This window comes from Hemiscyllium ocellatum, chromosome 23 (genome assembly GCF_020745735.1).
Source record: "Hemiscyllium ocellatum isolate sHemOce1 chromosome 23, sHemOce1.pat.X.cur, whole genome shotgun sequence".
Taxonomy (NCBI): Eukaryota; Metazoa; Chordata; class Chondrichthyes; order Orectolobiformes; family Hemiscylliidae; genus Hemiscyllium; species Hemiscyllium ocellatum.
Genome location: NC_083423.1, coordinates 28,444,146 through 28,588,324, shown reverse-complemented (window position 1 = coordinate 28,588,324; position 144,179 = coordinate 28,444,146). Strand labels below are relative to the sequence as shown.

General features: G+C 39.6%; 1 protein-coding gene and 1 long non-coding RNA gene across 2 annotated transcripts; both read right to left on the bottom strand.

Moving 5' to 3' along the window:
- Nucleotides 1-50,495: 50,495 nt before the first annotated feature.
- LOC132826722 (guanine nucleotide-binding protein G(i) subunit alpha-1) lies at nt 50,496-97,193 on the bottom strand. The gene is made up of 9 exons (XM_060842838.1): nt 96,790-97,193; nt 70,338-70,380; nt 70,087-70,228; nt 60,441-60,598; nt 59,078-59,206; nt 57,803-57,932; nt 54,771-54,924; nt 53,323-53,530; nt 50,496-52,508 (listed from the first exon to the last, which is right to left on the bottom strand). The coding sequence occupies exons 1-8, from the start codon at nt 96,905-96,907 to the stop codon at nt 53,340-53,342; spliced, it is 1,065 nt and encodes a 354-aa protein (XP_060698821.1). The 5' UTR covers nt 96,908-97,193; the 3' UTR covers nt 50,496-52,508; nt 53,323-53,339.
- An 11,092-nt stretch (nt 97,194-108,285) lies between these two features.
- LOC132826819 (uncharacterized) lies at nt 108,286-118,746 on the bottom strand. The gene is made up of 3 exons (XR_009645918.1): nt 118,696-118,746; nt 112,343-112,471; nt 108,286-108,344 (listed from the first exon to the last, which is right to left on the bottom strand). It is a non-coding gene; the product is annotated as an uncharacterized LOC132826819 (long non-coding RNA).
- Nucleotides 118,747-144,179: the final 25,433 nt, after the last annotated feature.

Sequence of the window (144,179 nt, the reverse complement as noted above, 5' to 3'; positions counted from 1 at the left end):
CAATCCACCCTCCCACACTCTCGTTCTCAAACCCAGGCCTCTTGCATTCTTCTGTTACTGTGTTCTATTGCTGGCTTCCAAAGCTCTGGCTGCCTTTGTTGCAGATGTCAAATTCTCTCCCTCAATCGTTCTGTCTCTCCATCTCCCTTTCTATCTTCAAGTTCCTTCTTTAAAGTCCACCAACCAAATCAAGCTTATCATTATCAATTCTACAGCTCATCTTTGGCTCAGCATCAATTTCTTTCCTTAATCTTTAGTGAAGTCGTACAAGAGTTTTTTTTAATACTAAGTATGCCATAGGAATACAAGTTACTGATGTTAATGGTGTTACTGTACAGTGGGACTCTCATATAGAGGCTGCCATAACTTCTTAGAATTGTTAGTTTAAAGGACAATTCATAAAATAGGGTAAAAGCCAGAAAGGTTCAGGCCACCCTGCAGCATGAAGGACATGTTAAATCCTTTCTAAACAATCTGCTCAGTGATGTTATTAAATACATCTGAAGCAGGTGGGACTTGAATCTGGCCCTCCTGGCGCAGAGTAGGGACACTACCATTATGTCTCAAGAACTCTCTGGATCCATGTGAACGTTTGCAATTTTGATTAAGTCAACAGCTTCTTTCTAACAAGGCTTTGGTCCAAATTATTTTTATGTCACAGCTAGTGTTCAATGCAGTTTGGCTCTCTCCAACAGTTTTGATCATAACAAGGGCTTGTTTGAAGGAAATCAATGAAACTGTCGCCAAGTTGAAATACAGTTCAGTGGTAATTGGCAAAGCTGACAATTACAAGACTTGTAACAAGGTATAAACTGAAAACAGAAATGATTGTATAATTTCATTCACAGTTGCCATGATATAACTGTAGGAGGAAGTGGGCCAGATCTTCTGATCCATAGTGATGCTACACACATCACTTCTGACAGCAGAGACCATTGTGGCCCAATGTTTATTTGCATTTGGGACTTTGGATTTTGACTGGAATAATGAAGTCTTGGTGCAGCCATCCAGGGAAAATACTGGCAAAGTGAAGCAGCAGAGAAGTTATACCCCACCAAACACCTCCCCTTTTACAGCATCAACTGCCTTATTCAGATAAGATTTCAAAGATCCCATGCTTTCCACTCAGTTAGTTAACTGGTACCACATCCACCATCTTCAACATTCATTCCTTTCATCACTGACCCACAGTTGCAGCAGTGTGTACCAACTATAAGAAGTAATATGGTAATTCATCTGACAGCATCTTCCGAAGCTGTGACCTTCACCATGCAGAAGGACAAGAGCGACAGCATCTGCAAGTTCCCCTCCAAGCCACACACCATCCTGACTTGGAACTTTTATTTTTATTTATTCATGGGCTGTGGACTTTGCTGGCTGGGCCAGTGCTTACTGCCCATCCCTAGTTGCCCTTGTGGATGTGGTCATGAGCTGCATTCTGGACCTATTGCAATCTATTTGGTGTAGGTGTACATACAGTGCTGTTAGGGAGGGAGTTCCAGCATCTTGACACCAAACAGTGGTTATACTTCCATGTCAGGATGGTGATTGGCTTGTAAGGTAACTTGCAGGTGATGGTGTTTCCATGATAACTTGTAGCATTCAGAATAATAGAGAATCCTTACCATAACATAGACGTGAGAAGGGAATAGTTCTTTGACCATGCTTTTCACATATAAATGCTTGAGGGCTGATATGCAAAAAAAATTCAGTCTGTTCAGAAAATTGCCTGCTCAATCACAGCAGGCCACCCCTGCAAATTATGTTCCAAACTACAGACACATTTTGGGCATTTCCCTTTAAAGAATATACAAAGATAGGGGTTAAAATGCCAATTTCAATTAAACTGGAGTATGCTAGTGGGTCTATTCTCTGACAGACTGAATATTTTTGTGCACATTAGCCTTTAAGCATTTATATGTGTTATTAATTCTCCATGTGATTAGTGATGAATAACTTTTTTTTTAAGTCAAGAAAGCATGGTTAAATTGGCTCAGTTTTAAACATAAGTTAATTTGGGTCTGGGAGAAAGGTATTTACAGGGAAAGCATTTATTTTAATTTAACCTTGTTGCAGCCAGCTGGCAGAGTGGATGAATAAAAGGAAGGGAGCCAATTTATCCCTCTTTATCTAGGAGCATAAGAGTGCGGAGGTGTAATAAATTGGAGAAGCTTGTCTGGAATCTTGACAACATGTTAAAACTCCATTTTGTTTAGCCTCACTTCTATCACTGCAAGGGCATCACACCCTTTACTGTTAACTTGTGAAATAAATCACTGAAAAAGGTCAAATCAAAGTTGAGTTATGATGGTTTCAGTCACAGCTTCAAGTGCACTGTAATAACACAGCCAAGGACATCCAAATTAAGCTAAAACCTGTGCCTTTCCTAAGTATCCAACATTCTATATTTGCATCCTACTTTTACTTTCAAATATTTCTTATTTACATAACTTATTCAGCTGTGGAAATGGGAATGTTTTTCCTGTCCTACTTTATAAACAGGACTAACACAGTTGATGCTTTCAAATGGCATATTTAATAATTTGTCACAAGACTAATTTAAATTTCAATCGGCATTGAGAAATTGGAAGGACATAAATAAATATTTAAACTATGAAGTCAGGGATATTTTTGCATTCAATGCTAATCATGCTGTGGTATTTAAATAAATATTAGCTTCACAATTGTAATAGTGAGACTGATGCACTGTACATTGGAAACCACCGTATAGAGTCATAGAGTCACAGAGACATGCAGAATGGAAACAGATCCTTCGGCCTAACTCGTCAATGCCAACCAGATATCCTAGATTAATCTTGTCCTGTTTTCCAGTACTTAGCCCATATCCCTCTAAACACTTTCTATTCATAACCTCTCCAGATGCCTTTTAAATGTTGTAATTGTACTGGCCCCTACACTTCCTCTGGCAGCTCATTCCATACACTCACCACTGTTTGTGTGAACTTTAGAACCAGTCACAAGTTTAAGTCTCCTTTGCTTCATCTCAGATAATTTCAAATTTCAGGTGTAGGAGCTGCTGAGCAGTTACTCATGCAATTCATACCACCAGGATGCAAGAATGTGGGGGAGCACAGATGGTGATAATCGTGTCTTTCAGAGGTCTGACAATAGAGAATCCAATGACTCTGGTGTCTGCAGTACTTAATCTGCTGTCACAAAAATGAAACACAAAGAAAATAGTAGAATACAAATGCCACCAATCTCCTCCCCCTCACCACCCCCAACATTGGGGTAAATTGAAAGGTATGATTTTAAAATAAACTAATCTTTAAGTGTAATGTATGAGGTGGAACACTGGCATAAAGACCTGGAGCATCCCATGGGCTAAATGGATTTAACTTTCATGTATATTAAAGTAATCAATGGATATAAGGATAGAGTGGAAAAGTGGAGTTGAAATAAAAGATTAACCATGATTTTACTACATGACAGGCTTACTCGTTTCTTTTCTCACATGGTTGGATGTTAATCGCTACACTTGTAGAATCTGAACCCTATCTGTGTGTATGGACCTGAAATGGCTGTCTGTTCCCTTGACTACAGTGTCCCCTATCACAATCAATCACTTGGAACATGACATACCCCTCATTACAGTCTTGGTACCACAAACATGGCTGTCAGTGTATCATTCCCCTACATGTTCCAAAGTAACATATTTGTTTGAGATGGGATAGCAACAGGAGATTCCGGCACTACCTGCCTACTTCTCCTATCATCTCTAGAGTTGGCCTGTCTACCTGCCTGTATCTATGGTTTTTCTACCCTCCTAAAATTGCCATCTGTCATATCCCTTGGTTTCTGCAAATTCCTCATTGCCTCTAATTGCTGCTCCAACTGATCCATGTGATCCAATAAGATTCACAACCAAACACACTTCCTGTAATCATAATCAATAGGAATACTGAAATTCTCCCCAATTTTCCACATCTGGCAGAAAGAGCACATCAGAAAGAGCACATCTGGCAGCCTTAGAATTAGAGGGGGTAAATTCAGAACAGAAATGCGGAGACATTTCTTCAGCCAGAGAGTGGTGGGCCTATGGAATTCATTGCTGCAGAGTGCAGTGGAGGACAGAACACTAAATGTCTTCAAGGCAGAGATTGATAAATTCTTGATGTCACAAGGAATTAAGGGCTACGGGGAGAATGCGGGTAAGTGGAGTTGAAATGCCCATCAGCCATGATTGAATGGCAGAGTGGACTCGATGGGCCGAATGGCCTTACTTCCACTCCTATGTCTTTTGGTCTTATGAGGGACTGTAATGATGACCACACAATCAGCCTCCACACCCTTGAATCAGGCAAAGATAGATCATTCACAGCTCTGGGTTTTGATGACTATCTGTTGATTCTGGCTGTCAACTGTGAGGGATCTGGTATAGACAGGATTCAGCTTTGCTAAAATGGTTTTCCCCCATACAGAATCCCATTCCCAGAATCACTCACAAAGAATTATCAATTGGGGAGGTAGCACATGGGAACTGACACAGGTGCTACACTGGTGAAAGTTTTGAGCAAAGGAGAAGACAAATTGGAGGAAACAAACACAGTAAATGAAGTTGTAATGATCTATAATTTCATAGAATAGAATACAGTTGTTGATCTACCTCGTTGCAATGCTTCACTTCACTGCTAATAAGCTCCCCGTTGGAGTGGAGCTAACCTACAGAGCAAGCCGAAGTTATTCAACCTCCGCTGCCTACAAGCCAAAACCAAAGTCATCCCAACCAGTGTTATCGAGCCACAGTACACAGATGATGCTTGGGTGTGTACAATTTCAGAGGATGTTTCAGACCATCATCACCACCATTATAAAGGCATATGAGTGCACGGGTCTCACCCAGAACCTCCCCAAGACGAAGATCCTCCACCAATCTGATCCGGCATTGTGGAGCAAATCCCTGATCATCAAGGTTCACAGGGAGGCCTGAGAGAATGTTAGCCACCTCCAATACCTTAGAGTCTTCTGTTAACAACAGCAGTTATTGGTGAAGAGATCCAGCAGCGTTTCCATTGAGTAAGTGCAGCTTTACCTGAGGAAAAGGGTCTTTATTGACAACAACATCAGATCCCACACCCAAGCTCATGGTTTACAGAGCTGTGCTGGTTCCCACCCTCCAAATAGATGTGGACTGTCTACAGCAGACACCTCAAGGCACTGGAGCAGTACCACCAATGCTGCTTGCACAAGATCCTGGGAATCCGCTGAGAAGACAGACGCACGAACACCAGTGTCCTCAACTAGGCCAACATTCCCAGCATCAAAGCATTGACCCCTCTTGATTGCCTGCGATGGACTGGGCATGTCATCTGCATGGCTGACCTGAGACTTCCCGAGGTGGTGCTCTACTCACAGCTTTGAAATGGCAGGCATGCCCCACCTGGAAAGAGGAAATGTTTCAGTGATACCCTCAAGCTCTCAGTCGCAAAGTACAGGCATTCTCATAGACACTTGGGAATCACTGGGCCAAGACCATCCAAAGTGAAGGAGGAGCTTCAAGAAGGGTGTTGAGTACCTTGAGACTTGCCGACAGGAAAAAACAGAAACCAGGAAAAAGCAGGAGTGCGCTGCGGCACCAATGCCCCAACCACTTCTTCCCATAACCACCTTCTGCTCCAAGTGTGGCAGAGCCTGTGGAAGCTGCGTCGGTTTGTGTAGCCTCCTACAGCCTTGCCCTGAGAGTAGAAGAGTCATCCTCATTTGCAAGGGATCGCCAATGATGATGAGAATAGAATAAAGCAGAATAGTAATTTATTATCACTCGTATCTATTACAAAAACAATGTGAAAAGTGCTTAAGCTGCCATTCTCCAGCACTATTTTAATGACCAATTATATACATTAACAAATGGAAAAAGAAATTAAGACAAAATCCATCTTAGTTAAATTTAGAGTGGAGCATAAAATTCTTTGAGGGTTAAACACACTAAATAAAAAAAAAGAAACATAATAAATTAATATGTACACTAATAGCCCTCCTGAAATAAAACTACAACTAAATCAAATTGTGCCCAAGCAACATGTCCTTATCACTTGTGATAACAACACAGGAATTTGTTATTCAGGTGCATTTTGGGCTAAATTTGTTCTAAGTACCTTGTTACTAAATTTGTATAGTATATTTATAATTTGAGGAGAACAAGAACATAATCTAAATGGACCCAGCAGCATTTCAGGACCTAATTATGATAAGGTATTTTGATGCTTAGAGGATACATGGTGGCTAGCAGTGCCAAGGACCTGGGTTAAATTCCAACCTTGGGTGATTATCTGTGTGGAGTTTGCATGTTCTCCCTATGTCCATGTGGGTTTCTGTTCACATGCCAAACATGTGCAAGTTAGATGGATTGGCCATGCTGGAAAACATATGTCCCATAGTGTCTTGCAATGTGTGGATTAGCCATAGTAAAAAACCCCTTGTGGGATGTTCTTTGGAGGGTCATTGCAGATTTGATGGTCCAAATGGCCTCTTTCTGCACTGTAGGGGTCCTAATATTGGTAAGGGCACCATAGATAACTCCCCTGGTCAACTTTAAAATGGTTCTGTGGAATCTTTTTTCATGCATTTAATGAGAAGATGAGGCCTTGGTTTAACATTTCATCCAAAACCCAGCACCTTCTGCACTTGATTTGACTATCAGCTTTTATGTTGTGCTCAGGTTTGTAGAGTGATACTTGATCCCACAACCTTCTGACTCAACTAAGGATACTACCATCTGACACCATAAAGAAATAGGCAACTAGACAGAATGATTCCCCAAAGTACTGGAATTATTTCAGGAAGACCTAAATGGATTACAAAGGACCTGATTAATCTTCCACTTATAAATAAATAACAATCAACAAATTAATAATATAATATGATTCTTCAATGGCATTACCACATTTGATGTTAAACTTAGGTTATAATACCCTCATTCACAGCACTCTTCTGTAGTTCTCTGCATCTACCTGTTTTATTTGGATATGCTTTGGGGAAAGGGAAACCAAAGGGATCCACTTCTAGTAAAACTCTCAAAATTATTAGGTTAAGAATTCTTGGGCTGATCAGGAACTGTTAAAAAAATTGGCTATATTGTTATACAGAATCCTATCGATATTACAGATAAGCAAAACAGTGGGGTTTCTACATCGGCAGCTTACCATTGGCAGGACCAATACCGATCCAAACTAGAGACCAGACAGACACCCGACGACTATGGCAAGGATTGAATGACATCACAGGTTCTAAAAAGAGACAGTGCAAGAGAGCAGACGATGACACATCCCTCCCAGATCATCTCAACACCTTCTATGCTTGCTTTGAGCAGAATTTCGGCAGACAGGTAATACCTATTCCGACAAGTCCTGGCAAACCTATCCCAACAGTCACTCTATCAGAGGTCAGATCAGTTTTTCTTCTTGTGAATCCAAGGAAAGCAATGGGACTGGATGGAGTACCAGGCTGTGCACTCAGAGCATGGCAGAGGTCTTCTCAGACATCTTCAAACTCTCCCTGCAGCAGGTCACTGTCCCTTCCTATTTCAAGAGGCCAACATCATCCCTGTGCCTAAGAAGGCTCGTGCAGCATGTCTCAATGACTACCACCCTGTGGCCCTAACTTCCATGGTCATGAAGTGATTTGAAAGGCTGGTCATGGCATTAATCAACTCCAGCCTCCTCACTACACTTGAACCACTCCAATTTGCCTATCGGACCAACAGATCCACATCAGATGCCATATCAATTGCCCTTCACTCCTCCCAAGAACATCTTGACACCATGAACAGCTATATGAGAATCCTATTCATTGACTACAGTTCAGCCTTCAACACTATTATCTCCTCCAGACTGATTACTAAACTTAATGATCCCAGACTAAGCCCCACTCTCTGCAACTGGATTCTCAGTTTCCTGACCCACAGGCCACAATCAGTGAAGACTGGGGACAATATTTCATCCTCACTATTACTCAACACTGGAGCCTCCAGGGATGTGTACTCAGCCCCCTACTGTACTCACTCTATACCCATGACTGTGTTGCCAAATACCAGACTAATGCCACCACCATTGTCGGCCGAATCTCAGATGGCGACGAAACAGACTACAGACAGGAGGTGAAAGACTATGAAAATGGTGCACTGAGAACAACCTAGCTCTTAATGCCAGCAAAACCATGGAACTCATTATTGACTTCCAGTGGGGTGATATCATGCCCCCCTACAATTAACAGCACAGTTGTGGAATGAGTGGAGAGTGACAAGCTCCTTGGAGTGGTCATCCACAACAAGCTTTCTTGGGCATAATGGTTACAAAGGCCCAACAAAGTCTTTTCTTCCTCAGGTAGCTGAGGAAATTTGGCATGACAGCAAATAACCTTCCCAATTTTTATAAGTGCGCCATCGAGAGCATTTTGTCCAGATGTATTACTACCTGCTATGGCAATTGTACCATTCAAGATCAGATATGGTTACAGAGAGTGGTGAACTCAGCCCGAACAATCACAAAGGCCAACCTCCCATCTTTAGAATCTATCTACCAGGCCCGCTGTCTAGGAAATGCTGCCAGCATTCTCAATGATCCATCCCACCCTGGCAATGTTTTTCTATAACCTCTACCATCGGGGAGAAGGTACAGAAGCCTCCACACACGCATCAACTGGTTTCGTAACAGTTTCTACACTACTGTTGTTAGAATGCTGAATGGACTCACAAACTCTTAACATTCACCTGTACCCGTGTTTTTGTTTTTGCCGCTGTTTACCTATTATTTACTATCTATGCTATTAAACTATGTGATCTGCCTGTAATGCTTGCAAGACAAAGCTCTTCACTGTGCCTCGGTACACAAGACAATAAATTCAATTCAATACTAAGTATAGCCTTCAACTATTCTGAACATAAATCTAGAGGCACATTGGCTGATGTGGTATGCAGGCTTTTCCAAATAGCTGTGGTAAGATCTGCTAAATGGTTCCACCCCAACAAGCTGCTTGGTGGTGATTTTGTCACTGTTCAATACCCAGCTTCTTAGAAAAATGCTCTCTTTCATTTGCTGCTGTCAGGCATCACCCTAGGTTTTATTTAGATCTCAGCAAACGCATGAGAACATGCAGCAGTTAATCATCAAGTTCATTAATGTTTTACTCATTCATGTTCAATTCCAGTTTTATCATAAAGATCCTAGGGTTTTTGTGAGCAATGAAATAATTTAATACCCCAATTGCCCTGCAATATAAATCTGCAAAGTGGAAAAGTAACAGAATGTTCCATTGCTATTTAAATGAAAGTACCATTCTGTAAAGAAATGCAAATGTAAAATTATCAGCCATAGTCCATAAATGACCATAAATATCTCTCTCCAACTGATTAAATAGCTTAAGGGTTCCGATGCACATCAAATGTAAATCAAAACAGATCCTTAAACTTGCTACAGTTAAATCTATTCTAAAATGAAACTTGTTTTAAATCAAATGTACTCAGCATTAACAAGGTAAGTTATTTCTTGTCCAAAATTTATCATCCCAATTTTAAATCAAGAAAGGAAAAACAACTTTAAGCTCTGAGATATTATTATTCAGATGCTTAATGCCTCCAATGTTCTGATTCATTATTTTGCACAGCTATGGATCAGAGTTCAGACTGGAAACTACAGTCATCTACCATGATTGAGTCACAAGTGAACTAAATTACTATTATTGTACGCTGTCCCTAACCTGAGGGGCCCTGTTTGCCACAATTATATTAGTTCCAACCAAGTTAGCACTCAAAAAATTAGGAATAGCAGAAAACAATGTAAATTAACTACAGAATACACAATTGGCACTACAGCCAACTATAAAGTTATGAAAGTCAAGCTCACACAACACATTCTGTTAAAATAATTGCTGACTCCTTATTAAAAGAGCATAATGAATACTCTTCCAAATAAGCAAAATTAGAAAGTCAGTCCTTAAAATTTCAGTCCTTTTTACAGGGTTAACTTTGGTAAATTAATTACATACATCGAATTTATAACATAAAAACTAGCCTTTTGGCTGAAATGGTTGTTTACCAGCTAATGAATGCAGTTAAAGTATTAACGTTTTGCCTCCTGTAATTTCCACAAATGCATGGTCAGATGGAGAATCCATTTATTCAACCAAAAAACAGTCTCTTGGGCCAGAGAATTAGCTTTTGCCAACATTATGTCTAATAGAGAACAACATTTACTTCTGCTGTTCACATCAATTGTAGCTTACTTCTCTCTCTCTTTTGTGCAATATCCAAGTGACACACTATTAAACAAAGCTATCAAGATGGCAGCAGGTGAGTGACAAGTGTTTGGACTCCTGCCCTAGCCTCTGCTTCTATCACCAGGCTTGCAGTATCCTTTTTTTATCATGTTGGTTCCAACATCAAGTTTACCTTACGTTCTTTTGTGGCTTCAGGTAAGGACAGAGGCTCTGAGAAGCTGCCCCAGTGGAGAATGCGGTTTGAATCTGGCCATTCCTAACAGTTGGGTCCTTTGGTGGGTCATTTGACTGGGCTGCTTTGGCAACAGCTTTGAAGCCAAAGTGGTTTGGACTGGGGATTCCAATGACTGGCCTGGGACTCCTTTTCAGCGGCTTGAGAGATAGTTTTCGTCAGTGTCAACCTGGGTCTCCTTGGGGCAGTCACAGTGTCATTCTGTAATTCCATGCAACTTTTCTTCAGCATCGTCCAGCCCAGGAATCCAACAGGGAGAGTCGGGTTGGGTCAAAGCCCAGAGCATTGAAAGTGACTAATTTAACTTATTTTTAAAATGTCTTTTTAATTATACTATTGCAGAAACTGTTATTCTAAATATTTCATTTCTGTATTTTTCAAAATTATTTCTGTGATTTTGGACTTTTGAAGGTCTGTAATGCAGGACTTTTCTTTATCTTTCTAGTTTTTTTCCAAAGAATTTGTACTCAAGAATCTATACCTAGGTACCTTTATACCTAAGATGGTGCTGTAAATGGTAACGGTATGATGATGGCTCCTGGATTTGACTATTTCATGATGGCTCCTGGATTTGACTATGAGTACATGTGGCAATAAACTAAGTAAATTCAATTCAATGATTAAATATGGTAATTAAGTAAGCTTGTAGTGCCTTTGTTTCCATGTCTAAATGTGTACTTCTCTTTGTAAAGGACAATGAAGATTGAGGATAATTTTGAAAGTTTCTACATATTATCAGAAGATTACTTAAAGGGGGACCCATGTGAAGCAGTAGTAGTGTCCCTATCTTTGAGCCAGGAGGCCTGAGTTCATCTTACAACTGTTCCAGAGATGTGTAATAACATTGTTGAGCAGGTTAATTAGAAAATAGTTTTCGAAGAGTTCGTTAATAAAATCTTCAATGCCCTTCTTCAAAATGTCATACCTAGAGCTAAACTATTATATATATATTTCTGATCTTTTTCTATCTATCAAAATCTTGAATTGTGTAGAATACAAATAATTTATGTTGGTTTCATACTGCATTTAACTTAGATTATGATGTGAAAGTGGGAATCTCCATAGTTCCGGAGGACCCTCGCAGCGAGACGATTGGTACTGAATTAAATCTAAGGTTCACTATGTCTTAGGCAAGGTCACAAAGGCGGGACCTTCATGTTGACCTCTCAGCCAGTTGGAGAATTGAACCTGTGTTGTTGATGTCATGCCAGATTGCAAATATAGAATAGTCAAATCCAGGAGCCATCTGGAAACTAATTTGCTTTCTTACCTATGGTCTGTGGATTATTTTCTAAAGGATTGAAGCACTCTATCTCTTTCCAAAATCCTTTCTAAAATTGTAAACACCACGAAGCATAATTAGTAGATTGTCAATAATTCTAATATTAATCAAACATCTTCTTGTATATGATGGTCTTATAAGCCAGGTAATAGACTCCCCAAAAATTTCACATTTGAGATACTAATGAGAAGTTAAATAACATCATCAAATAAATGTTGAATGAACTCATATCAAATACCTTTTTATATTATTTTAACAGAGTAACACCTCTAACAACATCATCAAACAAGTTTAGTTCTCTAGTGCCATTAACATTGTAAGATGCTTGACAGAAGCATTATGACATTATAGCAATAAAAAATATGGCCTGTTACATTTTTGAATACCATCACATGATTTTTATACCTGAAATGTTTGTTGAATTAAATGGCTTTTAAAAAGACAAACATTGACTGAAACAGCCACAGCATTCATCTGACCACTGATTGGCCAAGCCATGAAACAAGCTTGAGATAAGGAAAGACAGCTGAACAAAAATTAACATTTTATAAAAGGCTCTGAAACCAATCCAGCCAGTCAGGCATGAAGAAACCCTATTTTGATTTACACCTTTATGCAAATTTTCACATCTTGGAGGTGGCAACTCACCCACAGTTAGCAAACCTAAAGAAACAATTTCTGCTGACATAATACACAAAGCAGGCTTGTAATCCAGGCAAGTGCTTTGGGCAGAGCAGGGGAATTGAACTTGTGTGACTGCAGAACTAGAGAAAGCTCTCTCTCTTTCAGCCCCTCAAGGTGGAAATGTGCCTGGTCACAGAACTGATTAAAATTAAATATCAGAACATACAACAATTCAATTGAAATATTTGCTGCTCCTGAGGATAGAAAGCAACAATTATGTCACCAACCTTACATCTCCGAAGGACATCCTCAAGATGTTAAATTCTGTATTTCTTTCATTTTCCTTTTGAACTACTCACAATCCCTTTTCAATTTAAACCTATACCCATATGCTTGACATGGCTCTTTTATCATTTCGAGTCATAGAGTCATTGAGAGTAAAATGTGTAAACCAAAAAGAACAAAGGTAGTAACCCACTTAAAATAGCCCAGTTAGTACTTTTTTTGAAAGGAATAGAGTACCAAACAAAACATCATTCTGCTAATATTGCCAATAGTTTCTTGTCGCAAAAAAATGATACAGGTGTAACATAGTATTCATCACTGATGCTACACAATGTATATAGATATGGTACCTTGGTAACAACACAGCTGGAAGATTTAATAAAAGAGCTTCTCTGAGAATATTTCAAAATTCCAATTTATATCTGTTGAGCCAAAACATTGTTGCAAGCCAGTTGAAAAGGATGTGAGAGCAATTGGTCAGACGCACCATACTTCAACGAAAATATGTAAAATAGAGTCATACAGTCATAGAGATGTACAGCACGGAAACAGACCCTTCGGTCCAATCCATCCATGCCAACCAGATATTCCAACCCAATCTAGTCCCACCTGCCATATCACTCCAAACTCTTCCTATTCACATATCCACGCAGAGGGTGGTACGTGTATGGAATGAGCTGCCAGAGGATGTGGTGGAGCTGGTACAATTGCAACATTTAAGAGGCATTTGGATGGGCATATGAATAGGAAGGGTTTGGAGGGATATGGGCCAGGTGCTGGCAAATGGGACTAGACTGGGTTGGGATATCTGGTCGGCATGGACGGGTTGGACCGAAGGGTCTGTTTCCATGCTGTACATTTCTATGACTCTATGACTATAAAGTTGCAATTGTACCAGCCTCCACCACTTCCTCTGCAGCTCATTCCATACATGTACCATCCTCTGTGTGAAAAAGTTGCCCCTTAGGTCTCTTTTATATCTTTCTCCTCTCACCCTAAACCTATGCCCTCTAGTTCTGAACTCTCCAACCCCAGGGAAAAGACTTTGTCTATTTACCCTATCCATGCCCCTCATAATTTTGTAAACCGCTTTAAGGTCACCCCTCAGCCTCCAATGCTCCAGGGAAAACAGCCCCAGCATGTTCAGCTTCTCCCTATAGCTCAAATCCTCCAACCCTGCCAACATCCTTGTAATTCTTTTCTGAACCCTTTCAAATTTCACAACATCTTTGCAATAGGAAGGAGACCAGAATTGCACACAATATTCCAACAGTGGTTACTTTGGTTGGCAGATCATAAATTTGTTCTTTCACTTAATAAAACTTTGTGATTAACTCTTATTGATGCAATATACATCTAGTAACTGCATTTTAGTATATTATAGCCTCATTCTGAAAGTAACTTGAATCTTTGTTGTGGCCAATGGAAGAGGGTGGGAAGAGGGAAACACATTCATCATTCCTTGTTTGACTGAACAATTATCAAAAGAAAACACTAAGCTATATAAGGAGAAGTGTGGATAGGTGACAAAAATCATGGTCCAAGAGGCAGGAGGTGAGGAATAGAGTAAGATGTAAATACAGAGATTGATCAAGATAGGGATAGATGGGAGGAGATTTATATGAATGTGTAATCCTTTGTATTCTGACACCATTCATTACAGCACCAACTATATCCTATATATTATTTTATTTACCACCGATGCTGATAATTTGCTCAGTTGCTACCTTCATTACACTAAGCCAGAATTTATTGCCTACTCCTAAATGCCCTTAAAAAGGAGCTGGTGAGCTGCCTTCTGGAATTGTTGGGGTCTTTGGGATGTAAGGTGGCAAATAGTGCTGTTATCATGATGGTTTCAGGACTTTGACCCAACAGCAGTGAAGGAAATCAAGACAGTGAGTAGCTTGGGAACGAACTTGCAGGTAGTAGTGCTACCTTGCTTTTGTCCTTCTAGGTGGTAGCGGTCATGGGTTTTCAAGATACACACTGTTGAACTGCATCAGGTGATGGAAGTGAGTGTGGAAAGTGATTGATAGGGTGTCAGTCAAGCTAGCTGCTTTGTCCTGGATGGTATCAGATTTACTGAGTGTTGTGAAATCTGTACCCTCTAGTTAAACAGAGAGTGTTCTGTCATGCACCTGATCTGTGTTTCATAGCTAATGAACAGGCATTGTGGAAACAGGAGATGAATTAGGATTGCTAGCCCCTGACCTTCTTTTGTAGCCATTGTGTTTATATGGTTGTTTCAGTTCAGATTCTGATCCATAGTAACACCCAGGAAGTTCATTTTGTGGAACTGTGATTCTTCTGTCACGTGAGCTGCCTCTGGAGTGTAAAGCTAATGCTAATATTTATCTCACAGTATACTGAGGAGGCCTATGAATAACTGAACTGGTCAAGTTCAATTTCTGGTCAACTGGAATGTTGATAATGGGGGAATATAGTGATGAAAATGCAATTGAAAATCAAACGATGATGGTTAGATTCACTCTTGCTGGAGAAAGCCATTGCCAACTTGTAAGGTATGAATGTTACCTGTTATCAACCCAAGCCAGGATGTTGTTCAGGTTTTGTTGCAGATGAATTTCACCTACTTTAGTAAGTGAGGAGTCACAAGCAGTAATGAATGCCAGCAAACATCTGGACTGTTGACTATATGATGAGGGGAAGGTAAAGCAGCTGATGATTGGAAACATTCAGCACCATATGCAGCACCTCAGATACTGAAGAAGTTCATGTGGCCCAAGGGGACTTGGAAGTCCTAATTCATGATTCTCTGAAGCTTAACGTGCAGGTTTAGTTGGCAGTTAGGAAGACAAATGCAATTAATTTCAAGAGGCCTCAAATACAAAAGGAGAAATGTACAGAAATGTCAGACTGCATTTGGAATATTGTGAGCAGTTTTGCACCCCATTTCTTAGGAATAATATGCTGGCATTGAAGGGGGTCTAGAGAAAATTTACAAGAATGATTTCCGGGAATGAGTCTTCTCATATGAGGAGCAGTTGACAAATCTTGGTCTGTACTTGATGGAGTTTGAAAGGATGAGGTGGATCTGATTGGAATTCACGTAATACTCAGAGGCCTGAATAGAGTGGAAGTGGAGAATATATTCCCATTACGAGAGACTAGGTCCTGAGGACACAGCTTCAGAATAAAGGAACAACCTTTTAGAATGAGATGAGGAGGAATCTATTCAGCTATTAAAGTGGTTAAACTATAGAACTCATTGCAGCAGAAGGTTGTGGAGTCATTGAGTACTTACAACAGAGACAGATGGATTCTTGGTTGGTAAGGGAATCAAGAGTTACAGGGAAAAGGCAGGAGAAGGGGGTTGATTGAAAGACAGAGCAGACTTGATGGGTCAAGTGGCCTAATTTTACTCCTGTCTCTCTGGGCTTATGGTCCTGCAGTCCCAATGCAGCAAGATCTGGAAAATATATAACTTTGGGCTGACAAGTGGCAAGTCATATCTGTGCCACACAAGTGCCAGGCAATCTCCAGAAAAAAAAGAATCTAATCATTGCTCTTGACATTCAATGTCATAACCCTCATAGAATTCCCCCACTAAGGATATCCTCGAGAATACAATTGATCAAAACTGAAACTAACCATATAAATACAGTAGCTGCAAGAGCAGGTCAGAGATTGGGAGTCCTGCAATGAGGAAATCATCTCCATCTCCTCAAAGCCTTCCAATATCTACAAGGCACATACCAGGCGTGTAATGGATGACACCCCACTTGCCTGGCTTAGTGCAACTCCAAAAACCACTCAAGAAGCTTGACATCATTAAGGACAAGATGGCCTGCTTGATTGACATCACATCCACAAGCATCCATTCCCTCCACTACTGACACATAGTAGCAGCAATGTGTAACTTCTTCACGATGCAAAGCTGAAATTCATCAGGGCTCCTTAGACAGCACTTTTCAAACCCACAATTACTTCCACCTAAAAGGACAAGGCAACAAAAACATGGAAACACCACCAGCTGCAAGTGTCCCCTCCAAGATGCTCACCATAAATATATTACATTCCTACAATGTCATCTGATAAAAATCTTAGAATTCCTTCCTTACTGGATTTATAGGTTGACCTAGATCAAATGGATTGCAGCAATTTAAAAGGTAACTTGTTAACAACCTCTCAAGGATAACTAAGGATGGAAATAAAAGCTGGACCAGCAATGATGCCCACATACCCCCAACCCGGTTAAAAAAAAATACATGGATGTCAGACACTACCCTGAAGAATTCCTGCAGCAATGTCCTGGAAATGAGACAATTGGCCTCTGACTAACATGATCATTTTCCTTTGTAGTAGGTGTGACTCCAAACAATGGAGAGGTTTTGCTCAATTTCTGATGTTTCCATTTTTTAAAAAATCACTCACAGGATGTGGGTGCCTCTGACTAAGCCAGCATTTATTGCCCGTCCCTAATTGGCCAGAGAGCAGTTAAGAGTCAACCACATTACTGTCGGTCTGGAGTCACATGGAGGCCAGACCAGAAAAGGATAGCACATTTTCTTCCCGAAAGGACATTCATGAACCAAATGGGATTTTCTGAAATGTTAACAATAATTTCATGGTCACCATTAGACCTTAATTCCAGATTCTTTATTGAATTCAAATTCTACCATCTGCTATGGCAGGATTTGAACCAACATCCCCAAAACATTCACTGTGTTTGTAGATTAATAGTCTAGCAATAATACCACTAGGCTATTGCCTCCCCTATATGCTAGCTACTTGGGCTCCTTGATGCCATACTTGGTGAAATGCTGCCCTCATGTCAAGTGTAGTCACTCTTCCCTCACTGCTGGAATTCAGCTCTGTTGTCCATGTTCGGACCAAGATTGTTATGAGGTGAAGGAGCTGAGTGGCCCAGGTAAAATCCAAACCATGTGTTAGTGAGCAGGTAATTGCTAAGTAAGTGCTGTTTGATTGCACTATTGGTGAAATGACTTCCATCATTTTGCTAATGATCAACAGTAGACTGATGGGTGCTAATTGGGTTGGATTTGTTTTAATGTTTGTGAACACAGAGTGATATAGTCATAGAGATGTACAGCATGGAAACAGACCCTTCGGTCCAACCCGTCCATGCCGACCTGATATCCCAACCTAATCTAGTCCCGCCTGCCAGCACCCGGCATAAGCAATTTTCCACATTGTCAAGTCAATCTCAGTGTTGTAATTTTATTGGAACAGCTTGGCTTGGGCATGGCTAGTTCTGGAACATGAGTTCTTCAGTACTGTTGCCAAACTATTGAGCATAACCCTTTCAGTATCTAGTAACTCCAGCTATTTCTTGATAGCACATTAACTCATTGAAGACTGGCAACTGTCATTATGGGATCCCAAGTGGAGGCCAAGATGGATCATCCACTCAGCACTTCTGTATGAAGATTGCTGCAAATGGATTAGTATTGATTTTTGTACTAATGTCCTGGGCTCCCCCATCATTGAGAAAGGGAATGTTTCTGGAGCATCCTCCTCCTCTTAGTTATTTACTTGCCCGGCACTGTTCACAACTGGATATGAAATAACTACTGAGCTTACATCTGATCCATTAGTTGCAGGAATGTTTAGGCCTGTATATTGCATTTTGCTTCCACTGTTTGGAATTCAAATAGTTCAACTGTGTAGCTTCACCTGGTTGACATTTTACTTTCCACTCTATTTTTGGTGTTCATCCAGATGGTTTCCCCAAAGTGAACGGAAAATACAGAGGCTGCTTCCTGAACATTGCTGGGAACCGAGGGGTTCTTGTACTTCTTGCACTGGCGCTGACATTTCATACCTAATACTGCAGCTCTAGCTAATACTAACTAATTTCAAGTATGACTTTTGATGTTTGTGTTATTTTAGCTATGAGGGGACTTTTGGTTCAGTGATAGCATCATATGTGCCTGATCTAGAAATGTTCCTTGTCATCCACCATATCTATTTACTTGCATGGGAACACCCTCTGAACACTTTGTTTTTATGAAGCTCTGTGTGTTCACGCTTTCTGTGCTTTTATTATAATATTAATATTATAATTAAATATTATAATTGAGCACAATGTATTTGGAAACCAGTGTCTGCACCACCTTCTAGCTATAGGTAATTGACAGTAAACGGTGGCTTTGAAAATAACACTTCAAAAAAGCAAATACCAAAGACCCCTGCTATCAATGCAAGTCAGTCAAGCCCAGTCATAGTTAGTAATACTGAACAGATTAATAAAATCAGTTCATTTTTAGTATGTCTTGTCATTTGCTCGTGATACATAAGATGAACTGCGAAAGATTTTCACTGCTCTAAGGACAGAAAAAAAGCTTGAAATATTTCCAAGGATTACAAAGTAAACAACTCCTTGATTTGGCATGGAGAACTATTTAAGTAGATTACTGAGGACTTTGTTGCTGACAAACATTAATTACATTAATCCAAGGTTTAACTTTAATAAGGAATGTTCCCCCCATGGAGATCTGTTTGCTCTACTGAAGTGCAAATGAACAATCTGTTCGTTCCTTTACTTCCAGTGAAACTTCACTGCTTTTAGTCACTATAGAATAGAAAATTTACTGTAATGTCTGGCAGGTATGTAAATACCTTGATAGACTGCAGATCCCAGTTACATAATCGTATGCATGTAAACCAGTGGAGGTCAGAGTGGCCCGCTTGAATTAACATTTCCAAGCAGTATGCCTCAGTCGTCTATATATACTAACATTAAAGTAGAAGAAATCGGCTGATGCTGTACAGGCATAATGCAAAAACCCAGGTAATGCTCTGGGGATGCAAGTTTGAATCACACCACAGCAGATGGTGATATTTAAAATTTAAAAAAGCTGGAATTAGAAGTCTAATGATGACTATGAAGCCATAGCCGATTGTAAAAAAAATCTGGTTCACTATTCTCCTTTAGGGATGGAAGTCTGCCATCCTTACCTAATCTGACCTACACATGGCTCCAAACGCATGGCAATGTGGTAGATTGGAAATAGATGGAGAGTATGAAGAACACCAATGCTTCACCGGAGGCTCACTGAAGATATTACCTAGCATGGTGACAACATTTCTGAGAACAAGCCTACCAGCTCAGTGAGCAAACTTACAACCTGAATGTGCTGGACTCTTAAATGGCCTCTGAGATGGACAAGCAAGCCACTCAGTTGCATCTAACCCTTAAAATGGCTCAACAAAGGAATGAAATCAGACAAACCACCTGGCAACACTACTCAATACTTTATCCACTGGAAATAACAATGGCAACCTCAGCCCTGAAAGTTCCTCCTTACTAACATCAGGGGGCTGATGAGAAAATTAGGAGCATTCTTTCACAGACTAATCAAACATCAGACTTCGTAGATGGAGCCATGTAGTGCAAGGGTGCCAATGACTGTTGCTGGGCTCCATTCGGCCTGTCCTGGTCATCTAGCCCACCCTAAGGATCTACCCGAGGGCCTCAGCTTAAGACACTATGGTTGAACTTCAAATACAATATAACTCAACATTGAACTGCCCAGGGATGCTTTGGAAGAGTCTAGAGCTAATTATTTTCATGTAAATGAAGCCCAGGTGAACCTTGGGCATATCTTCTTCCATATCATTGTGTTGTGCATGCGTACATGGATACAATAATAGACACTATATCATGGAAAACTACATCTCGGTTTTGCAATAGCATATAAGTGGACTACTTCCTGATTTAGGTTCGTGCCAAGCATTTTTAACAAAAATCCATTAGCAAAATGGAAGAGGGAAGAGAGATTGAGATTTCAAGGTTTTTTTTAATAGAAGCCATTTCGTGGAAGCAGGCCATTTAGCTCATCAAGTATACACCGTCCCTCTGAAGAGCATCCCTTCCCACCCTGAAAGCCACCCCCATACTTACCATGGCTAATTCTCCTAGCCTGCAAATCCTTGCATTATATGGGCAATTTAGCTAGGCCAAACCACCTAACCTGCACAACCTTATGACAGTGGGAGGAAACCAGCGCAAACACATGGACACAAGAGGAAAATGTGCAAACTCCATACAGATAGTTGTCTGAGGATAGAATCAAACCCAGGTCCCTAGCATTGAGGCAGCAGTGCTAACCACTGTGCCACCCACAAGTAGGAAAAGGCAATAAGAAAGGAAAAAGGACTTCCAATTACATTGCACCATTCAGTGAATGTGGTGAGAGTTAGGTGAGGTGACAGGAGGGTAGAGTGGTAGTCAGGTGGTCAGAACTAGACATGATTAGTTGGGGGTTGATGTGGTCAGCAGGATAGCTGGATGGTCAATGGGAGTGATTGTGGTCAGTTCTGTACATATCCAGAAGTTAGTCTGTACTCTGTCTGAAGTTTCTGACTCTAGGTCAGAGTCAGAGATCTTTGTGGAGGTTCTCAGAGAATTGTTCTTCAGAAGTTAAAACTTATCAAGAAATTCCCACAGAGGTTAGCCTGTTGGGACTTAAGTAGGGTTCCAGTCTATGTCAATCCAGGCATTCATAGATCAGGGTCTAATATAATGCTATAAACAGTACTAAAAACAAATGTCATACTTTGACATTCTATGAAATGAATTCAGTGAATATATTCTGCAAAATCTGTATAATCTAACCATCAAAATACTTCATTGGAAGACAGAAGTAGTAATAAGTCTTATTGCTGTGTAATCTACATATACAGAGTACGGGTCTTCTGTTTCTCTGCTAGATAAAAAAACCCATCAAAATGAAAGGAAGAAATATTTGACCCGAATCAGAACACAGTGGTATCACCCTCCAAGCTGTTCCACTGATGATTTGTTTCAATCTGACATTTGGCTTTGCTGTGATCTCAAGGTTGTTGGTTGAATTAAAATATTTCATTTGTTAGTCAAGGTCACCCGACCAACAGCAATGTCTGAGACAAAATGTAAACGTTTCTGCCTCATTTTTATACAAGCTGTTTCCGTCATGTTTTGCTTCTTTTCTTCCTGTTTATCTCTTTTCTTTTACATATTCACTTATACTTGAATGGTATATATTTGTATTATGTTCCTTGGTAAGTGTAAACACAAAAAGCTCACATTAACATTTTTCAAAAAGCTTTGCCGTGTGTTAATTTCCTTCTGAACTGTAACCTTTCAAAATTACTCCACATTATGTGGCACAGGAAAATAATTATTGGAAGTATGCTTGGAGTCTTATATTGGTTTAAAATATAATTTTGAACGTATGCATTTTGAACAAGATGACAGCACAGTAGCAAGGCTCTTTGACCAAGCAAGGAACAGCAATATATTTCCAAGTCAGGATGTCAAGTGGCTTGGAGGGAAACTTGTATGTGGTAGTGTTCCCATGTATCTGCTGCCCTTGTCCTTCTAGATGGAAGTGATCATGGGTTTAGAAGGTGCTGTCTAAGGATCGTTGGTGAATTTCTGCAGTGCAGCTTGTGTATAGTACACACCGCTGCTACTGAACGTTGGTGGTCGAGGGAGTGGATATTTATGGATGCGGTGCCAACCAGGCTGGCTGATTTGTCCTGGATGGTATCAAGCTTCTTGAGTGTTGTTGGAGCTTCATTCAGCCAAGCAACAGAGGAGTATTCCATCACACTCCTGGTTTATGCCTTGTAGATAGTGGGCAGGCTCTGAGGAGTCAGGAGGTGAGTTACTTGTTGCAATTTTCCTAGCCTCTGATCTGCTCTTGTAGGCACTGCATTTATGTGGTGAGTCCAGTTGTGTTTCTGGTCAATGGTTACGGGGAAAAAGTGTGGACTGCAGATGCTGGAGATCAGAGTCAAAAAGTGTGGTGCTGGAAAGCTGGTCAATGTTTACCGCCAGCATGATGATAGTGAGGTTTCAATAATGGTAACACCATTGAAAGTCAGGGGCAGTGTTTAGATTGTTTTTTACTGGAGATCGTCATTGCCTGGCATTTGTAACCTGCCAGTTGTCAGCCCAAGGGTGGATATTGTCCACATCTTGTCGCATTTGAAGTTGGACTGCTTCAGTATCTGAGGAGTCATGAATGGTGATGAACATTGTGCAAACATTAGCGAACATCCCTATTTCTGACCTAGTGATGGTGGGATGGTCATTAATAAAGTAGCTGAAGGTTGTTGGCCTTAGGATACTACCCTGAGGGACTCCTTCCGAGAAGTCTGGAGCTGAGATGTCTCTCCTCCTACAACTATGATTATCTTCCTATTTGCTAGGTATGACTTCAACCAGCAGAGATTTTGCCCCCTGATATCCAGTGATTCCAGTTTTGCTCAATCTCCTTGATTCCACCACTCGGTTGAATGCAGCCTTGATGTCAAGGGCTGTCACTCTCACCTCACCGCCGGAAGTCAGCTCTTTTATCCAGGTTTGAACCTAGGCTGCAATGAGGTTAAGAGCTCAGTGGCCTTGGTGGAACACAACTTGACGTCACTGAGCAGGCTATTTCTGAGAAGATGCTGTTTGATAGAATTGTTGATGACACTTGCCATCACTTTACTAGTGATCGAAAGAAACGGATGGGTCAGTAATTGGCTGGGTTGGATTTGTTCTGCTTTTTGTATGTGGAGCATTCCTGGGCAATTTTCCATCTTGTTGGATAGATGGCAGTTTTGTAACTGTATTGGAACAGCTTGGCTAGCGGAGCAGCAAATTCTGGAGTACAAGTCGTGAATCCTATAGGTCAAATGTTATCAGGGACCATTGCCTTTGCAGTATCTAGTGCCTCCAAACATTTCTTGATATCACATGGAGTGAATCAAATTGGTACACTGGTATCTGCGATGCTGGGGACCAGTGGGGAAGGTCAAGATTGAGCATCCAATCGATATTTCTGGCTTACAATTGCTATGAATACTTAAGCATTATCTTTTGCACTGTTGTGTTAGGCTCCTCCATCATTGAGGATGGAGATATTTGCGACACCTCCTTTTCCAGTGAGTTGGTTAATCACCATAAACAGGACTGTTTCAGGACTACAAAGCTTAGATTTGACCCATTAGGTGTGGGATTGCTTAGCTCTATCTATCACTTGCTGCTTATGTTTGGTACACAAGTAGTCCTATGTGGTAGCTTCACCAGGTTGACCCCTCATTTTTAGGTATGTCTGGTACTACTCCTGGTATGTCTCCATTGAACCAGGATTGATCCCTGGTTTGATGGTAATGATTGAGTCGGGGATATACTGTGCCATGGAGTTGCAGTTGTGCTGGAGTATAACTCTACTGCTATTGATGGCACAGCATCTTATGGATGCCCAGTGGTGAGTTACAGATCTGTTCGAGATCTGTCCCATTTAGCACCATGATTGTGTCACACAACAAGGTGGACGGTATTCTCAATGTGAAGGTGAGATTTTGTCTTCACAAGGACTGTGTGGTAGTCACCCTTACCTGGCATGGATCGATGCATCTGCAGGCAGCAGATTGGTGAAGATGAAGTCAAGTATGTTTTTCCTTCACTGGTTCTCTAACCACCTGCCACAATCAAATCGCAGACACATACAAAGAGATACACAAAAGGCAAAACAAGATATAAATAGTTTGGGTGGGGAAGGAACAAATAATAGTCAGTGAAGCACAGTTCTGGTACCAGTCTGGATTACGGGCATTGATGAGGTGTTTACCTTCAGTTCCCTTTGACTCTTTATGAAGTCAGGCTTTTTAAACTGTAAACATTTTCCACTGTCCCTTGGTTTAAAGCAATTTCCTTTCCCATTTTTTTATGTCCACAGTCCAAACAAAAAACATGATTTTCAAAAAGTAAGTAAGTTTATCAGATTTTGCATCCTTGCCATGATGCATGAACTTAAACTTTCAAGAATTGAATGACTTCTATGTGTCTGGAACTCCTTGGATATGCCAGAATGATAAGCATTCTATATGTTATTACTTCAAAGACAGAAATATCTCAATATCTGCAAAAGACAGCAAACTGAGAGCAAACAGAACATCTGAGACCAAGTTCTTTCTCTCCATGAGCAACAACTAAATGTGGCCAGGGAGTAGTTTCTCTTGCCTTGTGAAATCTTAATGTTAACGTGTGTTCAGTCTTAATAAAATTAAAGGTCCCATTATAAAACCTGATCGCCATATCGCTATTGTTATGTAGGTTGTCTTTGAGGAGGTTCAGTGCTTTAATTTATCAGAGAAGTGGTTGGAGTCTAAGATATTTTCAAAATAAGTGCTTAATAACCGTTTACCAACTAAATACTCTTACAACAATGTCTAGACTACTGTTTCTCTCTTTAAAACTGTGCATTATCAAGTAATCTATTACAACACTACTGGTATGTAGCTTCCTTCTTATGTGGTCAAGTATGAACCATTTACTGTACACCTCCCCCAAGCCATCATCTTGCACAGTGTTACATTCTTCTATATCACCCCAAGTCTACATTTCAGAGGGATAAGCAGTGTGGCAAATCCCCATTATCCAGCCAATGTTTCCTTGGAGATTGTTAAGGATCTGTGTTCCTCAAGTTTGCATTTTCAGTCACAGTCATTGCTTACATAATCAAAGAATATAAACTGTTTGCTCTTGTGTTCTTCCTAAATGTTTGATAGTTAGCCCAACTTACTAAATATTTTCTTCTTATTGAGACCAATGCACTCCTGTTTCAGCAAACAGTGCTGTTATCAGTTTCAAAGAGCTAAGTAAGACCTTGGATGTTGCATCTATAACTGCATCTTCCCGATGCCATTTCACATCCACATTGTTTCTCCAGCTTCCAGCTGGAGAAGGTGATGGGGCCTAAGTTGTGATTAAATTTGTGGGTTTAGCCTATCCAATGCTTTTCCTCCTATTCCCTTCCTCACTTGGCATTAGGCTATGCAAGAGAAAAGGGAGTTAGATTTTTAACCTTCACTTATCAGGAAGCCACACAGGACTAGACCATTTTGTAATGGTGTGTCAAGTAGTAAGGGTTGGTTGAACTTTTTGAGAGGAGTTTTACAGGCTTAGAATGACATGGGTTGCATTGAGATGAGCAGAAGATTCAGATAAGTTGATCATCTTGACATCAAGATCATCTCATTGCAACTCCCCCTTCCATTCGCATCACCCTTGCTCAAGCAGTGTGGCAAGATTCTCACCAGTGAGGAACAGGTTCCCAATTGACACACTTTACTGTCTGTGAAATGGTTTATTCACAGACCAACTCACTACAGGTTGTGAACTTACCAAGCTCATCATGCAAACTTGTCATCAGGAAAACTCAACATGGAAACAATGCAGGTCCTTGCTGGATAAAACTCACCACCTGCTCCAAAGGACCTCCATGTTAGACACTAATCACCAACATGTTGGGCATGCTCCATGGACATGAGCCACATGTAACCTATGTTCATGGACACTGGCTTAAGAATACCCTCTTTGCAAAGTGCAGCTCATTGAGCTAACAATCTCTGTAATGATGTGTGTGAAGAAAATATCTTTAGGGGAAGGTGATGATGGCTTTTAAAGTAAGCCCATGTACCTGTTTTATTTCAAGAATTTAGCAAGAATAGTAATCTATGCTAATGAGGTAAACTTTTGCTCAAAATTCAAACAAATCAATGCCAAGGTGTTCCTATGGCCTAGAAAGAAACAAAGAAGTGTTTTCTCCTGTTTTTGGCAGTACAGTACAAGTGAGACAATTGGAAACTATATTCTCCAAGATCTTGAAATTCCTAGCTACCATACCAAGCCCAACTTGGATCTTTTAAAGGATATCAATGTAAGTGGCTCTGGAAATTATTTAAAACTTATTGCAAACTAACAGGACATCAATGGTGCCTGCATTGCTCAAACCACTGCTTTTGGAGGGGCTTGCTTGGGATATATAGAAGCTATCCTCCAAGGCTATATTCCTATATCTTCATACATCCTTTATCATTTTACTGTATTTGTCTACATTTCTGTATCTTTCTTGCAGTTATATGATGTGTATGATAGTCAAGGATGTGAAAGGTATTACTTCTACAAGGAAGTTCCTATCTCCCTACTGTGGTTGATTCATTGGGATATTTGACAATATTACTGCTGTGGTTTTCTACCTTTCCTATTTTTGCATCATATTTCATTAACCTTAACTTGAACCTTTTTATCCTTGGTGGCATTTTCTGCAAATTCTTTGGTTCAGCAATGTTATTAATGGCTTATGGGCTGTTTCTATTTTAAATTGCAATCCCAGGACATAATCAGATTTTTTTTGCATCTCCAAGTAGCTTCTTTCTTGATAACACATGTGTCTGTATAATAAGCTAGTTTTCTTAACCCATTGTTTGGATTGAAATAACTCTCCTGACTTGTCTAGTTAGTGGTGTATCAGATGCTCATTATCAGGATCATAATGAGCCTAAATTTTGACAAAATCAGCATTTCTTTAATTTTTCAAATGACTACTGCTGATTTTCATTCCAGCACCACACTTGCCCTGTCACAATGATTCATTGATTTGCACAAAATACATTATCCCATTTGATTGACCAGTGCCATTAACTTCTGTAGTTTAACGACATTTTGGTTGATGGGTACTCTTTAATATGCCTTGTCGTCTATGGGACTGTTATTATGCCTATGCCTAAAGGATTTGGCTTAAAAACTTGATGTTAGACTTTGAGAAATCATACTTCATATATCCTGTTAGTTTCATTACTATAAAGATTTTGGTACTCCTGCCCATTCATCATACTCGGGTTTTTGCTGAACTATGAATTAGAACATTATTCATGTGACAAATAATCTTTTCTTTATTTATCATGTTTATCATTGTCCTCTGGAATATTTCAGGCATAGAAATCATGCTAAAAGTTAAACATTTAAAACAATACTGGCCAAATAATGTTGTGAATGCTATTAACAGGTTTGATTCTTCATCCATTAGTAACTGCTAGAATCCACAATTAGTATTGGGTTTGGTGACAATTGGGCTCTTTGCTAGCTTCACCAAATTTTCATCCATTGGTGCCACAGACTGGATTTCTCCCACTCACCTTCATCTAATTTCATACAGTCTGCACAAATTGTTAATGAGCCATTTGTGTTTGGAATTGATAATAGCCAAGAGCAGCAATTCATTATCTTGGCTATTGGTGAAAGGACACCTTGGTGAAGCATTGCCTCAATCTCATGTTTCAATTTTTTTGTACTGAATGTAGAATTTTTCTAGGTGTGAACGCAACATCAGCTTTCCATCTGCTGTCAAACTAATGCGACATGCTGTCTTAAGCTTCCCCAGATAACTGACCAAGTTTTGGAATTCTTTTGAATCCAGCTCTTTCTTCCTTTCTATGAAAATTGCCAACTTTGAAAATAAGTTTCAAATCCATGCATTGTTTTCCACTCAGTAAGGAACATTCTGTTTGATTTTGAATATTGTATAAAGCCTTGATGGTTGGATTAGTATTATACTTTAGTTTAGTGGTCAACTGCCTGTTTACTTTTAATTTGATACCTCCTGGTCCTGGAGTCAAATTGTGGATGGCTCGAATGTTTCATGATTCAGCCATCCTACTGTATCTGAGAGGAATGATACACCGTCTCTAGTGTCAAGTTTAAAATTAGTTTGGTCCTCATTTACTTCCACATTATTGCTCCAATACTACCTTTTGATTCTTTCATTTTCTCTCTGAATATGACTTTGCTAGTATCTGGTATTTAGGTATTTTGAATATGCTTTTTCTCATGAGTTTTTCCTTCTGTTTTGAAGTTGCTATTTTGCTGCTGTGACAAACTGTTTTAAAATATCCCACCAGGCCAATCTTTGTATCAGAATAGCTTCTTCTCACCACTGTGAGATACTGCACAATGGAATATGATGTCCTTTGCATGTAATCAACTCACATTCTAGCATAGTGGAATATGATCCAGGCACGGTGGCTCAATGGTTAGCACTGCTACCTCACGGTGTCAGGGACCTAGATTTGATTCCAGCCTTGGGTGACTGTCTGCTTGGAGTTTGCACATTTTCCCCATGCTTGTGCGGGTTTACTTCAGGTGCTGTGGATTCCTCCCACAGTCCAAAGATGTGCAGGTAAGGTGGATTTGCTATGCTTAATTGCCCATAGTGTCCAGGGATTTGTAGGCTAGGTAGGTTAGCCATGGAGAATGCAGGGGTTGGTGTTAGTGGGATGTTCTTCAAAGGCCGGTATGGACTTGCTGGGCTAAATAGCCTGCTTCCACTCAGTAGGGATTCTATGATTCTTCTCAGTTTTCTGACTCTAGCATTGGCACACTTTCACTTTTGTGCCTGACATATTGTACTGCCTCAAATGTTTTGTTCAAGATCTCCTTATAATCTCACTTCAGTTTCTCTAACTGCTCCAATTTTGTTAAAAGTAAATTCTACCTGCACTGTAAGAAATTTGATAGGGTTACCTCCAAAACTCCAATTGGCATCCAATCTCTAATCAGGCCATCTTCAGAGTTGTCTCTGAAATAATAGAGGTCATTGTTAAGCAAGTACATGCCTTGTACTGGCTTTTGCTTCTACTTGCTAAATTTTGCTCTCCTGATCTTCAAATCACTGAATAATGACACATCAATAGCTCTGACAGTCACCCACAAAGAGGTTGTCTCATTATAGTCCACTGTCTCATTAAAACTATGCTGTAAATTCCGTAGAGAAGGGTGTTGACCTGGTCCTTATTTGAGTTTACTGTAAAATCCAAGTGCTCTTGTATTAAGTGTATCATTTGCTTCATTTCTGTCATTTCTCAACAGTACTAGGGACCTTCCACCTGCTCACAAAAATTCTAATAGTGGTTTACCCATATTAGAGCTTGCTTCCTAAAATTGTTTTGTCATCAGTCATGGGGTTGCTGGTTGCTTCTCTATCCTGGACGGTTCATTTCAAGATATTCACATTGTTTGTACTTTTCTGCTGGGATTACCTTCAATCTTTTACTTACTGCTCTGTCACCATCTGTCATGTGTGTCTTGGAGAAGGTCAGGTGCCAGCACTTTACAAAAGTATGGTTGTTGGAGTTTAAGTTCTTTTCAAAGTAAATGTTTATTCATTTTCTCCGAACTATGTATACTTAGACATTACACGAAGTCTAGACTGCTGCTTCTCTCTCCAAAGTCTCTCCATCGTCATGTGGTCTATGACATTATGATTGATGGATTGCTATTTACATATTCAAGATTTAACCCTTTCCTTTACACCACCCAATTTTGGTTTGGAAGGAACAATTTGATTCGGCTGTGCTTTTTCCAAACTGTAATCATGTAAAAGTGCCTAGCAGAGTATCTGCTTTATTTCCCAGATCAGAGATTTTTTTCTGGGCACAGGGGCTTGTGAGGCTAGAAGCTCAACATTGTCAATTCTTGTGAGACATATTGGATAAACTGGGTGCTTGAAAAAAATCATTTTTTAATGATGTGTGTATTATTTGAAGTAAAAAAATCAAATACACTCTTTTTACGCTTGTTGTTAACTGTAACAAAACTGCCAAACAGGGGAAATCTTCCACTTATTGACTTTGAATTGTCTCTCCCTTTGTATACCACAACTTCTGCGAATCATTTTATTTAAGTGTACTAACCTCAGGCAGCAAAATAAATCTGTGAGAGCAAAAATAAGAGAGGCAAAAGTCTATTAAGTAAAATCAGATATAAAAACAAGAGTTTTCAAAAGAATTATCTCTCAGATGAAAGACATAAAAACGACTGGCGGTAGCTTTAGGTCTGAAAGCACACACAATATGGTATATTAATCTTGTTCCTTTAATATTGCATCCAAGTCATTCCTGCCTGAAAAATTACATCTCCCCAGCTTCCAAGTAAGCAATACTTTCTGGAAGGCAGAATGTTATTCTGAGTGTACAAAAACTGGATAATGTGATCACATTGCCCAAATCCTCTTATCCTGTTTGTTCTAATACACAGGATGGCAATCTTGAGCTATCTACTCACTGGCCCAGATTTTCCAGTGGCCAGACAGAGTAGATAGATGTTGACACATGACAACCTTCCAGAACCTCCCTCCAGGCGGACTCTGGAGAAATTGCTGGGGAAATTGAAAATTCTGTTGGATAAGTCCTCTGTCCCCTCTAAAACTCTTCATTTAAATCAAAACATTTTGAAGTTCCAATATGATTAAGTAAATAATTACTCAGGAAGTGTTAGAAAATTAAATGCATAGTCTCACTTTAGAGTAAATATTCAACTGAGCCTATACTTACGTCACATAGCACTGGTTATATGTCCTCAAGAACCTATTCTTGTACCTTTTTGTTTGCCTGGAACCTAATGCCCCCATACCTGAACCCCTATCCCACTCCAGAGCTGACAATCATCTTTCATTTGCTCCAGACCCAACCATCTGCTATATCCACTCTAGGTTTAAAATCCCCTTCTCTCCGCAAGAGCAAACCTTTTTCACCCAAACCACCCTCATGGCTCAAAACCCAACACCTGTTCCCCCAACTCTGAACACAAACCTCCTATGCCCATTCTGGACCCAACAATCCCTTCACCCACTCTAGATGGGAACTCCCACCTCACCAGATCCCAGGCATGCCTTCACCTGTCTCAGATTCTGGACATTTAAATTTCGGAATGCAGCAGCTGATTGCTGTGAAAAGGGGGCATGGTTTGCCTTCCCCCAATGATTCTGAACTACAAGGGGCAAGTCAGAATGCAAGTACTGTTCCATATTTCTGAAGGAGCCCTGCTCAGAATCTCCTCCCAGAAATATGGAGCTCTATTCTTTTGTAAAAACAAAGCAGAATAACAATCCTCATTGAGTTTTCAAATCATCAGAAAACCTTATCTATCATATCAATTTCTCTGTGCAGTCAGTACTGGATGCAAACATCAGCAGAGAGTCAAACCTCTAACTCGTTAACACTGTTGAAAGTCAGCCTGTGCTGCTTAAAGTCAACCTGGCAGTGTGTAAGTTAAGACTCTAAGGTTTAAAGCTAGCCTGCATTAATAACCTTTGCTGCTTAAAGTAGCTGTCTATGTTGCTTATGCCCTGCTTAAATTCAGCCTATACTGTCAGCTTGTACTGCTTAAAATCAGCAGTCATATTTAAAGACAGATTGTGCCTTAAAGACAGGAGGTGCATTGTAGTGGCACAGGTGCTTGGGGTTCATTCTGAATTGAATCTGACCTGGAAAAGAGGGAAAAATGGCTCAAAATGGGAGAAAGGTATCAAGGTTTTCTGCACTGTAGGATTTGGTAGAGAAGATATAAAGTCACAGATTTCTGTTGAACAAGACAGATGGCTTGAAATGTTTACCTTGGAAAGTTTGCAACTGTTTCATTCACTGATACAGAAGTGATTGTGTCTAGGAGGTGCTAGTCAGTCATGAATCAATTCTACAGTCTACAGGCATGTAGCATAGATCTAGTTGCTATATCTTAGAAGATAACACTGTCTCTTACCTTGTGTTAATATATTTAGCTAGCCTCAAACTAATGTAACATGTTATCTTACAATGAGATAAAAAATTACTTGTGATTCAAGTATGTGCTTCTTCTACAGAGGCTTATTAGCAAGTAAGCCTTCATTCTTTTATATAGAAAGCTCTGTAGACTGCAACTATATAAAGGGTTCTTGGCAGCACACCTACTCAAGATGATCCTAGCAGAATCAAGAGCTAGGTGTGGGCATCTCTTAAAACAATATCACACATCTGCAGGGAGTTAGGAGACTTGCTAAGGAGATGGAGAAAAGGCCAGGGGAGCAAATAGCCACAAGAGACAAATTTCAGGAATGCACCTTCAGAGACTTAGGTATAAATCTACCAGTTTAATAATCTCGGAGGTTGTCCAGTATAGTAAATGTGTCTTCAGATGACAAGTGCTACCTTTTGCACTGTTTGACCATCCATTGCTCAAATCAATACACTCTCATCACTCACATATCAGCAATCCCTAACAATCAGGATTCACATCTAGTACTCACATACTTAACCACATCCTCAAGCTCACATACCCAACATGATCACAAACTTCACACCAACAGCTTGTAGCATGCACACACTGGCAGTTATTCAACAATAGCAGCCTCATCACTCAAACATATTGTACATGTATATTTTTATTTTACTTTATTTTTGATTGTGTTCTGAACAAGAAAAAAGACTTTAAAAAAGGATTTTGGGAGGAATTGCTGCACTTTTAAAAACAATTTAATGAAAATCATTGCAGGTTATATTTACACAGTTGCTCTGTCAACCAATGGGAGAAATTGTTTGTAGACAGCCTGACTCAAGGCAGTGTATACAAAGTGAGATCCAGCCAGCAACAGGTTACTGATTGGAGCTCTATAAACCATTTTCTGCAGCAGGTAATAAAATGCCATCTGATGGAACAGGAGGGTTAGTGTCAGCTCGGAATAATATTTGGCTTCAAGACAGAAAAAAAGCAAATTGTAGTGAGTTGTTTTTAAGATAGAAGATTACAGAAAGTAAATGCCTCATTGATCAATGCAAGGGCCACTGCTCTGGTAAAAGTGCAGTGAGGATAGATTTAGATGAGATAGATAAAACTGTTGCCATGAGTTGATAACTATAAAGGACTAGGAGAGACAGTCTTAAGATTTTAGGCAAGAGATATGCGGGGACATGGGAAAGAACATTTTTATCCAATGAATAGCAATGAACTGGAACTCAGTGCTTATAAGAAAGGTAGAAACACAGGTGAAGAATTATTTCAAAAGGACATTGGTTACATATTTGAGGGAAACCTCAATTTGGAGCCATGGGATAGTACAGGAGAGTGGGATCAATTGGATTGCTCTACTGAGAGTTGCCATAGACCTACTAGGCCAAATGATCTTTCTCTATGCCACAGTGATTCAATGAATCTAAGTGTACATTAGTCCTTTCTGCAAGGTCACTAGTTTTATTTGGAGAAACTTTGTGTGATTATGCTATCAAAGAATGTTGAAATTTGCTTGCATTGACTCTGCTGCAAACTTCATGGCTGAAATTTCTGTCAAGCTATAGTATGTTGGCAAAAAGTCCAGAACGATAGAAAGGTTTGAGTGGAAATGCAAATTTATTTTCAGACAAAGTTTATAATCTGCAGGAAGATGAGATCTATACTAGGGTATGTGAAGATTAACAGGTTTTATTAAATGTGGTAATGTACAAGGCATAGTTAGATGCTTATTATTTCTGAAATCTGGCAGACTCAAGATCCAGTTCCACATGATCTAACATCTCTGTGTCATAGCTCCTTTTGCTTGCTCAGTAGCTATTCTTAGATTCAAGGTAGAATGAACAATTTAATTTAAAATAGCATGGAAAAAAAAAGGTGATAGTCACCTTCGCTGTAAGGCATGTTCTGCTTAAAAACTAGTACAGAAGCTGTACTGTCACTTTGATTCAGAGAACAACTATGTCGTGCAAAAATCATTTTTAAAAATTCTTCTGTTTAAGAATACCAAGTAAAACAATTTTAATCTTAGCATAAGAAAGTCTGGCCACTCAGACTTGTGATCATGAGAACAGAGATCTGCCCGTATCTACAACTTTGCAACATACTTTTATAAAAGATGTTTGAGAAAAGGTAAAGGACCAGAGTGCACGAATCAAAGGTAATTATTCATTAGCATAGAACAACAAAGCTGCACTCTTGAATTGGCACCTTACCAATAACCATTGTAAGTCTAAGTTTGCTACCTTTGATTTTGTGATGCACACCAATAACAAGTGAAGTCTGTGCTATGTGTAGCGGTTTAGAAAATCTAGCCAATTATTTCTTATTATAACCAATAATGTAATGGTATGTGATAAATAAAGCACTGCATGATCAGCCACTTTAGTTGTACCAATTTGAACAGATTGATGCTTAAATGAGTTAAAATGGATGTGTTTGTATTTCAATACCTTTCTTTTCAAAAGGTCACTAAACATATGACTTACCAACTTCTAAATTTAAGAGGTAGAACATCGACACTAGGGAATGAAACCAGACATTGCGCGTTCATTTCAAAACTTTCTCCCGCCCTTCAGTAGAAAGAAGATCATCACTGATGATTGATCATATTTGATTGATCTCCATAACAAAGCAGTTCATAATTTAACTGGAACTGGACCAATGTGTGCAGTGACTTTGATGTTAGAACCAATTGAAAAGGTTCCTAGTGTTGATATCAGTTTGAACGAGTAACATAAAACATTAGCAAGAAAAGGAACATTTAGATGAAAGGTACAATGGCTTTTAGACAGCAGTGACATAAAACAGAATGGATAATAGAGCACATACGTGAAGCTGATCACACAATTGTCCACCTTATCCTACCATCTCCACTGATGTCACCATGGTACCAATTACCAATAATTGAAAAAAGTGGAAAAAGGCTGAAAATACTAAATATTCTGTGTTGCCTTTTACTTTATAGGAGCACCAAATACAAGTAGGCTGCAATCTGGCTTTTGATCATGTCTTCTGTGTTCAATGTTATAAGTAACCAGATATTTGATCTGAACAACCTGCCTTGCTCTCATGAAGAAAGTGATCATCTGATCCTGGAGACTTGCCAGCCTTTAGGTCTAATAGTTTTGTCTACATTGTTCCCCTAGTGATGCTGATTGTTGAAAGCTCCACACTCCTGTTCATTTCTTGATTTTCAAGCACCTTTGGGAAGTTCTTTTCAATCTTGTAATGAAGACAGATACATAACATATTGTTCAACAGCTCCACCATTTCTTTGTTTTCTCTGAATTTAAAATGGAAAACAAAGTAAATTAAATAGTAAGTTACCTAGGTAAACTGTTGGTTCAATACAAGTTTCCTTATGGTGAACACGTTCAATGTTTAATAGTTTAAACGGTTTCTTTCTTGTGTTGTGTTGGCATTGCAGAATCAACTCCAATTAAGCTTACAGACTGCAGTTATTGAACTTAATGCTCAGTTGCACATAACAGGTCTTTCACACCCTCCAGACATCACAAAGCACTTGACAACTGATAAGAGTACTTTTGAAGCTCGTCAATGTAGAAAACCTGTCAGCCAACTTGTAGCCGGCAAGATCCCACAAATAACAGTGACAATAAAGAGATCATCTATTCTGTTGATGTTGATTGGGGGATAAAATTGGCCAAGGTCGGATATAACTTCCTTACTACTCTTCAAACTTGGGCCATAGGATCTTTCAGATCGGCCTGTGAGAGCAGATGGAGCCTTGGTTTATCACCTCATCTGAAAGACGGCACTACATAGGAGTGTCACCTCTGATATCACTACTCAAATCTCTGAAGTGAGTCAAAGCCATAATGTTTAACTTAAGGGAGTATCAGGTGCTCACAATTAGTGGTTTGGGAATGTGCGGCCGCTGCTATTGCAATAAAATTCGTACTACTGATATTCTTACTACTGATGGTTTAGTGAGAGTGGCAAAAACACCAAAATGATTTCATGCTGGTGGAGGTATCAATACCACCTTTTTGAATGACAGAATTACCACTTATGGTACCAGTGTCAAAGCTGTCAATGATCAGGAGCTAAACTATTCTGTTCATTCAGAGCAACACATGCTTTTCCAAAAACAAGTAGTAAAAATTAAATCCATTTCTAAGTTATTTCATGAAACATCTATCTTTTAATATAAATGCAGTTCCAGTCAAATGGTGCACGCTAGGACAAAGAAAAATATTTCATTCAAGCTGAAATGAATCAATCCCTCCGGCAATATTTAGAAGGAACCCTGTTGAATATATTCACTGGAAGCTATTCATTTTAATGTACCTGCTCTCTGAATCCCGATAAGGAGCGATATTTACTGCAGTTCCTGCTGAGTTATGACTGTATGCACCAAGCGCTCAAAAAGATAGATAAGGAGATGGGTAATGTACAAATTGCAGACTGCACGTATTCCTGCTGAATATCAACCTCACGTCAATTTTATGAAAATATTCTGGACTGGAGATAGGAACACTTCAAGCTAAGGATTTCAAGAAGAAAAACTAATCTCCTTAAAGGTCAGTCCGAGCGAAACAGCAACAGCCACAGAGCAAACCTGGGTGGACAGCAGTAGCAGCATAAATGCATAAGGACCAGGGCCTGGACTGAGGTCAGTCCAAGCGAGATAAAGTATTTACTTTTTGTATTATAGTCTGCTAAGAATAGAGAATGGTAGTGAGAGACCTGAAATTGGTGAGGACTGGGTAAGGTTGTGAAATCAGATTATTGTCCGTAGTTGATAACGTTCAGAATGGTCCTCCTGTAATACGTGGGAAATAAGGGATATTTTCAGTATTCACAGTGACCATGCAGTTCCTGGACCCATAGATAGACTCACTCTGGAGTATCCAGGAGTCTGAGAATGTCCGGGATAATACGTTTAGCTGATCACACCACCAGTCAGGGCTAAACAGTCATTTAGGCGACCACCAGGACGACGAGTATGCGTGGAAAGGCAGCAGTCCTCTGAGGCCATTCCTCTTTCAAACAGGTCTACTGTACTGTACTGTATTGGATAATGAGGAGGGATTGCCTCTCAGCAGGGTTGTTGTAGCAGGTGATTTTAACTTCCCATGTATTGACTGGGAGCCGCTTACTGCCAGGCTTGGATGTGGGGGAATTTATTAAGTGTGTCCAGGATTTGTTTTGAAGCAATATATAAATTGTCCAATTAGGGAAGGGGCCATACTAGACCTGGCACAGGGGAAGGAGCCCAGCCAGGTTATCAAAGGTTCAGTGGGGGAAGCATTTCAGGGACAGTAATTCGGTAAGTCTCAAGTTGTTTATGAATAAGGATTAGAGTAGACTGCAGATGAAAGTACTAAACTGGGGAAGGCTAACTACAACAATACTAGGCAGGAACTGGGGAATGAAGGTTAGGGGCAGCTGTTTGAGTGTAAATCCATATCTGGCAAGTGGGAATCTTTTAAGGCTAGATAATTAGAGTTCAGGACCAGCATCTTCATGTGAAAATGAAGGATAAAGATGGCAAGATTCAGGATCTTGGAGACAAGAGAAATTATGAGGTTAGTGAGAAAGAGAAAGGTTTGGAAACTGAAGACAGACAGAGCCCTCAAAGAATACATACGTAGCAAGAAAGAACTCAAACAAGGAGTTAGGAGGGTGAAAAGAGGTCTTTGGAAAACAGGATCACCTCAATGTGTTTTATACATATATCAGGGAGCAAGATGGGATGTCAACATATGAAAAAGAGATTAGAGCATTAAGATTGACAAGTCCCCAGGACCTGATGGGATCTACCCCATGGGAGACAAGTGAGGAAGTTGTTGGGTCCTTGTACAAAATCTTTAAATCCTTTATTTACTCATAGGAAGTTCCCAGAGGACTGGAGGATAGTTTATGTAATTCTTTTGTTTAAGAGGGATAATCCAGGAAATTACAAGTTGGTGAGGTAGCAAAATGATTGGAAAAGATTCTTAGTGATAGGATAGAACATAGAACATAGAAGGATACAGCGCAGTACAGGCCCTTCGGCCCTCGATGTTGCGCCGACCGAATCCTACCTAACCTATACTAGCCCAATAACTTCCAAATGCCTATCCAATGCCCGCTTAAATGACCATAAAGAAGGAGAGTTCACCACTGAGACGGGCAGGGCATTCCATGAACTCACAACCCGCTGTGTGAAGAATCTACCCCTAACATCTGTCCTATACCTACCACCCCTTAATTTAAAGCTATGTCCCCTAGTAACACCTGACTCCATTAGCGGTAAAAGGTTCTTAGTATCTACCCTATCTAAACCCCTAATCATCTTATACACTTCTATCAGATCTCCCCTAAACCTTCTCTTCTCCAATGAGAACAGCCCCAAGTGCCTCAGCCTTTCCTCATAAGATTTTCCTACCATTCCAGGCAACATCCTGGTAAACCTCCTCTGCACTCGTTCTAAAGCTTCCACATCCTTCCTATAGTATGGCGACCAAAACTGCACACAATACTCCAGATGAGGCCTCACCAGAGTCTTATACAACTGCAACATGACCTCAGGACTCCGGAACTCAATTCCTCTGCCAATAAAGCCCAGTACACCATATGCCTTCCTCACAGCACTATTTACCTGGGTGGCAACTTTCAGAGATCTGTGTACATGGACACCAAGATCCCTCTGCTCATCCACACTACCAAGTAGCCTACCATTAGCCCAGTAATCCATCATCTTGTTATTCCTACCAAAGTGAACGACTTCGCACTTAGCTACATTGAATTCCATTTGCCACATTTCCGCCCAGCTCTGCAACTTATCTATATCCCGCTGTAACCTACCACTTCCTTCCTCACTATCCACAACTCCACCGACTTTTGTGTCATCCGCAAACTTGCTTACCCAGCTTTCAAGTCCTTCCTCTAGATCATTTATAAAGATAACAAAAAGCAATGGTCCCAAAACAGATCCTTGTGGTACACCGCTAGTAACTGCGCTCCAAGATGAACATAATCCATCAACTACTACCCTCTGTCTCCTTCCAGCCAGCCAATTCCTAATCCAAACCTCTAATGTATCCTCAATGCCATACCACCGTAGTTTTAGCATTAGCCTACCATGGGGAACCTTATTGAACGCCTTACTAAAATCCATATACACAACATCTACTGCTTTACCCTTGTCCACTTCCTTAGTCACCTTCTCAAAGTACTGAGTAGATGAGTAGATGATCTCAAGGATCTACTCATATTTGGAAAAATATGGACTTCTTGGTGATAAAATGGCTTTGTATGGGAAAGGTTGTGTCTCACAAACTTGAATATACTTTTTGAGGAAGTGACAAAGATGATTGATGAGGGCAGGGCAGTAGATGTTGTCTGTATGGACTTTAGCAAGTCCTTTTACAAGGTATCGCATTGCAGGCTGATGCAAAAGGTCAAGTTAACTGGGATCCATGGAGAGCTGGTAAGATGGTTACAGGATTGGCTTAGTTATAAAAGACAGAGAAATTGGTGGAGGGTATTTTTGAGTGGAGATCTGTGACCAGCGGTGTTTGCAGGGATAAATGCTGGGACCCTGTTGGTTGTAAAATATATAAATGATTTGGAGGAGAATGGAGCTGGCCTGATTAGTAAGTTTGCAGGATAGTGAGGAGGATTGCCTGAGGATACTGCAGGATATAGACAAGCTGGAGACTTGGGAGGAGAAACAGCAGATGGAGTTTAATCTGGACAAATGCAAGACGATGCATTTTGGAAAACTGAATTCAGGAGGAATGTAAACAGTAAATGGCAGAACTCTGAGTAACATCAACATACGAAGGATGTGGCAAGAAGGATCACATTTCTCTGAAAGTGGCAAGTCAGGTGGATAAGATAGTCAAGATGGCATATGGCAAGCTTGCTTTCATGGATCTGGGCACAGAATATACAAATTGGCAAGTCATGTTGCAGCTTTACAGATCTTTAATTCAGCCACACTTGGAATATTGCGTACAGTTCTACCATACTATCAGAAGGATGTGGGGGCTTTGGAGAGGGTACAGAAAAGGTTTATCAAGATAATGCTTGGTTTGGAGGGTATTCGCTATGAGAAGAGATTGGACCAACTTGGTATGTTTTCCCTTGAACTCAAAGGCTGAGGGGTGACCTAATAGAAATTTACAAAATTATCAGAGGCATGGACAGTCAGAGTCTTTCTCTGGGATAAATATGGCAGTTATGACGAGGCAGAGGGTCAGGATAAAAGGGGGTAAATTTCAAGGAGAGGGAAATGTTTTTGTCCACAAATAGTAAAATGTGTATGGAAGATGCTGCCAGAGGAGATGGTGGAACGATTGTAAGAGCAACGTTTAAGAGACATTTATACAGACATATGAATCAACAAGAGAGGGACACAAACTGCATAGAGGCAAAGGGCTTTTGGTTTAGAAAGGTATTGTATGTTGGTGCATCCTTGGTGGACTGAAGGACCTGTTCCTGTGCTGTAAGGTTTTTTGTTCTTTAACAAAAAATAAGTTATTGACTGTAGCATTACAGAACTCCATTTAAAGCGGCTTACATCTTGCAACAACAATTTAATAATAAGCTGTTGGAAAATTAAGGTGGGAAGGTCATGTCCTTGATTTGGCGAAAGGGAAGTTACAATATAAAAATAACCCAAAAGGCTTTGTGCACAAAGAAACACGTCTCAAACAAAAGCATAAAATGCCAGAAACAAAATCTAAACCTACAAAATCTTTAGGGCACTATTGTTTTCCAACAAAATACACAACATGGATTGTTTGTATGTGAACTGAATGCAGATAAATTAAACATGGGTATAATCACTGTACAAACAGGGCTCTGAAATTTATTTTGCCAACCGTGAAAATTTACTAATTCTTTCACCCTAGAGTAAGTTAATGGGATATTTCCACATTGCTGCTTACAACTTCATAACTTTAATGACAAAATGTCATCGTGAATAGCATAAAATGAATTAATTCAGTAAGGCACAGTTGTCATAGTGATATATTGGTGTTGTACTGAATTTGCAGTACCAATTTGGTATGTTTCAATTTATATTTGAAACATAATTATACTAAAGTTGAATAAGGTCAGCTAATCCATTATTAATAATCCCCATTAATTCTTACAGAACCTCCAACAGTTTTGAGGCAAAATATAGTGTCAGAATTGGGTGACTATTATTTCTGTAGCTGCATTGTCCCCTGAGATACAAAAACATTCCTTAAAGAATTTGCTGCAAGTGTCAATTTAACATTAAAGGGAAGATCAACATCCAGCAACAATGAACACAATCATGGATTGTTTGTATGTGATGGGAAATCTATGCTTGAGGTACATGGATTATTGGGGGTGAGGTAGTTTGATTAGAATTCTAAATCTCTGGTCTGTACGGATACCCAGACAATCACACTGTTGACATTCAGCATATTGCGAAATTTCATCAGATATTAATATTGTGAAACTTTGGTTCTATAATGGACCATGTGTAGCATTACGTTTGGCTTGCACTTCTGTTTTGCATGTGTTAAGAAGGTGGTTAGACTCATTTTAGACTTGCACTTTGAATGATTCTGGTGTGTCTGAATTTTATTGATACATTCATTTTCATGAGGTTTTATGGACTTGAAATAGAGCTTGAGGTGAACAGTTCAGTGCACTGGGGGAAAGAATGGAATAGATAAAACTATTGTTGCTTAGCTACAGAAGTCCAGCGTCACAAAGATAGAAATATCCAAAAGGTCAGGCAGTTTGCACAGATTCAGTCAGGAAACAGTTGCTATTTGTTGTAGAGATGGGGAAAATATCCTGCGTATGTAAGTGAGAAAGCTGCAGAATATTAGTGAGTCAGTGCCTTTTTTTTTGCATTTTGCACAAAGTAGATTTTTATCTCAAAAGTTTATCCTCTGAGCTGAGTTATATGATGGTGCTGGCTTGAATATTAGATGCTCTACAGTATTTGGATGAGAAACTGAAAATAATATTGCACATTACATATGAAATCACATTAGCCCGAAGGTCCAAGGTCAGATCACACATAATAATCAATTTTGATTAAAGCTTAATTTAAATTTTTACTAGGGTTAAATGGGTGATTCCAAGTTTTGACCTTTCGATCTGAGATGTAATATTCCAAAATGATCACCAAGTGTGATATTTTTTGATTCTACTTGGACATCAAAATGCACCTCCACATTGTGTCGCAACTTGTTTGCTAAACAATCATTGGGTTCATGCCAGTTCAGTTCCATTCTGGCTGAAGTAACTTATTGAATTTCCTCCATCCAGTATGCTTCTCATTTGACATTTATTTGCATAAGTCCATTGAGAAGCACACCTATGAAAATACTGTTGGTACATTGTTTGTTATCACTGCTTCAGTAGCGCTTGCCCGGAGATTGACTTATGAAACCCAATGTGGGAAGGTGTGAGGTCATGCATTTTGGTAGGAAGAAGAGAGGCATGGCCTATTTTCTAAATAGGAAGAAAATGCAGGAATCTGAAGTGCAAAGGGACCTGGGAGTCCTAGTCCAGGTTTCTCTCAAGGTAAACTTGCAGGTTGAATCAGTAGTTAGGAAGGCAAATACAATGTTGTCATTTATCGCGAGAGGACTAGAATATAAAAGAAGGGATATGTTTCTGAGACTTTATAAAGGCCAAAAAATAGCCAAAACCCAGCGATAGAGCACCACTAATTCAAAGCAAGATAAAAGTCACAAATCATTTTGCAGCATCACCTGATACTGATGAAAGAGTTTTATTTTGACATCTGGAAGAATTTTTAAAAATGTTGGAATTGCGTATCAACTTGTAGAAGTGATTTTTTTTTAAGTGCTTTAATGGAGCAAATAAAAGAATACTGTAGAGGCTGGATAATATTGCTAAACTTGGTCAGATCACATTTAGAATATTGTGCCCAATTTTGGGTTCTATACATCAGGTGGTGTTGGCCCTGGAGTGAGTCCAGAGGCGGTTCACAAGAATGATCCCAGGAATGAAAGGCTTAGCATACAAGAAATATTTGAGGACTCTGGGACCATTCTCGATGGATTTTAGAAGGATGGGAGGGAAACCTGATTGAAACTTACAAAATATTGAATAGCCTGGACAGATGGATTTCGGGGAGATGTCCGCATTGACAGGAAAGACAAGGACCTGAGGGCACAGCTAAGAGTAAAGGGAAGATCCTTTAGAATGAAAATAAAGAGAAACTCCTTTAGCCAGAGAGTGGCGAATCTGTGGAATTCATTGCCACAGAAGGCTGTGGGCCAGGTCATTGAGTATATTTAAAACAGAGTTCTGATTGCCAAGGGGATCAAAGATTATGGGGAGAAACAGGAATATGGGGTCAAAAAACCTATCAGCCATGATTGAAAGGCCTAATTTCTGCTCCTATGTCTTGTGGTATTATGGACTTGGAGTAAGAAATGCTGAAATGGTGTAATTGTTCTTTGTAACCTCTTAAACAATTAATTTTATAACCCTGTAGTTTGTTATTAAATATACTTTTTTTTCCTTTAACGAAAAATTAATCCAGAGACTTCATTGACTAACTCATGCTCAACACCCACCAGTACATTTTGTACTTGGTCATCTTTTTTCTGGAGATTTTAATACAATCATCAAATTTAAATATTAGGAAAGGTATTGGCAAAATTGAGAGAAACGATGAACTATGGCAAATCAACACAAGAAACAAGAAATTAGGAGTTAACATGAAATTTAAAACAAGGGAAATTTTCCCTTTAATGCTAATGGGAGTTGTGGAGTAAGTTTTGTTTCTAGGGAGAGGTGAGGATACAGGTAAAACAAAGCTAACAAATCAAAAAATAACTTTGCTGTTTCCAAAGTCTAAGTTTTTCTTAGAAGCTGGTGATAAATGACATCTTTGGCCACAAGAGGCTCAAGTATTTTTTAAAAAATGTTACTAAGGTAGCTTGCAGCATAGGTAGAACAGGTCTTATTTAGTTTGTATTTTTCCCAAATATCTGTTGTCCTGCTGCCAGTTCCCCTAATCTCAACTTCTGTTGGAACTTTTTTCACAAATTTCTAGTAGAATGACTCTAGCCAGAATTACTAGTCTTCCCACATAATTCATCATTCCCATTGGTTTCCAGTAGGAGAAAATTCAGCACCATTGTAAAATCGTTGCCCTCCAAGCCTCCATAATCTGGGGCTTTAACATAATTCTGTGTTTATGGCAAAGCATCAGAGTTTAGCAATATTATTCAGCCTCTACAATACTATTTTATTTGCTCCATTAAAGCACTTAGCAAAAAAAAAATCACTTCCACAAGTTCACTTGCAATTCCAGCGTTTTAAAAGTCAAAATAAAACTCAACAGTGTCGGATGATGCTGCAAATGATCTGTGACTTTTACCTTGCTTTGAATTAGTGGTGCTCTATGCTTGGGATTTGGCCATTTCTGCACTGTTCCAGATTATCCTTTGTGTAATGATCTTGCAGCAGCATACGTACTGAGAGAAGGTCCATGCCAGAGACAAAATGGTATAGCATTGGGGACAGAGCCAGCCTGAATGCATTCCACCACAATATTCAGTCTCCGAATTATAGGGCAGAAACTTATGGTGGGCTGAGCGACGTGAGCTGTGGAAAGATGTGGTGGAGTCAGGCGAGAAGTTCAGCAAGGCCAATGTCAACATCAAGATCATCTCATCCCACTTTAAAAACAAAAATCTTTCCACAAGCAACATGTTGAAATTCTCAGTGTTCTGGGGAGTTCCCAATTGACAGTGAATAATGTGTATGGTCATTGGTGACAATCCAATTAATTTCATTAATATTCTGACTGTGGTCTTACTAAACTTGCCCAACAAACTAGTTGTTGGGAAAACCAAACATTGATAACCCAGCTGGATACAGTGCTGGAACCATATAGTGTTGGTACTGCGGCCTCCACTACTAGACCGGGGGCATGGGGAAGTCCTCTTGTGCACCATTCCATCCAGCAGGAGCTCAAAGGTCTTGTCACAAAGCAGGATGTCGATTTCTCTGTGCATGCCATGCCTGGGACAAATGTCAGCAATGTTGTTTTGTAGCTGTGGGTCTAGACTTAGTGTAATAGACAGTTGTGCACCCAGACAAGTAAAGATGATGCCTGCAACCTGCGGTGCTGGTCAACTTGAGGATTTCCAATGAATGGTGAGCTGTTTCAGGAACAGTACATGGTAAGATAACGTGGAAAGTTGGATGTACACCAGGTGAACTGCAACAGTTCAAGAAGGGGGCTCACGACCTTCTCAAGGACAGTTAAGGGACGGGCAACAAATGCTGGCTGTGTCACGATATGTGTTCCCCGAAAACGTTCTTAAAAAGAAATCGGTATTAAACTATTATTTTTGACCTCAAAAACACAAACATCTATTTCAAAGGGATATGGATAAGATACAAAAATCCACAATACAAATTGCTAAATTGCATTGATGGAAACAAACAAGATAAATTCTATTAATCACAGTTTAGTTCAGTGGTAGAATATATAATTTTGTAAGAACCTTATGAACGTTGAAAATCCTTATTCTATATTTAAGCCCATGTACTGGATTTACTCACATTAAGAACTTCTTTTATTTGGCATGTGTTGTTTGGTGAATGCGAAAAAAGATTAATTCTATTTGAACGCTATTGCCAGGTTTAAGTTATTCAGTAGCTTACGTGCTGACACTCCTCAATACTGAAACGATAAAGCTACTCGCAGCTGATTTATATAGTGCCAAACTAATCAGAAATAACACATTCTCAATATTTTGCATCGCTTAATCCCAATTAAAAATAAAAACAAATATCAGAGTAATTTTTGTACCTATTCAACTGATAACAGTGTATGAACTCTTCAACTGTATTGTGATGGAGCTCAACTGTAAAGTGAATCAAAAAATGTAAACAAAATACAATGAAGGGATATTATCATACCCTGTCCATGCCTAACTTGTTCCAGATTCATGATTCCTGATGAAGGGCTTTTGCCTGAAACGTGGATTTTCCTGCTCCTCAGATGCTGCCTGACCTGCTGTGCTTTTCCAGCACTACTTTGGAACTCTTGTTTCAGATTCAGCAATGCCTAAAATTTGAAATTCACTTTCCCCCCCCTATCTGCAGGTGCCTGGTGATATTTGGTCACATTACTAACAGATCTGCCATAACATAAATTCAGTGAGTCACTACATTTGTTTGGGTAATTAGCTGATAGGGCCAGGGTGCTGGCTTTGGTGAATAGTTTTGGAACAATTTGCCATAGATGTTTTTCTTCTAAAGAATTTTAAAACCTCAAATAAGTGGAATTTATCTTTGTGTATTAACTTCCCACTCTATGGTTTCTCCTTTTAAACAATTGTGATATGTAGTTCAACTAGTTGAGTCTCTACCAATTCTTAAAAGAAAGCAAACTATTCCAGCTGTACACAAATAAAATTAGGAGTCTTTTTTATCTTTTGTTTTGTTGTGCTGTTGTACTCCAAATAAACATTTGCTTTGGACCTTTAGGAGTCCATTTTACTGCGTCAGATTTTGTTGACTCCAAGCAACATTAAGGACAGAGTGATAATGGATTAAGAGGTTGGGTAGGAGAATACTACCAGAGATTAAAAATGCAAAATGTCAAGAAGAGGAATAGAAGGAAGCCAAGGGAAGGGAGTTGTCAATTTAAATACTGAAATGAGGCTGCAGGTCTTCATTTTCATTAGCACTTGATTTTTAACCATAGGTGTCTAGGTTTCAGAGAACTGAGGAAAGTCACCAGGAGAAGATGGTGAGAAATGTTGAATTCAAAGAGTTGGTTCTTCATAGGGTGGCGCCTGGACCACAGAAGTGCTTTCTCCAGGACCAATAGTCAACACAGTAAACCTTGCCAATAGGATCGGTTTACCCCACACCATTACTGAACCATCACTCTTGCTCACTATTGATCTTTTTCTTTCTCTTCACCAACTACTTTACCCACCTACTTTCACAGATTTCTCATATGAAAGGCCTCCAGCTTGTTTCAGAGGAGGATATCAAAAACTGAAATTTAAAAGGACGATAGATAAATTATTCAACATAGGCGTAAACATGTTTTTCCTAATCCCAGAATAGCTGACTCACCAACAGCAACACGTCATCTCCCATCCATTCCCCTAAATTCACTTTGCACAGAATAGTCTTCAAGCAGAGATGGAAGTACATATTTCAAAGACAAAAAGGAAGTGCTATCGAGAAAGTACCTAGGTGTCATGCCACTGCATCAGCTAAGACCAAGGTGCAAGGGTAGAAAGGAAGGTGAAGCTTGATAAATTCAAAATTCTTTTAGAAGGTGCCAGAAATGGTGGAAGGGGAATGGGCAGATGCTAAATTTATAGTGCCAAGTATTGTGGCAAATACCTTCATGATAGGAGGAAGTTAAGAATTATGAAATTAAGGATAGGTTGGAAATTGACTGAAAACAAGTTGGAAAAACAACAGGATAAGTCTTCAGTGGTCATGAACTGATAACAGAGGGTTTCTGAACCCTTCTAAGATAATTCAAAAACATAATGTGATACTGTAGTGTCAGCCCAAATCTACTGATCTGGTAGTCAAATTCCAATCAAAGGAAGTGTGATTTGATCTTTTGCATGGAAGAAGGTTGAAAAATGCAAAAAAGCAAAGGAATTGGGCAACATTTAAAAAAGAAACACGTCAAATAGATAAAATTTTCCGAGGAAATAAGGAAGTTGGTTTTGTGCCAGGAGTTTCAGAAGATAAAAGATGCAATGCTGAATCTGTGCAAGTATGAAATCCTACATGGAATCTTATGCTGTGCGCTACGAAAAGGAAGCGAGGAAATATAAAGATTGCAAAATAAACTGAAATCATTTTATTAGGAGTATGTTTATAAGATGATTTGTTATAAGTTTTCAGTACTTTCAATGGATCAGTTTCCAGTGTTGAGAAATCCAAAAGCAGCAAACAGAAGTTTGAACAATAAATGTAAGGATAGATTAGATTACTTACAGTGTGGAAACAGACCCTTCGGCCCAATAAGTCCACACCGACCCGCCAAAGCGCAACCCACCCATACCCCTACATTTACCCCTTACCTAACACTACGGGCAATTTAGCATGGCCAATTCACCTGACCCGCACATCTTTGGACTGTGGGAGGAAACCGGAGCACGCGGAGGAAACCCATGCAGACACGGGGAGAATGTGCAAACTCCACACAGTCAGTCACCTGAGTCAGGAATTGAACCCAGGTCTCAGGTGCTGTCAGACAGCAGTGCTAACCACTGGGCCACCGTGCCGCCCACTAATTAGATTGCAGAAGAAAGTTTTTCTTTTGGTGTGGAGTCTGTAAATGTACTGCATTAATTACAGAAATGGAGACCAGACCAATATTCAAAAAAATTTACCGAGGAAGTAGAGGAGAGGTGCAATGTATAAGAGGTGTGGGAAAATGATTGCCATACGTGGGTGTGGGTAAGATGTAGAGCATGTGGATGCATACGTGTGCTTGGGTGCAGATATGTTTGTGGCATGGGCAAGATGTGGCAGTGTGGAGATGGGCAGACAAAAACAAAAACAGCAGACAGAACTAGTACCTGATGATCTGCTTTCAAAAAAAAGAGTTCAATTAAGCAATTGACAATTTCAACTTAGAATCAAAGAGGTACAGCACGGAAGCAGATCCTTCAGTCCAATTCGTCCAAGCCGATTAGAGAGCCTAAACTAATGTAGTCCCATTTAGCCCATAACCCTCTAAATCTTTCCTACTCATATACCCATCCAGATGCCTTTTAAACATAATTGTACCAACCACCATCACTTCCTCTGGTAGCTTGTTCCATATACACAGCACCCTCTGCATGAAAATGTTGCCCCTTAGGTCCCTTTTAAATTTTTCCCCTCTCACCCTAAACCTATGCCCTCTAGTTCTGGACTCCCCTCACTGCAGGGAAGAGTCCATGCCCCTCATGATTTTATAAACCTCTAAAGTCACCCCTCAGCCTCCAACACTCCAGCTCCAGGGAAAAACAGCCCTAGCCTATTCAGCCTCTCCTTATAGCTCAAACCCTTCAACCCTGGCAACATCCTTGTAATTCTTTTCTGAACTCTTTCAAGTTTCACAGCACCCTTCTGATAGGACTGAGATCAGCATTGCACAATATTCCAAAAGTGGCCTAACCAATGTCCTGTACAGCCACAAAATGACCTCCCAAAGCTATAATACTCAATGCACTGACCAATAAAGGAAGGCATACCAAATGCCTTCTTCACTATCTGATCTACCTGCCTCTCTACTTTCAAGGAGCTATGAACCTGCACTCCGAGGTCTCTTTGTTCAGCAACACTCCCAGGACCTTACCATTAAGAGTACAAGTCCTACCCTGATTTGCCTTTCCCAAATGCAGCACCTCACATTTATTTAAATTAAACTCGATCTGCCACTCCTCGGACCATTGGCCCATCTGATCAAGAGGAGAAAGTGAGGACTGCAAATGCTGGAGATCAGAGCTGAAAATGTGTTGCTGGAAAAGCGCAGCAGGTCAGGTAGCATCCAAGGAACAGGAAATTCGACGTTTCGGGCATAAGCCCTTCATCAGGAATGAGCCCGCATTCCACCTGATCAAGATCCTGTTGTACTTTTGAGGTAACCCTCTTCACTGTCCACTACATCTCCAACTTTGGTGTCATCTGCAAACCTATGTTCACCCCCAAATCATTTAAATAAATGATGACAAACAGTGGATGCAGCAATTATCCTTGTGACACACCACTGACCAGGGTGGCATGGTGGCTCAGTGGTTAGCACTGCTGCCTCACAGGTTTGATTAGTCCAACCTCGGGTGACTGTCTGTGAGGAGTTTGCACATTCTTCCCGTGTCTGAGTTTCCTCTGGGTGCTCCGGTTCCCTCCCACAATCCAAAAATGTGCAGCTTAGGTGAATTAGCCATGCGAAATTGCCCATAGCATTCAGGGATGTGTAGGTTAAGTGCATTACTTGGGTAATTACAGGATAGGGGAATGGGTTGGGTGGGTTACTCTTCAGTGGGTCAGTGTGGACTTGTTGGGCCAAAGGGCCTGTTTCCACACTGCAGAGATTCTATAAAAAAGAAATCACAACCCACCAGTTTGAAAAGCAACCCTCCACCATGCTCGGTCTTCTATCTTTGAAGCAGTTTTGTAGACAAATGGCTAGTTCTCCCTGTATTCCATGTGATCTAACCTTGCTAATCAGTCTACCATGAGGAACTTTGTTGAACACCTTATTGAAGTCCATTTGGATCACGTCCACCACTCTGTCCTTGTTTGAAAATTGAAAATGTCAAGGTGCTCAGTAGAACTAGCTAAAAGGATTGAGATAACCTTTGTAATTAAAAAAAACAGTAGTTTCTTATACTAAGCATGTTTTATTCCCACGATGTAAACTCTTTCCACCATCTTATCCCATTCTCCCATCTAATATTCAATAACTCACCAGGAAGAATTGTTGCACAAATAAATTTAGACATATTAAAATTTAAGAATTCAGTTTTATTAAGCTCACTTACTGACATCCATAATGGTATAAACCAAATTCAAAAAGCAGTAGTGATGATCACCAATATTTGAGTCAGTAGTTTTTTTTTGACTTAAACTCCTTACATTTTCAGAAATAACAGGAGATGGTCTCACATTGAAAGTCCACCAATTATGTTTGTATGAAGTTTGATCATAGCTTGTGGATTAGCTACTTCTACCAGAAAATGTTTCATGAAATTAGACCTGGTTGACAAGAGTTGTTCACCAGCAAGGCACAAGTATTTGGACTAATTGTAGGTCATTCTTTATCAATTATTGGTCATCCAAGTCCCAATTACCCCTTTCAGGAAATGCAAAGAGGAAAATTTATTTGAGAAAATTAACTAGCATTATCTAAAAAGCAATATACATACGTTTGTTGGCCCAACATACAATTAAAATGTTTTGGTTGCTCTACAAATGCCTTTTTCATTACATTGTTAAATTTCAGTAAAGGTTGTAATAGTTTTTCATACTTCTATCTGTAGGTCAAATAACCAAAAATAAACTCTACATAAATTCATCTTTACAGTTAGTACACATAACCAATAATCTTGACTCATGTCACCCAAATGCCCAAAAACTAATTTGTTCTTTTGGTCCCTGTTCTTAGTCAGCAATATTCTTTAAGACCACCATAACAGTTTTAACAGTATAAAATCATGTTGATAGTGATTGTGGTCCTGTTTCACAGAATGCATGTATTTCTGGCCTACTTTCAATATCAGTTAACTGCCAAAGTTGATCAAATGCATGCACATGTACAATAAAACCATATTATATTGAAATATTTTCCAGAACTAGAGCCAAAAATGTAAAACAACTACAATTCACTGGATGCTACCTTCCATGGTTTTCATAGCTACACTTTGTACTACCACAATATGGGACTACCTAAACAGCAGGTTCAAACCAAAAACTTAACATTTCCAAGTTATTTGTAAAATGAGCAAAGAAAAAATAAAGATCTGAATTCTAATGCTACACCAAATCAAAACAAAGTTGTCAGAAATAGTTCATGAGGTGGTGTCCTGTACAGCAGAAAACATCTGAAACAGATGTCAATAAACTTGACCTAAACTGTATAGAGTCAGAACATAGCGTTAAAAAAACAAACCTTTTGTAGCAATGTATATTCAAAGTACCATAACTTCAGGTATTAACTACAAAAGCCCACTCTTCAAATATTACAGCAGAAAGGTTTTTCCTTCCCTTTATTAGATCGAGTAGACGTCTGTAGATGTACAAATACTCAGAAGATTTTCAACATGGCCTGAGCTACTATAGTTCTATTCAGTGATATGTCTAATCACACCGCTCTTCCCCCACTAAGTGCCCACGGATACTTTAAAGTATACATCTACAAATGTTAACTCCTATTTACAAACAAAAGCCTTTTTCATTTAAATTGAAATGTATAAAACTTTGACACTACCTTTCAGGCAATGCACAATGAAGATTGATCACATTCTTCCTGCTTTACCAAGCAGTGAGCTTCTTGATAAAATAAAATGCCCTTCCGAAATGGAGCAGTGTATAGCAGTGTGGTCCCATTCATTATAAGAGAACAAATGAGGTGATCCTGGTAAACTGCTAGCTTAAAAATTATTCATTCTACATTCTGCCAAGCAAAGTATCTTGTACAATTAGAAAGGCATGCAGAATTAACAAAGGCGGAAAAAAAAGTTATGTAATTAGCTATTCCTTGGGTAAGTTGGAAAGCCATCTTTCCTCTTCCGAAAGGAATAGCAAATGCTTTCAAAAAATTTCAACATGTTTTACAATAAACATAGCTACAGTTACAAGCATACAAATTAAACACAAATGTTCAATGTAGACTACCCTAATTACTTAAAAGATTTACAAGACAAACATAAATACAGCTGTTACAACTGGCAAATAATACAGTACTGGTCCATTCAGTATATCTTCCCTTATTTATCTCCAGAAGCAGAAAAATTCAAGTCTACTGAATAGATATCTTCATTCTGCAAAAAGAAAGACTTCATTTTAGATCCTGTATTCAGAACAATTCAAAATCCTGCAGGCCTCTCTATACCCAAGCCATAAATATTGCTACTGCTACATTATCCTAATATTACACACTTGGTCTTGACAAAAGTGTTTGAAGAGTAATCTCAGACTAGTTCTCATTTCCTAGATACAGTTTGGTTTGAGGACTTGAAAACTATGGAAGGCAAAATGTGTGGATACAAAAACGGAAATTAGGTGAACTAGCTAACCAACTGTTAAAAGATGGAATTACATTTGAACTTGAATTTGATAAATTTGAACTTCTCAGGCAATTACATGTAGTTGGTGCATTGAAAATTCTACATAATTCTGACATGCAACTTTTTTAAGTAGCGATCTCTTGAATTACTACTAAAGTGAATCTAGGTGAATCAGACACCATTTAAACCCTCCATTCTTGCATGAAGATTTTCCCTGGACGGCGGCAATAAATGCAAAAAAATGTTTACCATGCATGTACATTTTAAAAGGCTGAAATAGGACAACTGCAGCAAAACAGAAGGTGATGAAGTTGAGAATGAGTCAAGGATCCTTGAAATTCAAATGCAAGTATAGATGATTTGTTCAAAAGTATTAGAAAACCTTTTATTGAAAGATTTTCTTGCAAATAACAATCATTGCACAAAAAAAAATCTCTGCAGAATTATTTGACAAATGGAAAGATTTTTTAAACATAATGAATGTGATGAAAATTCAACCAGACCTTTTTTTAGTAAAATCAAAGCTGCTTGTTTTAGAAAATTTTGAGGAGAAACTAAAGCAACTTACCAATCCCTTCAATGCCTTTAAAAAAGACCACAGTCTTTCAAGTTATTCTTTATAATGACATCAGTGACTGCATCAAACACAAACTGCACATTTTTGGTGTCTGTGGCACATGTGAAATGAGTGTAGATTTCCTTAGTGTCTTTTCGTTTGTTTAGATCTTCAAACTGACATTGTATGTATGCTGCAGCTTCTTCATATGTATTTGATCCTGGTTGAAATAAAAACGCAAATTAAATACAAATTAAAGACATAATTCATTCTCAAACAGAACTTTCAATTTGTCTGTATCATCTTTTCTTTGAAATTGCAAGATAGTTCAGACAATATTACTTTATTTTTAAAATAAAGTTAGATCGTACAGCAATAGGAAGAGCCACAATGTAAGGATGCAACAGGTTGGATTACCAGCCTTTCATAAAAACCTATCCCTGTAATGCAATATACAGACTCAATTGAACAGATACCAGAATGGATCATTGAAGAGTTCTGCAGTTCAACATGCAGCATTCCCACACACTGATTGGGCCACGCTTCCAAAGAATGGTGCACACCCTGAGGGAACCATGAGGTAGGATAAAGCAGCTAGTCCTACAGCCACAATTCTCCACTATATTTGTTTCAAGGACGATATTAAAGATGTGGACGACTCCTTGTTAGATCAATATCTTGGAATAATGCTGCATCAGAAACCAAAACGGACTACATTAACCAGGAGATTTTAATTTCTGGAGTAAACAATACAAGTTGTCAAGATTCACAACAATTTGCAAAGACCTCCGTTTTTCAGTTGTGATCCTTAATTACCATGTTCCTTTGGCATTAAAAAACAGCTTACTATACAAATGACACAGAGTTGGAATTTTAGAATTTACTAGCTTCAACTGCAGATAAAAGACATTGTGGACATCTCCCCTACACTATGTTGCTGAAATTAGTGAACCATCAAGTCAAATCCCTCAACTCACGCCAGTTGCCTTGGTATTCAACTAAACCACCCAAATTTCTGATCAATTCAGTTCCATTATCATATCAACCAAAAGCTTGAGCAAAGTATGATAATTTTATATATCAACAGTTTATTCAATATGAAGCTGCTTTTTCATCCCATGGTTCATTCCCTACTTTGTCCTATTTTTAAAATTTTAATACTTTCTGACAACCTGTATAATCTTTCTTCACTGAAGGTTAAAAGCCTTAACATGACCACTTGCCACCATATATTCACTGAACCATGTTGTAAGCGGAGATCATTAAGCATTGAGGAAAGACTTGTCACCTAGGTAGCGAGCAAAGACTCATGCTTGCAATGACTGCTGCCAAGTTACCAAGCCAGCAGTTTCCATAAGTCATCAGTACAAAAAGGTAATTGAACTCATCCAAGATTTTGATATTAAAACTTACACTGTTGTCATGCAAAAATTAAAATATTACCAGTACAATATTTTTACCTGCATATTCAGGGTAGCAGATTGTAAGGGGGCTTCTTTTAATCTTTTCTTCAAAGAGATCCTTCTTATTCAAGAACAGAATGATAGATGTGTCTGTAAACCACTTGTTGTTACAGATGCTGTCAAACAGCTTCATGCTCTCATGCATTCTGTTCTGTTGAATTACACAATTATTCAATTAATTAAACTCAAACAGTCTATTCAACTGGATTTATGGAAATAATCTAAACTCACTTCACTACAACACTATATTTTCAGAGATGCTGTCTTCAGGATGAGATGTTCAACTTAGCTTCTACTGTACAGGTCTTGTACAGAATAAAGCAGCACATTTTGAACAGCACAGTTTTCCAAATGATCTCACCAACATTCCCTTCGTAACCATTAACTAGGTAAAATTAGGCTAACTCACCTCAACAGCTTTAATTGGATTTTGTCCAATTTCATGTTGCACTGATTCAACAACATGGACAACATTTGAAAAGGAAATTTTTAAAACTGATGCAATTTGTAAACTTTTACAAAAAGAAAACACCTCAGTGAATAAATTAGTTTGAATGAATAAGTAATTGAAAATTAACAGATATCTAGAAAATTGCCAATATTCTAAATCTGTAACAGTGGTCAATAAGATGGAGTCAGGTGGAATACTCCAACACTGTGTCCCCAAGTTTATCAGCAAATGAGAAGTGGATCATTTGAGTTTCCAATTTAACAAGGTTAAATATACATAGAAAAGGTTGGAAATAACCAGCAGGTCTGGAGAACAATAGAGAGCGAGAAAGCGCGAGAGAGAAGGTTCAGTTTTATAGTTAAGCCCCTTAAAGCAAGTTTTAATTTCTCAGACTTCTGGGTAAGTAGTCAGGTAAATATGAATTCTCTGCCTGCAACTTAACTCCAGATTTGTACATATTTTCAGAGGGTGCCAGAAACAAGGGTAATTGAAATTCAGTTTGCGCAATTTCTGGATAGTTCCTGTATCAAGACTTTTGAGTAATCTTGTAATTCATCTATTCGTGTGTTTTGCCAACTACCTTCCATTCAACAGAATGTAGTTGACTTTATTCCTAAATAAGAACCCTATGCTTAAAATATTTAAACTCTGGCACCCTCCATAGCAGAGTGAGTTAATGTTTCAGGCCTGAAAGTTCTAATAACAGGTCACAGGTCTGAAATGGAACTTGTCTCTCTCGCGCAAAACAAAGATAGTTATAACTTTTTCACAGGGATGATACAGAAAAGACGAGGACAGGCAAAGCACAATTAAAAAAATAAAATATATAAATCTTTCACATAACCATTTATATATCATCACATTAGGATATCCAAAATGCCAAAATAAAACAAAAGTACTCAGATGCTGGAAACATGAAAGAAAAACAAAAACAAAAACAAAAAAAGTGGAGAAATTCAGGAGGTCTGGCAACATCTATAGAGAGAAAAACTGAGTGAAGACTTAACAGACCTGCAACACTTTGTCAGAATATTAGTTCTGATTCTTCAGATACTGCCAGACCTGCTGAGTTCTCCAGCACTGTTTTTGTTATCCAAAAACACTGACTGCTTTTGAGGCTTATGTCCTGTGGCACCCTTTTATTCACTTGAGCATCCCATCAAAACAAATGGCACACAATAATGTACTGCCCTCCATGTGCAACATTGGATACCTTACAACATAATAAAACTAGAAAACTAAAACAAAACATTACTGCACCACAAGTTGATCTTACAACCTTCTAACTATGATAAAGTGCAGTACTATTGGAACCAACTGATAGTAGGAGTAAGGGAAGAAAGAAAATCAAGACGTAAAAACTCTTTGTAAAGCAACAAGGGAAAATTCTATAAAAGAAGTATCTTTGCCAATTTTGCAAATAAAAATAACTTTGTTAAAGCCAACTAGCTTTCTTTGTGAACATACCAAGGTAGTCATGCATGTCACACTGTCACAGTAAGTTTCATCATTGACATAGCCAAGTGAAACATTCATCCATGACACGAATGAATGTTTGTTCACAAAATATTACAACCCAACATGGCTGAATACAAAACCAGCTGCTAAATTTAAATGTCAATGCACATCTTTCGTTTTTCATAAATGTATTATGCACTCAAAATCATACAGATTTCAAAGTTTCTGTACAGTAATGCAATCACTGACAATGCTGTTGAGTTGAGAACTTTCTCTACAAAAAAAATTAGATCCTGAATGTTCCACTTCAAAAGGCTAACCATACTAAGATACAAAAGTTACAAATAAAAAATTAAAAAGTATTAATAGATGTCCAATTTCTCCCTAGTTATCTGGCTCTTACAAATCATGGAGTCATCTTGCTTTAGCCATCTTTTAATGCTGTTTTGAGCTGAATGCGAGAGGCGCATAGCAGCATCTAAGCTGGCCTATAATCTTTCCCCTACTCACCTTCTCCTGCTACTACAGTAGCTGAGAAGAACCCTCCATTATGGGGGTGGAGGAGTTATTGGAGGATATGAAATGCTAATGGTTTCTCCACCTTCAAGGAAAAATCAATCAGCTTCAACAATGAACAGTAGACAGATAGCCACTTGGGAATTAATAAATATTTGAGAAGTCATGGTAAGAAAAACACTTGGATGTATGCTACATCCTTTTCATAACTGTCTTAAATATTTATCTCTAGTGTTAGAAATGCAGTTCCTTTTAAGGGTAAGCTAGAACAACTTCAGAGTGTTAACTGAGTGCAGGTGATGCTTACTCAAGTTTGTACTCTTATGGTGCAGTGGCTCAGTCCCTATCTCTGAGCCGAGAGGCCTGGGTTCAATTCCCATCTATTCTTGACGTGTTAAAACATCACTGAGCAGATCGAATTGACAATAGGATTAAAAAGCTGTTTGCTTTCCCTCTGCAGTCAGGAAAATCAGGTTCTGGAAAAGGTAGAGAATCCAGAAGGAAAGGGTCAAAACTGATATTTGTGCTGAACAATCGTTTAGTAATAAAACAATACGCACATCCATCGGTTAACAATCCTGAAGAATATGATCAATCCACTTACCATTTCCTCATCCTCTGCAAGAACAAGGTCGTAATCACTAAGTGCGACACAAAATATAATGGCAGTTACTCCTTCAAAGCAATGGATCCATTTTTTGCGCTCAGATCTTTGACCACCTACATCAAACATTCTGAGAGAAAATAGTATTATTGAGTTTTTCCCATTTATAAGAACCTTATGCCACTTTTTCACAATTTTCTTGCAAAATACAGAAGTGGGTATATTTGTATAAACACAAGAGGGCTTTCCAAGTAAATTAAACACACTAGCAGTACTTCCATCTAACAAATTGAATTGCATCACTTAAAAGCAATACAAACAATCCCAATATCAACCCATGTTAAGAAGTGTTTAAGAGATTACTCAGGGAAGGTATTCTTCAAAGCTTTGAACATTTGTAGACTAAGTAGGTGCCAAGACTTAGGGTTATCAAAATAATATATAAACTGTAACCCAGAGACAGCTGATTAGCAGTACATCACAAGACAAATTAATCTAAACAGAATTAATTATATTTGTTTCAAGTGCAGTTTCACATTTTCTGCACTTTAAAAGTACTCTACTGCTTCAGGGAGAGTAAGACATTTTATTACTGCATTTCAAACCAATCAAAATGCAAGACTTGATAGAAAATGCAACATTTTAAATATCTTTCATGTCTTGCAGGGACTTGAACTTTAAAAACATCACCTTTCTAATCCCAGTATATAATTCACTATTCAAATCCCATTCCCAATCTCTCCTCCATACTTTTTTTTTACTGTACTACATTACTGCATTTTACAGAATCTTCATCCTATTGAAAGGACGTCCTCTATTGACAACTGTATTCCATAAGTTTAAAAAAAAATATATTTTCTACTGTATCTGTCATTATCAAACATTACCCTGAAAGTGTTGACCAAATTTTGACTAGTTTGTCTAACCACATAATTGGCTCTTGAAACATGGAATATTGCAAATAAAAAGCAGCAATTTCATAAAATATACTGTCCCTTGAACTAGAGCCGTACAAGACAACAAATTAAATACTTACACAAATTACTCTCAATTTGGCAATTTAAATTAATTGTCTTGTTAGTACATAAACACACTGAGCTTCCATGTGGTCAAATATTTATCATTCAATTTATTTTTTTTAAAATCAGTAATTTGAATTATTTATCGACTTTACTTTCTGCTTATTCAATTTAAAGTTTCAGAATATCACAATTCAACGGTGAGAGTAGGTAAATGAAAAAGAATTGAAACAATGTTAAGTATTTTTGTGCTTACTTAAAATGCAAATCCTTAAAAGTGAAGTGGGTCTCCACAATGCCCGTTGTTTTAACTCTTGTCCTTAGAACATCTTGTTGAGTTGGAATGTAACTGGCTTGTGCTACTCTGTCCAAGTCGTTCAAATAGCTGAACGAAAATGAGAAGTAAATGGCACATTGAATATCACAATGAGTTTGTTAAATCAATGGTTATCAATTCAAAGTTCCAACCCTTTGAAAGTGCTGTGCGTTTGATTGAAAAAGAAAATTCTTATGCTCCAAAATAGTCCCTCTGCTCACCTTCCAAAAGTCTGACTGTTTATGTGAGTGTTCTTCCAATTTACTTTCTGATATGTTGTGCTAGTATGCATGATTTATATGTCCACTTTGACAGTGAATGCTGTTGTACTATTAACCATGCAGCATTAGAGTTGAGCCTGATCAGGTCATCACACAGGAAGACTTTATAGTGGTTCTGAATGTCACTTCAGATTGAGAAAGCAGTCAAATCACAGATTACCAGGAGGCTTACAAATTAGATTAGATTACTTACAGAGTGGAAACAGGCCCTTTGGCCCAACAAGTCCACACCGACCCGCTGAAGAGCAACCCACCCAGACGGATTCCCCTACATTTACCCTTTCACCGATCACTACGGGCAATTTAACATGGCCAATTCACCTAACCTGCACATTTTTGGATCGTGAGAGGAAACCAATGCATACACAGGGAGAATGTGCAAACTCCATACAGACAGTTGCCCAAGGCGGAAATTGAACCCGGGTCTCTGGTGCTGTGAGGCAGCAGTGCCTCCAACAACTCCACCCACTTTTTAGATTTTTCAGTGACAACTCTCACATTTGTATTTTTATATTTAAATGTTTGGTTGGCAGCTCCCAAAGAAAATGCCATAGCAAATGAAAATTCAAATGTAAACCTGCTGGGTTTATGATAGATGCCTATTTTAAGCAAATGTGAGGCACTTGCATTGGGGTTACATAAGATAGAAAATAAATGTATTTCTAAAAGACAATATATCAGAGTCAAGAGTTCTGCAGTAAATATGGATATAAAGAAACAACCTGTATTTGTATTGTGTCATTAATGTAGTTAATGATTCTATTTCACAGAGGCACAAATGAGAATGGATGTCAAACCAAAAGGAGGAGCCACTAACGAGGAACGGCCAAAAAAGTTCAATCAAGGTTTCATGGAAAACTATGGCCAAATAACTACACTAAATGAAGCTGATGCAACAACAGACTACCTGCAAAAGGACAGAAAGCCTCTACAGCTTGTCATTAAAAAATGTTTTAGACGCCTTAGCAATATCCATTATTAAATTTTCCATAATGCTAAGAACTACAGCATACAATACTTACTATGCAGAAGAATCATTAAGTTGATACTCTCTGGACCGATTAAAACAGGCCTGAACGCCACTATCCTTCCACAGTCTCTTGATTACTCCAGCAAGCTCCACAGTCATAAATCCTTCTTCTGCTGCACCAGCCAATACAAACAACTGGCGAGCATCATCCTGAAGAAAATATTGGTATTACATGAATTAAGTAGGAATTGGAACTTTTGGCAAATAGAATAACAAGGATCCAAAGAGATTCCATAAATACATTAAGGGTAAAAGAGTAATTAGGGAGAGACAGTAGGGCCCCTAAAAATCAGCATGGATATCTGTATGTGGAACAATGGGATACAGGAGAAATACTAAACAAACATACTGTGGAGAAGGGCATGGAAGCTACGGACCTTAGGAAATAAATAGGGATGTCTTGAAAACAGTTCACATTACAGAACATGAGATACTGGAGATTTTAAAACACAAAGTTAGATAAATCATAACTTTGTGGGAAGCTAGGGAAAAGACTTCTGTGCCCTTCCTGAGATATCTGCATTATTTAGGCATGAGTAAGGTGCCAGAAGACTCGAGGTTGGCTAACGTGGATATCATTATTTAAGAAAGACTGTAGGAAAAAGCAAGGGAACTAGCGACTGGTGAACCTGACATCAGTGATGGTTAAGTTGTTGCAGGGGATTCTGAGGGACAGGATTTACATGCATTTGGAAAGGCAAGAACTGATTAAGGATAGTCAACATGGCTTTGTGTGTGTGAAATCCTGAGTTTTTTTTGAAGAAGTGATAAAGGTGATTGACGAAGGTACATGGTGTCTGTATCGGCTTCAGCAAAGCGTTCAACAAGATTCTGCATGGTAGACTAGTTAGTAAGGTTAGATCAAACAGGGTCTGGGGGAGTTAACCAACTGGATACAAAATTGGCTCAAAAGGTAGGAGACAGAGGATGCTGGTAGAGGGTTGTTTTTCAGACTGAAGGCCTGTGACCAGGAGTGTGTTGCAAGGATTGGTGCTGTGTCCACTGCTTTTTGTCATTTATGTGACTGATCTGCATAACAATACAGGAGGTATGGTTAAGTAGGTTTGCAGGTGACACCAAAATTGGAGTTAAAAATCACACAACACCAGGTTATAGTCCAACAGGTTTAATTGGAAGCACACTAACTTTTGGAGCGACACTCCATCAGGTGATTGTGGAGGGCTCGATCGTAACACAGAATTTATAGCAAAAATTTGCAGTGTGATGAGACTGAAATTATACATTGAAAAATTGATTGTCTGTTAAGCCTTTCATCTGTTAGAATACAGTGATAGTTTCACTTCTTTCATGTGTAAATCACAAAACCCTTCTTTTTAAAGTTGCATTCTCGGGTTAGCTGTTAACAATGGTGATAGCTATTCAATATGTTGAAGGTGTTAGCCCCCTTTGTTCTCTGTCTATGACCTGATGTTTAGATTGATTATAATCTAATAAGTGAGATAACAGTGTTTTACATAAATTCCTGCAGTTTTTGAGCTCAGAGTTCTACATGAATGTATGCAGTTGTTGAGCAACGTGCAATGTTAATGTGCAATACAAATTCACCACACAAAATATGTGCGTGCATGTGGGTCTTTGTCTGTGTGAGCCGGGGGTTGTGAGTGTGAGAAAGTGTGTGTGTGTAGTGGGTGCAGAGTGTCTTAAGTCTGTGAGGGGGTGCAAGTGGATGTGTGGGAGCATGTGTGTCTATAAGGGTGTGTGTGGGTGACTGTGTGCGCGTCTGTGTGTACCTGTGTCCGTGTGTATGTGAGAGTGTGCGCGTGTAGGAATGTGTGTGCGTGTGTGTGTGTGTGTAATCACCTGCAATGTGACATGAACCCAAGGTCCCGGTTGAGGCCCTCCCTATGGGTACCGAACTTAGCTATCAGCCTCTGCTCGGCCACTTTCCTCTGCTGCCTGTCCCGAAGTCCACCTTGGCGGATGGTCACCCGAAGGTCCGAGGATGAATGTCCTGGACCACTGAAGTGTTCCCCAACTGGGAGGGAACCCTCCTGTCTGTTGATTGTTGTGCGATTGGTGTTGCGTTGTGAGATTTTTTAACTTTGTACACCCCAGTCCAACACCAGCATCTCCAAATCACCAAAATTGGAGGTTTCATGAACAGTGAAGAAAATTATCTGGGTACAATGGCACCTTGATCAGATGGGCCAACGAGCTGGAGTTTAATTTAGATATGAGGTGCTGCATTTTGGCAAAGCAAACAAGGGCAGGATTTTGATGGTAGAACTCTGGGGGGCATGTGCTGAACAAACAGACCTAGAGGGTGCAGGTGCATAGTTCCTTGAGAGCGGAGTCACTGGTAGACAGGGTGATGAAGGCGGCTTGTTATGCTTGCTTTTACTGATCAGACGTTGTGTATGGGAATTGGGACATCATGATGCGACCGTACAGGACATGGTGAGAATACAGTGCATAATTCTCGTCTTCTTTCCATAGGAAGTATGTTGTTAATTTTTTTCTGCACCCTCTCAAGTTTACAAGGATGTTGCCAGGACAGGAGGGTTTGGGTGACAGACTGAATAAGCTGAGACTTTTCTCCCTGGAGTGTCGGAGGCTGAGGGGTGACCTCATAGGAGGATAATACAATCATGTGGGGCACGAATAGGATGAACAGGCATGGTCTTTTTCCTAGGGTGAGGAAGTCCAAAACTAGGTGGCATAGGTTTAAGGTGAGAAGGGAAAGATTTAATAAGGTCTTGAGGGCAACTTTTTCTTAGAGGGTGGTGCGTATATGGAATGAGCTGCTAGAGGAAGAGGTGGAGGTTGGTACAATTAGAACATTTAAAAGGGCATCTGGATGGGCATATGAATAAGAAGGGTTGAGCGGGATATAGGCCAAATACTGGCAGATGAGACTAGGTCAGATTAGGTTTGCTGGTCAGTGCAGACTAGTCGGACCAAAAATTCTGTTTCTATGCTATACTCTATGACTCTATTCCTTAATGAGTTAATCAGATCCTCTTTTCCAAAACTCCCACTTATTTACTTCTTTGTCTTCACTCATTCCTCAACCAGAATAGTACATAGAATAAACTACTTTTGCTGCCAGCCATTACTCTTTCAAAAAAAAGGAACATTTTCCACGTTTGCCATAATAAACCAAAATTAAACATCAAAAGGATTCTTTCAGAAGTGAGCCAACCTGACGTTGGGTGTCAAACAAACAATCTCATCTGGTAAACCAGAGGAAACTGTTCTAAATGCAATCTTCACAAGTTACTTATGTAAACATTCATGTATAAATCTAGAGAGCAATTATTGGATATTCTATCACCCAGGACATGTCAATATTGTTTGATAGACTAGGTCATGCTATGTATTGTAGAGTGAGAGTGTCAACAGTTGTGAACAGATGATGATAAAAGTAAAGCAATCTCTTTCTCAACATGTATTTAAATCTGGCTGTACCAAAAAGGCCTTAGCCATTAAGTAGCAGGCAAGTTTTAATAACTAATTGCATCCAAATTCTGACATTAATTTAATGATTCTTTTGTAACAATTTAAATTTAAAGATGATAGCAGGAAGAAAAATTAAGGATATGTAAATAGAACAATAATTATCTCTAGGAATTCAAAAGATCGGAGGAGAAGCTTAGTTACATTAAATAATGTGCTTATATATCACTACAGCTGGTGCCTCAAATTCTTTGTGCGGCCGATGTAAACACCAAATAAGCTTATTAAATTCATTAACGGCCTGTCTTTCAGTCGCCAACCTTAGAAGCAGGTATTCCTAGCTGCCTTCCCTAAAAAGAATGGCAATTTATTCAATGTCAGTATCTACTGCTCCAGACTAGATATTGGAAGATGGTGGCATTCTGACCGATGTATTGTCAATCCAACATAACAGAGTCACAAGAATAGTACATCATGTGAAATAACAAACTAATAAGCTCAAAGTTTGAAAGGGATGAAAGTTTTTAGACATGTATTCTGATGTAGAATCAGATAAGAGGAGTAAGTATCAGCAACAGGGATTTACAACAACAGGTAGCAATTGCATTAATTGGAAAACTTTCAGAGGAAAGACAGAACATGTAAAATTTATCGAAGGCAAAGTATAATATTGCATGTACTAATGTGTTAAATACAAGTAGTAATGTACAAAAACACTTCAACTTATTTCAGATCACTGGTGTACAGCAGGAGAGAGATTTTCCTCTCTCTCATCCTGTTGACCTAACCTTAGAAAATAGCCGTCCCCACAGAACAAGCTAAAATGGAACAAACAGATGCAACATAATCCAAAAAAGTCTGTTTGAAACCCCAGCTGCAGTTTTCATGCCATGTCACCTGCAGAGCTCAAGCCCTCCAGATATTTCTTCTTGCATTAATGTATACTGTGTTCTTTTACTCTGGTTTAGAGTTCAGTGTGACTAGAATGTGTTCTGACAACAGAAGTAGCCATTCCTGCACAAGGGGAGATCAAAAGTACTTGTTGATCAAGAATTATCCAGCTGTGGTCCTTTGGAAATGTTTTTGATCAAACCAAATATTTAGTTTACGAATAATTTTAATGACAGTACACTAACTAATAAATTGTTCAGCACAGAAGTGAACTTAAACCAAATTACTCAGAGATGATTGGATGTTTATTAAGAATGTTTATTTCTGGCAATAAACTCATTTCTAATTGTGCTAATAAAACAACTCATTATCACAATGTTTTAAACAGAAAGAAAAAAGTATTTTGCTGCCCAATTGTACAAGCCCATTTCACATGTGATTACGGTTTCCTCCCACAGTCCAAAGATGTGAATTGGCCACACTAAACTGCCCTTAGTGCAAGGTGCATTAGTCAGAGGGGAATTAGTCTGGGTGGGTTACTCTTCAGAAGGTTGGCATGGACTTGTTGGGCCAAAGGGCCTTTTTCCACACTGTAGGGAATATAATCTAATTGTCCAAATAAGTTTGAATTCGACTTGGACCATTACCTAACCAGTGCAATTTCAGGCAGTTTCCTACAGATTGCATCCAAAATTGGAAACATTACCCTTTTTACTATATTTGATCAAATTATCCGTTACAATTTATAAATTAATTACAACTAATGTAACTGTTCAACTCACGTCCAGGCTATTCTATACCAGTAATGCAATATGCCAACCTGCATTATGATTCGTGCAATCCCATTGTGCATCTAATTAAGATCCTATGTTTAGATATTGTCATAGCAATGAGAGGTATAAAATGTCTCTGCTTCCTCTGGAGGATCAAAGTGCTTAGCTAAGCAGGCACCTTTAGTAATGCAGCTAACTGTCCCAGTTAGGGGTGAGGAATAATCAGGTCGCAAAACAGGAAAAGGCAAAGCCCAACTGTCTTCAGCTGCTTCATCAATAACTGTCCCCCCCATCACAAGATCAGAAGTGGGATGTTTGCCAATGATTGCATAACATTTGCACCATTCATAACTCTTCAGATATTGCAGTTGTCCATGCTCAAATGCAACAAGATCTGAACAATATCCAGGCTTGGGCTGACAAGTGCCAAGTAACATTCACATCACACAAATGACAGGCATGAGCATTTCCAATCAGAGACAATCTAACCGCTGCCACTTAACATTCAATGTCATTACCATAACTGAATCCCCCACTATCAACATTCTGTCCCAAAATTCAACTGGATTTGCCACAAACAGAATGTCTCCAACAGCAGGATAGAGATTAGGAATACTGCAGCACATTGCTCACCTCCAGATTCCCTAAATGCTGTCCCTCATCTACAAGGCACAAGTCAAGACTGTGATGAATACTGCCCACTTGCCAGGATGTGTGAAGCTTCAACCACACAAAATGTTTGACATGATTCAGGTCAAAGCAGTTTGCTTCACGTAGAAAAACCAAAACTGTGTCCTAAGGACCCAGTGGAAATTTCCCTATGCAGAACAGAATTCCAACTTCTCCTTGCAAATTAAGGTGCTTACTTCTGGTAATAGACTATCAAACCTCTAACGGACTCGAGAGCCAGAGTCTTACAGCATGGAAACAGACTCACCAGCACAACTCATCCATGGCGACCACATTTCCTAAACTGAACTAGCCCTATTGGCCTGCATTTGGCCCAAATCCTTCTAAACTTTTCCTGTCCACAAACTTGCCCAAATGTCTCTTAAATGTTACAACTGTACTCACCTCTATCACTTCCTCTGGCAGCGTGTCCCATACAATCACCACTCTGTGTGGAAAAAGCTGCCTTTCAGGTCCCTTTTAAATCTTTCCCCTCTCCCTTTAAACCTACGTCCTCTAGTTTTGGATTCCCCCACCCTGGGGAAAAGTCCTTGCCTATTCACCATATCTATGTTCCCCATGATGTTTAAAGTTCCCTAAGGTCACCTTTCAGCCTCCTATGTTGCAGGGAAAAGAAGTCCCAGTCTATCTAGCCTTTCCTTATAACTCAAAAGGCATCAGATATCTAGATCTGTCTCAACATACCAGCCTTGCACAAACCAGATAAATTTATAAAATTCTAGTTCACTACAAAGGTCTGGTTTGTTGCACGTGCTAGTGAAGCAAGGAACAGGGAGAGAGTGCAGCTGAACATGCGGCTGCATGGATGTTGCAGGAGAGAGGGTTTTGGATTCTTGGATAATTGGGACTCTTTCTGGGGAAGTTGGGACCTCTACAAATACGATGGTCTTGTCCTGAACCAGAGGGGTACCAAGATCCTTTTTTTGGGGGGGGGGGGGGAGGCATTTGCTGATGCTCTTCGGGGGGAGGGGGGGGGGAACTAATGCAACGGGGGATGGGAATCAGAATTGTACTTTTACTGTAAAGGAGGTGGAGGGTAACGAGGTCAGGGATAGGTTTACAAAGTTGCAAGGGGGCACCGGCAATCAGGATGTTGGTTTGAAATGTTTGTACTTCAATGCCAGGAGCATCCAGAATAAGGTGAGTGAACTTGCAGCATGGGTTAGTACCTGGGATTTCAATGTTGCGGCCATTTCAGAGACACAGCTAGAGGAGGGACAGGAATGGTTGTTGCAGATTCTGGGATTTAGATGTTTCAGTAAGAACAGAGAAGATTGTAAAGTTGGGGTGGCATTGTTAATCAAAGGTAGGATTACAGCAGCTGAGAAAACCTTTGAGGACTCATTCACTGAGGTAGTTTGGGCTGAGGTTAGAAACAGGAAAGGTCACCCTGTTGGGAGTTTTCCACAGGCCTCTGAATTGTTCCAGGGATGTAGAGGAAAGGATAGCAAAGATGATTCTTGATAGGAGTGAGTATAACATGGTAGTTGTAATGAGAAACTTTAACTTCCCAATATTGACTGGGAATACTATAGTTCAAGTAGTTTAGATGGGTCAGTTTTCACATTGGAAAAGGGCAACGTTAGTGAGAATATGGAAATACAAGCTACTAGATTAGCTGAGATTACGGTTGACAAAGAGTAGGTTTTAGCAATTTAGGAAGATCTGATAATAGATAAGACCCCTGGGCCAGATGGGATTTATCCTTAGATTCTCTGGGAAGCCTGGGAGGAGATTGCAGATCTTTTTGTCAACAGAAGTAGTGCCAGAAGACTGAAGGAGGGCAAATGTTGTTCCCTTGTTTAAGGAGGGGATTCAGACCAACCCTCGAAATTATAGGCCAGTGAGCCTTACTTCGGTTGTGGGTAAGGTGTTGGAAAAGGTTATAACAGACAAGATTTATCATAATCTGGAAAGGAGTAATTTGATTAGGGATAGTCAATACGGTTTTGTAAAGGGTAGATCATGCCTCACAAACCTTATTGAGTTCTTCGAGAATGTGACCAAACAGAGGTTGGTAGAGTGGCTGATGTGGTGTATATGGCCTTCAATATGGCGTTTGATAAGGTTCCACATGGTAGGCTATTGCACAAAATATGGAGTTTCAGGATTGAAGGTGATTTAGTGGTTTGGATCAGAAATTAGCTAGCTGAAAGATGACAGATAGTGCTGGTTGATGGGAAATATTCATCTTGGGGCTCAGTTACCAGTGGTGTGCTGCAAGGATCTGTTTTGGTGCCACTGCTGTTTGTCATTTTTATAAATGATCTGGAGGTGGGCTTAGAAGGATAGGTTAGTAAATTTGCAGATGACACTAAGGTAGGCATGATTGTGGATAGTGCCGAAAGATGTGGGTTACAGAGGGACATAGATAAGATGCAGAACTGGGCTGAGAAGTGGCAAATGGAGTTTAATGCGGAAAAGTATGAGGTAGTTCACTTTGGAAGTAACAGGAATACAGAGTACTGGGCTAATGGTAAAATTCTTGGCAGTGTCGATGAACAGAAAGATCTCTGTGTCCAGGTGCATAATTCCCTCAAAGTTGCCAACCAGGTTGATAGGGGTGTTAGGAAGGCATATTAAGAAGCAACTTCAATGGGGGCATCTCGCTACAATATCAAAGAGACGTGGCACACCAGTGGAGAGTCAACAACACAACTTCAGATAGTGAAAATATGGCCAAATCATTTGTAATGTGTCTAATCTAGCACAAGATGCACAAGGGCCTGACAATTTGCAAATCATTAACAGAACTTCCCATTTGTTGCACTCTGAAGGTAACAGCTATGCACTAGTATGTACTGGACTGTTCAGGTTCACCAAATTCATTCCTGGCAATTGTGTGCCAACCTCTCCTACCTAATAGCAAGCTCCTGAAGGAACTTAATGGACCATCGATTAAAGGCAAGTTCATTGTTAGCTTCCTCCACCTCTGCCATCCCAACCTCACATTGAAAATTACCATGCATCCACATGTATCAAGATACAGATGTATGCTGCAGGAACCCAATTTTTAAATCTTAGCTACACACATTTCCAACCCCCTAGCAGCCTAAATATCCACCCATGGTTCAGGTAGAATAATTGCTCTGATCAGTGCAAATAGATGTAGAGGCGAGGGCTTAGTGGTATTATTACTGGACTATTGATCCAAATCCTGCCATGGCAGATGGTGGAATTTGAATTCAAATTAAAACAATAAAATCTGGAATGAAAAGTCTAATGATGGGTTTTCCTGTCGATTGTCAGGAAAAACCCATCTGGTTCACTTATGTCCTTTAGCAAAGGAATCTACCATCTGGCCTACAATGACTCCGGACAATTGGTTGGCTTTTAACTGCCCAATGGGCAACAAAAGCTGGCCTAGCCAGCAATGCCCTCATCCCATGAATAAAAACAAAACTTCATTAGTAACATGCAGTATTTCAGTTTCTCCAAAATAAAATGTTTCACAAAAATTGGTTTTATTTTGGGAAAAAAAAACAGCAAGCACAAATCAAACAGACTGTGCTGGAGAAATGCAGTTCTGAAGAACTTGTACTGGATTTGAAATGGCAACGTTATTTCTGTCTACCGGATCTGCTGAGTTTCTTCAGCATGGTGCTTGTTTCAGATTTCCAGCATCAAGAATATTTCGTCTTTAAACACCGAACAGTTTGAAAGCAAACTGAAATGATCAACGAATGCATTTTGTTTTCTTTTTGCTGTAACATTGGGTTAAATAAACTATTAAGTTTAAACACTTGGAAAGTTTGGACCAAGATTTACTTGCGCATTTCCTTTCTTCGTACCAAAAAGGAAGCATTATTCTATTTAAGATTAGTATTGAGATAGATATCACAAAGTCAATTGCTTTTTGCTACTTACTGCTCTTGCAGGATCACCAAAGTCTATCTTCAATCTTCCCATTGCTCGAATAATCGCAATAATAGACTGAATGGTGTTGCTGTAGACAACAGCTTTGTATTGCTTGCATTCTTCTTCTGAATAACCAGCTTCATGTATAATCCTATCGACAAAAACATAATGTAAAGTTTACAATGAGAAAAAGTCTCTGAACAGAAGGAAAACTGGACAACTTTTCACCAACTTGCCTAGCAGATAAACTGTATACTTACTTCATCTGTTTAACAATGGTACTTTTGCCAGACTCCCCTGCACCTACAAAAGATAGGAATACATGAAGTTAATATATAACTGAAGGTAATCAATTTGTTTCCTAACCCCAATGTTTGCACCACAAGTTTTGAATTGTAAGGATGTAAGTGAATAAACACCAGGCAAATTGTTCAAATCTTATATCATCACGGTAAATTTATAAGGAAACTCAGGTCTTTAGATGAATGAACAAGTATCAAATTAGGGAAAGATTAAAATTTAAAAAAGTACTCAGTGTAAAGTTTTACTGAGTACAATTTACGAAGATTTATATCAACGTCAAATAAAAAGCAAACAGTAAAGAGTCAGATTCCAAAAATATTTGTATGTTTATCCTATAATAAAACATTATTGCTGACACACTTTTATATAATTCAAATCGATTTTTTGCAGTTAGCACTATCACAAGTCAGGAGATTCGACATTCAAATTCTACTTTAAAACAGCTGAAAAGATGTTGCTGGAAAAGCGCAGCAGGTCAGGCAGCATCCAAGGAACAGGAAATTCGACGTTTCGGGCATAAGCCCATAAGCCCGAAACGTCGAATTTCCTGTTCCTTGGATGCTGCCTGACCTGCTGCGCTTTTCCAGCAACACATTTTCAGCTCTGATCTCCAGCATCTGCAGACCTCACTTTCTCCTCGCCAGTTAAAACAGTACAGCACAAAATCTTGAGTGACAGACAAGTACAATACTGAAAGACTGCTGCACTATCTTTAGCTGAGGTGTTCTTGAGAGTAGGGGGAAAGGGGTATAAAAGATCTAGTGGTACTACTTCCACTTAGAGGAACCTTGATTATCCGAACGAGATGGGCGGACACTATTTCGTTTGGATAATGGATTATTTGGTTAATTGATTCAATATGAGCCCCCCGCCCGCCTCCCCATATGCCCCCACCCTGCCTTCTCCCCACACCTGCTCAACACAGCCTCCTTCCTCGCCAACCCCTGTCTAACAAGGCCTCCCATCTGCCCCCACCACACCAGAAACTCTCCAGAGCAGCTGGACTGGAAAACCAACAACAAGAGTGCAACTGTTGCCACCGCTGCATTTTGGGGGGACGGGGGGGGGGAAATAAAAGTCTCCAAATAGCACATGCTATTTGACAGGTTCCACCTTTGCTCCTCTACAGGACAATGGTTTAGAGATTATCTGACATGCCTGTGTAGAAGTCCAGGGAAAGTGTGTGTGTGTGTGTGTGTGTGTGTGTGTGTGTGTGTGTGTGTGTGTGTGTGTGTGTGTGTGTGTGGGGGGGGGGGGGGGGGGGGGGGGGGGGGGGGGGGAGGGGAGAAAAACTCACCTTTGATGTCATGTTTCTAAATCGGGTCCTCGAGATCTCCTTCAGATAATTGATATTTAGATAATCGAGGTCCATCTGTAGTTCAGGGGAGCTTGGAGGTCTCCCTAGTCTTTTGGTCAATATATATCCCGCAACAACAATCACTTAAGATCAGGCGATATCCTCTGCTGTTTGTGGGGTTTGCTGAGCACTTAGTGGTTATTTCATGTATGATCATAATGACAACACTTTAAACCAGTTCTTAACTGGCTGTTAAGTATTTGAGATACTATAAAGGTCATAAAGACATCATATAACTGCAATACATTCAAAAGAAAGTGTCTCTTGAATTAGGGATAGGAGCAACCATGATCATTACGGATTAATTAAAGAACTCTGATACATTAAATCGCCTGACAGAAACAAAAGCAGGGACATTTGCAATAAGCACACAAAAATGTTCTCTACCATAGTTATGTTTCAATAAAGCAAAACTTAAAAATAATTAAAACCTGTGTACAATATCGTAATGTGAAATATTTTCAGCAACAGGGACACCAAGCCCACGAGGAAGCATTAAATGTAATGGCCCATAATTTGGATTGTCTCTGTAAAACTGAAAATTCAAATATTTACGATGCTGTATTTCAATCTTCTCTAACCCAGTTTAATAGAAACAATTAGAAGAAGAAGAAAAAAACTGAAGTAGTCCATGCCCAAATGTAGCAAGACTTGGACTGACAAATAACATGCGTATCACATAAGCGACAGGTAATGACAGTGACAATCTCCAGCAAGACAGAATATAACCATTGCTCATTGACATTCAGTGGCATCACCACTGAATTCACTACTATCAACATCATGAGGGTTACCATTGATCAGAAATTAAACTGGACTAGTCGTCGAAGTACTTTGGCTACAAGAGCAGGCCAAAGGCTAGGAATCTTGCAGTAGCAAACTCACTTCTTGTCTCTCCAAAACTTGTCCACTATACACAAGACACAAGTCTGGTGTGATGGAATACATTCCAGTTGCCTAGAAAAGTACAGGTCCAACAACACTTAAGAAACTTGGATACCATCCAACCTAAAACAGTCTGTTTGACTATTTGTGGATGTGGTGCCATTCAATACCTCCACCAACACCACTCAGTAGCATCTGTATACCATCTGAAAAAAAATTTACTACCAAACATTCACCATTCATTAGACATCACCTTCCAAACCCATGACCACTACCATCTAAAAGGGCAAGGGCAGCAAATTCATGGGAACTCCATCATTTGCAACACTCCCCTCCAAATCATACACCATCCAGACTGGTCATTCCTTCATTCAAAATCCTGAACTTCCTCTTTAGAGTGTACATATACCGATGGACTGCAGCAGTTCAAGGTGGCAACTTACCACCATCCTCTCAAGGGCAACTAGGGATGGACAATAAGTGCTGGCCCAGCCAACGATGCTCACATCCAGTGAAAAATAATGAACAAAAGGAGCAAAGACACAGCTCTTCTATCTGGGCAGTCACAAAAACAAGGACACAGAATTGCTTACTTTGTCAAACAATCAGCAATCTTCCCTTATTTCCATATCTTACATCCCACTGATCTAAAGAGTTGCTTATACATTCATCCCATAGCTGTACTATATAGTTAAGTCAGATTACAAAGAGTTTAAATTTATAAATAAACTTGAGATTGTTTTTGCTTAATTATCATGGAGATGAATGTCTTTGCTTCTCATTGCAAAGTCTATCTTGGTGTGATGCCACCAAACATATCAACCCCAACACTTTCAGCATTCCAAAAAAAAAGAGATTGCCTCTTCCAGGTCTTGGTGCAGCGTCCAAATCCTTTACCCTAGAGACTTCCACCCAAATACTTTAAAGTGTTACACCTGTCCTTTTACTTTCTCCAAGGCACAAACACTCCTTCCAGCTATGAACTTCAATTTGTTGTACTGTATTCACTTTTCACATTTCTCTACATTAAGACCAAACACTGTTTGGATGATCACACTGTAGAATACTTATGCAGAGTCCACAAGCATGATTCCAAGTTTCCAAGCTTCCAGAGGTCTGTCACTTTAATTCTCTAAGTTGCTCTCATGCTGAGATCTCAGTCCTTGGCCTCCTTTGCTGTTCTAGTGAAGCTCCACATAGCTTGAGGAACAAAACTTCATTGTTCAGTTGGACACTTTCCATCCTTCTGGATAGGAGTTCAATTTCAAACCCATTTTATTTCAGTTTTTGTTTTTATTTTCTTTCAGACAACAGCACATCTGCTCATCAGATCTTTTTGTTTCTTATCCTGCTGCATTATCATTCCCTTTGGCCCTGTAAGAAAAACGGTCATTCAATCTTTCCCATCTTGCACCCGATCAAACAGCTTCCATTATCATCACCCACCATCTCTTGCTACTTGTTCCCAGTTCGGATATAAAAAAAAATCCACTCAAAAAAAGAGTGTTAACTCTTTGTTGGACAGAACATACCCAAGGATGGTAATTATACTTCCAGAAAAACAAAACAAGACTGTTATTTTGACTAGCCAATGGGACAGGAACCTCATTTTGGTCCCAGATGTTAGTTAGGAGAACTTTGTACAATCAACAGTATAGGACTTGTCTTTGCAGTTCACAGTACCCAGATCAATGCTGGGTGGTGTGTCTGCTTCCAACTGAATTGAGTTGAATTGGCTGTTCATACATTGAGTGACATATTTGGAAGTTTCAGTGTGCATTTAAGGGTCAGCCATACTTTCATGCGTCTGGAGTCAAAATGCACAATAGATCAGACTAGGATGGCAGATGTCCCTCCCTACCTTTTTCCCTCATAACCCTTAATTCCCTTACTGATCAAGTATCTACCTCAGCAGGCTTAGAGAAGATTTGCAGCTCAGGTTAAGGTTCTGGATGCAGGTTTGCTCGCTGAGCTGGAAGGTTCATTTCCAGACGTTTCATCACCCTACTAGATAACATCTTCAGTGGGCCTCCGGGCAAAGTACTGCTGCTGATTCCTGCTTTCTATTTATATGTTTGGGTTTCTTTGGGTTGGCGATGTCATTTCCTGTTCTTTTCTTTAGGGGGTAGCAGACGGGGGTCTAACTCAATATGTTTGTTGATAGTATTCCAACTGGAATACTATCCAGAATCTACCTCAGCCTTAAATATTCATAAGGATTGTGCCCCACAGCTCTCTATGGCAACCCTCAAAAGAAATTCCTCCTCATCTCAGTCTTAAACTTGCTGTGTGAGTTGTTTTTCACATTTTAAATATATGCCATCCCATTCTTGATCTTTTACAAGCAGAAACAACTTCACCCTATCTACACAGTCCTGTCCACTCAATTTTGAAAATCTCAAATTAGGTTTGACTTAACGTCCTAGCCCTAGGGAGTCAAAAGATCAGTGACTGAAACTTTCAAATTCTGTACCTGGTCCAAGGCATGAAAAGGATGTTTAAGAAAAAACTAAATTAAAACAGTACATTTTCTCCTCGCAACTATACTACAGTTTTTTATACAAATAAGCCTTTTATATTAACATAAATATTGGTTATAATGGCAATCTAATAATTGAGCTGAGAACTTAACAACATTAGTTTTTTTCAAGCACATTTTGTTTTGGTTTAATTATTCTCTCCAAATTGTACCAAAACTGAAATGTAGGAAAGCAGAAATTCCCATGTCATAAAATTTTCTTTAAAATTGCAGTGTTTGGAAAGAAAATGAATATAACTGAATACCTTCTTCAAAATTCTTAAAACTCTAGAAGTATACCAGCCAATTCTAGAAGTATGTTCAAATAGTTTATCTTTAAGTAAAGTCAGACTTTAACATAAGAGAAAAGCTGGAGTATATAATTTGGGCAGATTACCATCCCAAGTACTGAGTGCTATCTCAACAACAATCACTTCTTGAAAACAAAAGTAGTATTCAATTGAAACAGCACTGGAATTAAAAAGTAAATTATTGGAGAATGGCATGGTCATCAGTACAGGTTGAAATGGCATGATGTCCGAGTGGAATTATTGATTTGGAGCCCTATCCATTCATTGATTCTCACAAATGAGCTTAATTTATGTTGTGCCCAAGGTAAACAAAAACCTAAAAGCATCTCAATGGGTGAAATGTTGAAAATCAGAAATAAAAAAAAAGCAAATGGTGGATGCACTAAATGCCATTAGAAGTATTTAAGGCAAAAGGACAGAACTGTATATTTGACTCTATAAATACAAATCAGACTTGGATAATCACAAAAAATGCAGCAAGCTCACATCAATGAGCAATAACACTGTGAAACGTACGCTCTATTCTAGAAAAGCATAAGATGTAGAAACTGAAGTAGGTCATTCTGTCTACCACATCTGCTCCATCAGTTAATGAGATCATGGCTGATCTGATAATCACCACCATTTTCCCTACTTTTCCTCATAACCCTAGATTCCCTTACTGATTAAAAATCTTTTTCAGCCTTGGATATATTTAAAAACAGCCCTACTGTTCCCTTGAATAAAGAATTCCACAGATTCACTACCCTTTGAGAAGAAATCCCTCCTCATCTGTCTTAAACCCCTTACACTGGAGTTATGCCCTCTCGTTTTACCCATCTCACAGCATATACTCCAGTAAATCCTCTAAAACCCTTACATGTTTCAATAAGATGCCATTCATTCTTCTAAATTCCAATGAAAATACATCAAGCTATTTCTACCTCTCCTCTTAAAAAAAAACTTCCCCCATACCTGGGAACAACCTTGTGAACCTTCCCTGGAACTCCTTTAATGCCAGTACAATTTTCCTTCAATAAAGGGACCAAATCTGCTCACAGTACTCTAGCTGTGATCTAATTAGTGCCTTCTATAGTTTTAGCAAGACTTTCCTATTTGTGCTCCATTCCTGTTGAAGTGAAGACAAACAAACAGTTTATTTACATTCTCTACTACTTGCAAAGCTTGAATGCTGGCATTTGCAATTCATGCACAAGGACCCTCAAAAGCTCTATGCTACAGCTTTCAGTAGTTTTCTCCATTTAATTTGGAAAGGATAATTTTTAGTTAAGTATACACTTGAAAAAAACTTCATTTCGGTGAGCAGATTTGAAATTGTACTTTATCAACATTTGAGTTTTATTTAACTATTAGGTGTAAAATTGTGATTTCGTTACAAATTTTTTAAACAATACTGAGCTCCTCCATTCTTCCTGCAAATGTGCATCATTCTTGATGAAGAACTTCTGCTCAAAACATCAAATCTCCTGCTCCTCAGATGCTGCCTGACCTGCTGTGCTTTTCCAGTACCACACTTTTGACTCTGATCTCCATTATCTGCAGTCCTCACTTTCTTAAAGTGCTGTGCATAACTTAATGATGTCTAACATCACATGCCATCTGCCAAGTTTTTGTCCACCCACCTAACTTGCCTATATCCTTCTGCAGATTCCTTCTGTCATCCTCACCACTTGTCCTTCCACTTAGTTGAATCATCTGCAAACTTGGTAATAGTATATTAATGCCCCTCAGCCAAGTCAGTCACATATATAGAAAACAAGTATGGCCCAAGCACTGATTCCTGTGGCACTCCAATTACAAGCTGCATCCTGAAAATGACCCTTTCATCCCAAATATCTTCTATTAGTTAGTTCTATATCCAGATGTGCTACTTCTAACACTACGGAATCTTATTAAATAGCCTGGTGTGCGATACCTTTTAGAAATCCAAACATATTACGTCTATCCAGCTGATTGCCACTTCAAGGAATTCTAATAACTTTCTCAGGCATATCTTGCCCTTCACGAAGTCAAGTTGACTTTATTATGCACTTCTAAATGCTACGCTATTACAACCTTTAGAATACATTCCAACAATTTCCCAATGGCAAATGTGAAGTTAGGGGACTTGTAGCTATTTGTATTTTTGTCTCCTTCCCTTTTTGACTATGGGCTTCACTTCAACAGTTTCCAAATCCTCCGAGACTTTTCCAGAATCTAAGGACTCTTAGAAGATTGACCACGAGTAACCCACTATTTTTTTAAGCCATTTCCAAGGATTCAACCCATCAGGTTCATTTCTTAACCTTCCTGAAAACTGACTACACTTCTCGGAATAGTAACCATCTTATTTGCATTTAACTTCTCATCTACATTATTCAGACAATTATCTTAATATCAATGATTTTAGAAGGCAGACTTCTGGTCGTGATAAATACACGTGATTTTAAAATGAAAAAACTGACCGAAGATTCCAAAACTGCAGGCTATAAATATAAAGCAACTGAGAGCTTATACTTAGGAAAACTCTCTTATTGTACAACCTAGCCAAGATAATGAAGGGAACTGAATAAACAATAAACTGAATGCCCAATCTAATCTTAGCCGTACACTTAAGCACTGGGTTTTAATAGGTTTCCATCCCAATGTTTGAATGGATTTGTCCAGAACACAGTAACAAAAGCACTAGGTAAGAACATTGCATATTAGTTCAATTGTGTCATATTTCTAGGGTGCTTCAACGTGACTTGTGGTGCATACCCAGCATCATCAATGATATCTGCACTGGCGCGGTCCAGTGAGGATTCATAGTAGCAAGGGCATTGGTGGAGGCAAGATAGCATAAAAGAGTGCCACACAATATGACAATTTTGTAACAAAATAGTGAATAAAAATCAGTCAAAATCAATAGATAAGCACTCTTCACTTTCCACAGCTTCACATTAAAAGGGATCAAGAAGGGGAAGAAAAAGCTCCTTTACTGGAGTTGCAAATCCAGGTGGCTAGCTTTCTCTTTGAACTCGTCAAAGGCTAAGAAAACATCAGCCAATAGGATATCATCAGAAATCAAGATTGTAACGAAATGAAGGTTCCATTCATCTTACTACAAAATTACCGTTTCATTCAGGTCTGGTGTTAAACTGGTGTCTTGCTACTCCATTATCTCATATTTAAACACGGAGTTCTAGAAAGTGCCACTTGTTCACAAACATAAACATAGGTCATCTTTCAAATAAATCTTACAATTTTGTCATTACAATAGTTAAATGAATATTGCATTATTTATTACATTTACATATGACTAAACTACAAAGTTTACTAAATTTTCAACATATAATTTGTAGTTGGCCATAGTTTAAACTAAGATCACTGCGCATCCACAATTGTCAAACTAGAACATGATATTTTGTTTCCAGACCTGAATTTTTAAAAATAGCATTTTCATTTAAGCACAAGGGGTTGCTCAAAATATCACGGACTTAGTGTAAATGTTTTGTAATAGTTGAATATATTATGCTATTTACACAATAAAGTTTTACAATAGCAAATTTTAAACCTTCAAATAATATTTGATAACTTAATACAATTATTGTTTTAGATTAGATTAGACTTACAGTGTGGAAACAGGCCCTTCGGCCCAACAAGTCCACACCGACCCGCCGAAGCGCAACCCACCCGTACCCCTACATTTACCCCTACCTAACACTACGGGCAATTTAGCATGGCCAATTCGCCTGACCCGCACATCTTTGGACTGTGGGAGGAAACCGGAGCACCCGGAGGAAACCCACGCAGACACGGGGAGAACGTGCAAACTCCACACAGTCAGTCAGTCGCCTGAGTCGGGAATTGAACCCGGGTCTCAGGCGCTGTGAGGCAGCAGTGCTAACCACTGTGCCACCGTGCCGCCCAACTTTCTAGAAGTCAGTGTTTAAATATGAGATAATGGAGTAGCAAGACACCAGTTTTATTTTGCAAATCATTAAAACATTTAAGCAAACACCCCACAAGAGATGAGAAATGTATAGCAACGTTAAAGTTGTTTACTGACAATATTTCATTAAAAATTTGTAACGAAATCACAATTTTACACCTAATAGTTAAATAAAACTCAAATGTTGATAAAGCACAATTTCAAATCTGCTCACCAAAATGAATTTTAATTCAAGTGTATACTTAACTAAAAATTATCCTTTCCAAATTAATTCAATGCATTTTCTTGATTTTCTCTAGATAGAACAAAGAGTTTGCCATGCCATCAACAAGCCATTACTGATGGAGTAATACTGAGAAAGTATCTGTGCTCTGGAAAGACTGACTCATTTACAACTATTCTTTTAAATTCTTTCACAGGAGAAGAGTGGCCTACTGTGCCCATTCCCTCAATCCCACATACCCACACGCCCCACCCGCAGCCTCTCCTGTTGAATTCCACTGCAATGGCACTTTTTTTCTGCAGGTGCACAGGGGCATTGTTTGTGATGCCATCAGAATTCTATATATAGAATTTGATATAGATAAGTTGCAGAGCTGGGCAGAAAGGTGGCAAACGGAGTTCAATGTAGCTAAGTGTGAAGTCATTCACTTTGGTAGGAGTAACAAGAAGATGGATTACTGGGCTAATGGTAGTCTACTTGGTAGTGTGGATGAGCAGAGGGATCTTGGTGTACATGTACACAGATCTCTGAAAGTTGCCATCCAGGTAAATAGTGCTGTGAAGAAGGCATATGGCGTACTGGGCTTTATTGGAAGAGAAATTGAGTTCTGGAGTCCTGAGGTCATGTTGCAGTTGTATAAGACTCTGGTGTGGCCTTACCTGGAGTATTGTGTGCAGTTTTGGTCGCCATACTATAGGAAGGATATGGAGGCACTGGAACGGGTGCAGAGGAGGTTTACCAGGATGTTGCCTGGCATGGTAGGAAGATCGTATGAGGAAAGGCCGACACACTTGGGGCTGTTCTCATTGGACAAAAGAAGGTTTAGGGGAGATTTGATAGAGGTGTACAAGATGATTAGGGGTTTAGATAGGGTTGACAGTGAGAACCTTTTTCAGCGTATGGAGTCAGCTGTTGCTAGGGGACACAGCTTTAAATTAAGGGGGGGGTTGGTATAGGACAGATGTTAGGGGTAGATTCTTTACTCAGCGGGTTGTGAGTTCATGGAATGCCCTGCCAGTAACAGTGGTGGACTCTCCCTCTTTATGGTCATTCAAGCGGGCATTGGATAAGCACATGGAGGTTATTGGGCTAGTGTAGGTTAGGTAGGCTTCGGTCGGCGCAACATCCGAGGGCCGAAGGGCCTGTACTGCGCTGTATTTTTCTATGTTTATATAATGTAGTTGTGTGCATGCGCAGTTACAAGCAATGGTGGGTGTCAGCAAACACTGCCATTTTAATGATACTGCATTCCTTGTGGTATTAGCTCATTTTCCACATGGAATGAATACAGTTATGTTTATACATCTTCAAATGTTTGTTCGTTTGTGCAGAACATTTTGAACCCACATCTTTTACAAATGCAGATTAAGAAAAAGATTGAGCTTAGCCAGTGAGTGAAAGCCATGGTGCTATCGATCATGAACCTCATCAACACCTTTGTCAAGATGCATGATATTAACAACATTTATGATACAACATTCTAAGTGTCTTCAGAAAGGATGAGAAAAAATTGGCAGAGAAAACAGCAATAAAAATGATAGTATTTTATGTCATAGAGTCAGAGTTGCACAGCACAGAAACAGACCCTTCAGTCCGACTCAATGCCAACCAGACATCCTAAATTAACCTGGTCTCATTTGCCAGCATTCGGGCCGTATCCTGTAAACCTTTCCATCCATGTGACTTGTAAATGTTGTAATTGTACCAGCCTCCACTACTCCGTCTGGCAGCTCATTCCCCATACGTGCACCACCTTCCACGTGAAAAAATTGCCTCTTCGGTTCTTTTTGTATCTTTCCCCGCACATATTAAAGCTATGCCCTCTGGTTTTAGACTCCACTATCTTGAGAAAAGATCTTGGCTATTCACCCTATCCACGTCCTCATGATTTTATAAACCTCTATAGTATCACTCCTCAGCCTCAGATGCTTCAGGGAAAATAGCGCTAGCCCATTCAGCCTCTCCCTAAAGCTCATACCCTCCAACCCTGACAATATCGTAGTCAATCTTTTCTGAAACCTTTCAAGTTTAACATCTTTCCTATAGCAGGGAGACCAAATGTGCACAAAGTATCCCAAAAGTAGCCTAACCGATGCCCTATACAACCATAACATGACATCCCAACTCTTAAACTCAATGTATTGTTCAATAAAGACATGTATATCAAATGCCTTTTTCATTATCCTGTCCACCTGCAACTCTACCTTCAAGGAGCTATGAACCTGGACCCCAATGTCTCTTTGTTTGGTAACACTCCCCAGGACCCTACCTTTAAGGGTATATGTCTGGCCCAGATTTGCCTTACCAAAACACATCACACTTATCTAAATTAAACTCCATCTACCATTTCTCAGCCCATTGGCCCATCTGATTAAAGGTCCTGTTGTATTCTTTCTTCACTATCCACTATACCACAAACTCACTAACATTTCTCGTATATTCACATCCAAAATCATTTATATAAATGACATCTGTCTAATATGTATATCTGACAACATATATTTAAATTTGTTTTCTGCTCATAATGTGGTCACCTCTACATTGGGGAGACAAAGCAGACTGGGTGACTGCCTTGCTGAACACCCACATATTGTCTGCAAAAAATGGCCCGAAGTTTCCAGTTGCCTGCCAGTTCAACAGACCTGTGTTCCTTGGCCAAGATTTAGAGATGCCGTTGTTGGACTGGGGTATACAAAGTTAAAAATCACAACATCAGGTGAGAGTCCAACAGGTTAATTGGAAGCACTAGCTTTCGGAGTGCCGCTTCTTCACCTGATGAATGTTCCAGCAGAGCTCAGTGCAAGCTGGAAGGACATTTCATTTTCCGCTTGAGAAGCCATCAGCCTTCAGGTCTCAGTAACAAGTTGAATAGTTTTAGGATCTGAGTACCTTCTTCTATGTCTCAAACCCAACCCTCATACACCAGGCCTTGTCATCACATGGGTTACTACCACAAACAACCCACCATTGTTAATAATGGTCCCTATTACTCATTCTCCCAAGCTGACCTTTGTCTGTCCACTGTTTTTCCCTCTTTTTCCAGCGATTTCTGCTGGAGTTTCAGATTTTTATACATTTCAGAAAACAGTACACAGCATTTGGTGACATAAGTCCACAAACAAGAATGCCCTTCCCTGCCAGCAAACAGAAAAAAAATGCTGTGTCAGGAAGGTAGTCAAAACTACAATACCAAGAAATCATTTTAAAAGAAGAATTATTAAAGTGAAAAATCTGCAATACACATAAATTTCATTTTGTATTTCAGACCAGAAATTACTTCTAGTTAATAGCCCACGGAATTAATGTAGCTTTCTACCAGTCGCTTAAAGACACAGTTGTGTGTGAATAGTTATTTATAGAATTCTACCAAATCTTATTTTGGTTCAAGTTAATTTTTACAAGAGCTTCAATTATCCTACATTAAATAAATAAATATCCACCTAGTGTCCTGTTCCTTAAATGAAACTTATCTGAATTGTTACCACTCTCATCTCTAAAGCAAACATTTTTCAACCACTATATCTTGCTGTACAAACTGAACATTAGCGCTTTTCTTAAAGCTTCAATTTAAGATAATTTGAGCATATCAAACAGAATGGGTGCACAAGCACAACTGTCTGAACAAGTGTTTCTGTCTGTTGATCATAGTTCTAAGGAAATAATTAACAATGGGATTAAAAAAGCTATTTTTCTTACACAACCAAGCACAAATTTACTTCAAGTCAATCTGCTGGAACAGTTGGCAGATATTAGCACAATTTCACTTTTCTGCAAGTGATCTGAAAAAAAAACAGAATCTACATACCTAGCTATTAGGCAAAGACATCACATTTAATATTACTCAGAAGATAAAATTTGAAAGATTGTGGAAAAAGCAATTTACTTTAAGTTTTGAAGATGCCTCAAGTGAGTTCTTCAAAAGACACTGAAAATTCATTGTGAACATTGGAGTTTTTTTAATGACTAGTAACAATGGATTACTTTGCTGTACACCATGCTGGGGCTGTTTAAGCGGTGACCAACTTGGGAGAGGTTCTTGTTTTACCTGATTCAGTTACATGTATGTCTGCTAAGAACCAAATGAGTTGAAGGACAGCTTGCTCTGAACAAACTGCTCAACTGAACTCTCCTAATCCAGAAACAAAAAAATTCTATTATTTCAGGGTGAAACCTATTGATTCTTTTGAAAAAGTAATTGAAAAGACATCAAGATTGTATTTCCAGAGCAAGCTATGACTTTTGGACTTCAGACACAACCATACATGTTTGGGAAAGGTCACATGACAGAATATCAGATTAACAGATTCTGGAAAATCCTAATCTTTATCATTTTGTTTTCAAAAAATAACCCAACGGCCAAAAGTGTTTTTTTGTTCAGAAAGCTCTTCGCTGCAGAGAAATTGTTTCTTTTTCTTTTGCTGCAAATTGCATATGTGCCTGCCTACGTATTTTGGGGATATTTATAGGAATAAAAATTTGTGCTTCTATATTACTGGCTGTCGATTTGAACCAGTTATTTCATCTTTATTCAGCAAGTTTTGTTTTGAGAAAGTGCATTTGAGAAATCTAGTTAGTGGGTCTTGTTGTTTAAACCCTGGTTCATCATGGCGACTGGGAAAAGTATTTTTGTAGTCTGAACTGTGAAATAATGGAATGTGAACAATGGTGCACTCCTCCAGCCTCAGTGTAACACACTGGAATACACACAATATAACAGCATATTACACTACCGTGCAAAGATCACATATTTAAACATTGATACAATCAAAGAGTTGATTTTAAACAAGAAAGTTTAATTTTCAGTGACCAACTTGAAAGTCCACCATGCAATTAAAATTTGAGGATTTTAACTGTAACAAAAAGTTAACAAGTTAATTAATACTCTAAATTACAGAAAAGATAAACTTTACAAATGTCTTAATGCGATCATTAACATGTAACTTTAGACTTTGGACTTCAAACTAGTGGCAAATGAGTGGGCCTTTTTTTGTGGAGGGGCTTATAAAGTAATTAGGTCAGTCTTCCAGAATCATGATTTAAAACCAGTATGTGTCAGAAAGCAGGTGACTGCAACGTCTCTTGAAATGTTAATGAAGTTTGTTTATACTGTTGGGCATTACAAGAAAAAAATACTTAAGGCATTAGTTGCAGCTGAATAATTTTTAAAATTATTTCAGAAACTTGATTTTAGTGAGCTTTGAGAAGATTTACAGTTCAGGTTTTGGATGTAGGTTTTCTCGACCGCATCGATCACTCCGAGAAAAGGAACAGGAAGTGACTTCACCATGGGAAGTGACATCACCAACCCAAAGAAAACCAAGCATATAAATAGAAAGCAGGAATTTTCAGTATTGCTTTGCCCGAGGCCCACTGAAGATGTTACCTCGTAGGGTAATGGTACATCTGGAAATGAACCTTCAATCTCAGCGAGGAGACCTACATCCAAACCTTGACTTTAGTTTGAAGTATACCTAAATGAAGTCAAAGTCACCTAGAAAAGACTGTTCTGAGCCAGTGTGGAATACATTACCTCAGTACAAAAGTTTAGCTTGTGGAACTTCAGGTTGGAAGCAATTGGTTAGAACTCTACAGATTATTAAAAGACTGAAAATCTAAGCTCGCAAGTATTCCACACAAAAGAGTTCTTGCCTCAAAAGGGCAGGAAGAGAGAAAAAGCAGTCAAATTTACAAACTGGAGAATAAAGGAAATTTTCTTTGGATTTTTATTAAAAGCGATAGTTTTCGGGAATAGATAGGACTTTGTTTTGCCATAAGTCTATTAAAAACTTTGTTAACTTTGTAAATTTTAACCACTGTGTAATAAACTGTTATTGTTAAAATCAAAATCTGCAACATGGCACATTTGCTTTCTCGTGACAGACCATCCCATCATATTTGCTGCTGTTTAATTTAATTTATAAAGCCAGATTTCATTCTGGGATCTTAAATTGTCCAGTAGTAACATTCACTAAAATACAAAAACATAATAATAAAAAATCAATACTCCAAAGGACTACAGTCTTTGTTGGAAGCACTCCAGTTATCCCCAGATTCCAAAAGGACTCTCACCTCCCAGTTTCACTAGGCATTAGGATTCAAAAATCCACTTCAAGAGAATTAACATTCAACAGAAAGACCCACTTTGGTGATTTCTTCCCCTAGGCCTTACTAGTCACATCTTGCAAAGCCTGTGGAACAACAGGAATATATAAACATGAGTAGGCCATTCAGCTCCTTGAGCCTATGCCACTATTCAATGAGATCATGGCTGACCTGTGGTCTAACTCCATATACTAGCCTTTGGCTCATGTTCCTTAATGCTTTGGCTTAAAAAAATTACCTGAAAATTTGAATCAACAGCTGATCCTACATCCACTGACATTTGTGGAAGTGATTCTAAACATCTGCTACCCTTTGCGTGTAGATGTGCTTAACTTCTCTCCTGAATGATCTGGTCCTAATTCTCAGACAATGCCAGAGTTCTGGAATCCCCAATCAATGGGAATAGTTTACTACCTACCTTGTTTCTTGAAGGCTTTGATCAGATGCTCTGTAACCTTCTAAATGCCAGAGGAAAAAAAAGGCTTAAATTTGTGTAAACTCTCATAACTTAATTTCTGAACCTTTCAGGAATCATTCTTGTAAATCCATGTGGTACTCTCTCCAAGGCCAATATATCCAAAGGAATGGTTCTCAGATCTGCTCGCTGTACTCCAAGTAGGGACTAACCAGGATTTTATATAACTGCAGCATTATTTCTGCTTCCTTGTACTCCAATCCTCCAGATACAAAAGATTGGCATTCCATTAGCATTCTTGATTATTTGCTGCAACTGTTTGTGACATTTTAAAGATCTATGCACCTGAACCCCTAAGTCTTTTTGGGAATCATTCCATCTGGAAAGTGCCCTCACCCATCCTTTCTCAGGCTAAAATGGTTAACCCACACTTGCTTACATCTGTCACAGTTTTGTCTATTCACTTAGTGTATCAATATCCCTTTCTAATTTTATGATGTTATCTACACTTTTACAATGCCGCCTAACTTTGACATTAGCAAATTTGGATTATCCCTACTTTCTGTCACCTGCCAGTCAACCAATTTTCCAGCCATGGCAGTAATTTGCCCTTAATTCCATGGGCTTCAACCTTGGTTAACAATCTCTTGTGGAATTTACCAATGCCTCCTGGAAATCCATATAAGTAACATCCATGAACATTGCTAAGTCCACTATCTTAGACACCATCTTCAAAAATTCAATGAGGTTTATCAGGTATGACTTGGCATGAATCCATGCTGGTTTTCCCACATTAACTGAGAATTTTCAAGATGTTCAATTTTCCCATTCTTGATTATACACTCCAACAACAGAGGTTAGGTTAATTAGCCTGTAATTCTTTGGGTTTTCCTCTTTCACCTATCTTAGAAAGTAGAGTGACACTTGCAACTTTCCAAAGTGGAGGATGATTCTTTTAGCTTGGGAATTCTGAAAGATTAGATAGTTCGGGTGTCGACAATGTGCTCCCCGACTTCCTTTAATACCCTAGATAGATCCCTGTCCCGTCTCAGGGATTTGTTACTCTTTAATTCCATTAATTTCCTCATTACCCATGCTTTACTTACATTAATTTTATTAAGTCTCTAAACCCAATCTATTATTCTAACCTCTAGACTTCAAGCTATCCTTCCTTTCTACTCTAAATGTTATAGCAAAGCAATTATTCAATATGTCTGCCATTTCCTCAGCCTTAGACTGAAAGTAGAGATATTGTCATTCAGTCATTGCTCTTGATTATCCACTTTCATTTTATGTAATTATAACATTTCTTCTTATTGATTTTGATGTCCTTTCAAGTTTCCTTTCATAATCCTGTTTAGTAGTTCTTATAAGCTGCTGGGTGGTCCTTTGTTGGTCTTTGTGTCTTTCCCATTCAGCAGGATTTGTGCTGCTTTTTTGAAATTGTGTAAACCTTTCTGCTGTCCATGGCTTTTTTCTGTGAAGTGGACTTCTCCCCTTTCAGGGGTATAAATAGCAAAGGCAATATAAAATGCAAAGGCTCAGCAACCTGTTTCCTTTTGCTCATAACAGTTATAACCAGTTGCTCTGTGAGATCTCTCTCACACCTCACACCCAAAATCTCAGACAGAAAATGTGTCCAGTCTGTCCTGCTGTTCTTGTCTTGGTTTTCAAAGGTGAACATTTTGTATCTTGCTCTTAATAACTCCAAATCTGGGTTCCTAACTGCCTTGGCAACCAAACCACACACCTGCTTGCTGTCAAACAGAATACATAGCAGACTAAATAACTCCTTTACTACCCCACTTAATTTGAGTTGAAGACAGTGGAAAACATGACTACCTTGTAAAAGGTCACATTGTTGGAATATTGTGTACCTAAAGAAAACTTCAAAAAGAACAGCCCAACTACTATCAGAATGGGCACCATGGTACTCAGCAGCATAGTATGCTAGTCTGACACATATGGTTGCAACAGCCCATTCCAGTTAAGCTATTTCCAGATATACAAAACAATAATATGCATTTACAACTTGAAAAGATCCAGCCAGTATTATATCAAGTTCGTGATCAATTAATTTTAGTTACAGAATGATAGCAATACTCCAGGACACTTTAAAGATTTGGAATAAAAATAAAATCTGAGTACAACTGGAATCTAAGCTTGATAATGAATACCGGTACTGATAAACGACATGGCAAAAATTGCAAGGAAACATAACCTTTGATTCTATACATCTGAAAAATACAGAAAGTGTTGCAAATATTGAAGACAGATTATTTGCCTATTCACTCAACAGAAGCAAATCTTTCACATATCTCTTCATTAGAGAGCAGTTTGAAGAATAGTCCATGCTCGTTGTTTACTCCACAAATACTGTCTGACCTCCAAATATTTCAGCATCTACAGTTTAGGAACTCCATGACATCAGCATTAGACACTGCAAGGCATACTGGTGATACTGTGGCACCGTGTTGATTTAGTTAAATCAATCTATATCAAAAAATGTCTTTCAATTAGACCAGTAGCATTGCTTTGGAGGAATAATACACTAAATTTTGAAAGTGTGCACCCTTCCAACACAAAGTAAAGTAACTGTTTTTTAAAAAAATTCACAAAGCAATATTTAAATATCACCGAACTACAGTTTCAAACAAAGTTCTTATATCAGACATTGCTCTCTTCCAATTCTAATTCTTGACATCGGACTGAAGTTACAAAATTTTGTGATGGTGACTGGCCTTCAAGCAATGGATGATAGACGAAATATGTCTTATCTAAGCTTTGTGGGAACTCACTATGCCAGTTTACAATAACCAGTTTACTTGCCGAAATGTACAATACAATTGCACTTCTAACATCTGAAGATGTTAGAACATCTGAATAATTCATATTTAGAAAAGATTCGTACAACTCAGTAGTAATTTTCCAATTTTAAATAAATAAATCCTGCAATCCCAGCAATATCCTGGAGAAATGTTCAAGATAACTATTTTTCATTTATTATGTATTCAGTATTCATGGCCAGCAATAAAGTTGATCAAATGGCACAGGAGATTCAATGGACCAGCCTACTCTTGATGCTGTTTCTTAAAAGCTCATTAGGTATATTGAAACGCAATGAAACTTTGTTTACAGCTATGTGGAGACCAAAAGATGCTAGGCTTATTCTGAAAGTTTGGGAAATTACTGTAATCATAATTATGAAAGGTTTTCATGGTTTCCACTGGGGAGAGGTGGTTGGTAACCAGAAACAGACAGCTTGAAGATGGTTGAAAAATGAATCAAAAAGAGAATTATTTAGTTTTTAAGAGAGCGAGCTATAATACTGGAACATACTGACTAAAAATATGATGGGTAACTTTCAGAATAACATAGGACTCGGGAGAATCAACTAGATACTTGAAAAGGGAAATACTTATGGAAGAGGAGATGTGACTAATTGGATAATACTTGCAAAACTCCAGCACAGTAACCAATGAGTAAAGCAACCTCCACCAAAGGAAAGATTTTGTTATTCACTATAGTTAACTCAGCCTACAATATTATTTTTGACTGTGGATATTAGATAAATATTAAGTGTCTCCCAGTATGATGATTAGTGATGCAATTGATCTTGGTTATATAGTTCAAATGAATATAAAAGTATAAATTAAATTCCCACTTAACCAATGGAATTTCAAAGATCAATGCATTAAACAGAGTGATTCCACATTTTAATCAGACAGTTTCATTCATGGAGTCATAGAGACGTAAAGCACCGAAACAGATCCTTTGGTCCAACTCGTCCATGCCGACCGGATATCCCAAGCCGATCTAGTTCCACCTGCCTGCACCCAGCCCATATCCCTCCAAACCCTTCCTTTTCATATACCCATCCAGATGCCCTTTAAATTAGATTAGATTTCCTACAATATCGAAACAGGCCCTTTGGCCCAACAAGTCCACACTGACCCATCGAAGAGTAACCCACCCGCATCCATTCCCCTACCCTATATTTACCCCTGACTAATGTACCTAAGATTATGGGCAATTTATCGTGGCCAATTCACCTGGCCTGCACATCTTTGGATTGTGCAAGGAAACCCATGCAGATACGGGGAGAACATGCAAACTCCACACAGACAGTCGCCTGAGACTGGAATCAAACCCGGGACCCTGGTGCTGTGAGGCAGCAGTGCTAACCACTGAGCTACCATGCCACCCTAAATGTTGCAATTATACCAGCCTCCACAGCAGTGAATAAAATATCTGATTGTCCTGCAAATGTTAAACTGAGCTATGAACCAATTGCGATAACAACTCCATTAACTGAAATAGTATTTACTAAAATATAGTAATGACTTGCATTTTAAAATAAGGGTTTCAAAAGCCAATGTTAGTGCTTTTTATCCTAACTCTGCATTCATAAAAGTGATGAGATTTTTAGGATGCACACGACAATCCCCACGCAACGAAGCTCAACAATACTTTAAGAAATATCAGGCTGACAGCAAACACTTGCCCATTAGAGTGATGTTGGGAAGAAAGTGATACCTTAGCTTCTCCTCACACCCCAGAGTAAACATCTCAATATCTGCATAAATCTAGAAACTGCTTTATTGTCTCCAAATTGTGGATAATGTGCTACAAAAACAGTCAACAAAATGTTAGATACTATGATGAAAACAGGTCAGAACTCCAAACTGCTGTGGACATGTTCAACATAAAATTCCAAAATGTGTACTTAAAAAAAAGGTTTATACAGCCAAAAATAACTGCAGATACACATTAAATGGTTATCTAGTGACAGAGACCCATGGAATGCCATAGCCAAACATGCAAAGGAAACTTCAAAAAAGCTCTTCAAAAGGGAAAACACATTGCTTGAACTGGATAATGGCCTAGGAGAAAGTGAGGATTGCAGATGCTGGAGACCAGGGCTTATGCCCGAAACATCGAATCTCCTGCTCCTCGGATGCTGCCTGGCCTGCTGCGCTTTTCCAGCGCCACACTTTTCAACTCTGTATCATGGCCTCCAAACAATCAGCAGAGAATAGTGGAGCAGATTATTCATTAAGGGGTGTAATAACAATAGAGTAGGTCTGTTAGGGGATTTTGAATTAGATCCAAGTTTGCAGAGGGCACAAAGCTGGGATCTGCATTAGCTACCCTCACATCCACAGGAACCATTCCAGAGTCTATGGAATCTTGAAAGATAACCATGAATACATTCACTATTTCTAAGGCTACTTCTTTAAGTAGTATAGCATGTAGAATATCAGGCTCTGGGGATTAGTCAACCTTCAACCCCAAATTTCCTCTACACCATTTCCCAACTAATACTAATTTCCTGCAGCTCTTCTGTCTCATGCTAGACCCTGCATTCCTCAACATTTTTGGGATGTTATGTGTCGTTCTTCAAGTTAGAACCAATGATATGTTTTTGATTGGTCTGCTATCTCTTTGCTTCCCACTATTTTAAGTCCGAAATGGGAAGTTATAATCACTAGTAATTACGAACTACACTTACTAATTCTTCTCACACTTAGCAAGTCATAAATTCATCATCTGTTAATTCAAGAAAGCCAGGTTAAGCTGGCTCCTTTTAAAGTATAAGCTCATATAGGTCTGACAGAAAGGGATACATGTTTAAATTAACCTTGTAAGGAATAACCGAGGAGGCCGGTAAATAATTGAGGGGATACCAGTTCAATTATCTTCACCTGGGATCTCAACAATTTGAGCTATGCTATTTGGAACCTTAATAAAATAGCGAATCTAGCCCTGGGTCAGACATAACAATATACAAAAACGCAAGAATATCCACCTAGACTATAACACCCAACAGTACAACAACAGATTTTACATCCTAACTTCAGACCATCTCTCAAGAGTATTTTAAATAGGGTAAAACACCAGTCAAACTACAGGATTATGAATTGTAAAGTTCATAGATATATGCAAATGGTTGAATTTATGTATATCAACTGGATCCTGAATGACAAGAAATTAAATGACTGAGTTGTGTAGGAATAAGTAGCTTTGATTCACAGGGCACAACACCAAACAGGGATCTGTTTAGTTGGGTTAGACCTCACTTAAACTTGGACTGAGACCAGTATATTGCAATTTAAAAAACTAGGACAAAATCCAAGTCCCTTAATGTGCAATTAGAAACTGACTCAATAGAAGAGTTATATGAATGATGGCAAGAGAGAGCATGCAGAAAATAGCAGAATAAAAGGATTATTTTCTAACGTATTCATTCACAGAATGTGGGTATTACTATCAAGGCCTGCATTTATTGGCCATCCCTAGCTCATCACCACGTCAGGTCCAGCTACCTCCTTCAACTACAGCAGACCACATGGTGATCTAGTGGTATAAGGACAGTCAGTGGTATAAGGAAGCATGTTCCAGAATTCTGACTCAGCAACAGTGAAAGAATGGCTATATAGTTCCAAATCAGGATGTATCGTGGGGGGTTTGGAAGGGAACTTAATGGTGGTGGTTTCCTGTACATTTGTTGCTCGTATCCTTCTAGGTGGCGAAAGCCAAAGATTTGAAAGCAATCTTGGAGTTATTTCACTGCATCTTACAGATAATACACAATACTGCCATTATGCATCAATGGTGGAGGGAGTGAATGTTGAAGATTACAGATAGAGTTCCAGTTAAGGCAGATGCTTTGCCTTAAATGGTGTTAAGCTTTAAGTGCTGTTGGAACCTCACCCAGTCAGGCAAGAATTCCCTCCCTAAGGTTATTGTGGATCAACGTACAACACGCAGACTGCTGCAGTTCAAGGAGGAAGCTCAGTACCATCTTCTGGCATTAAATGCTGGTCCAGCCAGTAATGCCCACATTCCACAAGAGAATACACAAAAAGTAGAGACAGTATTCCATCACACTCTTGACCTGCACTGTGTAGATGGTGTACAGGTTTTGGTGAGTCAAGAAGGGAGTTATTTGTTTTTATTCCTTAACAATCTTTATCTTACTATAAAAAGCATCCACAGCAATATATATATAAACTAACAAGTAGCACAAAGAGAGTCAAAGAGATTAATGGTTTAGATCCAATTACCAGAACAAAGACATGGTCATAAATTTGAAAAATAAATAAATATTCTAGATTATATGACATTGAAAAGATAGCACAGTAATAAGAAGGCTTTTCATACTAACATAACACAAGAACATTGGTGAGTAAGGATCTTGGATCAGAAAATTAGATATCATCAGTATAGGTGGGAACTGTTAACAGAAAATAACAGAAAACAACACTGCAAGTAGTTTATAGTGCTTCTGCACCCCCAACAGTAGTTGGCTTTACTCTTATCACAGATTGAAACAGCCAAACTGGCAAATGTTAACTGAAATTCTCAGTTTGCAACATGTTTTTTGGTAGTTTCCTGAAGCAACACATTAAGGAACCACCAAGAATAAAGCTGTTTTAGACCTCGGTTCTGTTGAGGCCAGGTTTATTAGTAACATCAGAATTAAGCTAAACACAAAAATCTGAGGGATGAACTGGCTATGGTTGATTGAGTAAATACAGACTAAAATGTATGTGGAAAAACAAAAATCATTTTTAAAAATAATGCAAAAATGATCAACAAAAATACATACCAGTAAAAAAGATCCAACTGTGGTTAAGTGAGAAAGTTAAGGTTAGTATTGGTTAAAAGAATAAAGTTATGAATGTTGCAAATAACGTAAGTATGAATATTGAGAGTGTTTTAGAAACCAGCTATGATAGAGTCATGAAAACTTAAAGCAAACTAGTCAGCAATATAAACATGGATGTCAAAAAATTTTACAAGCATATAAATTTTTTTAAAAATTGAACAAGTATGGTTTGTGAAATAAGAGACAAGTTACACACCAACAATATTAACTAATCTAGGGGCTAGAGAGAGAAACTATCTTAAAATCAGAGGAAATGTACTGGAGAAATCCAGGGAAAAAAAAAGTCAACAAATCCCTTTAATCTGGTGGATCATTTCTAAGGTTCTGAAAGAGATGACTGCAGAGCAGTGAATACGCTGATTATGTTTATCCAAAACTCCCTAGATTTTATAACAGTCTCAGCAAATTGGAACTTAGCAAATGTAACTCCATCATCAGGAAAATGGTGGAATTTATTAAGCAGTTCCTTTCAGTGCATGCAACAACAAAAAAAATCATAATATGTTTGGACAAAACCAAATTTTTGATAAGTTTGGCAAATTTACTGGCTTTTTTGAGAATGCAACAGATTAAGGGGAAAATCGGTGTAATATATATATTTTGATTTGATGCCTTTTGAAAATTAAAGCTGCACCAAAGGTTAATACACAAGAGTGGATGGGAAAAATATAAAGATGGGCAGAACAACTAAAAGTAGGGAAAAACTGATGCTTCAGTTGGGCAGATTGTGACTAGAGGAGCACCACAAGGATCAGTTTTGAGACATCAGCTTTTTACAACCTGCATCCTTGATTTAATGTATTACTCTCTGTCCAAGTTGGCTGATGATAGAAGCTAGGTGGGATCAAAAGTTGTTGAAGAACACAAAACAGCTTCAAAAAGGATTTGGTCAGGTTACATGAGTGGACAAATGTGGCAGATTGAATATATTGTGACAGAAGTGTGACATTATTCACTTTGATCATAACAATCCTTAGAATTCTCCAGTCAATACAGTTGTGGATGGCCAGTCACTGGGTATATTTAAAGCTAAAACAGACAGCATTTTAATTTTGTATATAATCAAGGAGTATAGGAAGGGGGTGAGAAATTGAAGGTTTATCCCAAAGTTCAGCTATGATCATACTGATTGGCAGAACAGGTTGCAGAGGCCACATCATCTCTTGCTCCATTTCCAATCTTACTACACTCAACCAAATATCATCCACTCTCCTTGGCATCTATGCCTTTAACCCATTTTGTGGATTTTTGATAATGAACTGAACAATACTCCTTGACAATAAGAGCACTAAGATCAAATGCTTGATGGTATTTATTGCTAATTTTTATTTGCTTATGTAGCTTATTGGATAATACTGTTCTAGTCTAATGCCATTACATTATCTAATTCAATTATCAGTTACAATCTCAATTGCTATTACAAATACAGTATGTGTTAACAGAACTGTCTAAACTATTCCAAGGTATGCTTTCTCATTACAGGAGAAATGAATAAGATATAGCAACGCACACAACTCAAAGCTGTCTTATTAGGTAATTTATTGCTAACTAATTTCAAGGTTCATAATGTACAAAGTTATACTTCCATTGTCAGTCTCCCAATTTCCTCAAAGTTTCAAGAGACAACTTCCTTTAAAGAACTGCCTTTGAAACACAATGAATAAAATGGACATGAGCATACTTTACATGAAAAAGGCCTTGCCTGAATCCCTCTGTTATGCTAGTTGTAATATTATATGCCAAGTGATAGCATCCTCAGGGTGCAATATTAAAAGTCACAAACTTGTAAGTTTTAATCTATGATATTATATAATCCTAAATGCAATAAGAAACATGTTTAGATTTGCATTTTCAATTGTTTTGCCAGGATAATGAATTGCAATTAAGTTGAGTTTTATAAAATTGCGATCAGTATAAATAGATGTATTTGAATTTATGTACAACGTATTTTCCCATCATTTACATCATGCTGCTTCCTGAAAATGTGGAGTAATTGTTCAAGTAACAAAAACACCCAAAATCGATGTTTAATAGGTGAATCAAAATATTATAAAACTCAGAAAACCGTGACATATTCCACAGGAAGATGACTTGCAAACAGGTTTTCCATAATACTCTTAAATGGGATCAAGCAAAGAATTAAGCTTCACTAAACGCGAAAATCTCTTGGATGAATGCTTCATCTGTCATTATCTGCTTAACTCAACTCCTTTGTGTATTCTAGTAAAAGTCCAAACCTTAAACAAGATGCGTGCAAGGTTTGAATTTTTCATGAAACAAAGATGTATGAGATTTCAGTTTCGGCTACCGATTTTGTTATATGCCATTAGGTTGGTTAACGGTTCATAAGAAACTTTCTCAATTATCTATCCAACGCAGACTGAGAAAAGTGGTGATATCTTACTGTTTAATTTCCTTTACATTTTAAAATCCAAATTCAGTTTAGAGCCGGCAACAAAATAAGCGGCACCTGGACTTATCTGGCATTCAGGACAAAAGATAAATTGCACAGCGCTGACGCTTTTGGGCAAAACGACAGTTCTGTGGAGAGAGTAACAAGAGTTAACGTTTGGAGCCGGTATGACTAGTGATATTAATCTCGAAACATTAACTCTTCCTATCTCCTACTACTAGACCTGCTGAATTTCGCCAGCATTCCCTGTGTTTGTTTCATATTTCCAGCATCCTGTTTTTGTTTAAATTAAAACGGGTTTGCTGTTTCGAATCGAAACGGGGGACGGATGATTAAGAAGAAAAGACTGGATGGCAAGCCACGATAGCAAGATCCAAAGCTTTAGACCACTCGAAGGAAAGAAAATCTTGTGATTATGCGGCAGGTAGAAGAAATAAAAAAAGGCCAAGCTTTTAAAAAAAAGTTGTTGCAAAGACAGTGTGAGTTAGATGTTGCGGCGTTAGGACGGATGCAGGGAGCACGGATGGTGAAGAGCCATTTTCGTCGTGTTCCACCCCCAAGTCGGTGAGACACAGCCTCTCCCTCCCAACTCTCACTCACCCAGCAACAGCAGCTTGACTTCTCTCGCCGCTTTCTCCCCGTCCTCCCTCAGGTTTCTGTCGATCATTTTGGACCTCTCCACCGCCGCTTTGTCCTCGGTACTCAATGTGCACCCCATCTTGCTGGCTGCGCTTCCTCTGTGAGTGAGCAGCGGTTTCCTCTCAGCCCCGGACACAAGAGGCTTCCGTTTCCCCAGAAACCAGGCAACACTTTCAAAAATGGTGGGGGGGGGGGGGGGGAGGAGAGAGAGAAAGTCAACCGGCAAATATCGGAACCAGCCTCAGGCAGTTCCTCCCTGTAGTTTGATATCCCCAACTCTAGCTCATGAATTAATCGAACGGATGATTCATTTATTTATTTATTCTTCGCCAAACGGCGCGACGCCTCGGTCGCCGAATGCCGGACGCGCATGCGCAGCACCACGCCGCGCAGGCAGCGAGACCCGGATGTCGCCTCCGGCTACTGCGCCTGCATCACCTCAACGGAAGCGGCTGGTAACCCATGGCAACGGCCACAAAGGCCGACTTCCGATCCATGTAAATGTGTTTTTAAAAAATTATTGGATGTGTCAGTGTTTATATTCCGTGAGTGTTTGTCACACACTCTTTCCATTCACCCGCCTTTTTATCTTATTCTCTCAGTCTCTCTTGTCTGACGCTCTGAGTCTTCTGTCCCTGTTCCCAATTCAAGTCTTTCTCCACAGAAGGGACCTACTACCTCCAATTTAACACTGACCGGAGATAAACCAACATAGAAAGACTTGCATTTATAAATCACGATTTTCACAACTACGTAATTTACGCCGATGAAGTACTTTTTTGAAATGTACTGACCAATGTAGGAAACTTGTGAGCAGAGCAAGCTCCCACAAACAGCAATGTGATCGCTGACAGAAAAAACCTCACGACACTGATGATGTTACCTAGCCAGGTAATGAAACGTCTGGATATCAAACCTACAGCTCAGCGAGCAAACCTACACCCTAAACCTCAACCTGAGCTACAAACCTTGCGAAAAAAACTCTAGTGATGTTGATAAGGATTAAATGTCAGGCAGGGTATTGGGCAATGCTCTATAGTGAAATGGTGCCGTTATAATAGGTTATATTCTCTAAGACACAAGAACAGAAGTAGACCATTTATCTAATTGAGTCAACTGTCCCACAAAGTAAGATCATGGTTGATCTGATAATCCTCAACTCCACTTTTCTGCCTTTTCCAATAACTTAAATAAAAAAGAACATTTCTTACAAAGAGTTGTGTTTTTAAATTTGAGGACTGCAAGGGAGGGGAAAAAAAATTTAAATCAGGGATTTACCAGGTTGGCTGCATAATTTAGAATATAGGATCAGGTATCTTCAAGTCTGCTCCGCCATTCAATAAGATCATGGCTGATCTTTTTGTGGCCTCAGCTCTACTTATCCACTGTCACAATTCCTTTACTGTTCAAGAAATTATCTATTTTAGCTTTATAAACATTTACTGAGGAAGGCTCATTGGGCAGGGAATTCTATAGATTCACAATTCTCTGGATGAAGTTTCCTCTCAATGCCATCTTAACTCTACTTCCCCTAATTTTGAGGCTATGCCCTCTTGTCCTAGTTTCACCCACCATCCTCTCTATGTCTACCTTATCTATTCCCTTCATAATTTTGTGTGTTTATGTAAGATCCTCCATAATTCTTCTAAATTCCAATGAATATAATCCCAATCTACGCAGTCCCTCCTCAAAAGACAACCCTCACAACTCCAAAATCATCATAGTGAACCACTTCTGCACCATTTCTTGTGCCAACACAACCTTTCTCAAGTACAGAGAACTCCTTTCTCAAGTACGCCAGTTGTGGCCTCATCAGCACCCAATACAGCTGCAACATAACTTCTCTGCTTTTAAGCTCAATCCCTTTAGCAATGAAGGACAAAATTCCATTTGCCTTAATTACCTGTTGCACCTGCAGATCAACCTTCTGTGATTCATGCTCAAGACCACCCAGGTCACTGTGCACAGTAGTGTGCTGCAATCTCTTACCATTCAAGTAGTAGTCCTTTTTACTGTTCTTTCTACCAAAATGAAAGACTTCACATTTATTAACATTGTACTCCATCTGCTAGACCTTTGTCCACTCACTTAAACTATCTATGTCCCTTTGCAAAGTTTCACAGGCCTCTGCACACTTTGCTGTACTACTCATCTTCGTGTCACCCGCAAACCTTGAAACACTACACGCGGTCACCAATTCCAAATCATCTATGCAACTTGTGAATAATTGTGATGCCAACACTATTTCCTGAGGCACATCACTCAGCACTGATTGCCAACCAGAATAGCACTAATTTTTTCCCATTCTTTGCTTCCTGTTGGTTAACCAATCCTCTATCTGTGCTAATACATTGCCCAAAATGCCATGCAGCTTTGTCTTATGCAGCAACTTTTTTGTGCGGCACCTTGTCGAATACCTTTTGGAAATCTAGATACACCACATGTACTGGTCCCTGTTGTCCACCATGTTTGCAATGTCTTCATAGAATCCCAAAAAACTTGTTAAGCATGACCTGCCCTTCATGAACCCATGTTGCCTCTACTCGCAGGACAATTCCTATTTAAATGCCTTGCTATTTCTTCCTTGAAAATAGATTCAAGCATTTTCCCCAGTACAGAAGTTAAGCTAACTGGTCTATAATTTCTCATCTTTTGTCGACCTCCCATTTAACCAGTGGCATCACATTTGCTATTTTCTAATCTGCTGGAACTGCCCCACAGTCCAGTGGATTTTGGAAAATTACCACAAGTGCATTTGCTATTTCTCCTGCCATCTCTTTTAGCACCCTGGGATACATTCCATCAGGGCCAGGAGACTTGTCTACCCTTAGTTCCTTTAGTTTGCCCAACACTACCTCTTTTGTGATAATAATTGTTTCCAGGTCCTCACCTATCTTCATCTTTTTGTCAATTGCTGGCATGTTATTCATGTCCACCACTGTGAAGACCGACACAGAATACCTATTCAATGCTATATCTACCATTTCCTCATTACTAAATCCCCTCTTCATCCTCTAAAGGACCAATGTTTACTATAGCCACTGTTTTATCTTATATATTTATAGAAACTTTTGTTATCTATCTTTATATTCTGAGCTAGTTTTTTTTTTCTCTCATGATCTATCTTACATTTGTTTATAGCTGTTTTTGTGGCTTTTTGTTGACCTCTAAAGCTTTCCCAGTCTTCCAAATTCCTGTTGATCTTAGCCAATTTGGATGTCTTCTCTTTCAATTTGATAGCCTCCCTTATTTGCTTAGACACCCAAGGCAGATTACCCCTTTTCCTATTGTCCGTTCACTGCAAAAGGATTTGAAATCTAGTGGGAACTCTGCGTTTTATGGCACTCGGTTCCTGCAATGTGCAGATGATCATGAACCAAGAGTTGTTTACAAGTGAAACTCATTGATTCTCAGTGAATTGAGCAGGTTGGAACCAGAAACAAGTTACAAAGACACAGACATACAGAGAAAGAAAGATAAAGCAGCATGTTCTATTGTTTCCCCCATGATGACGGCATCGCTGCAACAGCCTCGGTACTCAATATCAACAACTGTCAATCTCCAAGCACCATCCTACGACTCATCCACTTCACCCTCGAGCATAACATTTTCACATGTGACACACGGTACAGCCATGGGGGCTAAATTTGTACACCAACATGCCAACATTTTCATGCACAAGTTTGAAGAAGACTTCTTTGCTGCACAGAACCTTCAACCAGCACGATACACCAGATATATTGACAACATTGCTGAAAATGTGTTGCTGGAAAAGCGCAGCAGGTCAGGCAGCATCCAAGGAGGAGAATTGACATTTCGGGCATGAGCCCTTCTTCAGGAATGAGGAGAGTGCGCCAAGCAAACTAAGATAAAAGGTAGGGAGGAGGGACTTGGGGGAGGAGCGTTGAAAATGCGATAGGTGGAAGGAGGTCAAGGTGAGGGTGATAGGCTGGAGTGGGGGTGGGGGCGGAGAGGTCAGGAAGAAAATTGCAGGTTAGGAAGGTGGTGCTGAGTTCGAGGGTTGGGACCGAGACTCAGATCTTCGGGTGACTATCCTCCAAGGTGGACTTCGAAATACACAAGAAAGCAGATTAGCCGAGCAGAGGTTGATAGCCTCAAACACGACCTTGGGTTCATGTCACACTACAGGTGACCCCCCCTACACACACACACACACACACACACACACACACTCATGCAGACCCTCTCTCATACACATGCTCTCTCACAGACACACAAACACAGCCTCACACAAATCCTCCCACAGGTTTATACGCAGTCACACCCACGCACACACTCTACTAAGCACACACACATGCAAACATGCACTCTAACAGGCACACACCCATCCTCACGCACATACCAATACGCATATGCATACACCCACAGTCACATGTGCTCTCTTTCCCTCACATGTGCACACATGCATACACACGTCTATGGGGTGAATTTGCATTTGCAAAATTGTATTTGCAGATACATTCTATTTTGCTCAAATAGTACACAATCTGCAGGCAGTCAATCTATATAATATTTTATACATTCCTACTCTGAAAATAAAACCAGTCTGACTCAAGATTGGGATACAGACAGACTCTAACTTCACACTTTTAAGATATTATCTGAGATGTCACCTTTTTTTATTAAACCTTAAGTTATCTCGAAAATGTGGCTTAAAAGAAGTTCTGGGGTTTACATTTTAATGAACCAAAATCTGCAACCCATTCTAAAAGATGGAAGGCTTAACAGTAATCTAGGTTTGTTGAATGTATCATTTCAGTTGCATGTCACTGTGATTTTTTGCTTTTCTTAGATACTGCTCCACAGCTACCTGATGAAGCGCTCCGAAACTGGTACTTCCGAATACACCTATTGGACTATAACCTAGTGTTGTGTGATTTATTTTGTGACCAAAAGAGAAAATGCTGGAAAATCTCAGCAGGTCTGGCAGCCTCTGTAAGGAGAGAAAAGAGCTGACGTTTCGAGTCTAACTGACCCTTTGACAAACGGTCAGTTAGACTCGAAATGTCAGCTCTTTTCTCTCCTTACAGATGCTGCCAGACCTGCTGAGATTTTCCAGCATTTTCTCTTTTGCTTTCAGATTCCAGCATCCACAGTAATTTGCTTTTATCCTTGATCTATATTGTCCTACTCACAGTGGGCCGGAACACTTTACTGATTAAAAACCAGTTTGTCACAATCTTGAATATATTGAACAACCTATCCTCAGTAGTCGTCTGCCATAAAGGATTCCATAGATTCACCATTCTGAGAGAAGAAATTCCTCTTCACCTGTCCTAAATAGGTGATTCCATATTCTGAGATTATGCCCTCTAGCCCTCGACTCTCCTATAAAGGGAAACAGCATCTCCATATCTACCTTGTCAAGCATCTTAAGGATCTTATGTTTGTCAATATAGTGACCTCTCAATTTTCTAAACTTCACTGAGTACAAACCCAATCTAATCAATCTCTTCTCAAGAAAGTCTTTCCAAAGCTGAAAACAACTTAGTGAACCTAGAATTCTTTTACATTGACCAAACAGATGGGGATTTGGTTTAACTTGGCATGATCCAAAAGGCTGATACCTCTGACAATACAGCACACCATCAGTATACCACTGTGGTATCAGTCCTGATTTTTGTGTTCAAGCTGCGGGACTGGAATCCAGAATCTTGTTACCATTGGCACAAGTGCTACTAACTGAACCATGGCTCATATTATCTTTTGCACATATCACAAATTAAACTCAGCAAATTAAGCAAGCCCTAACTCCAACTCTAATCCAATAACTGTCTCAGACTAAACCAGAGAAGTTGTCATAAGAGTTTTTCAGGGTGTCACTTGAATTATATACTGTGCCATCTTCTCTATAAAAAATGCATTCTTCAACTATGTAACATTACTTGCCTTCCACCTGCCTTCAGTCCTTGTTTTGTCATCCAGGCTTGACCATTCATATACTCTCGTGCTAGTCTGTCGTGCACCATTCTCCATAAACAAGTCCTCTGCTCTCCATAAATACGTGTCTTATCCATTCACTCAGCTTTCTTAGCATTTGTAGAATATTTCTATATTTTCCCAGTGCATTAAACTTCAAATTTTTATCCAAATGCGTAAATCCTTCCACAACATAATTTACCTTATATTTGTAATAACCTCCAGCCATTCATGCTTCTTCTGACTTCAGAGATTCTTCAACTTCTCTTCCTTTATCCCACCATTGCTGAAACAACATTTTCCTTCCTCAACCCTGTTCACTCTATATGCCTGCCTGAACAGGATATAGTAGTAATTTGAAGAGCTGATGACAAGGGAAATGAATGAACAGTCAATACTAATAAAGAAAGTAATGCTCTTTCATAATGTTGATTAGTTCCTTGGAAAGAGTATTAAACATACACTTAAGAAAATTCTATAATATTTTTCATTTTGTAGTAAGTCTGAGTTAGTTTTAAAAGTTAAATCTTGGATTTTAAACATTATAAGAAATTAGGAAGTGAACAAATCTGTATTTCTAATATTGTTGTGTTTGAACAGAGAGAACTGCAAAGACATGATATAGGAACAATGATGTAAGTAAAAGAATGAATCTCTTCCCACTGGAAATATATACTAGGAATAAATTGTGTTTTACTTCAATATCACAAATATCCAAGGTCAGTCTGATTTGAGTCATTGCTATATAATAATCATTACTGCTAAAATATGTGAACTCAAAGTTGCACAAGTGATTTAGGATTATATATGCTAAGAATTGGATTACAATTTAAGTGGTAAGCACTGGAAAATGTTAGGTCAAATTGTAAGAAAGTAATTCATTACTTTTGAGCATTAAACTGAAAACTTCTATATAGTCAACATTTGGCTGTCTTCCTCACTGCTGTTCAGGAAACAGGTAAGTGCTAACTAACAAAAACTCTGTAAAGTAAAATCTAAGGCTGAAAGATCCCTAGGATGGGGTGGCCTGCATCCTATCTACCACAGATGGTAGATCTATTCGTTATTATCCTCTAAATTTTCTTCGATTCTGTAAGAGTTGAGGCCGATGAAAGTGTAATATTCAAGTAAGAAGCAAAGCAGAAAGGAAACTGTAGGCCATTTAGGTTAGCTTCTGTCATAGGAAAAGTGTTTGAATCCATTAATAAGTGGGTTTTAGCAGAATACTTAGAAAATCACTCACCATTTGAGGAAAATGGCTTTCTGAAAAGGACATCATATTTAATTGAACTATTTGAGATTTTTTTTGATGAATTAACATTCTAGAGTGGATAAAAAGGGAGTCAGTAGATGTCATAGAATCATAGAGATGTACAGCAAGGAAACAGACCCTTCAGACCAACTTATCCATGCCAACCTAATCTAGTCCTACTTGTCAGCACATGGCCCATATCCCTCCAAACCCTTCCCATTCATATACCTAGATATATTTAGTTTTCTAAACAACATTTGATAAGGTGTCACATCAGGTTGCTGCTCAAGATAAGACCATATGGTGTCAGATTAGATTAGATTTACAGTGTGGAAACAGGCCCTTCGGCCCAACAAGTCCACACCGACCCGCCGAAGCGCAACCCACCCATACCCCTAACCTAACACTACAGGCAATTTTTTTAGCATGGCCAATTCACCTGACCCGCACATCTTTGGATGGTGGGAGGAAACCGGAGCACCCGGAGGAAACCCACGCAGACACGGGGAGAACGTGCAAACTCCACACAGTCAGTCGCCTGAGGCGGGAATTGAACCCAGGTCCCTGGCGCTGTGAGGCAGCAGTGCTAACCACTGTGCCACCGTGCCGTCGATAACATACAAGCATGGATAAAGAATTCATTACCAACACAAAAAAAGTGAGAGTGTGTTGGCAAGCCACTACTATTGGAATATCACAGGGTTCAGTGCTAGGTTTTCAAAAGTTGACATTATGAAGAATTTTCCCAGCTCCTTAATGATGTGGGCAATGACAGGATAACTGGAAAAACACGATGAGAATGGAAAATTGAGATTCTTGACATTGAGAAAAAAAGTCAATTTTCCACATAAGGGTTTAACAACTAGATGAGAATCTCATTAGTCAGTGGTGAGGGGCCTATTTACATATATTAACATCTCATCATTACTTAATCCTTCTTCATTTATATGCACATTGCAAATTTCCCAGCCAGCAAAGAAAAATTATATAGCGCAATTATCAAAATAAAAGTCAACACAGTTACCTAGTGACTGCACTTGTCGATGGCTTTTTTAGGAATCTATTTTGACCGTCATTCCCAGCATCTTAGGGTAGGTTCCATGGACAGTGAAAATGTGCATCCTCTATCCAAAGAGCTTGGCATTAGAAAAACATCAGTATCACCACATCACCATGGCATACCTTGGACTCATTTATTGAACAGTTCAGCACTTCAATACAATGATGCAACAGGCACCCACCTCATGCAATGGAACAGGGTGTTTCTCCGGGCTCTTAGTTTGTTTTCTTCTAGTTTATTTACTTTGCATCTACTTCATGCTCACAGCATCCCTGCCTTGTCTTTTTGCATATTGCTACTTCAGCAGAACTTATATGCTCAAAGTATTTCCATCATAGGTTGTCTTTTAGCACAGATACAAAGCAAGACAACTTGCTATGTCTGCCAGCAATGATCAATCAAGGGATTGGACATGTTGCTTTATGGCACTAGCTTACCGGAAAAACACAATGTATTTCAATTATTTGTCCATGTCTCAAAAGGGAAGTAGTCCTTAGTCAAGTCAAAGGTGCTTGTTGTCAGTCAGGGATAACAGCACAGTCAGTCAAGGGCATCATCCAGCATCAGTCCATGCACTTAGACACAGTCAGGCATATAGTAATGGCCAGTTTCAAGAGTTCTATTCATTACAGTCTCAGGAGTGGACCACAGTCAGCCCTACAGGTGCAGTGCAACTAGTCCAAGGATTAGCAATAAATGAGTTGGGGAGCTTCACAGATAGGATTCAGCAGTCTGGTCAGTCATTATGCTGTCATTTTAAGTCAGCTGAGAGGGAGGGGGGGGTAGGGGGGAGGTCAGTCCAGTGCGTCTATTCAGAAAGTCAAGAGCGGGGTATCAGGAAGTATGGTGTCAAGGAGAGCTTGGGACATCAATTATGTAGATTGGAGACAGCATGCTAGGATATTTACAGGGCAATAATTGTGAATGGGGTCAATTCAATGTCGAAGGGTAGAAGACACCCTTGCAACAGTTAGTGAGGCAATTTAGGATGGTAAATGGTGTGCTGTTGTTCATTGCAAGACAGCAAGGAAGTGTTGCAGCATGGTGCAACAGTTAAACCATGCCTGTGTGTTGTCTGGTCTCCTGATCTAAGACAATATATATTTGCCATAGAAGGGGGTGCAGTGAAGCTTCACTAGACTGATTCCTGAGATAGCAGATTTGTGATGTGAAGACAGCTCATCTGGGTCTGTATTGGTTGAAGATTAGAAGAATAAGAGGACATCTCATTGAAACATGTCAAATTTAAACAGGGCTGGAAAGACTATATGTAGAGATTATATTTCACACTTGCAGGAGAGGTATAAAACGAGGAATCACTGTTTCAGAATGCACAGTGAACAATTTTGCACTGAAAGGAAGAGATATTTCTTAACTCAGATGGTGGTGAACCAGTGGAATTATCTATGGCAGAAGATTGTGGAGGCCAAGTTGCTGAATATGAAATAAATAGATTTCAAGAGAGTAAAAGGTGTCCAAGGATATGGGGAGACTGTTGAGTAAGGTGTTGAGATAGAAGGTCAACCATCAGTCATGATCAGATTGAATGGTAGAGCAGGTTTAATAGGCCAAATAGCCTACTCCTGATAAGTGCAATGTTCCTATGTAAGTCTGTGTTACAGTGTCGTTTTTGTTTCCTTTTAATACTTACTAGTTTGCTGAGCATTTTTATAAAATAGCTGGACACTCCAACTTTGAAGAAAACCAAAGAAAATTCATTTGAATACCAGAGGGAAAATAATTTAATAATCTAATTTACTTATACAACTGAACAGAACGATTTTTAGGAAGAAAGGCTTAACTGGTCATGAAAATTTGTAACCAATTTTCTATTTAGAAGCAGCAATATAACATTTTCCACTAATCTATGAAAATAATGTTTACAAATACCTCTTAAACTCTGTCAAATTGTTGTTTGTTTTTTTTTCATTATTTAATATCCTAAAAGAGAGAAATCATTTAAGAGAGTTCAAAAAGACACTAACTGAAATTAATGTGCAGACAGTAAATATAATTTCTAATGATCTGACCAATTAAAGGATGGCAGATTTATATTTTTACTGTTAATATTATCCATGTCATAAACAAACTGTAGTGCATGATGAATTTGAAACATGGAGGCCCTTAATCTAAATGCAGTCTATCTGTGGCATTTCAATCACCAAGTACCATGTCAATTGTATTAAAACACTTCTGATATCTATTGTCAAACAATTACAATTTTGCCATCATAACCTTTGTCACAAATTTATTAGTTTAAACAAGTAACATTATGTTTATTAGTAAGAACAAGTTGAGAAAGGTTGTTATTCTAAACAATGAAATTAAATAATTACTGACAGATTTCTGCACAACAGAAATGACTTACTCAGTTTTAGTTGACGTATAAACACAGTTTAGTTGAAACATGATTATCTAAAAAAAAAACGACCGTTGCATTGTTTTGATTACTAATGTATGTAGGAATGAATGAAATGGTACAGAAAATAAACATTCAGCTGTATGGCATTTTAATCTTTAGAAATGCTGACTGACCACAAGGTTATTGCATTGCTTCAGAATCAAAAATGTTTTTACTGACTTCTTATAAACCTAAATAACAACAAACCTTGAAATTTCTTGGTTCTGGCATGCCATTCCAGGGGAAAAAAATAAAAGCCACAGGTTTGTCCTTTTCTTGTTTACCCAAGAATATAAACAACAACAGATTTGCCAAGAATCTGGAAATTATTGGATGAAAAGTAGTTAGAAAAGAACATCAATCATTTACTATAAACAGAAAATATGTGAAACAACAAGAGATTTAAAGACACTTGACAAATCTGTGGTTTATTTCATTCAAAGTTTGTGAACTTCTATTGATTCTAAAGATATCCTGCCTTGGGTTGGCCTTGTGGCACCGTGCACTGAATGATAGGCATGAGTTCAAAATCTGAATTTGCAATGTGAAATTCAATTTGGATGAAGTTGCATTGTGCAATTTTGTAGAAAAAAGTGTTAACATGAAATTCCTTTGCCCACTCCTGCAAGAATGGATTAAAGCAGAACAATATCATAAAACTGTCCATGCTTATGCTAAGATCATAAGGCATCAACACACATAATTGCTAGCACAGGCAGAATGGGCAGATTTTTTTAAAAATCCATTCACAAGCTGAGGGTGTCACTGACTAAGCCAGCTTTTATTACATAATTAAGAGTTAACCATATTGCTGGGGTCCGGATCACATAGGGTAGACCAGGTGAGGGCAATAAATTTCCTTCCTGAAAAGGACATCAATAAACCAGACATTAATAATCAACAGTAGTTACGTGATTGCCATATCTAATTGAGTTCTAACAGTGGCTCACAGCTCCAGACACCCGGGTTAATTTCCTACCTGTATGGAGTTTGCACATTCTCCCCATGTCTGTATGTACTCCAGTTTCCTCCCACAGTCCAGAGATGTGCAGGTTAGTTGGATTGACTATGCTAAATTGCCCATAGTATTCCAGGGATGTATAATGTTACAGGAATAGGGTGAGGGGGTTTGGTCTGGCTGGGATGCTCTTTGGAGGGACAGTGTGGACTTGATGGGCCAAACGGCCTGCTTACACATTGAAGGGATTCAATGATCTGTCAATGAATGACATTTAAACCATGTCCCCAGAACATTAGTCTGAATTCTGGAGTAGAATGCCACCACCTTCCTATGGCTACTTTCCATGTCCCTGTGATCTATAGAATATAAAATGCAATGTCACACTTTTGGCATTCCACAAGATCAATGACTTGCCAATTAATACAAGCATTTACCAAGTCATGTAAAATAGCAATAGGTTTCAAATAAAATTGTAATCATAAAAACTCTGATGCATTGCTGCTGACCCTCAGAAAAAAAAGTGATTGCTAGCAGCTACAGTGTCAATGATCATTTGATTGGAATGATTTCTGTACCTGAATGTTAAGCTCAAGACACATGAAATATTGAACCTTGAGCCTCATTATAATCAAGGTAGCGAGCTGCAGACATCTGATGAGCTTTCCCAGGCAGCTCACTAGAGAAGAGAAGGGATATAGCCACCGTGACACGAGGAACTGGCTATAAAAACAGCTGGAGTGAAAAGGAGTGATTAAGAGTATTGCTACTACTTGACCCCATAATCAGAACTGTGGTCTGCAACAGTTCCCGTATGTGGGTCCCTTGTGGATTTGTTTTCCCTGAAAAGGCACCAAATGTATCAAAACAACTTAATTTTGCAAATGGGGAATCTCTATGTTAGACCATGAAATTGAATATTCAGTGCACAAGACAATTTCCTGCATGGGTCCTGGCCCTTAATTTCATACCACATTGATGTGACAAGTATATTTCTGTATCATAATGCACTCTGCCAATCATATTGGACCCTTAGGTGTCTGTTTGCGTCTGAAAAATAGCCACAGTGCTACGCAGTTTCAAGCTACAAATCTCTTCAAAATACTATGAGTCAGCAATAGCTACTAAAGTTAAACTCACAATGCTCAAAGCCATTCATAGAAAACGAGTATTTCGGCAACCCGCATCAGCAATGAATCAGTATGGTTAGAAAAAGGAGGAAGGGAGGGAAATATTGTTGGAAGAAAGCAATTGAAGTTTGTGATTATCAATTGGTTCAGTGTTTAAGTCACGTTTAAAGTATTGTACTTGCTAATTAAAAAAAAACTGGATCTGATTTACCCAATTTCAAGTAAACTTGACATGAAAGTAAAGGACAATATTAGGACAATAACATCCATCCCTTTACGTGGCAGCTGCCTGGGTTTGACACAGACCACTCGCAAATTTGAGAGTTGTCCTAATTTAATATCTGCAGCATAACCAAGTTTCAGCCTTGACTCAGCCTACTGTTGAAGCCCATTTCCATCTTTTTGTTGTTTTTCCTGAACTTAATTATTCCAATGCATTTTTGACAGCTTCCCTTGCTCTAACTTTTGCAAAATGTGATCTAAACTCTGCTGCCTTTGTTCTAAACTCATAGTCAATGTCATTCATCCAAATCCCAGTGCTTGGTGAACTACATCGTTCCAAGTGATACCACACCTTAATTTTAAAATTCTTATTCTTGTTTTCAAAATCTTCCATGATCTATCACATCTCTCTTTCTCAGTGATCTCCTTTAGCCTTACAGCCCCCACAGAGTTTTTGTGCTCTGCTAATAGTGGCCTCTTTAACATAGCCAAATCAAATTGCCCTTATGCTCAGGTCTTTAGCTGACAAGATCTAAAGCTCTCAAATTTCCTCTCTAAATGTCTCTGACCCTGCACCTCTCTTTCATCCTCTGAGATCTTAAATTGATACCAACCTGAGTATTGCTGAGAAAAAGACAATTTGTTATAAATTTTCACTCTGCACTCATCAGGATAATTTGTTAGAAATGACAAAGTGAGGGGGAAACAATATTTTTACTGAAAGAGTGGAAAGTGTTGATTGGTTGGTAAGTGGACTCAGATTGGGTAGATACTTTATTGCACCAGATAATGATGACTCACAGTTAACTGACAAGCTTTGTTTAAATTTGAGCAACAGGTGAAGTGAGCTGTTTCACCCTGTTGCAATGCAGTAGCAACACGAGTGGTGTTCACCATTAACAGAATACTGCTGTCAGGCTAAAAGGAATTCTAAAATCCCGACAGTGTGAAAGCCCACAGTAATCCTCTAAACAGCATCCCACCAACCTACCTTATAACCCTGCATTTACTGTGGCTAATCTACCTAGCCTACACTTCCTAGGTCAACTATGGGCAATTTAACATGGCCAATCCACTCTGTGGCAATAATCTGGAGCACCAAGGGGCAAACTCCATACAGTCATCAATGAATGGAATTGAACCTGAGTCCCTGGTGCTGTGAGGCAGCAGTGCTTACTACTGTGCTACCCATTTTTTTTCAGCAAAGTAACAACTTCTTGATTGAATCATAGAATCCCTTAAGTATGGAAGTAGGCCATTTGGCCCATCAAGTCCACACCGACCCCCCCGAAGAGCATCAAGATGTTCTGCACATCACACAAGCGAGTAGAGGTGATCTATTTTAGTGTTAGTGTGCTTGAGAAGGAGAAACACGGAGTGCATAACAAAGAGGAAGAAATCCAAAGGATGGAAAAAAGAGACTATAACAGAGCAGGAGAAGCAGAAAGCAATAGAGTGAGAGAGAAATTGAGAGGTAGAAACAGCAGGAGAAATAGAGAGTGTAATACGCAGAGCAATACAATGAGAAGAAGGAACAAAGAGACTGAAACAGAGAGGAGAGTCAGTGAGTGAGAGTGTAAGGGAGATAAGAAGTGTGAGAAAGAAAGAGGGAAAAACAGCAAGGTAAAAAGTTATATGAAGTAAAAGGAGGGGGAGAAAAGCAGAGCAAAAAAGAGAATGAGTGAAAGGGGAGGGCAAAACAGAGAGGGTAAAATGCAAAGGGTGAAACAGAGAGGATGAAACTGAAAGGACAAAACTGAATAAAACCAAGAAGGAGAAATACAGAGGGTGAAACAGAGAGGCCCGAACAGAGAAGGAGAATCAGGGAGAGAGAAAAAAAAAAGAGGTTGATAGAGTGAGTGAGGGAGAAATAGACATTAGGTAATAGGGAGAGAGTGGGACAGAGAGACAGAAAAACAGGTAGTGAAACAAAAGGCAGACACACAGAAGAAAGAGAGGGAGAAAGAGAAAGGGTTTTAGATAGAAGGAGGAAGAGGGAGAGAGAAACAGAGAAGGAGAAACAATTGGTAAAACAGCGAGGGCAAAACAGGAATGGAGACGTGAAGTGGGCAAAACAAATCAAAAGAAAAAAAGAAGAGGGAGAAATAGAGAGGGAGCAACAGGAAGGGAGAAACAAGTAGAGAGAAATAGAGATAAACAGGTACGGCAGAACAGAGTGAGGACAATAGGAAGAGGAAGAAGCAGAAAGATAGAGTATCTATTTTATTTACTGTATATAATGTGTTTAATGGCTAACCCCAAGCTGCGACCTTCACAGCACAGCCATCCACAATAACACATTCAGAACAGTGTTTGCAAATGACCTTTAAACTGTTTTTCATGTATACTTTGAAGGGTATAACACAAAAATGTTCATTGTCTGGAACATAACCCACTGAAAATAGTTTATGTTGAAGTTAATTAGTTTGCTTGCCTTTGATACGTCTATCCTTTGAATTCTCTCTTTGAAGTTTCCTAGCACCCTACATAGTGCAACATTCCAGTCGTTCATACAGGAAATCTTTCAGCAGTTAGTGGGTTCCATTCTTACATTTTGCATTTTTCCATTGTGAGGCATCCTTGTTGTTAGATGTGCTGCATGTCTGCCCCATACACCATTCCTGCACCATGGTGACCTCACAAGCAATTTTCCACTTTGGAGATTGAAAATGGACCAGGTCTGCAGGGAGACAATGTAAAAATCATTGGGGGTGGGGGGTGATGCTGTTGGCTTATCTATTATCACCTTCACTCTGATGGCCACCTTTGTGCATATCACGGTGCATCTCAAGTTGTGTGTACATGCTTAATATACAAATATTAAATGCCATCACAACACTGAAGTTCTATATGAGTCTGGTGTCACAAAGGATGGGACTGTTCACATTGCAGTGGAACTCTCCATTCAGCTGGACCTAGACATACCACTGAAAACAAAAAATGCTGGAGATCACAGCAAGTCAGGCAATATCATGATGAGAAAACAAACTAACATTTTGAATTGAGATGACTTTTCCCAACTGCTCCAAAGGGCGTGTGATACCACTCCTGAACAAACTGGTTTCGATAACTATCCACTGTTCACATCTGAGGGTATTGCACTGCCCCTCCTCTCTACAGCAAATGGTTTGACATACCACTTGTCCTTTGTGGAGAACTTGTTTTTAAAGATTCAAAAAAAAAGCCTTTGATCAGGAGTTCTTCAGGCTGTCCTCAAAGCCTTGTGGGATAAACCAATGGTGGATCTTTTTGACTGGTTCTCTGAGCAATGGCAGAATGTCTCATCGCCAGAACTTTCAGTAGGCTGAGGGTATTGTTGCTAAGTTTTCAGATGACACACACTAGTTGGAGAGACAGATAGTGTTTGAGGAAGTGTGAGATTGTGCACTTTGGTAGGAAGAATAACGGTGTAGATGGAGAAAGACTTCAGAAATCTCAGCACAAAGGTCTTAGTCCTAGGTCTTCTGGTGCATTGTAGCACCTCTAACTCTTGATTTGTTGCCTCAGCATTTAATGGCAATGGAAATTTGGCAGGTGGTGAGAAGGAGTCTTCCCATCAGATCCTTCCTATATGCTCAGAGTTCGACTCCTTAAAAATGCTACCCTCAAGCTGACTGCCATGAGAAGAGACCATTTGACTGTGCCTTTACAAAGAAACTCTAGAAGGCGATAACCATAAGACCATAAGATATAGGTGCAGAATTAGATATTCACCCCATCAACTTTGCTCCACTATTTGATCATGGCTGACATTTTTCTCTCCATAATCCTTGATCTCCTTATCAATCAAGAACCTATGTATCTCTGTCTTAAAGATACTCAATGACTTGGCCTCCTCATCCCTCTACAGCAATAAATTCCACAAATGAACTACCTTTTGGCTGAAAAAAGCCCTCCTTATTTCTAAAAAGCCATCACTTCATGCAGAGGCTCTGCCCTCAGATCCTAGTCTCTCTGACTATTGAAAACATCTTCTCCATGTCCACTCTCTCCAAGCCTCTTTGTATTCTGTAAATTTCAAACAGATCCCCCTCAACATGCTAAACTCCATTGAGTACAGACCCAAAGTTCTCAAACCATTTCTCATATGACAAGCCCTTCATCCCCAGGATCATTCTTGTAAACCTCCTCGTGACTCCCTCGAACACCAGCACATTCTTCTTTAAAAATGGGTTCAAAAACTGCTTCCAGTATTCCAAATGAAATCTGATAGAGCCTTAGCAGGACATCTCTGGTCTTGTACTCCAGCCTTCTTGAATGAATACTAACATTGCATTTGACTTCCTAACTGCCAACTGAACCTGCATGGTAACCTGAAGACAGTCCTGAACTAGGACCTTGAAGCCCTTTGTGCTGAGATTTCTGAAGTCTTTCCCCATTTAGAAAACAGTCTACACCGCTATTCTTCCTACCAAAGTGCACAACCTCACACTTCCTCAAATACTATCTGTCCCTCCACTTATGTTTCTGTCATCTGCAAACTTAGCAACAATACCCTCTGTTTTTTGACCAGATCATTCATGTATAACATGAATAGTTGTGGTCCCAACACTGACCCCTGGGGAACACTATTAGTCACTACTCTCTACCTTCTGCCAGTCAGCCAATCCTCTATCCGTTCCGATATCTTGCCCCTAACACTATGGGCTCTTAACTTATTTAGCAGTCTCCTGTGCAGCACCTTGTCAAAGGCCTTTTGGATATCCAAATGATTCATGTCCACTGGCTCTCCTTTGTCTAACTTGCTTGTTACAGCCGCAAAGAATTCAAACAGATTTGCCCGCCATGTCCTCCCTTTGATGAAGTCTTGCTGACTCCACCCTATTTTACCATGCACTTCAAGTACTCTGTAATATCAACATTAATAATGGACTCAAAACTCTTACCAATGACTGAGGTTAGCCTAACTGGCATGCAGCTGTCTTTTGTCTCATCCCTTCTTAAATGGGAGTGTTAATTAGCCATTTTACACTCCTTTGGGACTCTCCGACTCAAGTTATTGTACCACCAATGCCTCTACAATCTCTTCAGCTATCCCAGATTCAACCCTTCAACTCAACACTGCCCTCTTGCACTGTCCTATCTATCCATCTTCCCTCCCACCCATCCACTCCACCCTCTGCTCCAACCTGTCAGCATCACCCCCCACCTGCACCTATCAATCACCATGGGTGGCACGGTGGCACAGTGGTTAGCACTGCTGCCTCACAGCACCAGAGACTTGGGTTCAATTCCCCACCTCAGGCGACTGACTGTGTGGAGTTTGCACATTCTCCCCGTGTCTGCGTGGGTTTCATCTGGGTGCTCTGGTTTCCTCCCACAGTCAAAGATGTGCAGGTTAGGTGAATTGGCCCTGCTAAATTGCCCGTAGTGTTAGATGAAGGGGTAAGTGTAGGGGTATGGGTGGGTTGTGCTTCGGCGGGTCGGTATGGACTTGCTGGCCGAAGGGCCTGTTTCCACACTGTATGTAATCTAATCTAATCAATCACTTTCCCAGTTATCTTCTCTCCACCCTCCTATTTATCTCTCAGTCCCCCCCCCCACCCCATCCCCCACCCCACGACAATACTGATGAAACATCAACTCTCCTGCTCCTTGGATGCTGCCTGACCTGCTGTGCTTTTCCAGCACCACATTTTTTGACTCAAATCTCCAGCATCTTCAGTCCTCACTTCCTATCTCCTTCAGAAGTCTGGGATGTAGTCCATCTGGTCCAGATGATTTATCCACCTTCAGCTTCTCAAGCACCTTTTCCTGAGCAATGCCCACTACACTCACCTCTGCCCCTGAGACTCTTGAAGGTCTGGTGTGGTGCAGGTGTCTTCCAGCGAACACTGATGCAAAGTTTCCACTCTGCTCCTCTACAATTTCTTTGGTCTCCATTACTGCTTCTCCAGCCTAATTTTTCCTGTGGTCCAATGTCCACTCTTGCCGCTCTCTTATATTTTAGATACCTAAAAAAAACTTGCAATTTTCTTTCATATTACTAACTAGCTTACTCTCATATTTCATCCTCTCCACCCTTATTGCTTTTTCAGTTGAGTTACCTTAAAGGCTTCCCACTAATCTTCACCACAATGTATGCATTTTCTTTGGCTTTTATGCTGTCCCTGACTTCCCCTGTCAGTCACGGTTGACTGTTCCTCCCCTGAGTATATTTTGTCTTCCTTGGGATGAATTTCTAATGTGCCTCCCAAATTACCCTCAGAAATTCCTGCCATTGCTGCTCCACCATCTTCCTGCTAGGGTCCCCTTCCAATCAACTCTGGCCAACACCTCCCTCATGTCTTTGTAGTTACCTTTAATCAATTGTAATATTAATGCATCTCATTCCAGCTTGTCACTCACAGATTGCAGGGTACAATCTATCATATTGTGCTCACTGCCCTAGGGGTTCCTTCATCTTCAGCTCCTGAATCAAGTCTGCCTCATTACACCTCACCAAATCCAGAATTGCCTGTTCCCTCGTGGGCTCTTCCACAATCTGCTCCAAAGAAAATCTCATAGATAAATTGATTAAATACCTTTTCTTATGATCTGCTATGAACCTGGTTTCCCCACTCTATCTATGTATTAAATTGTCCCACAATGATTATAATACTGCCTTTCTTCCAGGCATTTTTTTTTAATCTCCTGATTTATTATCTCCCCACATCCTGACTACTGCTAGGAGACATGTATACAATTCCCAGCAGGGTCTTTTTTCCCTTTGTGGTTCCTCAACTCTTCACAAACAGAATCTACACCCTCTAACTCTATATCTTGCTATTGATTTAATTTCATTTCTTACTAACAAGGCAATCCCACCCACTCTACCATTTGCCTGTCCTTTTGATAGCACGTGTACCTTTGGATTTTTAAGTTCCCAGCCCTAATCCTTTTGGAGCCATCTCTGTAATACCCACAACATCAAACCTGCCTATTTCAATCTGTGCTACAAGCTCATTTGCCTTGTTTTATATATTGCATACATTTAAATACATCGCCTTCAGTCTTGTGTTGATTGCCCAGCTTATCTACTGTGCCTGAAGGTCGATTTTTGACCTTTTCCATACTCTCTGTCCTAAAATTTGTTCTGGAAACTTTAATGTCTTCTAGGCCTTATCCCCCTTTAAGCTTTTCCATAATCTGCCATGCAACTGAACCCATCACCTCCATGATTTACTTTACAGATCTCATCACAGAAACCCATTTCTCCCACACCAACTTTGAGCAACACATTTACCTCTTTAATCTTGTTGACTCTGTGCCAATTTGTTTGAGGCTCAGGTAGTATCCAGAGATTATTGCCTTTTTTGGTTCTGCTTTTCAGTTTTGCCCCTAGCTGCTTGTATTCCCTCAGCAAAATCTCTCTCCTCTTTCTACCTATATTGTTCATGCTTATGTAGCTCTTTCCCCTGCAGCCCAGATGAAGTATCCTGAACCTGGGCATCAACACTTTCAATCCTAACCACAGAGAACATGTCTATTCATTGCCTATATTATTCCTGATTAGAACAACATTTCTCTTTTCTCCCCACTCTTGAATGTCTCCCTGTACTACCGTCTGTTTAAACATCCTCCCTATAGCTCACACTCTCAAGCATACAGTGAGTTAGAATTTCAAACTTGTTAGAGAAACTCAAGAAATGAGATTCCTTCAGCACTACCTCCTGGATCCCTCCACCTACCTCGCTGGTAGTCATATCTTCCTGTCCCCAACCACTGACCAAATTCAAGGTAGTTAACCTAAAAGGTGTGACTGCTTCCTGAAACACAGCATCCAGGTAACTCTCACCCTCCCTGAGGTAGCGCAGTGTTCAAAGCTCAGACTCCAGCTCATCAACTCTGAGCTAGAGTTCCTCGAGCAACCAACACTTGCTATAAATGTGGTCACTACATACCACCATGGGGTCCCACAGCTCCCACATCATGCAGTTACAGCACTGGTACCTCTATTTTAATTACCTAGGTCTTAAATTTCATACTGATCCTTTAGTTTTGTAGCCAATAAGTACGCCCCTTAATTGTCTTCAATCTGAAAGTAATCTGCGATAGCTAGTCAAATTAATAGCTGTCACCAACCAATAAAAGTACAGTTTATCGGTGATGTCACCCTTTTGTGCCAGGCCCTGATCCTGGGCTTCAATTTATTCTGTTCAGAAAAACCTTTAAAAATATGAACCAAAAATAAAGCAAGTAAGCAATACCTCTTCCCCATTTGCTTAGACCTCCCACATTGCCTTCACATTCCCTGAATTATATACTCACTCAGGATGTGCCTCACATTGAATGTGATCCCTCCTTCTTGACTGTGTGTAGCTTACTCAGATGCAGAGACTTTTGTCACCAAGTAGCTTCAGTTTACAGGATTCTGTGCCCTATGGACTCTTCTCAGGGATGCACACTTGGATAAATAGAAAATGTTGCTGGAGGACCATCAACTTATGCTTTTTGACCTTCCTGAAACTTGTTGATCTTCAAATGCTAAGAATTGATAATGGCCAAGTTTTGCATACTGGCAATAGGAGGGGAAGCACAATAGGATGGGGCATTTGCTGCAAAAAAACCAATGGGAACACTCTCTAACTTCTATCTGTCCACAAGATTGGAAACTATACCTTCAGGCATATTGTAAACATCATAGGCAATTGTATTGAGGGACTTTAAGGAGAAAAATGCATGAAGGCCTTCCATTTTTACCCATTAATTGGAGATTCATTAAGCAAGGAAAAGTGTAAGCAATAGCATTATTTCCCTCTCCTCTCCAGACCATAAAAATCGGTTAAATCTCCATCCTCAGCTCAGGTAAGATGGAAATCTACCCCTGCACAAAGATTGCATATTTTTAACTAAAACAAATGTGGCAGTTGAGGTAAAGTAAACTTTGTTGCCCACCTCCCCCTCAGCTTTTTCATACCCTACCTTGAAAAATGGGCACAGCACTATCAAAGTCCAATGCAAAAATGTCTTCCTGTTCCAGAGTGAAATATAAGTAGTGCAACTTTGCCATCTGCAGGAGTAGTAGCACAACACACAGAAGGATCACATGATAATAACCTTTCCATTCATAGGTTCAGAGTAAATCATTTGATGTTGCTCAGAATATATTCTGTTTTAGTAGTACTTTGATATGCCACATTGAAAACTGGCCTGGATAGTTTGTTGATTTTGGCTGATTCTGATGTTAATAAGCAGATATATGATATATAAATACTCTTGAGCCATGCGTTTGGGTTGTGTCAGTATCTCTATCAGTTAAATTGCCTCATTATCTCAGACTGCCACCTATATTAGGTAAATGATACTAATTACTTCCCATTGCCATAGGTGTCAATGACAAACATGCCATTTAACCCATATTAACTCTATATTACAGTCTTAGGATCAGACTCCTGTCATTGACTTCCAGGGCTATTTCCTGCCATTCTCTTCAATGGATCTGTGTGAAGGCCTCCTATAACTCCACCTGTAAGGATGTGAAAGCTGAATCCTATCACAATAAGATGAGCAAGAGGAAATAAATGCAGTAGGGAGATGGAAAAAAGTCAAGTTCTGTTGTTTCTCTTGTTTCCAGACCCCTTAACTCACCCGCACTCACCCCCACCCTCATAAATTTCATCAAATCTGTGTCAAATGCACTTCAAGTAATAATGGTGAGGTAGAGTGGGTGGTGTATTTTTCCACACAAAATTTTGCAGCATTTGCATTTTACCTTTTTTTAAAAATACAAGTTAGGGCTTGAAAGCAGAGTGAACTGGCAAACAAGGATATAACAAGGTCCTTGTTATAAAACAATATATACAAGGTCGATAGAGATGCTGTGGCAGATAATTAATGGGATGTTTCAAGATACAAAAATAATTGCAACAAGTAAGGAAAATTCCAAGAAACAGACTCATCATCCACAGATAGTTAGAAAAGTTTAGGATAGTGTCAAATTTAAAGAAAAGGCTTAAATGATACAAAGATCATTTGTATTAGAAGATTGGATACAATATAAAAACAACAAAGAATGATGAAAATTTGATAAAAAGGGATAACTTAGAATATGAGAGAAAGCTAGCCAGAAGTATAAAAATAGATAGCGAAAGTTCCATAAATATTTTAAGGAGAAAAGAATTAACAAAGCGAGCATTAGTTCTATAGAAAGTGAATATGGGGAATGGATAGTAGAAAATAAAGAGAAGGAGGATGAATCGAACAGGCATCGGTCTTTACTGTAGAGAATACAACTAGCATTCTAGGAACAGCAATAACTCAGGAAACAGTAGGGGTGAAAGAACTCAGGAAAATTGCAATGACCACAGAAGTGGTACTGAGTAAGGTGTTGGAGCTGCAAGTCAGGCTGTAATGGACTTCATCTTTGGATGTTAAAAGAACTGATGAGTGACATATTTGATTCATTTAAATTTTTCTAAACTCCCTTGATTTTGGGGAATGATCCATTAGACTGGAAGATAGCAATTTTATTCAAAAGGGACAGGAAACAGAAAGGAAGAAACTCCATCCCCGTTAGCTTAAAATCTGTAATAGAAAATACGTTAGAAGCTATTATTAAACAAGTTATAGTAGGGCATTTAGGGAAGTCATTATCAGGACATTATTGTCAGGTGAAAAAGATATTTTCCACAAATGAATAATGTGTTTCAGTGCTAAAGTGACGCCAGATTTTTTTTAAATTCTCTTGAGGGACATAGGCGTCACTGACTGGCCAGCATTTATTGCCATCCCTAGTTGCCTTTGAGAAGGTGGTACTGAGCTGCTTTCTTGAAACACTGCAGTCTCTGTGCTGTAGGTTGACCCCCAAATTCCCTAGGGAAGGAATTCCAGGATTTTGAACTAGTGAGAATGAAGGAACATCAATATATTTCCAAGTCAGGATGGTAAGTGGTTGGGAGGGGAAGTTCTAGGTGGTGGAGTTCCATGTATCTGTTGCCATAGTCCTTCTAGACAGAAATGGCCATAAGTTTAGAAGTTGGTGTCTAAGGACCTTTTGTAGCTCAGGGGGTAGCATTGCTGCCTCACAGCGCCAGGGACTCAGTTTCAATTCCAGCCTTGGGCAACTGCCTGTGTGGTGTTTGCACATTCTCCCCGTGTCTGCATGGGTTTCCTCTTGGTGTTCCAGTTTTCTCCCATCGTGCAAAGATGTGCAATTTAGGTGGACTGGCCATGCTAACTTGCACATAGTGTTCAGCAATGTGCAGGCTAGGTGGGTTAGCCATGAGAAATGCAGGGTTACAGGGATAGGGTCAGGGGTGGGTCTGTGGGAGATGCTCTTTGGAGGATTGGTGTGGACTCAATAGACCGAATGGCCTACTTCCACACTATAGGAATTCTATAAAGGTAGTATAGCATCCAACCATGCAGGTTTTGGATGAGCAGAGGATTGTTTAAATCATACCTTAAAGCTAAAGCTGAATTAAAATAATGTCAAACTGTTTAAAAAAATGCAGACATCCATATTACATTTTTCTTCAATAATAAAATCCGAATTAGAAAAAAACACGATTTGAATTTCTGTAGCTTTTTCATGATTTGATGACATCTGAAAACTCTTCAGAGCCAAATTAAGTACTTTTCGACTGTTGTCATTGTTATCACGTAAAGCTAGCAGTTGATTTGAACATGGTAAGATTTCACAAACAGCAATTAGATATTTACCAGTAGGCCATACATCCCAATGACTGGCAGATTGTATCAAACTTCAAAGTCAAAAAGGGTGGCGCTGGAAAAGCACAGCAGGGCAGACTTTCCCAGTGCTAACCTTTTTGACTCTGCTTCTCCAGCATCTGCAATCCACACTTTCTGCTGTATCAAACATCAAATCCTGTTCACTGTTGACAGTGAGTAGCATGCTGATCATGCTCAACCAGCCTCTGTTTGCAGCCTCAGAACACTAAGTGTACAATTAGATATAATGTTGTTATTGGATATCATTTATTAAATAATTTAGATGGAGCTAAAATTTATATTGAAAACAAATTTAGTTTCTTTTTATGAGTCGAGTGTGAAATGTTATACATTTGATGTCCTAAATTAACACAAAGGACCCTATTTCATATTGGCTAAATGAATTGATACATTGCACTTTCTTCAGTTGACAATAAGGGTCATGAACAGTGCCGATTACTGCTGCATTCTGATGATAAAACCCTGACCAATTAGATTCTACCTGCCTGGTCTGAGAATTAAGATTGACAGTTAACTGGTCCTACTGCATCTCCGTGCCAACAATGGCCAAACCTATCAAAGCTCTTCTTGTGTTGTATAAGCTGAAGTTTATTTTTTGATTCATATGTCCTCATCATGATGACTGCAAGACAAAAAAAACTTTAATTTCTTATCAACTTTTAATAATATTCAAGAATATTATCTTTCGTACTGAGGGCAGCTGAAGACAAACATAGGGACAAGTGAAATCTCATCTGAAGACTTTTGCAGTGTTGGTCACCTTACTTTAGGAAGGGTTTAAATGGAATGGAAGCAGTTTTTTGAAGGTTTACTAGAATAATACTGGAATAGGCAGTTTGTCCTGTCAAGAAAGATTGGACAGGTTAAGCTTTTATCCACTAATGTTGAAAAAAGTAAAATATAACTTTGTTGAAACATACAAGATCTTTAGGTGTCTTGATAGCGTACATGTAGAAAGGATGTTTCCTCTTAATGGTGTATCTAATGCTAGGGGTCACTGGTTAAAATAAATCGAAATGAGGCAAGAATTTTTTTCTCCAATAATAGTTATGAGTCATTTGAACTGTCTTTCTGGAAAGGCAGTGAAACCAGAGGCTTTGAATATTTTTAAGGCAAAGATGGATAGATTCTTGTTATGCAAGAAGGTGAAAGGTAATTAGGAGAAGGCAAGAATGTAGATTTGAAATCAGATGTGATCTAATTAAATGATGGAGTCGGCTTGAAAGCCTGAATGTCCTACATTTGCTTCTTGTCAAAAAAAACCCTGACTTTGCCCAATGGTCAGGCATTTAACATGATTACAAAAACTCTGAAATGCTGCATTTCATCTTTTTGTAAAGCATGCTAAAGCTACAAGTCACTTTTAAATACAACATCCTCTCTATGCTTACTTCACATGCTTCCAACTTGTTAACTAACACTGGTGGATGGCACAGGGAGTAATGTAGTCACAGAGTCAGAGAGATATACAGCACAGAAACAGATGCTTTGGTCCAACTTGTCCATTCTGACCAGATATCCTAAATAAATCTAATCCCATTTACCAGCATTTGGCCCATATCTTTCTAAACCCTTCCTATTCATATACCCATCCAGATGCCTTTTAAATGTTGTAATTGTACCAGCCTCCACCACTTCCTCTGGCAGCTCATTCCATATATGCACTACCCTCCGTGTGCAAAAGTTGCCCCTGAGGTCCCTTTTAAATCTTTCCTCTCTTACCTTAAACCTGTACCCTTTAATTTTAGACTCTCCCCACCCCAGGGAAAATACCTTGTCTTTTAACCCCTATCCATGCCCTTCATGATTTTATAAACCTCTATACAGTCACTTCTCAGTCTCTGATGCTCCAGGGAAAATAGTCCCAGTCTATTCAGCCTCTCCCTTTAGCTTAAACCCTCCAACCCTGGCAAAATCCTTGTAAATCTTTTCTGAACCATTTCAAGTTTCCTATAGCAGGAGACCAGAACTGCTCACAATAGTCAATGTACATTTCCTCAGGCACCAACCTCCCTTGCTGCAAAGGAGGCAAGGTGGGGGATTTTAGGATTGCATCAGTAGCAAATAAAACATAAAGTCACCAGGCCCAAACAACTACTTTATCATTAGAAAGCGATGACTGGTGATGGTTTAATCTGAAGGTCACCAAGCCACAGGCTAGTGATGCAGCCCATGGCACTGCAGTTGCCAGAAGAGGGAAGGCTGAAGATCCCTCCACTCCATCACCTGACCCCCAGCTGCCATTGCTTACTTTTATATTTCATTATTTATCATGCTCTCACTCTTAACAATCTTCACTGGAGTAAATTCAAGGCAAGGGAACAATTGACAAGAATGAGAGTTCTTCAGCAAGCCCAGAGCGCTCATCACAACCTGTCAGCAAAGGTTGTACTCACTCACTGATGAAAGATGTCAGAGCAATAAGCGGCAAGGAAAGATTAAATAGGGCTTATGCTTTACAGTTTCACAAAAAAAATTAACTGAAATGTCACATTGAAGTTTTTAATATATTAATTACTTAAGATAGGGAATAGAAAAGAAAGAAAAATTAGATCATCACAAAGAAATAAAATAAAATAAAATCTAAAGAAAATACAAGCTAAGATCACATTTATTTATGAGTGATAAGTGGAATGGCCTACGAAATGGATTGTTCTAGGCTAACAAATTAGGGTTTTTAAATATACAGTTGGATGCTATGATGAAACAGTTAATATATTAGGGGAAGTGTAGCAAAAGTTAACTACTCTGTCCAGTTTTACCTTGGTAGTTGTCCTTTAGTTCAATTTTAATAGTTATAATTAACTAGCTAATTGTAAACCAGGTCCTCGGCCTTAGTACAGATGTTAAAACATTGTTTTGATTACCTTCAAGCTTACAACAAGCCAGTGGGAATCCATACTGCATAGAACATTCTGAGTCTCATCCAGTGTCAGGATGAGACTCAGAAGCTTGGTATTTCCTCATCCTCACCCTGCATTGTGATAGACAACTGGGATGCTGAAGGCAAAACATCGCAGTACCACTCAGCTTTCAGAAGGATCTTAGTCTGGAAGTCCCAGTGCCATCCATCAACCCAAACAAGAAAACAATTCTGTTAAGGGTCTGGCAACAAAAAAAAAATTGCTGGTGACCCAATAAGAGGCGACAGTGCTCTGTGCTTTTCTAAAGAGGGTATTGCATGTATGGAATGAGCTGCCAGAGGAAATGGTGAAGGCTGGCAAAATTACAGCATTTAAAAGGCATCTGTATGGGTATATGAATAGGAATGGTTTAGACGGATACGGACCAAGTGCTGGCAAATGAGACTAGATTTATTGAGGATATCTGGTTGGACAAGTTGGACCAAAGGATTTGTTTCCAAGCTGTACATCTCTATGACTCTATGTGTCGGCCACCCAAGATATGCCTAGTGCTACGAGTATTTTCTGCAAACAGAAATAACTGTCTAACACTGGATACTGTAGTAAAGTCAGCAGTGGTGGCTGGGCTGAATTGTGGCATGCTGAGGCTCTAAGCCATGTCAAGATTAAGAGACCACTTAGCATTACCCAAAAAACAGTTTGTTTTTCTTACAGAAGCACCAAAGAAAAGAAATCAAAATTTTATATTTGCATATTATCGGCAAAGCCATAATAATAATCCAAATCAAGCATATATTTTGCAAAATAACCTACTTACATTGTGAAATACTTCCAAATGCAAATACGTTGATTTCTTAATTAACATATATAACAACAGTGATCAGACAGATCACTAAATAGAAGCAACAATGTGACTTTCATAAAGTTTAAAACAATTTATTTCATGACCACAGTGATAATGGTTTCAAATGATACATTATGAAGATTATCACTTTCTATGCCACGATGCTTAGTGCAGACAGCTTTTCTTGCAGCGTTGTTGTCCACAATTCAGTTTTGATAATTTTAAGCAGCAGTTTGTTACCATCACACTCAAAATGAGCCACAATATTGTTCTAAATTAGGGAAAACTGCATCTTACATTGAATGATTACTGACACAATTGGTGGCATAAATCTGCCTCAATGATTATTTTTTCTAAGAAGTGCATTATTCAACAAGGTTAACAGTTTTGAGTCTAATTCAGCATTAACAGTTTTGAGTCTAATTCAATCAAATCTTTCTCAGGTTTATTTCAAGAAATGAGAAAGTGACATTTGAAAAAAATGACATTTGAAGCTTCATGAAAGACTATCAGTGCATCCTGCAGGGCTTTGCTGATTTTGTGGAATTGATGTAACAACCAATTCCAATGTTCTAACATGCACATTCTAATTCCTCCATTTTCTCCTGCAGAATTCTAGCTTCTCCCTTTGTATCAACTTTTCCATTGTGTTTTGAAGATGTGGGTGTACTGTATCTTTCAGTGAGTTAAAAGCAACAGAGCTACTTGACAGCACCAAGTATTCTGAAAAAAGATATAATGTAACCTTTTGATCCAGCAAACAGATTCGAATTAGGCCAATCAGTTTAAATTATACCCTCAAAAAAAAACTCCAATCAAGTTTGAATTTAGTATATTGACAATCTTAAAAGCCAATGACACAATCCGTTGCTCTGGGGGTATAAGATTGGGGAAAATTAAACAGTTGGGAGGAGAACTGCCAAGCCAAATGTAGAGACAGACCGAAAAATAACTGTCTTAAAGGTACCTTTATCAATCAGTAACCTGTGAATCAGAATCCTCAAGAAGAAGAAAAGAAGACCGGAGTACAGAGAAGAACTGTAAACTGCCTCATTTTGAGATAAGAAGTTTGTTTTGTAAATCTTAATTGGGGGGTTTTATTGGACTAGTATTATAGAAGGGAAAGTAAAAGATAAGTTAGAGGACGGAGTTGTAAATAGTTGTTAGTTAATTATCCTCTATTATACTTTAAAAAATAAAGTTGTTAATTTTAAATAGTTCTTGGCCTCTCAACTTTTCACAGATTATTGCATGGGATAAATCTTTTCTGTGTTGCTGGTTTAAATTAGGCAGGAGAGTTTACCTCGTGTCGTAACAATGAAATCAAGACCCAAAAATGATTTTAATACTGTATAGCATTTTGTTGAAACAGAAAAGAACAGGTCAATTTATTGCCCACCAGCAAAAAAAAACTGCATCCAAGCAGTAATCTACTACATAATAGCCAACAAGACATGATGCCTATCCAGCACAAGGAATATACACACACGTATATAATACTTAATTTTCGCTATAAGTTTTTGCTGCCATTGTACTATCTGCCACATCAGCTCTATTATCATTTGACAGTTCTTTGCAGTTACCAAAGTCAACAATGCAGTCATTGCCTGGATAATCCAGCTCAATGTTGGCCATACTTTTACCACAATACTTTTCTACTTGCAAAACATTAAGAAGTGTTCAATGGGAAAATTATTCTCAATTGTATTTTTCACTATTAACTTTTATTGGACGTAACAGACCTTTTGAATGGTTTCTATTTTGATTTTTGAATGTCTCCTTTGATTTCTCAAATGGGCCATTCGAACATTGACACTAAGAAATCTTTATGTATTCAGAATTAATATTATCCTCAGTCAACACACATGAAAGTTCAAGATCATTGGTCATTGTATGTCTATTTTCTTCAGTCAGGATTTCAGGTTCTGTAACAACTTTAAGTTGGAATTTTCTTTGTTGATCAAAGTGTCTAACTGGATTATGTGACTGTCAGAGGTCAAAGGAATGAGGCCCATCATGCAGGTGTTATTCACTCATGTCATTCTGATACAGTTCATCTGTATAAGGCATAGGATCCAGGGATTCTGAATAGAGGATGGAAGTAAATTAAAGCTTTCTGATTGTGTTTAATGTCCCAGCAGTATTGTTTTTTTTTCTTATTATTGGTCATGCTACATTGCCCCATCTGCTCAAGGTTGTGCTTGCGAGAATGTTTAGCTATGGTAAAGGCAGGGATAGGGTGGTGTTTGGAATGGTTAGTGCAGACTTGATGGACTGAATGGGGTCTATTCACACTGTAGAAATTCTGTGTTATCACCCTTATGGACATCATGTCCTGTGTGTTTACAATATTGCAATTCTACCTTCCAGTTAGTCTGATACTAGTTAGCAAGTTGCACACAAAAAAATCAGTTGTGTTGCTGCAATGTCTGCTTTTTACCTTATAATGTGTTTTACTGCTTTAAATAAATTAACTCAAGAAGTTCATCAGTCCCAGATGAGCAACTGATTATTCAACCATTATTATTAATATCATATGCTGAACATTAGAAATCATTTGAGTGTTACGATCTATTTTGCTTAAACAATCAGCAAACAGGCTAGTCTACAAATGAAACATGTGGGCCATCAACAGCAGCAGAACTGTACTCAAGCACAATCTGCAACCTCATGGTTTGGCATATCCCCCACTCAACTTTTACCATCAAGCCAGGGGATCAAACCTGGTTCAATGGAGAGTGCAGGAGGGGATGCCAGGAGCAGCACAAGATATGCCTAAAAATGAAGTGTCAACCTGGTGAAGCCACCAGACAGGACCACATGCATGCCAAACAGCATAAGCAGCAAGTGATAGACAGAGCTAAGCGATGCCACAACTAACAGATCAGTTGTTCTGCAGTCTTGCCACATCCAGTTGTGAATATGGAGGATAATTAAATAACTCATTGGAGGAGGTGGTTGTACAAATATCCTCATCCTCAATGATAGAAGAGTGCAGCACTTTATTGCAAAGTAAAAGGCTAGAGCATTTGCAGAAATCTTCAGCCAGAAGTGCTGAATGGATAATACATCTTGGCCTCCTCCAGTGGTCCCCAGCATCTCAGATACTAGTCTACAGCCAATTTGATTCACTCCATGTGACATCAAAAAATGGTTAGAGACACTAGATATTGCAAAGGCTATGAGTCTGACAACATTCTGGCAATGATACAGGAGACTTGTGCCCAGAACCTGTCGCTGCTCTAACCAAGCTGTTCCAGTACAATTACAACGCTAGCATCTACCTGACAATTTGAAAAATTGCCTGGGTATGTTCTGCATATAAAAAGCATAACTAGAACAACCCAGCCAATTACTGTACCACCAGTCTACTCCCAATCATCAGTACAGTGATGGAAGGTGTCATCAATAGTTCTATCAAACAATACATGCTCAGCAATAATCTGTTTAGTGATACCAGGCCACTCAGCTCCTGATCTCATTACAGCCTGATTCAAACATGGACAAAAGAGCTGAGTTCCAGAGATGAGGGGAGAGTGACAGCTCTTGACATCAAGGCAGTATTCGACTGAGTGTGGCATCAAGGAACCCTAGCAAAACTATAATCAGGGCAATTGTGTTTCGGGGGCAAAGTCTCTGCTGGTTGTAGGAAGTCTGTCATCTCAGCTCCTGGACTTCTCTGCAGGAGTTCCTCAGGGCAGTGTCCTAGGCACAACTATCTTCAGCTGCTTTATCAATGATCTTCCCACTATCATAAGGTCAGAAGTGAGGATGTTCGGTGGTGATTGTGCAATGTTCTGCACCATTCACTCCTCTTAAGATACTGAAGCAGTCCATGTTCAAATGCAACAAGATCTAGACAATATCTAGCCTTGGGCTGACAAATGGCAAGTAACATTCACGTCATGCAATTGCCAGGTTATGACCATTACCAATAAGAAACAATCTAATCATTGTCCCTTGATATTTAATGGTGTTACCATCACTGAATCCCCCACTATCAACATCCTGGGGTTACCATTAATCAGAAACATAACTGGACTTCCCACATAATGATATGAGCTATAAGAGTAGGTCAGAGACCTACTGCAGCAAGTAACTCACTTCCTAGCTCCCCAAAACTTGTCCATGATCTAGTCAGGAGTGTGATGGAATACTCCCTACTTGCCTGGATAAAAGCAGCTCCAACAACTCTGAAGAAGTTTGACACCATTCAGAACAAAGCAGCCCAAGCTTGATTGGCACCACATCCCCAAGTATCCACACCCTTCACCATTGACATCAGTAGCAGCAGTGTGTACTGTCTACAAGATACACTGTAGAAATTCATCCAAGATCCTCAGATAACACCTTCCAAACCCACAACCACTTCCATGTAGAAGGACAAGGGCAGCAGATAAATGGGAACAGCACCACATGGAAGTTCCTGTCCAAGCCACTCACCATTCTGACTTGGAAACAAATTGCTGTTCCTTCACCAACGTTAGGTCAAATTCTGGAATTCCCTCCCTTTTGGCATTGGGGATCAACCACAGCACGTGATCTGCAGCAGTTCAAGAAAGCAATTCACCACTATCTCAAGGACAACTTGAAGTGAGCATAAATACTGGCCATCCAGTGACACCACCTCCCAAAAATGAAGTTAATAATGAGTGAATGCTAATGTAGGTTGTAATGGGAAACAAAGGAATGACAGGCTAATTAATTACATGTTTTGGTCTTGTCTTCTCAAATAATGTTCCTAAAATGTTGGTGTGTATAAGGTCTGGTGAGAGGGAGGAACTGAATGAAATCAGTGTTAGTGGGGAAATGGTGTTGGGAAAATTAATGAGATTGAAGGCCAATAAATTCTCAGAACCTGATAATCTACTTCCCAGAATACTTAAGTAAGTGACCCAAGAAATAGTGGATACATTGGTAGCCATCTTTCAAGTCTCAATATTCTTTGGAAATCCTATAAATTTGGAAGATATCTAATATAATCTTCTATTTAAAAAATGGAGGCAAAGAGGAAGCAAAAAACACATTTCTTCTCCAGTTGAACTCTGTGAATGAACTGGGTCACTTCTTGAATTGGTCCACATGGACATGCCTACTCCAGTTGTAGAGGTTACAGAAAAATTATAGGTAAGGAACATTGAAAAGATTTTGCTAGAGTTAACCAAAGCTATGTACCCACCCAGACTGAAGGTTGAAGAACAAAGTCAACAGGTACACACTTCGTTTATGCAGTCCAGGTTCTGAAGCATAAGTATCCCAGCTGGACAGAAATTAATTGGGAAGAAGAAGTGATTTCCCATACATGGAAAGAAGACTTAATTGTGAATGTTTATCTTGATGGTGAAAATCTGTTTCGCTCATTGCACTTACCATTATTCTCGTTACCTCAAGGAGTCGAAACCTCTATGCCATCTAAAATATTAGGAGTTGGAAAGGAACAGATACAAGATGACTTTGCACTGCATCACTGCAATCTAATTTGTGACACTGAAAAAACATCTTTATGATAATTCATATTTCTACAGCTACAACCCTTCCACTCACCCACATAGAGAAAGGCCTGAATAATTCAATAAATTATTGGCAATGCAATTCAGTGGTCTGACTGTTATGGAGGAAGTTGAAGTAATAATATGACTGCTTAGCTCAACACTGTTCTGTTTCACTCCTTTTATAGTAATTATTCTTCAATCAGTCAGTTTTTGAGGCCTTAAGGTCAAAGCAATTGACAAATGTCATGGAAGAAAACTTAAACCATTTTCAAAAGATTTGGTTCTGGTTCACTGAGGAGTTGTTTAGCTAATCAGATCTGCTACAAATCTCATTGGAATTTAATATCTAGGCGAGCCATGCTTCTGATGCCCAAGGTCATGCATCAACCAGAAAGCAATCTATTCTCACATTAAAACAACTCTCAATGCTTTCACAGTTTATGCCACCAGATAGAATTGTACAGTTTCTCTACCTAATAGCTCTTAAGAGGAAAAAAGACAGAATAAATTTCACCAGAGATAGCAACAAGACTTTTAGTTTTCAACTTACAATGGCTGAAATTGTCTGCATCACCGCAAAAGACAGCACAATTTTAAAACAAGCTACAGTGAGCATAAAGATAGTGTGATTGAGCAGTCTAAGGTACTGGATTAAGGGTCCTGTCTCTTAGAATAGAATAGAACAGTAATTTATTGTCACTTGTATTTTTGCAATATAAAATACAATGAAAAGTGTTTAAGTCACCATACTCTGACGGCATTTTAATACAAGAAATTACATATTAAAAAAAATTAAGACAAAGTGCAGTTTAATTCAATTCACTGCTCCGTGGCTGCTGAGGTCAAGGAGAGCCAACACTGAAGCCACCACAAAGAATCTGAGGCTGGGACGGACCCACTACAATGCCGAAGGAGCCATCACAAGGAATCCTGTGCCATTGGAATCCAGGACCCACACCCACCTCTTTGCTGTAGCCCCTTGCCAAGCAGCTTACCACATCGTATATCCCACCAGGACATGGACGCAATGACTATGAGGAACAGACAGATCCACACCGCATTCTCCACTGCAGCAGCCTCTCAAAACCTCCTTCTACCCCTGAAACAGGCAAAAGAAGGGAAAATAAGTTTTGATATTAGAAAATAATAATAATTCTAAAAAAGGATACAGCAAGCCTGGTGGTCAGAAGCAGATGGGCCCGAAGAACACTTCCTACCCTGCCACTGCCATCTTGCAAAAATCTTTGGAGATGTGAATTTGGATCCCAGCGCTATTGAATTATTTGGAGTGTCTGAGTGGTTAATAGTGTTGCCTCACAGTGCCAGGGACCTGGTTCAACTCCAGCCTTGTGTGACTGCCTGTATGGAATGTTCGCATATTCCTTGTGTCTGTGTGAGCTTCCGTTGGATGCTCTGGTTTCCTCCCACAGTGTGAAGATGTGCAGGTTAGGTGGATTGGCCATGGTTATTGCCCTGTTACATCCACAGTTGTGCAGGCTAGGTGGGCTAGCCATGGTTAATGTGGGGTTACAGGGATAGGGTGGAGATGTGGGATGTTCTTCAGTGGGTCAGTGTAGACTTGATGGGCTGAATGGCATCAATCTGCACAGTAGGGATTCTGTGAAAATCAGATTTGGCAATAATTTTTAAAGGTGGTTATAAGAAGTTGGCTCCATCCTCAAAACTGGCCCCACTTCAGTTCAAAATGATCAGGTTGGCCAATTTCCTCTTATTGCATTATTTGTGGCTATTCACAAAGGCTGTTCAAATTAATATCAATGCCACTTATAAAAATTAAGTACATTTGAAAAGCCTTTATGTATTAAAAATACTTTGTGTTCATATTCAGTGTATATCAATTCAACTAACTATGTCCAATATGGATTTTAAAAGATTGTTTAAAATCTAAACTTCATTTAGAGTGCCCAGGCTTCTAGCTGTAAACAATCTGATTGAAGTGGTTACTTTTTGTCATAACTGCAGCAGGTTATCATTTTTAAATACATCACTTAATTGTTTTTAGTACAAACAATAAAGAAAAGATCATTTGGATCATTTTACACTTTATAAAATGTACGTTATTTTGCAGTGACTGATTCCTGTAAGAATTTACATTCGTCATTAAGCATAGTTTTGGCAGAAACTAGATCCATAATGTTGCTGAGGAAAACAACACCCTGGTTGCCAATTATACCCAATGCAGAAGCAACATACTTTAATGCACGGCTGTTATACATGTATATCACTTCAAATTGTAGCTGAATTAAAGATTAAACATTTGCACAATGTTGAAAAATAGTACTGAGACATACATTTAAAATTATTGCAAAAATAAGTTGTTTTCCTTTGAATATTTCCTGAAAATTGAGTCTTTATGTTAAGACTGAGCAAATTTCTGTGGATATATATGTGATGTCAAGACGTGGTGTTGTAGCAGAATACAGATTGACTTTATTTTGTAAACAGTTGAAATGTGTGATGGAAATGTAACATTAAATGTGCCATGAAAAATATGAAGTTCTCGACAAAGAACTTCTCAGGTTTCCTAGGAAACCAATCTTGCATGGAGGAAATGGCTTTGTATAAAGCAAAGAATTCTGCCTCAGGTAATATTTCTATTTATAAAACTGATGGTACAATAAAGAATCTGAAAATCATTCGGGCTCTGCACTGCTCAATATAAAATTTTATTTGGAATCTTTAATTAATGGGCTGATGCATTTATCAAAGGAGACAGTAATTTCATGTGAACAGATTAAAAGTTCTCACCTATTTAGTTTAAAAGCCTGTTGGATTCCTAAATATAAAATGTTAGGATACAATATACAGAAAGAGGTTGTATAATACTACCTTCTCAGCTGAACAGTCCCAAATAGAGCCATAGAATTCTATTAATGACAACCTTCCACAGGAAAGGGAATATATGACTATAATAAGCACATGAAGTCATTGGGCTGAATTCAGTCTGGATTAAGAAAAACCTGCCCTGTGCACTTTTACAGTTTGCAGAATGGATACTCAAACCATTAGTGACTTGTTTATTGTCTCTTCATTTGGTTTATTATTGTCACATGTACCTAGGTGCAGTGAAAAGCTGGGTTTTGTGTGCAGTTCAGGCAGATCATAACATACAAAGATCAAAGGGTGATTGAACAGAGCAAGGAATAAAAGGTTACGGCTGCAAAGAAGGTGCACAAAAAGCAAGATCAACATTATATTTGAAATTTGAGCAGTCCATTCAAAAGTCTAATAACAGCAGGCAAGAAGCTGTTCTGGAACCTGTTGGCACTTGTGTTTAAGCTTTTGTATCTTCTGCCTGACAGAAGAAGTTAGAGGAGATTAACTGGGATGGGAGGGGTCTTTGATGATGTTGGCTGCTTTTCTGGGGCAAAGAGAGGACTGCAGATGCTGGAGATCAGAGATGAACAATGTGTTGTTGGAAAAGCGCAGCAGGTCAGGCAGCATATATGCTCCCTGACCTGCTGCGCTGTTCCAGCAACACATTTTTCAGCTGCTTTTCTGGGGCATCAAGAAGTGTAGATGGTGGCAATGGATGGAAGGTTACATTGTGTGATGGACTGGGCTGTGTTCACAACTTTCTGTAGTTGCTTACAGTCCAGGGCTGACCAGTTGCCATGCCAACCATGATGCATCCAGCTCGAATGCTTTCTATGTTGCACCTGTATAATTTGGTGAGAATCCTATTGACATGCTGAATTTCCATAGCCTTCTTAGAAAGAAGAAGTGTTGTGGTGCCTTCCTGACCATCACATCAACATGGGATCACAGTGCATTTTGAGAGCTGTGAAGGTTGTTAGAAGATCTGTATCAGTTCTCCAGTGCAACAACCCAGCTTTCAGCTTCCCAGAAAGGCCCCTCAGCCATCATTGCCACAAACCCCCGTGCTATCATAACCTTTCATATATTTCCTGTTGCCACCCATACCTCCTCAGATTCCTTCTGCCACCACATGTCACCTTATATTCCCCCATAATGCAACCTTACATTCCCCATGCTACCTCTAGGCGTGCCATTTATTCACCATATCCACTCACCCAGTATGAATTATGTACACCTCTCAAAAGCCACACAATAGCACTGAGAATTATTCCAAAATCATTGGCAAAACATGAAATCTTTGACAATCCAAGGATGCAGTGAATTCAAACCCAGTTTCATTGATACTTGACCAAACATTCCCAAAGGAAAGAAAGGTCGATATCCAGTAAGTGCATATTATATTTGTAAACAAGTCAAAACATCAAAGACATAATCTGTTACTAATAGGCTCATAAAAGCTTCAGAGTCCAGATTAGAGTTGTGCTGGAAAAGCACAGCAGGTCAGGCAGCATCCAAGGAGTAGGAAATTCAACAGTTCGGGCAAAAGACCTTCATCAGGACTGAAGGCAGGGAGCCTCCAGGTTGGAGAGATAAATGGGAGGGGTGGGGTTGGTGAGAAGGTAACAAAGAGTACAATAAGTGGATGGGGGTGGAGATGAAGGTGGTAGGTCAGAGAGGAGGGTGGAGTGGATAGGTGAGAAGGAAGATTGGCAGATAGGACAGGTCATGAGGATGGTGGTGAGCTGGAAAGTTGGAATTGGTGTAAGGTAGGGGGAGGGGAAATGAGGTAATTGGTGAAGTCCACATTGATGCCTGGGGTTGAAGTGTTTGAGGCGGAAAATGAGGCGTTCTTCCTCCAGGTGTCAGGTGGTGATGGAATGGCTGTGGAGGAGACCCAGAACCTGCATGTCCTTGGCAGAGTGGGAGGGGGAGTTGAAATGTTGGGCCATGGGTGGTGGGGTTGATTGGTGCAGGTGTCCCAGAGATGTTCTGTAAAGTGCTCTGCGAGAAGATGTCCAGTCTCCCCAGTGTAGAGGAGACTGCATTTGGGAGCAACGGATACAATGAATTACATTGGTGGATGTGCAGGTGAAACCTTGATGGATGTGGAAAGCTCCTTTGAGGCCTTGAATGGAGGTGAGGAGTGGGGATGGGGGGGTGGGGGGGTGCGTGTGGGCGCAGGTTTTGCAATTCCGGCTGTGGCAGGGGAAGGTAGCAGGATGGGAGGGTGGGTTGGTGGGGTGGGGGGGGGGGTGCAGTGTGGCGTGAACCTGACCAGGTAGTCACAGAGGGAACAGTCTTTGTGGAAGACGGAAAGGGGTGGGGAGAGAAATATATCCCTGGTGGTGGGGTCCGTTTGGAGGTGGCGGAAGTGTTGGCAGATGATGCGGTTTATGCAAAGGTTGGTAGAATGGAAAGTGAGGACTGGGGGGGGGTGGGGTTCTGTCCTTGTTACGGTTGGAAGGGTGGGGTTTGAGGGCAGAGGTGCAGGATGTGGATGAGATGAGTTGGAGAGTATCTTCAACCACACGGGAGGGAAATTGCGGTTTTTAAAGAAGGAGGCTATCTGATGTGTTCTGTGGTGGAACAGGTCCTCCTGGGAACAGATATGGCAGAGGCAGAGGAATTGGGAATACAGAAGAGTATTTTTGCAGGAGGTAGGGAGGGAAGAGGTATAATTCAGGTAGCTGTGGGAGTCAGTGGGTTTCTAAAAAATGTCAGTGTCAAGTCGGTCATCATTGATGGAGATGGAGCAGTCCAGGAAGAGGAGGGAGGTGTCAGAGATGGTCCAGGTAAATTTAAGGTTGGGGTGCAATGTGTTGGTGAAGTTGATGAACTGCTCAACCTCCTCGCGGGGGAGCACGAGGTGGCGCCAATGCAGTCAGCAATGTAGCGGAGGAAGAGGTGGGGATTGGTGCCGGTGTAACTACGGAAGATGGACTGTTCTACGTAGCTGACAAAGAGACAGGCATAGCTGGGACCCATACAGGTGCCCATGGCTACCTGTCCCATGGCCCAACATTTCAACTCCCCCTCCCACTCCCACTCTGCTGAGGACATGCAGGTCCTGGGCCTCCTCCACCATCACTCCCTCACCACCTGATGCCTGGAGGAAGAATGCCTCATCTTCCACCTCAGAACACTTCAACCCCAGGGCATCAATGTGAACTTCACCAGTTCCATCATTTCCCCTCCCCCCACCTTAACCCAATTCCAACCTTCCAGCTCAGCACCATCCTCATGACCTGTCCTTCCTGCCAATCTTCCTTCCCATCTATCTGCTCCACCCTCCTCTCTGACCTATCACATTCATCCCAACCCCATCCACCTATTGTACTCTTTGCTACCTTCTTCCCCAGCCCCACCACTTCCCATTTACCTCTCCACCCTGGAGACTCCCTGCCTTCAGTCCTGATGAAGGGCTTTTGCCAGAAACCTCGATTTTCCTATTCCTTGGATGCTGCCTGACCTGCTGTGCTTTCTCAGCACCACTCTAATCTAGACTCTGATTTCCAGCATCTGCAGTCCCCACTTTTGCCTCATAAAAGCTTCAGTACTTCTTTGATCAATAAGATCATCTGCTGAGCTGAAGTCTTTGTAACCTAGCTAAGCATTCATAATAGAATAGCTGTCATAAGGGAAACGTTTAGCTCCACCGACAGAACAGATATCTATTTCTACTTCAGAGCAAAATGACTGTCAATATATGATGGGGGAGTAGGTACACATCTTTTCTCCAAACTACATAAGTATGACTTTTTTAAAAAGCAGATCTGTCATCCCAACTAACAGCATAAAACATGATGGCAGAGAGTGCTTTTTTTTTGCATTTTATGCACACTATGGTCCTTTTACCATTGAAAAAGTACCATAATGAATGTGAATAATTACACAAGGCTGGTAAACACAATGGTCAAATTAATGTCGGAACTGATCTGTGATGAATTCTTGCATTAAATAACATATCCACATTATAACAACATCTAATAATGATATTTGAAGGTGTCAAAATATTATATATAAATCTTTTAAGGCTATTCTTGATCCCTCAGCAGAATTTCCATATTTTTGCACAAACTTTAAAAATCTGAAGTACTTCCAATGGACTTTCAAAACCTTGCATCACCAGAGAAAAATGATATGTGGGTGGAGATCCAATTTTTGTCTCCCAGTCAGAATGGGGAATTTGGCCTCAATGGGGGTGGGTGTGTTTGTCATACCAAACAATAAATAGGGTCAGGAGAAGATGCGGTGGAGAGCATCATCGGCTACGTCGCAGGGGAAATTGCGGTCTTTGAAGAAGGAGCCCATTTGAGTTGTTCAGTAGTGGAATTGGTCCTCCTGGGAGCAGATGCGGCAGAGGCGGAGGAATAGGGAATATGGGATGGTGTTTTTACAGGGGGCAGGGTGGGAGGAGGTGTAATCTAGGTAGCTGTGGGAGTCGGTCGGTTTTTAGTAAGTGTCTGTGTTGAGTTGGTCACCCGAGATAGAAATGGAGGGGTCTAGGAAGGGGAGGGAGGAGTCTGAGACGGTCCAGGTAAATTTGAGGTCAGGGTGGAAGGTGTTAGTAAAGTGGATGAACTGTTCAACCTCCTCATGGGAGCACGAGGTCGCGCCAATACAATCATCGATGTAGCGGAGGAAAAGGTGGGGGTGGTGCCAGTGTAGCTGCGGAAGATGGACTGTTCCACATTGGGAAGACAGGCCACCTACTTGTGGAACATTTCAGGGAACACCTCTGGGACACGTGCACCAACCAACCCAACCGCCCCGTGGCTGAACACTTTAGTTCCCCCTCCCACTCCACCAATGACATGCAGGTCCTTGGCCTCCTCCATCGCCAGACCCTAGCCACACGACGCCTGGAGGAAGAGCGCCTCATCTTCCGCCTAGGAACCCTCCAACCACACGGGATGAATGTAGATTTCGCCAGCTTCCTCATTTCCCCTCCCCCCACCTTATCTCAGTCCCAACTCTCAGATTCAGCACCACCCTCTTGACCTGCAATCTTCTTCCCCACCTCTCCGCTCCCACCCCCTCTCCGGCCTATCATCCTCACCCTCACCTCCTTCTACCTATCGTATTCCCAGCGTCCCTCCCCCAAATTCCCTCCCCCCTACCTTTTATCTCAGCCCGCTTGGCACACCAGCCTCATTCCTGAAGAAGAGCTTATGCCCGAAACGTCAATTCTCCTGCTCCTCGGATGCTGTGTTTTTCCAGCACCACATTTTTCAACTCTGGTACTCCAGCATCTGCAGTCCTCACTTTCTCCTCCTTCATTGATGTAAGCTAAACATTTTGAGTAAATTAGATATTTTTGAATATGTGAAAGTTTTCACCAAGAAAAATATTGAATTTGAAGATCGCCTCCTCAAACACCTGTAAACCATACAAATGGTGGAAATTTATAATCCTCATTTGCTAATTTGGGGATTTGACTCATTTCTCCATTTCTCTTGGTTTTATTTCAGATTGAAAATGTGTTGCTGGTTAAAGCGCAGCAGGTCAGGCAGCATCCAAGGAACAGGAAATTCGACGTTTCGGGCATAAACCCTTCATCAGGAATGAGGAAAGTGTATACAGCAGGCTAAGATAAAAGGTAGGGAAGAGGGACTTGGGGGAGGGGCGATGGAGATGTGATAGGTGGAAGGAGGTCAAGGTGAGGGTGATGGGCCAGAGTGGGGTGGGGGCGGAGAGGTCAGGAAGAAAATTGCAGGTTAGGAGGGTGCTGCTGAGTTTGAGGGAATCGACTGAGACAAGGTGGGGGGAGGGGAAATGAGGAAACTGGAGAAATCTGAGTTCATCCCTTGTGGTTGGAGGGTTCCCAGGCGGAAGATGAGGCGCTCTTCCTCCAACCGTCGTGTTGTTATGTTCTGGCGATGGAGGAGTCCAAGGACCTGCATGTCCTTGGTGGAGTGGGAGGGAGAGTTAAAGTGTTGAGCCACGGGTGGTTGGGTTGGTTGGTCCAAGCGTCCCAGAGGTGTTCGCTGAAGCGTTCCGCAAGTAGGCGGCCCATCTCCCCAATATAGAGGAGGCCACATCGGGTGCAGCGGATGCAATAGATGATGTGTGTGGAGGTGCAGGTGAATTTGTGGCGGATATGGAAGGATCCCTTGGGATCTTGGAGAGAGGTAAGGGAGAAGGTGTGGGCGCAAGTTTTGCATTTCCTGCGGTTGCAGGGAAGGTGCCGGGATTGCAGGTTGGGCTGGTGGGGGGTGTGGACCTGACGAGGGAGTCACGAAGGGAGTGGTCTTTGCGGAATGCTGATAGGGGAGGGGAAGCACGGTGGCTCAGTGGTAAAGCACGGTGGCTCAGTGGTTAGCACTGCTGCCTCACAGTGCCAGGGACCTGGGTTCAATTCCAGCTTTGGGTGACTGTCTGTGTGGAGTTTGTACATTCTCTCTGTGTTGGTTTCCTCCAGGGCTCCAGTTCGTGGGCGGCACGGTGGCACAGTGGTTAGCACTGCTGCCTCACAGCGCCAGAGACCCGGGTTCAATTCCCGACTCAGGCGACTGACTGTGTGGAGTTTGCACGTTCTCCCCGTGTCTGCGTGGGTTTCCTCCGGGTGCTCCGGTTTCCTCCCACAGTCCAAAGATGTGCGGGTCAGGTGAATTGGCCAAGCTAAATTGCCCGTAGTGTTAGGTAAGGGGTAAATGGGTAGGTTTCGCTTCGGCGGGTCGGTGTGGACTTGTTGGGCCGAAGGGCCTGTTTCCACACTGTAAGTCTAATCTAATATCCCTGGTGGTGGGGTCCGTTTGGAGGTGGCGGAAATGACGGCGGATGAAATAGGATATATGGAACAGTCCATCTTCCGCAACTAAAACCGCTCCACTCTTTTATTTCAGATTTCCAGCATATGGAGTATTTGCTTTTATTTCAATATGTTCTTCAGCAGTTTGGCTAAGAAACTGAGGTAGTGTAGATAGAGCTATATAAAGTATACTTAGCTTGAACAATAACAAACCTTAGATGCACTGAGTTATAAAGGTGAAAAATATTTACTTCATTAAATGGGCATTCTCTAACTTAGAAATAACATATTAAAATTTATAAAGAAGGTCACAGCCAAGTCCGCAGAAAAAGTTGCCTTGTCTGTTTGTACTTAATGAGGTTTCCTCTTCTGATTGTTTAAGAGGGAAAGAATTAGAGCTGATGTACAATTCACTGCCATATCTTAGGAATGTTTTAATCTGGAAAGACAACAATTTAATTCCTTTGCAGTTTTAAAGAGATGAGAATTGCTGAAATGTTCGGATGTTCTCAAAAATTAGCATGTTTTCTTTATAACTGTATGACAAAAGAATTGTCGGAGAAATTATCTTGACTTAATTTTAAGATATTGCATTTGTTCCAAGTAATTGTTTTACTTTCAGGTTGGCAGCTATTGAAGCTAACAAGGACCTAGAATTGCCAGCTGTAAGCCAAGGGTGATAAAAATAAATCAGCTAAAAGTTCTCACTGCTTTATTGATCTAATCATTCCGATGTAACTTTGCATGTGAATGTTGAATCAGATGAAGGCAGATCAGGTTTTGATTAGCAACTATTCCAAAGTGCAAATTGTTGAATTCAGAGAGGGAACAATGGAAAAGATAAAGATACAATCAGTGGACCAAGAATCCTGGAGATGGATCTTGGGTGAGTTTTCTGATATACAGTTTATACCAATTCCTTTTGAACATCCTCGCTCTTGTTTTGACAGTTCTGTTTTCCTATCGACACCCAACATTGTGTCTATCCTTTGCCAAAATTCAATAAGAAGGATACTTACATCACTCTCAGAGATTTGCTGTCTTTCTTTCATTTGTTCCTGTTGGGAAAATTTCTTCAATTTACTACCAGCTAGATCTGCTTTAAATTATCAATCTTTAATCCTTACAAAAGGAATGTCTTCATTTTCAATACCATACCTCTCAATACTTTCAAAAGGATTCCTGTTATTTTTTGGTTTTGTAAAACTAGTACATTCTGATATTAATTCATTCATTTTGACTTCTCATATCCAGAAATTAGTGCATCCATTTACCACTACCATCTCCAATGTTACATGGTTTACATGGCCTGGAATCTTGATGGCAAATTGTGACATGATAATGACACATTCCATCATTAATATGCAAATCTATCCATGAATTCAGGGGATTACAAAGGACACTTGGTGTACTCAATTTTCTTGCTGGCTGATTTATGCATTCCACCTTTCGCATAAATACTGAACCTGATTTTCAATTCAAGGTCAGAAAAATAATTTTTGATCATTTTAAAATTCCCAATAGCTTATGCACTTCTAATGCAAAAGTATTCCTTTTCACAATTGTAAGGGGTGCCTTACATCCACCAAAGGTGTCCTGGGATCAGATCAAAAGGGTATCTTACATTTCCAGGAGAAACTCAATTGTTATGGGTGGTATGGTGGCTCAGTGATTAGCACGGCTGCTTCACAGAGCCAAGGACCCAGGTTTAATTCCAGCCTCAGGCAACTGCCTGTGTGGGGTTTGCTTATTCTCCCTGTGCCTGTGTGGGTTTCCTCTGGGTGCACCAATTTTGTCCCACAATCCAAAGATGCAGATTAGGTGAATTCGCCATTCTAAATTGCCTACAGCATTCAGGGATGTGTAAGTTAGGTGCATTAGTCAGGAAATGTAGAGTGATAGGGTAGGGGAATAATCTGGGTGGGTTACTCTTCAGAGGGTCGATGTGGATTTGTTGGGCCAATGACCTGTTCTACATTGTCAGGATTCTAAGATTTAAAGCTGGCCACACAATTTGGATTTTCGATCCAGAGAGCAAGTTGGTTTGAGAGTTGGACTGGATGAACCATGACAAGCCAAAGTAACTTTCCAGTTCCCAATGCTCGTTTGCCAAAAAGACTACTTGACAATTTTGACTCTGAGTTCAAAATTTAAAAAGAAAGATTAAAACAGATAACATTTCTCCTGCTCTCAACTCCCTACTTGTCTCAATCTCTATGCCCCATCCATGTCAACTTATGCTCCTGAAACTACCTCCGTAGTCCTTCATAACTTCATGACAACCTGTATCTCTGCCCAGGACCTCTCCTACACCTGGTGTCAATCATTCTCATTGACTTAACCTTCATGCCCCTACTCTAACTTGATCCTATGTATCTTCAATGGTCCCTGATTCCCACGATGCTACCCTATACCCATCTTGCATGGCTCCTTACACCCTATAATGTACAATCATCCTCGGAGCCCTTTACAGCCGTATACCACTCAATGCCAAATTATTTCATTAATCCAGCTGTCTTTGCCTTTCGCTCATTGAAAACTCACCTATTATCCAGACGCCAATCAGAGGGTAGAAAATAAAGGTCTCATCAATTGGTTATGTCATTATTGAAAATATAAACAATATATTTATATAAACAATATAAGTGGTGATAGAAAAAAGTAAAATCATCATAGTCTTACCAGTAGAGCTCCTCTGTCATTAGAGAGATAGAGATGACTGGTGGTTGTTTAATTTGAGGATCACCACACTTCAGGCAAGGGGAAAGGTTGAGCAAGAGTATCCTTCGTGGTAACCTCTGCAAGTGAAAGAATTAAACCCATGTTTTTGATATGATATTGTATTGCAAACTAACCATCTAGGAGAAAGTGAGGACGCAAAAGCTGGAGATCAGAATCGAGAGTGTGATGCTGGAAAAGCACAGCTGATCTGGCAGCATCCGAGGAGCAGGAGAATCGACGTTTTGGGCATAAGCCCTTCATCAGGAATGAGGCTTGTGGGTCAAAGTTGAGAGATAATTGAGAGTAGGTTGGGCTTGGGGGGTGGTAGCTGGGAAAGCGATAGGTGGATGAAGGTGAGGGAGAAGATGATAGGTCAGAGGGGGCAATGATGGACGGGTCTGGAGGGCGGTGCCAAGTTGGAGCCTTGGGACCGGATAATGTGGGGAGATGGGAAATGAGGAAGTTGTTGAACTCCACATTGATTCCATATGGTTGCAGGGTCCCAAGGTGGAATATGAGGCATTCCTCCTCCAGGTGTCAGGTGGTAACAATTTGGCGTTGGAGGAGGCCCAGGACCTGTATGCCCTTGACGGAGTGGGAGGGGAAGTTGCATAAAGACAGCAGTGTATATTATCCACTAGATCCACTGCAACAACTCGGCAGTGACCACATGGTCAATGAGGGAGAAAGAGAAAGAAACCTACACTGCTAATTGCCAAAACAATGAATCTACACAGTTACTGCCTTTGCTGTTTGAGTTCATGGACATCGGAGTGCATCAAAGAAGATTTACCAAACAGCAAAATTTATAGCTGACCTTAGAGGAACCAGTGTGAGCAAGCTCACAACACAGGAACAGATAAGTGCATCGTTTTTAATGGGTAACCTTGCTGTAAGTCTACAGGAGTGAGTAGAGTGGGTTCTTTCTTGGTTATATGTTTTATTGAGATGTGACTCTTGATTAAATTTTAAAAATGTAAATCATCAGTACTAAGTTAGCCTGAAGCATTGTTTTTTCAAGCAAAAGGATGATGTATTTTTCTGGGTCTGTAAATTGTGAAGGAGTAAAAATGGCCTTTAGTAGAATGATGTGGGAGATTACGGAGAGTTTCCATGTTACTGGTGATTATGTCTGCAGCAAGTGTCTTTGGTTGCAAATCATATAATATCGCATGGATCAGTCGGAGCAGCAGTAAGAGGCA

What these genes read in the sequence shown, in the direction of transcription:
- LOC132826722 (XM_060842838.1), bottom strand. Translation starts at nt 96,907, where the DNA reads ATGGGGTGCACATTGAGTACCGAGGACAAAGCGGCGGTGGAGAGGTCC. An exon ending in TTGGTGATCCTGCAAGAGCA is followed by an intron (nt 60,599 to 70,086) that starts GTAAGTAGCAAA and finishes TATTTTCTTCAG; the next exon opens with GATGATGCTCGCCAGTTGTT. An exon ending in CTTAATGATTCTTCTGCATA is followed by an intron (nt 59,207 to 60,440) that starts GTAAGTATTGTA and finishes ATTTTCGTTCAG; the next exon opens with CTATTTGAACGACTTGGACA.